This window comes from Acipenser ruthenus, chromosome 3 (assembly GCF_902713425.1).
Source record: "Acipenser ruthenus chromosome 3, fAciRut3.2 maternal haplotype, whole genome shotgun sequence".
Classification (NCBI taxonomy): Eukaryota; Metazoa; Chordata; class Actinopteri; order Acipenseriformes; family Acipenseridae; genus Acipenser; species Acipenser ruthenus.
The window spans coordinates 71,842,034-71,974,448 of record NC_081191.1 but is presented as its reverse complement, the minus strand read 5'-3'; the positions used below and the strand labels follow the sequence as shown (position 1 = coordinate 71,974,448).

The 132,415-nt window shown below is 37.4% G+C and overlaps 3 protein-coding genes and 1 pseudogene across 3 annotated transcripts; all 4 read right to left on the bottom strand.

The window, feature by feature from the left end:
* The window catches only part of LOC117394530 (maternal DNA replication licensing factor mcm3-like), a 6,810-nt pseudogene extending 134 nt beyond the window's left edge, over positions 1–6,676 (bottom strand).
* A 5,412-nt stretch (positions 6,677–12,088) lies between these two features.
* Positions 12,089–77,302, bottom strand: LOC117394749 (GRB2-associated and regulator of MAPK protein 1-like). The gene is made up of 7 exons (XM_033993262.3): positions 77,263–77,302; positions 76,535–76,796; positions 73,023–73,163; positions 32,297–32,427; positions 24,574–25,758; positions 13,982–14,148; positions 12,089–13,686 (listed from the first exon to the last, which is right to left on the bottom strand). Exons 2-7 carry the CDS (start codon positions 76,653–76,655, stop codon positions 12,777–12,779), a joined length of 2,655 nt encoding a protein of 884 aa, XP_033849153.3. The 5' UTR covers positions 76,656–76,796; positions 77,263–77,302; the 3' UTR covers positions 12,089–12,776.
* Positions 77,303–79,776: 2,474 nt separating this feature from the next.
* Positions 79,777–89,357, bottom strand: LOC117435813 (ras-related protein Rab-10-like). The gene is made up of 6 exons (XM_034059256.3): positions 88,668–89,357; positions 87,571–87,631; positions 83,059–83,197; positions 82,606–82,695; positions 81,480–81,581; positions 79,777–81,278 (listed from the first exon to the last, which is right to left on the bottom strand). The coding sequence occupies exons 1-6, from the start codon at positions 88,792–88,794 to the stop codon at positions 81,204–81,206; spliced, it is 594 nt and encodes a 197-aa protein (XP_033915147.1). The 5' UTR covers positions 88,795–89,357; the 3' UTR covers positions 79,777–81,203.
* A 2,363-nt stretch (positions 89,358–91,720) lies between these two features.
* Positions 91,721–123,630, bottom strand: LOC117395061 (kelch-like protein 14). Its single transcript, XM_033993917.3, is given in 11 exon segments — positions 91,721–92,411; positions 93,909–94,066; positions 96,696–96,854; positions 99,269–99,428; positions 99,430–99,460; positions 99,760–99,838; positions 101,291–101,380; positions 111,868–111,989; positions 120,657–121,554; positions 122,541–122,782; positions 123,590–123,630. Coding segments are annotated over 9 exon segments (1,815 nt in total). The 5' UTR covers positions 121,532–121,554; positions 122,541–122,782; positions 123,590–123,630; the 3' UTR covers positions 91,721–92,270.
* Between the last annotated feature and the right edge of the window lie 8,785 nt (positions 123,631–132,415).

The window sequence follows — 132,415 nt, the reverse complement described above, 5'->3', positions numbered from 1 at the left end:
CACGTGATCTGACACCACGACTTGGTTGTCATCTTGCATTTGAGTTAAGGTTTGCTGCACTTCATCCATTTCAAAAGACCCGCTGCCACCCTTACTGATGAAAGCGACCAGTTCTGGAATTGAAATGGATTGGGAACAGGTGCCTTTAAAAGCTTTTAGTAATGCAGCCTTAAACACTTTCAATCTAGCGAGGAGAGAACACAAATAATGCAAATTACTGCTTTGGTTAACCTGTCATATGCAAAATAAATAAATATAATACTACTAATAGACATCTGCAACAACTTTAAATTTAATGAAACTAGTCGTCTCCGGTAGTGTTTTCACAGTGAGTGTTAACAGTATGTACATCCCATGTCTCAATCTTTTTGGATCATGTCGGGAAGTTTGCGGCTTGGGCGCTACTGTATGAACAAGGTCACTGCCAAAATAATGCCTGATAATCATGGTTTTATTAGAAATAGATCATGAGAATGCAAACAGATTGGAATGTTTGAAGTGTGCAGTAGCAACCTGCATGGCAAGCCTAATCATTGACCTTGTCTGAGATGATAAAATTCACATGTAAAAAAAAAAAAATGGAATAGCCAAATCATAAACAAGGCAACAATATGCACAATGTATACCTGTCCTGCCCCACTTCAGCTTTTTTCTTCTTTGTGCTTCATTGATCCACTTTTTTTGAAGGATTCTGTTTTTGAATGGAAAGAGGTCATAGGGATTTACTATTAACATAGTCCATCATGTTACACGTGTAGCTGGGTCAAGATAAAATAACATGAAACACTTAACAACACATAAATCAAGTGTATTTTGGTTTTAAATACACACGCTATTCTTGAATTTTTCAGCTCACAATTGTATTCATAGTTTCAATAGGTTGAATCTGTAGTATTGTTATTCATTTTTTAAGCTGTTCATAACCATTGGATTTAAAATAAATAGAAATCTCACTTGTCTCCATTTCTTCACCACTGAAATCGTGCAGACCTTCATCACTAGCACCTTTTACATCCATATCTTTGTTTAGAAGCCAATAACTTTTTCTGTAAACAAGATCACCAATTATTAGATGAAGTTCCTTTCATGTGTTGATCTTCTGTATTTCAAATAATGACACAATTTGTTACCTTTTGCTCTCCTGGCTAGGAATTTCCTGACTCTGAGATATATCCCCATTTACATCTTCATCATTATCAACATTTTTCTTTTCTCTTTTTTCCAAAATCTAGGAACAAATAAACAAACCAACAAGTTCTTATTTAGTCTGAAACAGCACACATGTAGAGCCACCAAAATCAAAAGTGTGAGCAAAGACAAAACTGAGAAGAAACCAAGTAAAAAATGTTTTGGGTAGTGCCTTCTTCGATATGAACGAATATATTTTTGAAGTAAGCAAACTGAACCAGTTCCAGGGCAGACTCAATAGTTTTGCTCATTCTGGCTTTTGCATGGGCTGTTGATTATCTGAACATTGTCTCCAATGCCCTGGCAATAACAGGCATGGTCTGAAACAAAAAACACAAATCTGCTGAAAAAAGCAAATGTTTCAAATGCAGTTCTAATTAGGGTATGCACCTTCCCAACATACAGTACTGTACTTATCAATTGTAGTCTGCAGTACATGTTAAATCTGCATAGAAAGTGTTGTTCACCTAAAAGTAACTGTCCATGCAAGTTTTCTGCCTGCAGGATTTCTATAATGTGATCATCATTTCTTTGCACTCTTTGAACTTCTAAATACATAGCGATTCTGGAAAGACAGTAACATATCATGGTCTGTTTTTACGAGGGTTAATTAAGTAATAACTAATGGGTGCGTAGAGACTACACTCTTCTGATTGGTTAAAAATCAGAGACGAGATTCCTTCTCCAGTTATAATTGTGACAAGTGCATGGATGTCAAGTCTCACAGTTTTTCACAATTTTGAGAGTCTCGCGGCCGTGCAATGGATTCTCACGTTTTTTTGCATAAGTTTGTTATTGCTTGCGAGGCTGCGAAACCCTTTATACACGATACAGCGGTAAATCCAATACAACTGTCCAAGCGTATTATTTCTTTTTTTTTTGGGGGGGGGGGGGGGGGGGGGGGGTCACCATGAAGAGGTGTACATTACCATTCTATATTCCTGTAGCTGCTACGCAAACTGCCCCCTTACTCCAAAGATAGAATTGCCTTGTTACTGACGGTTTGTCTGCGCAAGCCTTCGATGTTTCTTTCTGTACACAACACTCATTACTCGGACAGAGTCGAAGGAGAGGGTGGCAGAATGTATCGTTCACGTAGAGATTAACACAGGAAGAAATAAAAGAGAAATGGACATCAATGAGAATTTAATTATTAAAGTCGAAAAGTATCATGTTCTTTATAGTGCCAGTGTCAGTGGTTATAAAAACAATACAAACAAAGACGCCATATGGTAAAAAAAAATAACAGAACAATTGGAAATTGATGGTTATGTCTATCTCTCTTTAATTTTAGTCAAAGTGGCGGGGAGCGCCACACACTGGTTTCGTATTTCTATAAAACGCTTCTTTGTGTTAATAATGTTGACCAATAGTAATAATCACATTCACACACTAACTGAAGATTTTATTAAAACTGAAGAAAAAAAAGTATATTAAACTACTTTTCTCAGTGTTTACAAATAAATATGTGTAGACGTATTCTTTTTGAATGATTTACATGTTAAACCAGATCACAAACATTCACTGTTAAATGTCATCATTTTTTCAGTATGTGGTGTACCCAGACTATTTCTTTGTTTTATTTAGTGTCCACAAACGGAGCAAAAGCAGACAGTATTTTCTTTTCATGAACAGTGTTTTTTTTTTTTTTTTTTTTATGTACTCGCGCTGTATTCGTGTCGTTTGCTTAGCACACGGTGTGCATAGCCCTAAGGTGCGTGGACTACCCTTTGATCCCGGATTTAAAACAAAAGTGCTTTCTCGACTGCCATGAATGTGACATTTAATTATTGATACTGTATCACCTTCTGCTATGGCAAGATGATTTGGATTTCCAATAAAAGTGCAAGACAAGAATTACCATGTCAAAAAAAAAAAATAATACAAATAAGCTGGCTGCAATAGCAGTCCATGTTTGATGATGCAATTTCAGTGCTATATCTTCTCTGTACTGAATAACCAGCTGTTAAATGGCTTAAAAACACAGTGCATGAATATTGTGTACTCTGGCAGTTTCCAAGGTTACTTGCTTGTGACTGTGCAGTTTTGAATACTCCTCAGTGATGTAATCAGCAGCCTCCTGAGAAAGGACAGATTTCACCAGCTTTGCACCATGTATGTATTTCTGAATGAACACTGCTCATTCATTCATTTTCACACATATCATACCCACTGAATTCCATGACAGCAGAACATCAGAAACTTGAATGAGAGGAGGTCATTCGACCCATCTAAGCACGTCCGGTTCCTAGGAGCTGACTGATCTCAAAACTGTCAAGTTGGGTCTTAAATAGCCCTTTTAAGACTAACCACTTTTAAGTCGGCTTTGAATGCAGTGGTCCCCGAAGACGGCTCACGTTTGCAACGTACACTTGTATCAAACAGGCAATTAACCAATAAAAACCAATGAAAACACCCAATACAAAACAAATGAAATCGGTGTATAGGCAATAAACACAGGAAAAACACTGTAAATGGTTACTCAATTTATGTTGACTTCACCCCTTTCCCATTAAAAAAAATGAAAAAATCTATTACAAAAAAAAATCTAACTTTCCAGTTGGGCAATGTCCCTCCTTCCTGACTTGTATCTATCATTGATTCAATTTGAATACTTTGAATCAACCCCAACTATTGAGTGGCAGCAAATTCCTACATTTCCATTGGAGACTCTGCTTGTAAGATTTAAAACGAGATTACAATTAGGAATGGTGACTTGTTCGCTGGATTTAAAGCTATATTACAGTTAGATAGGGAGGATTTGAAACAAAATTGCAAATTGCGGTGAAATGTAAAAAAATGCCAAGACACACAAAAAAACCCAGAAGGTGGTGCGTGTGACCATAAGGATTTTGTTGAGGAAGACAGCAAAGGAAGGAAGGTACAATTGAAGTGTGCAAGTACTGTCGAGTTACATATTGTGACAGAAAAAAACGGCCAAGCATTTTGGAAAGTAACCGGAAACAATAATTTCATACAGTATCTCAAAAGCGAAAGCCCCCCCCCCCCCCCCCCCCCCCCCCCCAAAAAAAAAAAGATTTCGGGATCTCTTGAAAATAGCTAAAAATAAGCACCGAAAAATGAAAATAATAAAAAACGAAAAACAGAAGCCCTGCATATAAAGCAATAGCTTCAGGTCCAAACAAAGGATGGTATTCACCCCTTTTGAGTTATGAAAGACTTTATTTTTTAAATGGTATCATCGATAGTGCCATGATGTATTGTTAGTATATGGCAAATAAACTTGAGGTCGGATGGGGAGGGGGGAACGACCCTAAACCAGAGCTTCCCAACCCTCGTCCTGGGGACCCCATGTCTCTTCTGGTTTTCATTCCAACAGAGCTCTCAGTTACTTAATTAGACTCTTAATTGAACTAATAATTTGCTTAATTAGACCCTTTTTAATTGTTCTCAGCTCTTAAAAAGTTGCAGATTTTAAGTTACTTATACAATGTTATAGCTAACTTGAAATCTGCAACTGTTTAAGAGCTGAAAACAAGTAAAAAGGGAACCCTGATATAGACAATTGAAAGTTGCCGTAGTTTCGCTTTTGTTGAATAAGAAAAACAGGAGTTATTGTTAACATTTACATGCAAGAGGTCAGACTGATGTGTAAATGTGTACAATAACACCTGTTTCTTTAAATGTCCACAAGAAATGGGTGTTATTTACATGGCAGAGTCTGACAAGGTCCGTAAGTGTAAACACGCTTAAAGAATCCCAGTGATTTAGCGTCAACATGACTAGGTAACCACATTACATTTACTTCACCACTCACTGTGTAAAGTTTCCTTAAAGAAGTTCTGTCGATTTAAGTATTGTAATATTCAGTGTTACATCAGATAGTGTTCTCCGTGTAAATCTTATTCAAGGAAATCTTTCACACATACTTTTTCCTTTTTAGTACATGAAGAAGGTTGTCATGCTTTTCATAAATCTGAAGCTCGTGTTCTGCTGCCTCTGTGATATTTAGATCATCTGTGGCAAACACATCCACTGAACATTCCATGGGCATGGCTGAAAAAGCAGGAGAGGAATTATCGGTTAAAATGCATGGGATTTACAGTTTATCTACTATATTTAATACCTGTTTAATATAATGTGTGTTCCCTCTCATTCTCCACTGTTGTTTCTGATTAGATTATTAATTACAATGTACTATTGTAGCAAAAATTCCCTTCCAAAACGATATTCTGAAGTGAGGTTGGAAAACACAATTGGGCCGCATAGTGAAGCCTTACAGTAGGTAAAGCATTATGTGTGTGCTGTGTAATTGTAACTCCTAATGCTGGCACATGTCTTTTATACAAAAAAGAAATGCTAGGTATTTATTTGAAGTTTAGATTCTTATACCAGTCTTGTTCTCCTGGTGCTCTGTTTCTGTGCATGCACAGAACATGGTCAGAAATATCTCTATCAATATTTGTCTCCACTTGGTCCAAGACTATGAACATGTCAAATCTCGACAGCAGTGAGTCCTGTAAAGCAAAGCTCTCCATTGGCGTTTTATATTGATCATACTACAGTAGAAATAAAATACAGTATTGGGAAACACAGTAACATACCTCTAAGTATTGTTATAGTTTACTAAAGTTATACATGCATATATATATATATAAAAATATTACAAAATAAAAGATTTAAAACTACAGCAAAATAAACTTTTCTTTAATCAAGATTTCGTCCATTGAGTGTTTTATAGTCATCGATGGGTGTGTGCTCATGGATGGGCTCCAAAGCACAAATGGACACAATATCACCGCTGGTGTGGCAAGAAAGAAACTTAAAAACCTCACCCTTCCATAGACTGGATTTTCAGTTGCCAGTACACAGCAGCGAGCATTCAGGTAAGCCTGGATCCCTGCTTTGGTTATAGTGACGCGGCCCTGTTCCATTACCTCATGGATAGTAGTTCTGTCCATATCAGACATCTTGTCAAATCCATCTATGCATACCACACCTCTGTCAGCCAACACCATTGCCCCAGCTTCAAGCCATTGTTGTCCTAGGAACACCAGCCAGTAAAATGTAAACAGAGAATCACTTAACCATTTATTTAACTACAGAACCTTTAAAATAGTAAGCTGTAATTAAATGTTATGGCTGTTGAATATTTTATCCAATACCCAGAATTAGGCAACACTGCAATTTCAACATGAGCCACATTAAATTTCAGATAAATAACCCTCTCTTACAACTTATATTTGAAACAGTGATAGAAATATATTTTAAAATTCCATCATACTCCTTAATGTGTGTTCACTGACAGTAAAATTAATCAATCTTTAAGAAAAAAGTGATTTACTATTGTAGATAAATCTATGCAAACGTAAGACAGCATACCCGTTTCCTGATCTGTTGTCACAGCTGCTATCAAACCTACCCCTGATGATCCTCTACCAGTGGTAGGAATTGCTTGTGGAGCTGTGTGCAACACATAACGCAACAACTGTGACTTTGCCACTGAGGGGTCCTCTGCAATCAGAAATAATTTATATTAGGAGCAGGGCTACCTAAACAGTACATTTTAATTAAGTAATGTCATAGTGCTACTAATGGCAATATATAATATATAAGTTGGAGACTGCGGGCTCACGGCAAAAGTGCAATTATGAAGTCCGGACTGGGTCCAGCTACCACCGGGATTGACTTGCCCCCTACAGAGGACAGGATCTGGCACGGCCTGACCCAGTGGTACCTGACCTCTCCTTATCAGACAGCCTCCTTCCACCGTCCCCTGCCCCTGATGCTACTTTGCCCAACGACCCCCTTCCTCAGCCCCCTGTTCCTGAATCCCCCACCATTTGCCCCTGACAGCAGTTTGCCGCCTGCAATAGCTGAGAGCCCTGAGCCATCAAGGAGACAGCGGCCCAGACAGCGCAAGCTTCTGGGTTGTTTACTAGACTTTGTCGGTCTCTTGAGGACGAGGAACTAATGGGAGAGCTGTGCGACGACCCAGGCATTTGTGCTGCAAAAGGACTTGTTTGTCCTTTATGTTTCTGTGCTACATGTCATACTGTTTTGCTGTGCCATGCAACTAGCTAACAAGGAGGGGGGGAGTGTTTTTTGCCAGTCTGTCCGGGCTCACTGATCGTGGGCATGCATTTGCACCCCCAGAATGCTGTCGGGAAATTGGGGTCCGAATGGCATGTCTGGAATTGGTGAAGGCGGATGGAGGGCACGGTTTAGGCAAGGAGATAATAGTGCATGCCTGAGCACGCAGGGAGAGTTGGAGAATGAGTTACAGACAGACAGAGCGAGAGACAGAGCTGGAGGTAGTCTGAGTGAGAGTGACAAGGAGATTATTTTATTTCACTTTTACCTGGTCCACGGCAGACAGTGGTCCTTTATTGTTTATTGTCCTGTGCTTCAATAAACCACTTGCTTTAATCGTCCTACCTGTGTGGAGCCTGCTTTTATTTCACATGCAACGCTACTGTATGTATGTATGTATGTATGGTATCCATCACTTACACCGTACAGGGTTATTTCGGTCAGCCGTTTATATCGGACAAATAGCGTTTGCCATTCCCATTAATTTCAATAACAAAGGCCTTGTTTATACAGTGTTAAGCATGCCGTATATTTTGGTCAAACTCAGCTGTTTGGATCTCGTTAAGTTGCCATTCACATATATTTCAATACACTTTACTGTAGTAAAAGCCTGACAGATCGATGATTCAGCTGTTTGCAACTCGTTACTGAGCGATTACCCCTTTACTGTACCTTGGCTATTTAATCCCTGAATGCAGTGTCGGGTTTACAGTTCGAAAAAACAGCACTGACTGCAACAGCAAACATGGCTGGAAAGAGAAAAGCGATGAGCCTCTGCATGAAAATTCAGCGTAAATAAAATGTCTGTTAGATGCTGCGTGCTTGCTAAAGCATGCTTGGAACTCTGTCGCTGAACAAAAAATGCAATGTTGCTACAAAAAGCTGGAGTTTCTGTAGCTGAGGAGGAGAGTGCTGACGAAAATACAACCGAAACTGAAACTCTGATGTCAGAGGAAGAATTCTCAGCAGTGTTACCTTACCGACCAGGACGCTCTGCCTGAAACAGACACCGATGATGTAAGCGTGCATGCTGCGCTTGTAACACTGCTAATATGGAGCAGCATCCGGATATAGAGCCGAATTGAGATTTTTTAGAAAATGCTGAAGGTTTGCCATCCATACCTTCAGAAAAATAGATTGTCCAAATGCGCATCACAGAGTTCTTTGCTGGAAACAATTTGCAGTAATGTAGCCTACCTGTCCTGTGCATTTCTGCACTTGCATTACTTTTTTGCACTTACTTTTTATTACATTCATAGGTTTTAATATTTTTTATTAGTGTAATGAGTGTCTTAATAAAGATTTAACCGCATACGTGCTTGTTTACTGTACTGGTGATTGGGGGACATTTTGAATGTCAGGTTATTGTGTGGGAGTTTATACCATCCATCGCTTACTGCGGGTGAATCACGTTAACACAAACATGCCTGTTCTAAGCGGTGGTGACTGTATGTATGTATGTTTGTATTTATTCATTTATTGTGTAAGTTAATACTGTAGGCTGTAGTTTGCTAGTGGTCATTGTTTTGTATGTGTAATTACTAGGGCGTGGATGGTTTATATTAGCTGTGACGTCACTTATTTAGTATTCAGATTTGTTTTCAGAACTTGAGATCTCTGGAAGAGTTGATCTCTGGATAGATGCTTCCATATGGATGTGTATGGAAGCATATCTCTGTGATACAGTATGTCAAATGTACATTGTTGCTGATAATAAAATTTCCCCATCTCTACTGTACAGTCTTCCTTATCATATAGAATAAATTTAGTATTGGTAACAACAAAAGATTTATGTTTTCATCAAATTAAATGTTGCGTGAGTTGTAAGTCTGGTACTGTTTCTGTGTTGGTGTTGAATGTTATTTAAGTATTGTCCACTAGGGGGAGCACCCTTCTTACAATAGTGCAGTATTTAACTTTGGTCAAACCCAAGATGTCCACTTCCTAGCTGCTTTGAATCTTTCCCCACAAGCGGATTGCCCAGTGTGAGGACCTCAGAAATAGTGGTAGGAGGCATCATAACGATTTTTCATGTATTGTGCTTGTATTTGTGAACTTTGTTCACTACAGACTGACATACCTTTTTAATCTCTCATCACAGTGCTCGGGATTGTTTTAATATCCCTAAACCCTCTATACTTCAGTTTTACACAGACCTAAAGAATTGCTTATCCAATTGTGATGAAAACTTCGCACTAGTCTGTTGGTCTGTCTTTATATATGTGCTGTATGTATGTCACACTTTAATAAGGAATGTATAGAAATATCCTGCCTGTAACATTTATGTATGCGAGGAAACCTTCTGAACATAACATTTCAGAGAGCACACAGATGAAGGCATATGTCAAACATTTGTTTACTTGACTAATGGCCATATTCAGAAACTGCCCTTGAGTCTTTGTGCTAATGCTAATAGTAATTCAGCTCCAGAAAACATACTTATGTGAGCACAAACATTCATGGCTTTTATCTCATGTTTATGTATATGATGACATGTTGTACAGAATAACCTAATCACATTTCAATGTATAAATAACCAATATCATAAAAATACAGTGATACGAAGTTCACAAAAGATTAGTGCTGCAGTATAAAACCTCCCACTGTTTAGATGATTGAACTATACCCCCGTGACAGCTTCCTGATATATCAAAAAGTACACATGAAACTAAACTTAAAACCTTTTCTTTTTTTTTCAAGGACATTGGTTTACAGTTTAATTCAGTGTTTATGTTTGTGTGTATTGCTTGCTACTGTCAGAATGATGACCATTTGGTCTATTTTAATGATTTTAATACTGAATATTTATAAGCATGATTTTCAATGCAAATATAACTGAATTTTATGATACTGTGTTTTGTAATTTTAATACAGAAACTGGGTCAATAAATCACCCATGGGAGAGAAATACCAGCAGGAAATAAAAAGCAACAGTATTTAGATCTGTTGCTAATTAGGTTATTTAAAAAGACCCCTGCCTTAAGAGAACTAGACATTTGTACATCTATAATCAAATTGGAAATATTAATGTGCACTAGCTTTGTAGATGTGATGTTTGACAAAACTGAAGCATGGACGCTTTTTACTGTGTTCCTCAAAGGGCTAATAAGTGACCTGTTGTTTTGACAGATGTTACAAACAGATTTAATAAAATGCTTATCTCATGTCAAGCATGTTTCTTGATTGAAATAGATGGTGTATGAACAGTTAAGAGGTAGGACAGGCCATTTTACTATGCGATTCTTCACCTCACACAATCATTCATTAAACCGATTAGACCTGCTAAAAACTTGTATTGCAGTGTATGCGATTTTAGGAAAAGCAGTCCAAAAGTGGGGAGTGTATACTTACAAGCTAATCCCAATTGTGTATGGTTTATCCTGGCCATTTTTTTTTTGTATCACCCCTTTACTAAGCCAGCACCTTTTATCATGTCTTTCTTTGATATCACATCTTTATCTGGGTGACCCCTTGAATACACAGTACTATTTAGAGTTTACCAACCGTAGTTTGTGCCAAGTGGGGATAATTAATATTTTTCCCAACAAACGTGTAATGATGTTGTGATATCAGGATACAGCCTCTAAGATTGCAGATTAGTTTCTGTTCCCCACTTTTGAATGACTGTAAGCAGTCAGGTTGTGAGCAAGTGCAAAACACCCTTAGGGGTGTAACTTAAAGGAGCTTCAAACAGTGTGAGTGATTCAGGGTTCTGCTGCTCCAATATCAAATCATTGAAAATAGTTCTTTCAATGCAAAAAAATAATAAATAAATACAAATTAAAAACATTTTTTAAATGACATATAAAGTAGGGCTGCTCCGATTAACAGAATCAACTAGAGCTGATCGCAGATACATATTTCTTTTTACAATTTAAAATCGTGCAGAATTTTATTTTCGTATATAAAATAAAATCAAAACAATAGAAGATCTGCATTTTCTCCGTGGCAGTCCAATCATAAGTGAGCAGAGGCGGGACATAAACAGTTGAAGGTCTTTAGTAGGTTTAACCAATGGGAGAGTCGAAGATCTTCCCCTTGTTACGCAGGTGTCCAATCATGAGTAGAGGCAGGACATAAATGTGCTTGGGTAAGGGTGTAAGAATAGCTTAATTTCACATGATATTGCTTATTATAATGACCGTTATTGAGAATTATATTGAGAACTTTGAAGTAATATTTAAAATTGCTTTTTACAAATTTAAAAACAGAGACACTGTAGTTGATTTGGTTACAAATCAATTTCTCAGAAAAAATGGCGGTATACACCATAAATACCTGAACTGACACAAGAAGGGAGGGGATGTATATACTCGACACTTCCAGCATTCACATTATGAAAGGTATCCGTGGCTTACCGGTAGCTGTCAATTTAAAAAAGCATACTGTTGGAACTGGATTTTGTTCAGTATGATGAAGGCACCAATTCCTCAAATAGAGGCAATTATGTGGAATTACATTCTTTGATTTCTGACTACAACATGTTAAGCAATCACTTGTCAATAGCCACAGTATTCTCGGATACCTGTAACAAGATTCTGACCAGCTTAATCTCTTCGGTGCCTCAGGTTCTGCTAAATGCAGAAGTACAGAAAGGAAGCCATGTACGTAGCTGTAATGATAGATTAAACAACCGATGTTGGAAACGCAGCTCAGCTGTCTTGTGTTTTCAGGTATGTGACTGACAGAATGGTTTCCGGAAAGAAAGGTTGTTCTGTGAAAATGTGTTATATTTAATAAAATAAAAACAATAATAAAAATGCTTTTAAAAAGACCAAATTCCCATTGGGCTTTTTTTTTTTTTTTAAGATTCTATTGATTTTTTAGTTATGCCAGACAGTCGCTATAAAATCATTACCTTTATTAAAATGTGCATGGATTAAATCAACCGATTAATCAACTAATGCCCATAAATTAACTGATCAAAAATTGTAAATCGATCTCGACAGCCCTAATTTGAAGCTATTACACATACTCCTACAGATATAAGCTCAGGAAGTGGAATGCATATATGGACAAAAGGAGAATTAACTAAGTATTTCTATAAAAACAAATCTGATTCTTGAAATAACATCAAATAAACAAATAGTATCTAAAAAGCAAACTAATAACAGCTTTATTTGATTGTTATTTTCTTAATATTTATTCATCTTCAACCAGAGAATCTTTTCTCCTGCAGAAATACATTTGTATTTGTTCAGTATAAAGCTTTGGTTCGTGGTTCAGGACAAACATAACACTTTAGTTTTAACCTGGGACTAAAAACAATGATGTTCTCAAATCTAAAATGATGTGTTATGACATATGCAGTAATGCACAAGGCACACTTATATAGCATCGTGTTAATCTATTTCAATACTACTGGCATACAAAACAGCTTCCAAAGATTGGTACCTGAATCTGCATAGTATTTAACCTCTGAACCAATATTAATACAAAGTTGTGCAGTGCAACACAGACTGCTGAAGTAGAATCAGCATTTGCAGCATATTTTTTTTTCTAAAGACTGGTCTGTCCCATCCTTCGCCCTTATTCTACATCTTAGGCCGCCACCCACTAAGGAATTGTATGAGTTTCTTTACTTGCAGTTTGCTCAGCTTAAAGTCCTCTGACAGAATCTCCTCTGTAAGCTGTACAAGTAAATTTCCGTCAATCTTTTCTGTGACGAACAAGGATACGACATCTTCAGACAGGCCTATAAACCGGAGGGATTTTGACACTTCTTCAACTGACAGTTCAGAGAGGTCAGAGGGCGGTTGCCAAGGTGACCCGTCTCCACATGACCTCGGTGCCAACTGAAGATGCAATGGAGATGAAAACGAATATGAAATAGAGAAGATGTCCGGTGTGCCCCTGTTGCCAACTAAGTTATCCCCTGCTGGGTATGTTGAACAAGTCTGAGGTTCTTCCTCTGCACCATCAATGGTTGATGGTAAAAATGAAACTTCTGTACTCAGTTTTTCTTCATTCAACTTGGGTGCTCTTGGAGGCAAGATAGGGCATGCCTGACTTTGAGCTGTACTACATTCTGCTAAGGTCTTGTCTGTGTATGATTCCAGAGAGTAAGTTCCAGATTTGTGGCAGCCTGGAACGATGACGGGTGCCTCGTCTGTTTTAGGTGGTGAAGGACATCCTTCAGAGAACTCGGTTCCACTGGCATCAAAGGATGCTGGAATGTTTCCCTTTGGGGTACCTGGTGTCTTCTGCCGTGGGTAGCTGTAATAACTGCGACACTGAACAGGCAAGAAATCGTTAATACCATGGGAATCCGTTGCTCCACAAAAGTTGTTTGGCCAAGATGATCTGGAAGGGACGTTTTCGAAAGTTGGGCTCCCAAAGGGTGACTTGTTGTCATTGTCTGTTGAATCTGGCTTCATCCAATTACACGGGTAGCAAACTGGATTTTGTTCAGCTGGCTGGGGGGCATCTTTTTCAGTGATGATACTGCAGAGAGACAAAAAAACAAATGAATATCGCAGCATTTTATTTTCAACTATTTTACTGAATAAACAATAACAAAGAAGAAAACAATGAATTGGAATACAATTCAGTCATGTTCATGATTCCATACCCAAACCAAGTGTCTCCCAGACACTTATCTTATAATAATTCTATTTAGCTGATAAAAAGAGAATAGTCAGTTACGTTGTTTCTAAAATACTAATGATTTTACAATGTTTAGTTTGTTTATAGATATACATAGGCACACACACACACACAAGTAGATTGGTCTGCTCACATGTTGTGAAGTCCTGACGAGTAGTAGGACAGCGTGGGGCTGGGGGAGCGTGTTTGATGCTGTCGGAGATGGGCTGTGCGTGAAGGGACAGAAGGGCTTGTGGAAGCTGGCTTGGAGCTCCGTGGGGGGACAGGTGGGACATTCAGAAGTCTGCATTCTTCTTTTACCTTGGGGACATACATTCAATATTTTCTTGTTAAACAGAAGTTTAAATAGGTTAATTTCAGTTGCATTTTTTTAATTGGGCTTGGCCACTTATATGCAATATAATTTTGATTTGGTTATTTAAAGTAATTTCAAATTTCATTTTCTTGTCTGTTTCATACGCTTATTTTTTTAAAAGAGAGAAAAAAAAGCTATAATATTAAAAATAAATAATAATAATAATAATAATAATAATAATAATAATAATAATAATAGAAAGAGGAGTGAGTGAAAGAGAAAGTGTCACGCTTGGTTATTTAAGAACAGTGGTGCACAACTCAGGTCATGGAGGGCCGGTGTCCCTCCTGGGTTTTGTTCTAAACATACCCTAAATTAGTTAACCAGACCTTATTAGAAGCTTAATTTGTCCAATAAAGTACTTTAGGATGCAGTTAGAATAAAAACCTGCAGGGACACCGGCCCTTCAGGAACGAGTTGTGCACCACTGCTCAAGAAGTACTATGGAACAGAAGGCAGTCTGAGTTGGACAACATGGAAAAAGAGAGGATTTCCCCGATTTGTATTTTTCAGTCTTGCTACAACTGTTTAAATAACGTACCTGTAATTTTTCTTTTCACTGTTAACATCCTGACAACTTTTTACACTTAAAGTCTGTTTCAAAGCTATTTTCAAAATGGCTGCTCTAGTGCACTGGGGTTTGATATCTGTCCTCTAAATCACTGCAGGAAGAGCGATTAAAAAAAACAACAAAAAAAAAAAAAAAACATAACAACTAGTGCTCTGGCTTTTCTACCACATCATGGACTGTTATTGCTGTGTTACCTGTTTGACAATGTGGGCAACAATCCTTACACTATTAGTGCACTAGAGTGGACATTTTGAAGTATGCAGGCACAGTTTCAATTAATCAACATATTACTTAATGTATTTTATAGTATAAAAATAGGCAGATATAACCAGAAGCAGCTTTCCTAGAACACTGACTAATATATATATATATATATATATATATATATATATAATGGAGGAAATAGAAGAATATTTTACTTTCAATGGAAATCTCAAACAGTAAAAAAAAAAGTCATAGTAAGTCTCAACATTTAACTTATATTCCAAATGTTTAACACCACTGAAAATAAAGATACTGACAAGCTGTGATAATGCGTAAGCCTAATGTGTAAGTTGTTCTGTGTTTTAATTTATTTATTTATTGCATTTATATAGAGCTTTTTATACAAAAGTATCGCAAAGCACTGTACAGTAAATGGCAGAAAAAAGAACAAACCACAATACATTTGTATAGCATGTCACACATATAACTGCCACAGTCAGACCATTTAAATAACAGTATACACATATAATACAAAAGCAGCCATTTTAATGTTACATTAAAACCCACCAAGATAAGAAAGCCATTTTATAAAAGTGTGTTAAGGAAAACTGTCGAGAAGAGCTGCTCGCAAATGTAAGTGCCTCCAAATAAACTCAGGGTGTTGCAAAAAAGGATCTGACAATTTGGGGAAGTCATTGCCTAGAACATACTGGTAGAAATGTTGCTGTGGCACTTCATTGAATTTACCTGTGAGATGTTGTTTACACTGAAAATCGATCAGCTCCATTTGAAGATCTTGCAGGGCTGTTGTCACATTACAGGTAAATGGGTTTGCAAAAAACTGAAAGATGTTTCCATGAGACTGGAAGTCTTGAAATCGACAATCAAATTATTTTATCAGGTTTGCTAGTTTTCTACTGCAGCGCTTGTAGTCTTCATCATTAAATGAATCTTTGTATAACTTGAATCTCTCAGCATGCAGTGACGTAAACGCATACACTGGGTGTGATCAAGCAGGTCACATCTGGGGACAATTAGTTCCATCTCCACATCGCCCAAGTGAATGGGGCTGGTGCAAGACCGACAGTGGTTGCTGGCATCCTTTCTGGACTATAGTCCCTCAAGCCATGGCCTCCTGTGTTGAGCTCCTGCGTTGTAGTTGTAACAGGTCTAGTAGGTGCGATTGTGAAACAGGATGGAATAAAGAAGTGTGAATGCGCCCAAAATTGACAAAAGTGTACTGGACTATGTCGATGTAATGGAAAATGTAATAACTGCTCTTAATTTTAATACACGGCAGTTTTTAGACATGTTTGCTTTTGTTCTATACAGGTCTTTAGTTCTAATACATCTTGTTCTCATAAAATGCTCTGTACTAGAAGTTGTGTGGCGACCATTTGGATTGGCATTTGTGGTGATGACGATGCCCTGCTATTGTTCAGCATGTCCCAAAGTAAATTCCTGCCAATTTCCATGAAGATTGCTTGATAAAAAGTTTTAAAAATTAAAGTTTGCATATGTATACAGTGTAGAAAAATATGTTCCGGAAGCCGTAGCTGTAGTTGCCGGCAGGGAGGCCCACATATCTGAGATTGTTCACAGTGTTAAGGAGTACATTTCTACCAATTTTCATACCCGTATCACAAAAAGAGCAATTCTTATGTATCTTGTTACTCATCAACTGCACTAGAAGTCCTGTATTATTTGACACAAGTGAAAGAACTGCTTCAGCACTGCCCCGGAACTCAGTCATCGTACATGGGTAAAATACAGTAAATCATCATACTACGATTCCAACTCATTTGACAAGGCATGAAACTGTCAATGTTGCAAAAACCTGCTGTGGTGAAATTCACATAATTGATAACAATGCTCATTACATGTTTTAATTCTGCAACTTTTACACGTAATGCCTGTTGATGCAGAATGCAGTGTAGGTACCGCATTTCTTTTATTTTTTTCCAGCACTCTGCCAGCCAGTCCACTGTTTTGCCCAGTCATATATTGTGCACCATCTGTTGTAACCCCAGTTAGTTTCTTCCAAGATAATTCTTCACTTTCCATGGCTTTTTGAAGTTAAAAAAGTCCTTTCCTGTGGTTGTGTTGTTCATGCTTAAACTTAAAGCTCTTCACTAACATTAAAGTTAACATTAGCTAACATTTAGGTAATATGCTCAGCAGCCATGTTACGAGACAAACTAACGTTGAAAAAATGTCAGGGCATGCTGCATCAGCTGTTTTAAGCATGCACCTTTTAACAAATTCACCATCTGAAAAAGAATTGGCAGAAATGCAATCTATTTGCTAACAATAAAACTGGGCTCCACAGAATTTTTCATTTTCAGAAAAACCTTTCGTTGAGACTCCATAGCTTCTTTCACCTTTGTGACTTTGCCAGCACAAGCCTTTCCAGTAAACTCTGAATACGTTGCTTTGTGCAGAGTGTCACAGTGCCGTTGTGTGTTATAATATTTCATAACAGCAACCGTTGCACTGCAAATCAGATATATTGCCTTGCTGTCAAATTCATTGAAAAAATAATCTGTCCAACGAGTCTGGAATCTTCTGTGTTCCGCCTCCACCTTTCGCTTCTGTGACATCGCCAACTACTTTTTGTCAACTGATTCTAAATTTGACACAAAGTAAAATAAATAGTTTAAACAAGCCTTCACTTCGCTATCCTAATCAAAATGATGTGTGCTGTGCTGTTACACGTGTATGTGAGGAAACAGATCATGTGCGCCATTTGATTGGCTATTGGCTATTTGGAGGCAGTGTGGTCCAGTGGTTAAAGTCCAGGGCTTTTAACCAGAAAGTCACTGGTTCAAATCACTTAAGCTCCTTGTGCTCCATCCTGCGGATGAGATGTTAAATCAATGTCCTATTGTAAGTGACTCTGCATATCATGCACAGTTCATAGCTTACCTATATAAAATTGCTTTGTGACAGTGGTCCACTAAGAAAGGCGCTACATAAAAATAAAGATATTATCATTATTATTATCATTATACCTTTGTGAGCTGCGACTGGCTTAATGGGAATGTCACTCATACAATGCAGACTGCACATGTTGAATATGCGTGTTATATTAAAGAGGTGGGTTGTTTTAAAGACGAATTCTAAAACGATACAGTACATCAAAGCAATTTTAGAAACTAAAGGACAGGCCACCAAAAATTGCCCCGCGGCCGTATGTTTGACATCTCTGATTTACAGCATTCCATTGCAATCCGTTATCTACCAGCAGATGGCAATACTTCTACTGTAGCTCTGAAGTTTAAATCAACATTTTGTAATGTTTGCCTTTTTCTCTTTTGCATTTCATTTGACTGGTTGGTATGATCAATGTGGCTAACTTCTTGCACCATCCATGTTTATACCTGTTCAAAAATACAGTACAGTAAAAAATCTCACTTTTTATTTTTAACCATTCCTTTATTAATCATCTTGTAGTTTAATTTGAATGAAATACATAACCCTTATACTTTTTAAAAAATGGAAATTTGGGTGACTACTCTGCTATTCTATTTAATCCTAAATCAAGTGCAGATCTGCATTAAGGGTGCTGTCATAATACTTCCGATCTGACTTGTTCTAGCACCTGCATATTTTATGAAACAATCAGTGGAATCAATGATGCAGTCAGAAAAAAAAAACACACCACGCAACCCCCCCCCCCCATGTTTTCTTTCTTTTGCCGAGATTTAATATTGAATTAAGACATACTAACGTATTTTCAAAGGGAATTTTATTTTACTAAAATAAAATATGCCTTTTGGTTGCATTAAAAATGTAAAATGAAACCTTCTAAAACCTTTTTAAAAAATTCAAATATCCCTTTTACTGTTTGCAGGTCTCTGGTTCCATTTTGACACAACTATGCTGTTTTTAAAAATCGTTATTAGAACAGTCACAGCCTTTTGTTGGAAATATATTGATCATAAATACTCCATACAACATTTACAAAACATTGTAAAATTAGCTTTGGTCTTGTTATTAGTTTGCAAGGAACATGAAGAAACAGCACAGGAAACTGAAGCAATTCAGGCGCCTCAGTTACTCAATGTGCAGGTATCTGAATTTGGATGTATATGACTTGTTCCTGGTTCATCAGGTTAAATTCAGTTATACAGTGAAGTTACAGATGCACGTCAAGAAGGCCTACTTTATAAACAAGTCACAAACCAAATAGGTTTAATTTAACTTATATTCCAAAGTTATACTAATTTTCCTGAAGCTATATTTTTATTTGTTTGTTCACTATCAGGGAATATTCTTGTGATGTTTCTCAAACAGCTAATTCAGTTGTGATCAAACTTGCCGAGGACTTTCTTCAGCAAACATTTTGATTGTATCATAATCTAGGGCTGTATAGAGGTTGTCTGTCTCTATGTATATTTTTCATATATCTATACAGGCTTATTTAATTGTAATGAAACCTGGTTGGAAAATTATTTTGTACATTTTTTTTTAAATGTAGTCGTTGCCAATGGTTTTTTACCCCAGTTTTCTCCCCAATTTGGAATGCCCAATTATTATTTTTTATCCAGGTTCACCGCTGCAACTCCCCCACGACTTGGGGAAACGGAGGCTGAAACATGCATCCTCCAAAATGTGTTCCTGCCAATCTGTCAATTTTCGCACTGTGGATCCACAGCGAAGCCACCAGACCTATAGTGCCGGAGGACAACACAGATCTGAATGACTCCACTGCAGACCCGCAGGCGTCCTATCAGTCACAGGGGTCACAGGTGCGCGGTGAACCGTGGATTGCCCTGCCGACCTAAGCCCTCCCTAACCGGAGCGCCACTCGGCCAATTCTGTGCCACCCGCTAGGAACCCTCGGTCACGGTCGGCAATGACATAGCCTGGATTCGAACCTGCCATCCCCAGGCTACAGGGCGCATCCTGCACTCCATGCGGAGCACCTTTACTGGATGCGCCACTTGGGAGCCTCTATTTTGTACATTCTTTAGTAGTTTCTGAATGTGTGTCAGACTTACATTTTAACATGTGTATACGGTACAGTGGAAGTAGGCCATGGTAATCTAGTTGTTACTCATGTTACGGATAGCTATAGGCAGTCCAAAATACTGTGGAAATGTTAGCATCTTATGTGTTTAATATTTGTATTAAATTAATAATGGCTTATAAAAATGTAAATTAAGTAAACCTAATCATATCAAACAATGTATGGGTCAAGTACTTTCAATTTAATCAAACTGTGGTAGTGTCCTGGTATACTTGCCTCAGGCGGCTGAGGAGAACACACAAGAGACTGAGGCAGGGAGATGGACGTTGTTACGTTGACTGAGGCACACAGGATTTAATTAATAAACACAAACAAGAAGTAAACAATAATGTCATGTGACGTTACCAGCAATGGTAGCGCAGAGGATGGTACAAGACTGTAAAAACACTAAAAATAAAATACAATACAACAAAGGTCAAAGGTGCCGTGAAAATGGCAGGCCTTGCAGCAGCCCTGATCATAGTGAACGCTATGTTTTTATACTGACGCTCCGCTGAGACACGCCCACCTGCCTGCTGGAACAGCCAATTGCTTTCAGCTGCTGTTCCACACAGACAAGTAGCGGTCCCAAACGGAGCGTCATCACAATTAAATAATTCAATGAATCTATTTACACAAATCCATATATTTACAACAATTAATCTCAATCTCAATCTCGCCCTGTCACACAAACATTTTTTATCAGTAAAACTGTCAAACAAAAATATGTTTGAATCAAGCCTTAACGCCAGTCTTTAATTAACTCCTCGAAGGCAACAAAACATCTGTTAATTTAATTTAACAAAGCTAGAACTGAACAGCAAAGTGCTATATTTCATGTCACTTTAGCAGTCTGTTTATGATGAGTGTGATGACGATGTAGCTGCAGAATATGGTTAATCTGTGGAAGCCTGAGAATTCCGTGGTTTCTGAGGAATTCTGTTATTCACGGATTTGGCCCTCCTCTAGTTTTGAATTTGCAGCCATGGAGAGGGATGAGTAAAGCAGAAAAGCAGGCTGGTAAAGCAAGAATCACAGAAACAGCCAGTAGAAACACAGTGACACAAAAAAAGAAATAATTGAGGATGGCATATAAAAAGCTTCAAACATCTCCATGAGCAGTTCCCACAATAGGCAGCATAGAACAGTAAATGCATTTCTAAGTAAACCCTCAGCTCAACACAGAGCTTATTACAGACATACAGTAGTATACAGTGTATTAGTAATTGAATCTGACTGGATAGTTTTCTATGACTTTGCAAATGTCACACCCTCTCTCACACAAATCGATGTACTGGGTCCCAAAGGTCATATACTGTACTGTCCAAGGTGGTCCATCATTTATACTTATCGGTAATTGTTATCTATGAATTGTCTGCATAGATTTCTTACAGCACTGTTTTGTTCAATTTTTTGTTCAGCTATGTGCATTTTCAAATACCATCTTAAAATGATCAAACTTGCATATTTCTTCTGCCCTATATCATTTAGCAGCCCTTTTTGAAAGTTAAAAATGAAAGCTTTATGGTAGTTTGGATTGGGTCCTGTCTTGACACCACTAGTGAATTGATGGGTTTGCAAATGTGTAAATGTATTGTAAACTTTAAATAATATATACACCACTATGTGAAAATACTATATGTCCTGTCTTGTAAGTGGAGTACAGTAATAAAATAGATAATATTAATAATGTATAGTTGTAACTGTGATGTTAAGTAGAAATGTAAAGTTGAGTAGAATGTGTTGTTAAAACATGTATATTACAAATATAGCCAAACTGAAGAAACAATTACAACAACTCATTTTCATTTTTCTCAGTGTCACCCCCCAGAGATTCAGCAATTCAGTTTGTAGTGCTGGTGCAGTTTGGGAAACAAAGCCGAGTGGTTCAGATATTATAAGACAGCTGACACACAACATATGAACTTTTACAGCAAGTCACAAAACTGAAGATAATACTTAACGACTAAAAATAAAGTGTTTTGGTCTTGTATGCTTCAAAATAAAGTAGGTAATTTCAAAATCTGTTAATAATAATAATAATAATAATAATAATAATAATAATAATAATAATAATAATAATAATAATAATAATAATAATAATAATAATAATAATATTATTATTATTATTATTATTATTATTATTATTATTATTATTATTATATATGATTTCATATTCATCTTCATAGTCCGTAAGAATAAATGTAAATAAGTGCATCGGTAATAAAAGAAGTCGTTTCATGTCATTTTTAATATCAAATCAGCATAGTTCTTAACTCCATTTTGAAAATTAATAGCAACTTGGGTCACCTGTTTCAAACAGATGGGCTTGGGGGAAAACAACAACAACAACAACAACAACAACAAAAAACCTGCTCCAGAGATAAAGCCTGTTGGCATTACATCTGTTAGGGTCTCCATATTGTTTTTTTATGGTCTGCAGAACTCCCATTTTTTTTTAAAGTATAATAAAAAACAAGCTGTAAAATAGGATAGGGGTGATTTTTGTTTTGTAATTCTGCATTAACACACTCTAAATCAGTCAACTTGCATGTCTAATTCTGTATTTTCCAAATATATACAAAAAAACTACATCCCTGCTGTTGCATGGCTGTCTACAACAGACTCTTAACACACAAAACTAGTAAACCTACAGCAAGTGTCTTGTAATGTAGAAGGAAATATATCTACTGGGATACAGAGGCCATGTGTATAGTGTACAGTAAATGCATTTTTTTAAAAAAACATTAATAACTTGATGTTTATTTAAAATGCATTAGTGTTATTAATATTTTACATGGGGAAATCCTTTACTACATAAGTTTATGAATATGAACCCAAAGGATGCAGATATGACCACATTTAAACGATGGAATTGTCTATTTTGTGGGTGCAATGGTTTAATGTATTACTGGGTGTTATGTATTACTGAAAGCTACAAGGTTAAGACAGACCTATTCAAATGTCCTGTGGCCTCATAAATCTTGTGATAAAAGTTGGGGTGTAGTATAACATACACAATTTAGTAATTACGTCACAGCTAGCAGGCCGTGATCTGAAGCGAGATAAAAACATAAGTACACCAGAACATTTATGAAAGAGGAGGAGGCAATTTGGCCCATATATGCTCGTCCGGTTCCTGATAGATGATTTACCTCAAAACGTTAAGTTTGGTCTTTAAGGGTCCCAGTATTTCAGTTTGCTGAGCACCACAGGATAAGGAGGGTAGTAGTGATCACCCTCAGGGTGAGAAAAGGGGAACTAGATTCAAATCCTTTAATGCCAGCCATGCAGCAGGCTTAAGAACAGAGCTCGGCACTGGTTCACAGGGCACACATGCTGCTTAAGGCTTGCCAGGCTTGCCAGAAGTGTTGTCATGTAGCTAATAAATAGACAAGTACAAGAGGTACTGCAGGGCTTATTCTGGACTCACAAAATGAACAAACAGGGCTCTTTGTATATCAGTGTAATCAAAATCAGACGTTAAACACTGTGCATGTGACTCTCTTTAGCATATTTCTCTACATAAATATGTAAAAAAAAAAAAAAAAGAATCTAATTTTAATGATTAAAATGATTACAGCATTTAATAGGACCTGGTGTCTTAAAAGCTTTAACTTCTGTGCTATTAGCCCCAGCAGGGATATATGTAGTGGTGTCGGTCACACTTTACATTGTTCCTTATATCTGTAAAACACTTCTCCAATAATGAGGGACATTAAGGGGTTAATACATTAAACAGTTACCCATCTGCAATTTTACTCTGTTCAAACTAGGTCAGGAGTCTTTTGAAAATCAGTGGTGACATAACCTTGACAACTTCCATGTGTAAAATTCTCCCACACAACAAGAACTAGTCTATACAGTTCCTGAAAAGGAGGCAGTCGACATTAAAATGAATTACCTGCACTGCATATTCTTTAGAATAAAGGCAAAGGACAGAAAGGAGAACAGTTAAATGTCAGCCTTACAATTGTAGTTAATAATAATAATAATAAATAATAATAATAATAATAATAATAATAATAATAATAATAATAATAATAATAATAATAGCCACAAGTCCAGTATGTATTACATACACAGATCAAGGTTTCTTTAACAAATATTTCACTAAATATTGCTGGATTTTCAGGTACCATGACTAACAAGATTCAAATGAGCCTTTACATCACCTGCCACTTTAAAGCTTATATGTTAAAGATAAAAAACTTAAAAATGGCAATTAATAGTTTATTGGAAATGTGATATGTGTCATTAGGTAGGTCAAGAAGGGAGAATAAGTGCTTGAGTTCTCAAGTAAGATGGACACATTTACGGACAGACAGACAGACACTCCCCAAAACGGAATTCTCTAAATAACTTTCTATATACATGTAATGTGATTAGACATGATTATCCTGTGGGGGATAAGAACATCTGAAGTCTTATGGTGGTAGGGTCTTAAGGGGTCCCCTATTAATTCATACATGTATACTACATGCCCATTGCTGGGGATATCTGTCCCCCACTGGAAATAAAAAAGAACATGCATTGCTTTCAATCATATCTGTTTAGTACTTAAAACGACAAAAAGGTACTTACAGCTTCAGACTTTGGAGGCACTGGAGGTGGAGGTAGAGAAATTTCAGAAACCTTAGCAGAGCAGGCTGGCACTGGGGCAGGCAAAGGAGATGTTGCTGTACCTTTTAACTGAACGGAGCTTCTGTTGCCATCACATTTGTTCATTTCAACAGCAGAGCAAGACACAGTCTGTCCAGCGTGTCTCTCCATTCCCTGATCCAGCCACAGCTCCTCATAAGGAATCTCAGACTTTGTGGGCAATAACTGTCTGGGATCCTCCGTCACCTCATGGAAAAGGTAGTCGCTCCCGCTGTCACCTGAGTCAGTGCAATGCATGGAATCGTGAGAAAGCAAAGCCCAATCCCCACAGAGGTTCTTACACCCCTGAAGGTTGACCTCACTGTTGCCGTGCAGGTTGTTTCCGTACACGCAAACAGAGAGTCTGTGGAAGGACTGAGTCAGTTCATCGCGGGCAGAGCTCAGTGAGCTCAGCATGTGGCTGTGACCGGGGCAGCTGCTGTTCTTCTTGGGGCTCTTGCAGTCTTCGTTCCAGTCCACCCGGACGTCCCGTACCGCCCTCGAGTACTCGTCAATGTCAAACTGCTCCTGGCAAAAGCTTAACCATCGGTGGACCATGGTCTCCAGCCAGGACTCATTTTTCAAAAGGCCCTCTGGAATGGTAAACTGTGGCATGGCCAAGTGCAGGGGAAAGTGGGTAGGGATGATTTTGTTGCTGCGCAGGACGATGCAGACCACCACCGTCTTCGTCTGGATATTGACAAACTTATACCGGTGGCCCTCCCGGATGAGATGCAGGTCATACTGGTTCCTGGGAGGGGTGCTCGGCACAATGACATTAACAGGCAGCCTGGTCTTTTCAACAATGTTACGGATGGTGTGCTCCCCTTCCTGCATCTGGATCTCCAGCGGGCTGCGTGTGCTGAAGCGGCCTTTACATTGGAATGGGAGGCTGATGCTCTCGTTGGTCCTGTGGTTCATACAGATGAGGCACGGCATCTTGCCACGGCCCAGCTTGCTGATGGAGTTTAGTTTCCCGATCTTCTTAAAGATGGTGTTGAGTCTGGACTTCTCCCTTGATGTTTTTGCATACAGGATCTCTGCCTGTCCCATTAGAGTCAATTCATCCCCCGTACTTAGAGTGATGTTGTAGACTTCTGTGTCCTCATTGCAATCTCCTGAAGCAACCTAGAAACAGATATGAAACCACATTGTTGTATTGTTTAAATGTGTGAAGAGCAATTACTGGTAAGCTACTTTAAAACCACAAAATACTCAAAGACGTCTGTTCTCTTCATGTAGTTTTCCTCTGTCTGGCTTGGTGCACTTAGTGTTTCGGTTTCAGGGTTCTCTGAAAGATTTCATTTTTCGTTTTTGATTTTCACTTTTAAACTTTTTATTGCTTGAAAGAAGAATATAATTTGTCAGGTGTAAACTATTGGCTAAAATTTGTGGTTAATGCTATAACATTTTGAGTGCAGAGTAGATTAACCATGTACTTTAGATACATGACTGAAATGCTTGCCTAGTATAATGTAGTTTTAAGTAGATCTAACAATTTACATGGAGGTTTGTGTCTACGTTTTGAGTGAATGAATGAGTAACCACAACGTACTAAGTTATTTCTGATCTCTACACAGATGGGGCTATTTTAAATACCTTTAGTCAAAATTCTTAATTACCTTTATAAAACAAATGGGCTTGTACCTTTGCTTAGATAAAATGGTATAAACCTAAGAAAGGTGCAGTAATGGGATCCATATATTTAACGTGTGTTCTGTATTGTTGTTTAGATCATTAGTTGCCATGCTTACTAACAGTTACAACTAAAATTGCTTCTGAAAATATTCCACAAAGTTAATTGTGGGGTACACAGAATTTCAGTGCACAGTGCTTCATATACGAGCTCAGTGGAGTTCAAATACGCTTCACCACACCACATCCCCAGAAGTAGCCTTGAGGAGTTTTTCCAGGAGCCTTTTTTTTTTTTTGCTTAGTCAGTAAGCATGAGGAATAACGATTTAAGCAGAGACAACAGGAGAGAATCAATGTCGTTTTGGCTTTGTCTGGCTTGGTGTGTTTGTGATTAGTGTTTCAGAAACAAGGAATTAAAAACGTAAACTTAGAGGGGAAGAATAAAAACAAAACGTGATAAGTCTTAAAAAGTAACAGAAACGTTTGTCTGGAAGAGTATTTGATCCAAGCAGGGTTTCTTGTGTCTGGCTATGTGTGCGTAATGTTTCAGTCAGTTTCCTGACAGGAAGCCAAAACAGGTTTTCAGTAATTAAAACAATCGCTATTGCTTCCTGTAGACAAATTCGGGAAACAATTTAGAGTTCTAATCCTAAATCCCTAATCCTGTCTAACACATTGTCAAAAAGCTTTTTGGACAAGGTTCAATCCACAGTGGTCTGCATGTTTAAACATGCATGCATAACATGTGTTGCTTTTCTTTCCAGCAAGAAACCAGAGCTTTCTTGCATGGGGTGATCAAGGCCCCTTTCAGGAAACAGGCGGCTGCCATAGAAAATGGACAGCAATGCACTGCTGAATACAGTTTCTGTGTATTGTAATTCATCTTAACTATTGCTGTGGACCCACTAGATTTTAATTGACATTGTATTCTACTTCTGTTTTTAATTGGTAAAAAAATACAGCATTTTCCAACAGTACTATAAAATATATCAACACTACAGACTACAGACACTGTTCTTGGGTAACAGGCACTGGCAATTTTTTTAAAAAGAAATAAACGATAATTAGTTTCTAGTGTCTCATAGTGAGTAATAAGTTAGATTATTAAAATGTTTTATTAAAAGATGATAATTGTGTATACATTTTGAGTGAATACATTTAATGATCTTTAATTTTCACTTTCTCACCAGAAAGGGATACTGTATCCCTGAGCAAACAGCAGAGGGGTTTTGAGACATTTCTTTCAATAGAGCTTACGCTATACAACGCTTTGCTGTCGAGATGGCGAATGAAGAAATTAAAGGTTTGCCTCTGGATAACACAAGCTGGTGGGCGGTGTTGGACGCTGCTCAGTTTTTCGAAATTAATTTAGTGTTTGCGTATAATTTGTATGTTTCAAACATATTCTACCATAGCACTTCTCTTACACTGTCTTGCACACTAGGTATTCAGTACATATTTTACTGAAGCACTACAACCGCTATAGGTACCCCCCCAGTGCTTTGGATACTATACTACATATAACAATTTCGTAATGGATTTTAATAAAACAATATGCATTATACAAATCAAAAGATCGAATTTTGCATGTGAGTGACATTTAATGTTTTATAGTATTCACACATTGTCAAACGGTTTCTAATAACAGAGAAAAAAAAAAACCACACACACACAAAGTGCGTGAATGCCGCCTGACGAACCTTCGAAAGTTTAGAACTAACCTTGAATTCCTGGCTAGTGAACAAACCTTCAAACCTTTGGACACAGCCCTAGTCAGTGTAGAGGTATGAGAAAACAGTCTTACTGTACTGTATATCTCAGGGTTAAGTCATGAAAGCAAACTTTCAACAGGAAACACTGCCCCACTGACGGACTTGTAAACAAACAATGCAATGACAGCACTTGCACAACACTTTTCCACTACAAAAGCTGATTAAATAACTTCACAGAAAAGCATTATTTTAACTCTTTTACCACATTATGCAAATCACACCCACGTTGTGTGTGTGCTGTAAACACTGGTGTCTGGATCTGTTCTTATCTCTCAGAATGGGAACATACATACTGTACAAGACAGTTGAGTTACGGTTAATTCTTTATGCTGAAAAACACAAATTGTGCTTAAGGTATTGTTGTGGTTATATATAACAGTGAATCTAAATACCACCTTTGTTAAAATATCAATTTAGTATCACGTCCATATAACAATACCTGTAAGATGTATTTAATCTTGCTATGCTGTTTCCTATCTTCCTGCATCCCTAGAAATAATTGTCAGGAATTACTTTGGTCAACTCTAATCTATCCTGAACCTTGGTGGCAGAGTTGGCTGCAGTCCTGAAATTAGTGTCTTCATTCTTTGCGATCAGGTAGCAGCAAAGTGCACCGCAGTGACGGTGCCAGGCTCTCCCTGGTGAGGGAGCCGAGGACAGCTAGGCAAAATTTGAGGGGGTTACACTCCACTTTGTGTGGGCACGTAGAGTGTCAATGTTTTGATATGTCTCGCAAAACTTCAGTATTAGGATTGCGGAATCTGATGCAGATTAAGAGTCTGTTAATAATAATAATAATAATAATAATAATAATAATAATAATAATAATAATAATAATAAACAGACACCTTTATCCAACACAATTTACAAGGGTTACAGTGCAGTATGAAGCAGTATATAACAGGGCCGAGGCTGGGCGCAAACCGACGACCTCGCACACATCAAGCGAGCGTCCAATCGCTCCCACGTGACTGGGGCCTTAGAGCAAATGATCCGATCCATTCCGAGATCAGAAAAATAGGTGGTCTTGGCTCGTTTGGGCATTCGACCCCGGTGCGGATCTATTCTTTTTTGTCCTGTGTGAATGCTAACCTGTCTGGGGGCGGATCGTTTGTAATCACACCAGCCCAGGGCTCACGCAGCAGGTATGATCATATTTATTTAAATACTTTAGTCTTCATGCACTGTGAAGATTCCGCTAGCTCTGGAAATCAGATCTATTCTGTCGTTTGGTAATACGTTTGATGGCAATAGTAGTCCCAGTCCTTCATTTGACATTTTTTATTATTTTGAAGCATAGAGATTTTTTATTATAGAGATTTTAAAGCAGAGCAAGCAGATTGTAAAATGGTTACATGTTTGTTGTTTGTTTAAGACTGGTTTGGTACACAGTTATATACAAAGTTGCAATTTTCATAATTGCTAGATAAAGATTAGAGAAAAAGAGGCATTCAGAACAGAAAATATGAGGCACTTTTTTACACAGAGAATTGTGAGGGTCTGGAACCAACTCACCAGTAATGTTGTTGAAGCTGACACCCTGGGATCCTTCAAGAAGCTGCTTGATGAGATTCTGGAATCAATAAGCTACTAACAACCAAACGAGCAAGATGGGCAGAATGGCCTCCTCTCATTTGTAAACTTTCTTATGTTCTTATGTTCTTAAATACTCCAGGCGGCTCCCTGGGCTTGTGGCAGCAAGATCCTAGTGCTGCTGCCGGAACTTAAAGTTGCCGTGGCGTGCAGGTGCAGGCCGGTTATGAAAACCCCTTCTGGCTGTAGATGCAGCCGGCTGTGTCAGTCTAGGAAGCTGCTGGGCCCTTGGGCACCAGTTTGCAGCTGGTTTGTGCACTGGAGGTGGCCGCTTGGGAAGCAGACGCACAAGCTCCTTTGTCGACTCCCGTGCACGGTGACAGCTCTGTAGCATCTCATCCAGCGCAGGACCAAAGGTATGCCCCGGTGTTATGGGGGCATCTAACAGCGGTGCTTTATCCACATCAGGCACACGTGCTTGGGAAAGCCAAAGCTACCTTCTTGCGGCTACCAACGCAGCCAGGTTCCTGCCCACAGGAATTTGGAGACACGGAGCAGGTCTTTATTCACCAAATGCAGCTCATCCAGCTGCTGTGGTGAGGGTCGGTGCTTCTCTGAAAGTGACTTCAGCAAACAGGACTGGTAAGCTACCAGTCAACTGTTGTAGTTACCCAGCCACGCTATTTGACTCCACCTCCTCAGAGGGGAACGCCAGCTCTTGTTCACCTACTTCCTCAGAGGCGGCGACAGACAGCACATCATCTTGCTGCCAGTGCGTGCTTGTAGCCCCTTGGAGCCCCAAAGGGACAGGGGGGACATGCGGAGCTACGTGCTCACGCAACAGCTCTGCAAGCACTGTTCCCTGATGGGAAACAGCTGCCAGAGTTTCTCCAACTGCTCGGAGTCCACCGATTTTTTGAAATCGGTGACTCTTTCTCTTCCTCTTCCTTGGAGAAAGAGAAGAAGAGGCAGAGGAGGACGAGGAAGACCATGAAGGCTTCCTACGTGGGTTTTTCCCCTGGGCAAGTCGCCTGCTCTCCCTTGACACAGCGCTAAGGAGAGAGGATGCAGCCACCTCTGTAACAGAGGGTGGTGGGGAACGCTGCCCTGGTGTGATTGACACAAAGCGCTCTGTGGAGCTGCGAGACATGCATTTCTCCAGCGTGCGCTTAGAGAAAGTAGCACAGAACTCACAGAAACTGCGGTTAACGAGTGCCACTTTTGCATGCTTTTGCGGACCCAGGCAGGAAAAGCACCTACCATGCTTTTTATCACAGGGATAAAACCCATGAATGATGCAAGCCGCAACACAGTGGACAGTACTGTAAAACTGGCGGGTCGGTTCAGTACCGGTTCGGTGCCTTATCGCTGGGTTGGTACAGTACGGTACGTGAACCGGAGTGGTACTGGGACGGTGACCGGTGCGGTGACTTGCACTGGGTCAGTACGGTACATGAACCGCGGTATGGTACCCTCGGTATGCTACAGTTCGGTACCGATTCGGTGACTTGCTCCGGGTCGGTACGGTACATGAACCGGAGTGGTACCAGGATGGTAACCAATCAGTTCGGTACCAGTTCAGTGACTTGCACCAGGCGGTGCGGTAACCTCGTTCGCATTACCGCAGGAAGCAGTATACAGGGATGCCCGCCTGTATAAGCTTCTGCCTAAACCACACAGTAAGTATGCATACAATATTGAGGGAAGCCTTCGTAATGGTGCTGCAAGCAGGCACCATGACGGCAACGAGATACTTTGGAAGAGACTACAAGCAGTGTCAACTGAAGAGTGTAACTCCAGCTGGAGCTAAACAGCCTGTGAGGAGAGCACGTCAGCAGAGTCAAGTTGCTTGATCCCTAGGACGGGGCGATAGAAGCCACTGGCTCCACGCGAGGTACAACTGCTGGGGGACGTAACAAGCAATAGGCTGTGTGCAAATTTACATGTGAATAGAAAAACTAATAACAATGTTAATAATTATCGGCTTAATAGTGTAATACACAATTAGCAATAATAAGCAATTAAAAGTACTCGTCCATCTATGGCTCTCCCGTTAGGTTCCACTGAAAGGAAAAATTATGACGAGATCTGTGTGTGCAGTCCTTATATGCTCTCGGGGGCGGGCATGACTGCGTCACAGGCTCTGACAAGCAGCTTTAATATTTCGGGTTCTGGGTCTTTAGGAGATAAATAGCCATTAGGTAATGATTATATTTTGTACTTGATAGGGAACAGCATTTTACTTTTTTTATATAAATGTGTATTCTTTTTATTATTATAAGGGCTACAACATTATAATAACTGTCATCGACTAGCTTATGTGTAGACTAGACATTATCTTTTACATTTCCTTTAACTCTTGTCAGGACCACAGTTCTTGAAAAAACACCTCTTAATAAATAATCTACAAATGTTTAGAACAAATGTGATTCAAAGAGCTTTTATGGCTGGAATTTTATTTTCATTTTTTAAATAAATGCACGAAAGACTCGCTCAGGTAACCTGTAAGAGGTGGATTTCATAAAAGACCTGCTTCACAAAATGCCCTACTATATTTGGGGTTTCAGGCTTTTCTATTTAAAAAAAAACAAACAAAAAAAAACAACAAAAAAAAAAACACACAACAACATCTCAACATTCTAGTACCCAAAATGTTTAACTTATATCTTGTGAGTGTGAGTGATTTATCTATTAGGTGCTCATAAATATTTGTTCTTCATTTTAACCTTAACGTTGAATGTTATTTCCTCCATGACATAAACCCTCTCAGGAAATGCCTTCGCCACCTCCTCCACACTGTTGAAGTATTGCACAGGTTCCTTTATATCTCGGTCTTGTTCCAGCAGTTTAAACTGACCTAAAAGAGACAATCACAAGAAAAAAAAATGATGATTTGTACTAAATATTCAAGAAGACACCCATTGGGTCTAACAAATATTTTTTTGGGTAGATTCTCACAGGTTTTTACTCCTTATCAGCACATTTATTTTTCTGAAGCAAAAACTCCAACTACAATCATAAGACAAATAAGAATCAGCTTAAGATCTCATACGGAAAATAAATATATTTTTAATATATGGAATTATATAATTTTAAACCTGAAATGTATTTATAATATATTTTCTTAAACATGACATGTTGTTTAAATATATTTGATTTTAATTTGGTAAATAAGTTTATTCTTGACGGAACAAATATGGTCGTTAATCAATCTTTCTGCAGATACCGAAGTGTTACAGATACCTCATAAAAAATAACTGGGCTAAGCCTAGTATTTAGAAGAAAAAAAAAAAAAAGAAAGAGAGGTCAATAACAATCAAGGACACAATAGGCTGTTCATATTTTAAGTCACCTTATATTTAAACTGTATGCCCACCAATATGAAAAAAATAATGAAATTGTAAAAATGTATTTACAGTTTATTAGTGGATTTTTCTTTTTTTTTACTTTCATAGCTCTATTTCCAGCAACAATTCCACAGCTATTAATGAATTTTTAATTGGAAGCAGCAGTTTTTTTTAACGTCTCATAGTTTTAGAAGAACAATGTTAGTAGGTCTACAGAGAAGCAGCACAAACACCTGTTGTAATGCAAACAGCCTTTTAGCATATGTTGAAAGCTTTTCATTTTTGTACTTGAGTGTTTTATATACACTGAATTTTTACAAAACGTTGATATATTCCATTATGTTTAAAGATAATAGTTATTTTTAAGTGAAATTGCGGAATTCCATTCCTTTCTTATTTATTTGCTTCATATCTGTTTGGTGGAACACATGCAAACTACGGTGTGTGTCCAGGCACTTTACATTATGTAATATATTGTGAATACATTATATAATACATGTTTAGTAAATATATTGAATAATACATTTCTAAAAATACATGTACAATATAATTGATATATTGTTACCTGAAATTATATTTTAAATATATTTAAAATATGTTTAAGCAAATACATTGTAAATATATTTTCCATATGATGAAAACGGGCCAATTTTGTAATATGTTAAATATATTTTATATAACGTTACATACATAATACATATATTTTTCCATAATTTTATCATTCCCAAAGACTGAGTTTTATATGAATAATATGTTTACAAAAATATATTTAAAATATATATTTTTTTAGTATGGGATTACTTACGCACCCCTAAATTACATTTCTGAGTGCTTCATTTATTGCTTTTTCTTTATGACAATTTGGACTGCAATCTACTTTAAGCTGCTTGTATGTACATGCGCATCCAATATTGTAACAGCATTATCTTTTTGTCTGTAAATCTTGATGTGATCTCTTACAATATCAGAGTGGTTATCAGTTATATCCCCTCAAACCCAATGGAGCTTGTGAAAGCATTTGACACAACAGTACATCATCAGAAAATTAAACAATACAGTTTTCCGTTCTTCGACTAGTTGAAGTCTGAAATGTTTCTGTATTTGTATTTTTGAGATATTGAGATTGAGTGCTGTCAGCAAAAAGCTGAACATTTTTAACAGAAATGCTGGTGAATTCTCTGTGTTTATTTCATTCATTTTTTGCTAATAACATTTCTCTTTATAATCAATGTCTCGTAACTGACTTACTGTATTACCTGACTCAAAGTAGGCAGAGGTCATTCTGAATGCTACTTCAGTGTCAAGAAAAATGAGTTAGTGCAGATTTAATAAGAATAGATTAGGGATCATTATTTCAGGTTTTAATGTCAGTGTTTGGTGGGGAAAATAGAATAGCCTTGGAGAGGTTTCCTCATTCATTCAAGAAACAAAGCAGTTAATTAACAAACAACTGCAGAACAGCACTCTAGGATCGAATTGATTTAAACACTATTTGGAGACAGTGACGGTATTTTATGCAACTGCTTTTTACATAAATAGACCCTGAGGTGTGTTTCATTGTTATAAATGCTTTGTACTGTATATTGCTGTAACTTGTTGTCCTTGCATGTGATAAAGGAACTGTCAGACATTTTTTAAATTATCTAATGTAGATTGCAAGTTATTGGCAAAGGAACATGTAATCAGCTAGATTGATAGGAAAACAAGTACCTAACAATAAAAAAATAGGATTCATTATGTTTATTTGAACAATCAGATATGGAGTGGAAGTATCTTCTGGGTAAAAAAAAGATAATGACTTCCTAAAGTTTTCGTGTCGCACAGGTCCTAAACAGGGACATTATCTAATTGTAACATAAGTTGAAATTATACATGAATTTAAAATTCGCCTTGTGACAGGGAGGACCCTGTCGCTGATTCTTGCGCAAATGTGTGCAGCTGGGACACGGAACAGGAGGAGAAGCATTGCTAGGCAACAGATGGGCTCACCCGGCGCTAGCTGATCGGGATGTCCGGATTGGTTGGGAGGTGTGCCCAGGAAGGGCTGCGTGCAGCTCAAAAGGCATCTGTACCACAGCTCGAGGCGACTACACACCCATACTACACAGAGGGGCACCCTAGTAACAGCATCTGTGTTGTTTATTAAATCTGCACGCCTGTGTGGCGTGTTAACACCCAATGCTCTGTGTCTGCCTCATTATTATTCAGTGATGACCCACACACGTAACACTTCCCACTGTTATATAATGGTTTATTTTTCCAGCTGATATTTTACTATTATTGAATTTTTCCAAACTACTAGACATTTAATATATACTATACAATTATAAATCCACTGTGTTTAAATCTAACAGATGTTTCACCAACATTAAAAAGGTGATTTATGTTGTATGCCAAATTTAATCATGAGCCTTTTGTTGCCACAAAGATCAAAGGAATGATAGTCCTCACTGGAGGAAATGGATCTGACCCTTGACAATAGCCTGTTCAGTGCTGTAAAATGAATAACTTTCTGTTGAGCAATTCAAAATCTGAAACGTGGTGAAACATCTGCTCTGTTGACTGGTGATCCATTCAGGAAAAAAAAAAAAAAAAAAGAATGATCCAGTATGAAAACTGCACGATACAGCATGAAAACTGCACGATACAGCATGAAAACTGCATGATACATGAAAACTGCACGATACAGCAGGAAAACTGCACGATACAGCAGGAAAACTGCACGATACAGCAGGAAAACTGCACGATACAGCAGGAAAACTGCATGATACAGTATGCTATCAGCTTTTTTAAGAATCAGTACCATATCTGCATATTCAGATTCTTCCCATGTATAAGGGCATCCAATTTCTTTGGGTGAATCAAAAACAATCCAAAATTATAGTTGGTTTTGATTTGACTATAAGTCGGGGGTTTTAGTTAATTATAATAAACAAATATGGCTGCATAATACAAATAGCAAAATAATAGCAGTAAAGGAAAAACAAACAGTGTAATAATTACACAATTTCCATAGGTCGGCAATACATTTACTTTATTAGCTTTTTGTAGATCACATTCTAGACAACCCCTTAATTTGTGCTATATTTAATCAACACGAGGAGAAGTAATTTAATCAAAACGAGGAGAAGTCTCTTGTTAATTAGACATTGGCACCTGTTTAAATAATAATAATAATAATAATAATAATAATAATAATAATAATAATGTTTTCAAACTCACATAAGCTCCCCTTACAGGGATGCTTAATAAATGGAATCAAGCTTTAACAATATCTTCAAACAACATTTATTTGTCTGAAATATATTTCGTGACACAAATACATTTCATGATGTGGCTACATTTCTAATTAACACGTTACACACAAGTACAGTCTTAGAGCCAAAATGATACGTGCTGTATATTGTCAGCTTTGTTTTTATAATGATTCTGTTTTACATAATAATACTGTAGTTTGGGTGCACTAAACCAGTATTATTTAAACTATTTTTATGGTACTTTTTTTTTTTTTTTTTTTAATAAAAAACAACTGCCTGTCAGAAGCCCACAAATAAATTAGGTCCTTAAAACTCATAGCTGGTAAGGCAGCTCAAATGTTTAGTTTCCCAGCAATTTAAAAACCTAAATGTTACCAGAGCAGAAACTATCCCAAAAGGCTCACATACTGTACAGATGTTTTGTGAACAAGCTGTAGTTACTCCATCTCTCCTTTCTGTGGTACATTATTTTCTAAATGTTTTAGTGGAGAAGGACAAATAGGATATTCACAACAGTCAGATACTGCTGTTTAATCAAACCCTGATAAAAGAACACCAAATAAAATGAACAGTCCTGTGATGTACTGATTCCAAGCTTTACCAGCACAGCAAAGACCTTGTGTTCACAGAAAGTGAATCCATATTTCATGTGATGGGTAAACAGAGTTGAGAAAAGCTCATGGGTCTTGTGATGTGTGTCATAGAGAACACAGTGGATACAAATCAGTGGATGAATGTAGGGCAATGGTAAATCACAATAGTTGTGCTGCAATGCTGTAGCCTGGGCACACTGACTGAAACACTGACAGTGGGCGATCAGGTGTCACAGTAAATCACAGCACTTTCAAACTCAACTCTAATCAACACAGCCAGACCTCATACCATTCTATTTCTGTGGCTAGCCTATATTTCTCTTAACTGATCATAATCAGCTCAACCAGGAGTCCAGGAAGTAAATATTGTAAATGTCATACTAACACATTTCTTTTTACAGTACAGCATGTGACACCTGGTACAGTGGCTCTCAAAAGTATTCACCCCCCTTGGACTTTTATTGTGTTACAACATGGAATCAAAATGGATTTAATTAGGAGTTTTTGCTACTGATCAACACAAAAAAGTCCATAATGTCAAAGTGAAAAATAAAATCTACAAATTATTCTAAATTAATTACAAATATAAAACAGAAAATAATTGATTGCATAAGTATTCACCACCTAAATAAGCTCTGGTGCAACCAATTGTCTTTAGAAGTCACATAATTAGTTGAATGGAGTCCACCTGTGTGCAATTAAGGGGTTTCACATGATTTCAGGTTAAATACACCTGTCTCTGGGAGGTCCCACTGTTGTTTAGTACATTTCCTAACAAAAACTACATCATGAAGACTAAGGAACATTCAAAGCAAATCCGGAATAAGGTTCTTCAAAAGCACCAATCAGGAGTAGGATATAAGAACATTTCCAAGGCATTGAATATCCCCCGGAGCATAGTAAAGTCCATTATTAAGAAATGGCGAGAATATGGCACTGTGAACTGTGAATCTGTCTAGAACAGGCCGTCCTCAAAAACTGAGTATCCGGGTGAGAAGAGCACTAGTCAGGGAGGCCACCAAGAGGCCTACGGCAACTCTAAAGGAGTTACAGTGTACCACAGCTGAGCTAGGAGACACTGTGCAGACGGCAACAATAGCCCGGGTGCTTCACAAAACTGGCCTTTATGGGAGAGTGGCAAAAAGAAAGCCATTGTTGAAAAAAACTCACATCAGATCTCGGCTAGAGTTTGCCAGAAGGCATGTGGGAGACCAAGTCGAAGACGATTCTATGGTCTGATGAGACCATTTTGATTCCATGTTGTAACACAATAAAATGTGGAAAAGTCCAAGGGGGGTGAATACTTTTGAGAGCCACTGTATGTGCCAATCACATCTAATTTGCACTGGAGGGACCAAACACCCTGCTCAATTTATTAAAAAAAAAAAAAAAAAACACTGAAAATAAGCTGAATGCAGAACACTAATGAAGGCGACATTAGCTGGAACGTTTGTCTGCTTACAGGTTTCAGCATTTGACAGATACAGTATTGATTTTCAAGACATATCTTAGAGGTAAGGAGGTTGTATAATGTTGCAAGTGAAAGAACCACATGCTGTAGAAAAAGGAACCTGGATTCTCAAACAGGAACACAAAATAATTTTAAGGATTTTCAGGTATCAGTAAAAGACTGTCCTGCGTTTTAAGCCTGTGCCAAGGTCTGTAGCTAAGAACTACAAAACCAAATAAGAGAAAACTGATGATCGTTTTTTGCAGCCACTAAAGGCTATTGAGTTCACATTGTGGCCTTTAATGTTCCATTTTAATACCGAAAAAACACGTACGTTATACCATTATGATTTAAATACTGCTACTACCGCAGCATTGATGTATGGTAAGAATGTAAAATGTTACATGTAATTAGCATGCAGACTGTTCAGCTAATTTAAACTTTTAATTAATTGTTCCTTGTTTAATCTAAATGAAACAACAACAACATATGTTAAAGTACATTAAAAGTAGTCAACAGCTTAACAGCTCCAGTGTCCCTCAATCATGATAAATATAATTTCTAGGTTCTGTGCTCATTTATAAATCATTGGTAATTTCACTGACAAACTAAGCATGAAAATGGATATACAACATAATTCCCTAAATCTTACCTGCACTTCTGTTTGCTGTAGGCTATAAGTCTAGCATGTGCAGTTTGTAAAATGCACATGTTATAGCGAATGTGTATTTTCATTTTAGGTTGTCTGCATTTTCACCTGGAAATATGCTTTGAACACAAAGACACTGCTGACGTGAAATGACCTAGGAGATGAAAAAGTAACAAGACTTCTTTAAAATAACACAAGAAATCTGAGAACTATGGGCCAAACATTCAAACGCCTTGCGTGTGTCGCAAGGGGAGTTGTAGAGATTTTTTTTTCAGCCTTGCGAAAAAAGTTGCTCTTTTGAGTGAGATTCAAAATTGATGCTGCATTGGAAAAAATGGGTTTGCGAGTTGTTCTCTCGCAAGTGCTTTTCCCTCAGATTTGGGGGAGGTGTCATGAATAATCTTGCAAGTTCACCACCATGAGCTAAATTCAAAAGTTAATTTGCTCGCAAATCACTATGTTGCATGGAAATCACTTAAGACTGGTTACACTCCTCTTAATTATTTCGCAGGAAGTAAGTAGTTCAGGACAATCTCTGTTTCTAGTTAAAGAGTGAACATGGCTTTCAGACAGCTATATTTGCAAATGCTGGCAGACCAACAGAAAAAGAGGAAATATTGTGCAGGCAGAATATACAGACAACGTATAACATTCCTTGACTTGTCTACTGAAGAAGTCCTTAGTCGATTTATACTTTGATTAAACATAATAACATTTTGGTTTAATTCCAACTCAAACATTTAATTTATTTGTGGTTTATTTTAAACAATACTAATTACCAGTGCTTAATTTGTAAAGAAAGAGGTGCCGGGGCGCAAGCAATACCAGATACGTTTTCAAAACTGCACATTTACATAGCGAATGTAACTGCACAACAGGTCATTTTTTATTTTTATTTATTTTGTCAGCTACAACCACTTTAACATATTTGAACCCCCCCCCCCTTCCAACAGGTGGTTGTGTGGAAATCTATTCCCAGACAGAAACATGATCACAGGATGTTAGTAGAGTCCATTGAATTCTTGCCTGTGGGTCAACCAGTCAACAGCTTAAATATACATCTTGAGAAAGATATACTTTAGCTGTGCTTAAGAGTATAAGCAAGGTCCTTTCTGCAGGGAAAACCTTTCAGGACCCAACTGCATTTACAAGATGAGCTGCACTGGGACACTAATACTACAGTTTAAGCAAAACCACTGCAACCCTTTTTAGACCACTGGCCAACAGAAGGTAAAATATAACAAAGCAGAAACTGGAATGCAAACCTGCACCATGGCAATAGTATAGACTGAATGGGAATTTATGCTTACAAACACAATTGAAAAGTCGATTAAAAGATGGGCTGCTGGTGGTCGACTGGGGGATTACTGGACATACAAAATAACCCAGTTTGGTGAAATACTGGTCTAAGTAATGTCATGCAGGCATTCACTAAATGCCCAATAAGACTACCCAACAGACCATTTTAAATCATTGGCAAAGTTGGAAGGGAATAGCACAAATTCAACCAGTTGTGTGTCATTTCTGAACAAGGATCAAGCTGTCTGATGATTTTAACTGAATGTTTTTTGTTTTTTTTTTGCTCCTTGACATACACTCACCTATGCTTATTGATATATGCGGAAAGAGCAGAGTCACAATGCTCCATGCTGCATTCAGACTTTATCTGCGGTGTGTGCTTCTGAAATAGATTTCCAGGAACAGTATAGCAAAGTGTTGTTTGTCACTGCGTAACTGAAGGCTGACTTTTCTCTCATCAATAACAAGGTCTCCAGAGGCCAGACCAGCTATACTGAGGGCACTCAGTTTATATCCATATATATATATATTTATTGATTCCACTACTTGATCTAATCTAAGTTCCCTACTAATGGCTGGTGGCATGTTTGTAATGCATTTCATCCATACTGTATACAAAACCATTACATTTACAGTATATGCAATGCAAAATCCAAGCAGGGTGCACTACTTAATTTTAGTCAAATTAGCCATCGGCAGAACTGACTGTGTTGGTACTTTTCATATTAAAATACTATGGTAAACCAAATGAGCATTCAGAGATATCTAAAATAAATCTGCCAATACGTGTTTCAAATATTGTTTACTGAAATTAATAAACCTTTAAATATGAACTATGTAGGCTTCTTTAATATCCAATACAACTTGTATTTATTTTACTACCCATATATCCCATGAACAAATAAAAACCAAAAAAAAAAAAACAGGAACAGGAACTCATTATGAATGTTATTAAGTTTATATCTCTGCAGTGTACATTTAGTGTTGCGACATGAGATGGCTAATCAAATCGAGTTTGAAATTCACAGTTCCATCATACGAGAAGAGAACGTATTCCATCAAGAGAAGAGAACGTATTGTGAGCGCATTTCCCTTGGAGTAAAGATGCATATTTCATTCTTGCACAGGCAGGTGACACATACCCTTACCCAAGTATTTTCAGATTTCTGTTTTGTTCATACCAAGGCTAAAATGATCTTGCTACAGTATGCACGGAATGCAAACAAAGCTCACATCCAGGTCATACAAACAGTAAAGTGAACTTTGACAGATGCAATTGTTGGAAACAGCTTTTAATATTTTACAAGTAAATGTCAGAACAAACATTAAAAATAATTTTAAAAAAATAAAATAAAAAAAACGTCATACCCATTGCAAAGTAAGCCACCAGGTTTTACTGTATATGTGTGAAATAAAAACAGCATTCTACTTTCTTTTGTATTGTGTTTATCTTTCTTTTGTTTTGTAGGGTAGTTTAGTGCGGTAGAGGGTTTACTCCCGAGATATTTCTACAGCCTTTTCAGCTGATTAAAAAAAACAGAACATTTCATGTTAGTCTCAACACTATTAACATATGGTTAAAAAGACCAAACCATACCCATAACCATATATATAAGATCAGTATTCTTTATAAGATCTCAGAAATAATCTTCTTCAGCAATGCATACCAGATCCTGTGCGTCAAACAGGACGTGGCTGAGTATCATTGAGAGGTTGAACGTAATGTACCATTTCACAATACGGCAGTAACACTGCCAAACTACTGTAGGTGGAATTCCTGAAATGTGACCAAGGGCTTCCTTAGTAGTTCTTGTGTTACACTCTAACAGAAAAGTTAATGTAATTTGCAGAAATATGTGAACCACACAAAGTACTGTACGTTTCAAATGTTATAAGCATGCTGGGAAAAGAAAAATAGAAATTGTTCCAATGATGTCACATACCATAAAAGGGTAACAAAAAGGACATACTTTTTACATTGTGGCATTCATTTTAGCAAATTGTGCAATGTCTTTTTAAATCACTGACTTGAGCAACGTACTGTATAATACACACACTTCTATATCTCCTTCATCATGTCTAGTTTTGAGTTTCAAAAACAAAGAAGCAGTGGACACACAGGGGCTTACAGTAACAACTACTACAAAACTGAAGCTGTCTAGACTGTAAAAACAAAACCAACAGCAGCATGATAAGGGAGAGGATTTTTTACTCAATCTGTTTAGGCGTGCATGAACAATACAAATTAAAGAGCCAGTGTCACGTCTATATCAGCTAAATCAATAACTGCGAGATGTATCAGATATGCTGCTGTTTTCCTGTGTTTCCGGTTCACCTAAATAGCTATCAGTTATAAAAAGCTTTGTGTAACTACCCATGTCCCGAGGAGATTGGTCACAATGTGTACATCTTGGCAGGAATCCTGGAATTAACATAACAACATCTGTGAAATCACCTATTTATTTTCCCTATTGTTGTGTTCAAATTCAGCAGGTAAAACAATTCATCCCTAATTCCCTAATTTTTATTTTTTTTTAATAACTATTCTTTAACTTCCTCTTTTCACTGGTAAATCACATGGGTAGTACAGGGTGAGTTGAAATGCCAGTTTCACAAAAAATATATATCACATTGCAGAAATGATGCATAGAGAATGATTTCAACAGCTTAAACTCTAGACGGCAGTTGCCAGCAGGCTTTACACTTTTATGACAAAACAGTGACTGAAAATCAATATGACAGACAGTGCTAAGGGCTTTGGCACAGTGCCGATACTACTGTATAAGCTATACAAAATGAAGGGATTAAGATAGAACTATATTTCATTAAATATGCTCTCTTCAGATAAATGACCTATATATTATTCCACTCTTTGACCATCATACTGCCATGAAGAAGGATGTTACAATAACATTAAAACACAAACACCCAGCAATCATTTTCTTAAAACAGCGAGGCCCATCTTCTGAAAGCAGGAAAAGTACAAAGGACTGGATAAGTCTGGAAAATGTGTTAAAAACCAGTGCTTCTATACAGCAGCAACCTTGGTAGGCACCCTGCAATAATAAGGCTTCAGTAGCACGGATAGTGATTTTTTGAAAGCAATAATCACATGTTTAAATGAGCTTGGTCTAAAATATGTAGTGCTAAGATAGTTACCTAGTTTCCATGGTAACTGTATCTAAGCACTGTGTTCCTTAGCCACTCTCTTCAGTGTTCAGAAAAACAATACAATGCAGAAAAATACACTGCTATATTTAAGCTAAATGAAGATATTGTTTTTGCTTGTGAATACTGTCAAATACAAACAATATGTTTATGTTAATCCTGTTAATGCAATGTACAAATATTTATAAACTGAGAAGCTAAATACAATTTTCATACTCTTCATATATGTATCCAAAATAATTTATTGTGTGTGATTGATATTAAGCCAAGTGACATAAATGACTTTTAAGAACTTTCCGAGTGTCCTGGTGAGAGACAAATTAAACTAAATGGTTATCCCAGCCCAATCAGAAACAGTGTCCAGAGTGAAGAATACATCTACTCAGAGCTAATCAGTTTGCACTAACATGGTAATGTTCATGATCACAGTGTACACATGGTTTGTTTTCTAAACATTGTTAACTGTGTGGTGCTGCGAACATCACTGCTGAATCAAGATGCACATTTTCTTATATTAGGAACACTTAAAGTGTTACTGAACAGACTTTAGGGTTTAAAACACAGCACATTACTTTCTGCTTTGTTGTATGGTATGTATTCTTTTCAACATAATTGTGATTGTTTTGATATTTTTATTCTTATATCCCTGGTCTTAAATCAGTTTTGACCAGTTATTTCCATTTCAAATTGGTTATGCTTTGGGTCTTCCTGTCAAAATGTCTTCTAAAATTCACAATATCGTCTGCTAAAATCCAACCTGTTCAATCAGAAACATTTCATTGGTTCCCGACTCATCTCCCAAAGCTCAGTATATTGATTGATTCATCTATCCTACATACCTGCTCGCCCCGGCACAGGTTCAAAGGGGGGGGGGGGGGGGGGGGGGGACGACATGTTTATGAATATCTGACCAGTTAGAGCAAAGATGCAAGATGTACAGGGGGTGTACCCCAACCCATATTTATGTTTGTACTCAAAATGTGCATACGACATTGTCGCCCTTTATAACCTACGCAGTACACTGTTGTGTTACTTAGCGTGTCAAGTTCTTGCTTAAGGTTTTATTACTGGTTCTTATTCCACTCTTAACCCACCAAAATAATACATTTATTGCCATTATATGGGGATGGCCATGCATTTTCATAAACCTGTTCCCATTCCATCAGAACTTAAATTATGGACTTCAAGGCCACATTTTTGAGGTGGCTATAGTCTGTAGCTATTATGTCTAATAGTTTTATCCAATGCCTGTTTAACAGGGTGTTGGAAGTAATACTTGCACACTTGTTAAGATGTTGCTCATTTGTGGTGTGAGACAGCTGGTCAGTACTCAGACAGTTAGGTGTTTGTTCTCACCCAACACACAGTACTGAATGCTAATTAACCAATACATTTCTATTTATGATAATAAGCTACCAAAACAAACTGCATTTCAACAGTAGCCAGTGCAGTTCTTCTACATCCAATTTAAAAGAATCAGTAACTGGTAATGGGTTTGAATACAGCAAATTAAAGCCAACTGCTTAGTTCCCTTAGAGATATATACAATCAAAATCAAATAACAGGAAGATAGATTTTAACAACATTGTTTGCACTTTGTGTAAAATTGTATTTCTTCTGAAAAAGTAAAAGAAAGTCTTCTACTTTATTTATTCAAAAGTGGTAAACTCACTGTAAATTGGAGTGGTTCAAATGATATACAATTGGAGAGTTATTTCCCTGTACATGTTTGGACGAATTAAAATGCTTACTAATTCCATAACTGATAATATTATACTAGTATTACTGCACAATATAAGTCTGCAAGTCTGTTTTTAAAGTCAATATACTGCATACTGTCATGTCATTTGGGGATGTGAATTATTACATACACCTTCATTATCTGTGGAAGGCGTTAGGTCATCTTCCCTAAAATCTGTTACTTTTTGAAAAAAATATTCATGTATGTTTTTTGTCTAAAAAACAGCTGAGCATAACATTTCCTTCTTCCTACTAGTTTAAACATTTTCAAAACAATGTGGCTTAATTTCAAGGTCACTCAAACGTAGACATAGGTGCTCTAACTAATAAAAACATGTGTATGACCCATTCCCTTTAAGCACTGACCCCAATGAGGTACTTTGAAAGACTACTGAACTGTATGCACTTCCCTTATTGCATACCTGTGGGTCAAATGGAGTTTAGTGGAACAATCAAGTCTGCCTTGCTAAAATACCACAGCAGCACACCAGAGTGCCAACAACCTGTTAATGATCCATTAGGAAAGTCTAAAAGGACAACACAAAACATCAGGGCAATATCCTTGCGACCGTCACACAAACTAGAAGGAGCCTGCTCTCTAATATTGTCAACAAAATTAATCAAAATATACAGGTGATTAATATGAGCAGGAATTGGGTTAGTCAGGGCGTCCTTAGCCACCATTGCCGTTGGGAGTCATTTAACCGGTTTTGCAGAAATCGAGTTACAGTACATAATTCATACAATAGAGTGTGATGAAGTTGTCCATTAAGTGCTTCTGACTCACAGTGGGTATATATCACTCGATCCATCTTGTTCGTTAGCTGGTCAGAAAAGGGCAAAAGGACTTCCATTTGATCAAGAGAAATAAAACTGTGTGAACAATACTGCACAAAGATCTATTAGTCAAGGGCTCCAATATAAAAAGGCAAAGAAAATCACTAACATTCTGAAAGATGAGATGCCTTTAAAACTACAGAGCTACACAGGATATTTACTACTTTTAGAAACTAACCATTCACACTTTGTTTTAAAGTTTTCAAGACTTCAAACCAATTAATCCCACTGTTCAACCTCACTGACTGACATATAACTCAGTAACAAGTAAACTTACATTTATATATATAAAAAACATTCCAACTCAAAGTTGAATGACATATTAATAGGGTAAACACAGTAGTATTCCTGTCTGAACAAAAGGCCTGATTATGTAATATACCCTGACAGATTTTCATCGTAAACAGCCAGCTCAACTTCGAAACGTGGCATTATTTAATAAACCACCGACTGTGATCATTTTTTTTATTTGAGGAATTGCGCCTAAGTGTAGTGTAGATACACATTCAAAATTCTAATTTTTAAGTGTTTATCTACAATTAAAAAGAAATCAACCCTAAAAGTTATGTCAACATTGGATCCAACAGTAGCAATTACAGATATAAACCTGGGGCGTCTCCTGCACAAAGAAATTCTAAACAGACAATTGCTTGCATTCTGGTAACATAAATGGCAACAGGTAAAATGTAATCATCTTCAGGCAAGAACAGCTATGGTAGGCCGTATCTGAAATAGATGAAAAACTAAAAGGCAAGCTGCAGATAGGAAAACATTTTCAATCAAATTTTTTTACCGGTTTTATTAGATTTTTCTAAACATTTATTTACATTTTTTTTCTACTTTAAATTTTTTTCTATAAAAGAATGGAGGGAACACTTGGAAAATAATGCCCATACTACCTTTAAGATAATTGACTCCTGTGCTGCATTGAATTGACCGGAAGCAAGAATCCATATGTAGTATAATTTAAAATAAAGTAAAAACTGAAAGCGTGAATGGTTAGTTTCTAAAAGTAGTAGTACACACTGACATCAGGTGTAGTTCTATGATTTCAGAGGCACCTCATCTTTCAGAATGTTATACGCTGGTCTTGTCTATTTACTATACACATTAAAGATCACATTGCCACTACTAAGCACTCTAAAACAGTGTTTTGGTTTTTTGGTTTAATTACAATACAAAAAAATGCTAGCTACTGTAAATTATCCTCTGCCCCACATGAACAACAAAGTCAACAAAGAAATTGAGGAGGCTATGTGGTCCAGTGGTTAAAGAAAAGAGCTTGTAACCAGGAGGTCCCCGGTTCAAATCCCACCTCAGCCACTGACTCATTGTGTGACCCTGAGCAAGTCACTTAACCTCCTTGTGCTCCGTCTTTCGGGTGAGACGTAATTGTAAATGACTCTGCAGCTGATGCATAGTTCACACACCCTAGTCTCTGTAAGTCGCCTTGGATAAAGGCATCTGCTAAATAAACAAATAATAATAATAATAATAACTTTGTCAGAAGGGTTACCAGATAAATTGGCTACGTCCATCAAAGACGAGACCTCATACAGGTCTGTTTGTCTACAAGCGAGTCAAGAGTCAATATCCTTCCAGTTTATCTTTCGCGTTAATCTTGAGAAAGTTTTCTAGGAATACATAATTACTATAATAATACATGACTCATAATAGGCGCTATTTTCTGTTACACAATACCAAAAGCATAGCACAGCTCATTTTAGTTCACCAAATCGTTCTTGGATGAAGAATAGCTGAAATTGATTATATTTACAACTACATATTTTTTTAACAAATCAATATGCTTTAATGCCGAATGCTGCAATGATGCCTGATCTCTGGTGTTTTTCTTGCTCACCCTGAAAATAAGATATAATCCCTATAGTGTAGCCCTTATATTAAATACAAAGAAAAAAATAAAACGTCTAAATAGCAAACACCACAGCTTATCAGCTGGGAGAAAGCTAGCCTTATGGATGAGCATTAAAACTAAGAAAACAGAAATCAGAAATCAATTTCTAAAACTGTGGGGGAAGTCTAACAGAAAAACAGACTGTTGACACAATACAAATGTTTTGGGAAAAAAAGCCACCATCTCCTGATTACCTCTGATGAAGAGATAAGCACCTTGGCAGCACACACTTGTGCATGCAGTCAGTAGTGATGCAATCAGGGTATAATTATGGCAGAGACACAGTCACTTCATAGTAGTGTACTACAGTACCGCCTCTTGCAGTGTCTTTTTATTTAACAAAAGTGTATCAACTCAATAGTATTTCTTGTAAAACTGGAAGCGTTTTAACCAAAGCATGATTTCATTTTGTAAGCAGATGGAAGTTTTTCAATGCTATGCAGTATAATAATTGTAATGACTAAAGCAATGTATCAGATTTAGGCTTCGGAAGGTTGGTAGCTTTATCCATAAATGCAACACAGGGACTCTGATTCGGGATTTCTGAGTGAACGGGATTTCTGAGTTTAGTTTATGTTGAACTGAGTAGAATATTATATATGCTCATTTTGATTCATAAAGTCGAATGAAACCTACTGAATAATGTTACATTAACATATTGAATTACATACGGCTTTGTAGTTTCCCATACATACTACTTAACAAAAAACTGACAAACATGGAAAAATGTGACAATTTGAAATCGAACATGAATTACTGTACTACTAATGGCTTCTGGTAGACTTTTGTGATTTCATTTTGTAGTTTCTTTGATTACATGATGATGAATACATTTTTATTATTCATCATTATTTACATTATGTTTATATCGTGTATTTCTAATACTATATATATATATATACATATATATATATATATATATAATATATATACATATATATATATATATATATACATATATATATATATATATATATATATATATATATACACAGTATATTCTAAACAGTAATCATCTCTCTCGCTTTGTTGTGCTGTCACATCTTCCTCACTTAAAAGGAGTCTCCATCAGACATCTACATGGTAATTCCTTCATGTTTTTTACAACGTTAATTCATGGTACTGATAAATTGTAAAAACTAATGTAATTGTATGTAAAAATAATGTGATATCTTGTACTAATCGTAAGTTGCCCTGGATAAGGGCGTCTGCTAAGAAATAAATAAACAAAAGAAAACATTGAACGCATTTGATATTCCTGCATAGATATTGTCTCTGAATGTAGCCAATATGCCCAAGTAATACTAAGAATCTGTGTGATCACAATGAATAGTCATTGGAGTTTAAAGGAAAAATAAAATAAAAGCCAGCTGACAGGTTGACACGACAGCCGAGTCACTAAAGCACAAACTGCTGTCTGTAACTTGGAGAACACAGACTCCTGGACTAAGAGCACAAAAATGAAACTGATTCCATGCAGATACTTACCTATTCATAGAACACATTCCTATAGAGAACAATCCCTAGAGCGGCCCCAGCCAACTCTTACATGCTTAAATTAAACCAATAAATCAAATGCTGATATACAGTACAGTAACATTTTGTGCCTCTTCCAAAAATATCTGGTGTACTGATAAATCCCTCCCTCAAGGAATGATCAATCAAGCTCAGAGGACATTGGACATTTCTAATAAATCGCTAGTTCCTGTCACTGGTTCCGTGCCCCAGCTGCACACATTTGCGCAACTGAGCAGTTAGGCTCGCCCAGCGCTGAGCTGATCGGGAGGTCTGGAGCTCAAAAAGCGGCTGTGCCACAGCTCAAGTCGACTTCACCACCATGCTACACATGGGTGCTGTTTACATCGGAGGAGGACAGCGTCCGCTCCATGCAGAGAACTACTACACGAAACTCTTCCACTTCAAGATGGTGCTCATGAAAGTACTGCCCAGCTGAGGCCGTTTGAAGGGGCAGGAGGAGTCGCCATGAGAATGATGGGACTCTGGGATCCCAGAAGTAGGTCAGTTTAGGGGATACTGATCCAAAACAGTGTAGAGAGGGTTTGCATAGAGTAGAAGATTCCTGGAGCGGGACGTTCCTATTAGTGCGACTAGTGCTCGCCATTTGTGTGGCAAACTTTTATTTTTAAATTCAAAAGGTGCTTTATTGGTATGACTAACATCAGCAGTATTGCCAAATTTTTTAGCTTTGTTTTGTTTTGTTTTCTTTATTAAATGTGACACTAGGGCTACCATTGCTGGTACCCTAGTGTCATAACGTATGTTGTTAATTAAATCTGTGCGCCTGTGCGGCGTGTCAACACCCAATGCTCTGTGTCTGCTTCAGTATCATTCAGTGACGACCCACGTATGCAACATCAACCTGTTACAGGCACCTACAAATCAAACAGTGCAACAGGAAGTTTGAACCTCAATTTGGAAATGTGTTCTAAACCTTCAAAGGTTAGAATCCACCTTTTGTTACAGTCCTATTAAATACAGAAACTGAGCAACTAAGTCATGTTGGCAACTTTTCAGCTGCTTTTTTGCGCTATGGCTTTGTAAGCAAAGATATGAAGAGCAGCTCTCAGATCACCGATGTGTGCCAGAAGCTGAAAGTGCTGGGCTAGGCTGGCCAGCCCCCAACAAGCAGGAGGGGTCTGCCAGCTGACAGCTGCACTGTGGCTGAGCTGGAAGAATCTCTTGAAAGATCAGAGCAGGAAGCACTTGGTTTGTAATCAGGAAGGAGAGCTGCCTACACAAAAGCGAAAATGGAAGCCTTGAAACAAAAATTGTGACCAAGCTTTGTGTAGGTTCCCCCTCTCCCCACCTCCAGTTATCTTGGCGCAAATCTCATGAATGAACATACAGACAGCATGAAACGCCACACTTGCAACTCCAGCTGAAGTGAACAAAACTTTCCACTCTTCCTCTCACACTCTTAGAACAAAAAGTTTGTATTTTTAAAATGCTACAGAAATGTTGGTAGGTTTTACATTTTTAGGCTGCGCATCTGTTGTAGTGCCACGACTCACTGGATGACATAAATCAGAATTAACTGCATGTTTCTGTGAGTTTCAAATTCAAGGTGTGGGGTTCTTTTTCAAACAGAAGGTTTGACAATACAAACAGTATGTAAAAAATGAAAGATTACAAATTACAAATACTGTGGTCACAACCTAAAAACTGCAAGAAGTTTTCTTTAGAAGCCACAAGGCAAAAGCAGACGTTTGACAATGGTTATATTATCACTAAATAACAGTATGCTTAGGGGGTTGAATCTCGGTAAAAACTATTCATATTAACCTCTGGAACCCCTGGTAATAGCCCTAAAATTAATCTGACACCAAAATTGTTGTAATGTTTCAGACTACAACCATATAGAAAGCATACTAATGAACTGACAATTTAGAAGAAAAAGCCATCCAGATAAAACCGACGTTACATACTAAAAGCTATCTTTACATGTCAAGAGGGAAGCACTGTGCAGCATATTGAAGAACACTAGTATAGTTTAATCATCCTCTTGTCAAAGATTTTATTTTTTTTTATAACAGAAGTGATTGTGATATGCAATATGGGAGTGGATATAACTGTAGCCACAACGTGAGGAAAAATAACACTTTGCTAATTCTTATCTGCACTATAAAAATAAATCATTTCTGAAACACCCCACCTACTCTTATAACACCACTCAAAGCACGTTAAGCATCAAAAACAACTCATAAAATCTGGGGTCATATTTTATTAAGCAACTCTCAACTCTCCTTTCTGGACACGCCTACCAGGGCTTACACAGTTCATTCTTAGAGGACAACCAGGACACATGTGCTTTGTAGTCTAAAGACCCCACTGAACTATACTTATTGAAATCACTCTAATTTGTTCATTAGGACTATGTAAATTGAGCTTTTATTTAAGCTACAGAAGATTGCTTTGTAAGCCCACAGGAAGTAAACCCATTCAGTCTATTGAGGTCTAAATTTAATTTCAGTGTTCAGGAACTTTTGGAAATCTGTCAGCTTTACAGTTTGCAGTTGTCGCTTTTCATTATGTTCTGCACCAGGCTGTTCAAATACCTGGCTGGTACCTCAACCAAAAGCAATGTTGGTTGTTTTTTTTTTTTTTCTTTTTAGTTTAGACGTGATAAAACAGACCTGCAGACAGACACCTTGGAAAGAGCAGAACACAAAAAAGGTTAATTTCAACCAAATTTATCCTGTAAAACAACATACATTATGGGCTCAGAGGAACTATGGACTTCAATGAGATACGAATCAAAATGAGGAGGCGATACCATAGCACAGTTTTAAATACAGCTGGACAAGATTCACAATGCATTCATTCCACTACAGCACTTGCTCCAATTATTTCTAAATGAATAAGCAAGTTGTTATGTTATGCAACAAATTATATAAGAAATAACACAGCTGTAAATACCCGATGGGCCCTTAAAACTAACAAACTGAATTATTTCATGTAATTTGTGAGTCATCAACAATTTTATTATCCCATTTAGAATGTATTTTTTTGAACAAACGTAACACTTGAGTAAACATTTAGTGAACAAAATACATTTATACAGTGGCTCATTTTGGACAATAAAAGAAAATGAAGATCACATCATGCTACTCATGTGATCTTGACAACTTAAGGGAAACTAATATATGAGAATGGGTTCATTTTACTTCTTCTGATTTGGGAATGGCATCATACATTGGGTATTAAGAATATCCAAGCTCATATTGCCTTTATGCCTAGAAGTGATCTATGCAAGGTTAACTGGTTCAGAATAGCTGCATTTTTCAACTGATAATAATAATAATAATAATAATAATAATAATAATAATAATAATAATAATAATGCTCCAAAAACAGGGCTTGCATTATGCCATTGTTTCTTTCTGGTACATTTTAAATGCCTAAAAAGGAATACATAGATGCGACACAAATCATAAAAAAAGTTGAAAGTACAGAATTAAAATGCAGAAAAACATTACGCCTTTTACTGATAACTACGACTTTACAATATATTTCTTATGAGTATTTTCCAAGACCTGTGGTGGTAACCTGTGGGTGGGTGAGTGCACAAGTTTTTGCACAAGGCCTTCAGAGAGCTATAAAGAACTTCATAAAAACCACACATTGTGCTACAAACCCTGGGGACTGAATTAGTGTTTAAGGAAGGGTCTCATTAAAGAAACACTATTTAATTATTGGACTTTTTCAAGGGGCATTTTCAGTCAATACCCTTATCGATGTTTCATTCCATGAAGCCATGTATTGTCGACAGTACTACAGTAATAGCATAGATCTTCTACTGTACGGTGGACTAACCTTGACTGCTCTTAATGCTGGTTCTCTTGGAGCCCAGAAATGACTTTGCTATTTGAAGCCCGTGACAGCTGAGATACGACCCAATCAATTCCATGCAGACAATAGCTCCCACAAATAACCCAGGTCAATCAGCACTGCTGAAAGCGCTGTCATTCACAGAGAGCACTCACATAGACAGCCCTGGAGTATGTGCCACAGTGCTACAGGCTTCATTAGAAACCCTGTGTGGAGGATGGGCACATTCACACTCCAAGGCTAGCATGTGCTAGCATTCAACCGAGACTACATTCAGTAGATGGGGAGCCCTAACGGCATGGGCCCACCAGTTTACTTACACGAGTTTCAGGGTGAAAATTAAAACATAAAAACCCAATGTGGCCTTACAGATGCGCAACTATATCAAATAGCCTACGTAAACACATACATAGATAAACAAACACATGTAGATCTACGGGTTTACAGTTCTGATGTGGCACTGGTTCAAAGATTGCAAGTAGGTATAAGTCCATACAATAGTTATCTTATGTTAAGTTTAGGCTTAAGAATGCAGTGACCTACTAAAAAAAAAAAAAAAACGTTTTTAGTAATCGTGCAGTACCTGATTCCAGATTTGAATGCATTCTTTGTTTGTTAGCCCTGCATGCAAAGCTCTGTGTTTATCAAACAGCATATGCATATCTGGTTCTATTAATACAGCCATGACAAACATTTTATTAGCATTTAGGTTTTAAGCATTTCAAGCAGAAAATACTGTCTCTGCTCAACCAGCCCGACCAGCACTCACCTCCCCCTCTACCCTGCCAGACTGCTCTCTGCTAACCCAGACCCAAAAGAGAGGTAATGTATGTGATTATTCATATTTTCTTTTGCAGCATTTCTAGAATAGAACAAGGATGGTAAAATTGAAGGGATATGACTCATAATTTTGACAGAATAAGAAATACAGTTATTTCACAATGACCATACACTACAACATGGCAAACCACTGCAACACATACAATTCTGATCTCCTCAGTCTGAACAGTGGGAAAAATAATAATAATGCAGGTCAATGTATTTTCAGGGTCTTTTTAAATCTGCTTCAGAAGATGATTCACACTTGGCCTTCAACGTCACCTGGTCTCAACAGGTCTATCGTCCAGGCACTTAAGCAAGCATGAGATGCAATATACTGTACAGTATAAATACTTATAACTCAACTTGATTGGCTTTTGTACACAATTTAAAAGCTGTTTAGCCATGTTAAAAATACTGAGCATCTGTATACACAATATTTTGGCTTAGAATTCATCAGGTGATTCTAAAAAACTAAAACAAAACAAAAAAGAATACATTTAAATGTAATGGAAGACTACTAAAAAAAACACCTCTTAAAGTGAAGCCCTATTGGGGGTTAATATTTACATATTAACCATGGACCTCATATAGAAAGGGAAAAGAAACATTCATCTGTATCCCTGTAAAAGATTGATATACAGACCAAACGACAGACAGGGGCTATATAAACTCCAATACCACAAAGACTCTCAATAACGTGTTGGATAAAGCCCTGAAAACAAGCACAGTCTCCCACTGTCATTCTGTGATCACTCCTTTTCACAAAGTCGCTAGCTTTCAGGATTTTTCAGCTACGGTACCAAACAGGCCTTCTGTCTGTTTTTCGCCTCAGCTTCTGTAAACAGGTGGGAGTTTTACACCTCTGTGGACAGAAGAGCAATCTGTTTGCAGAGCTGACACAGAGTGAACAGGCAGAATATCAATTAGTTACTGTAGAGTAACAATTTAGGAGGAGGGAGGGGCAACTCTTTTTGGCAAAAAAAGGGCTTGACCATCCCAGTAACCCCACGCATTACCTTTCAAAAAGGGCAAGGCCAAAATGGCCCTCGGTTCAATAAAAAACAGTTAAATTTTATTAATTATAGTGCAAAATAGTGGGCATGTTATGGCGCACACTGATTTTATTGTGCCACACTATGGTAATCAGAATGTATATGTGATTTGTATGGTAATGCATGACAATGTATTTAAATGATGCGATAATCGTAGTGTGCACCTTAAAATGAGTGATAATTAGTTTGTTTGGAAACCAGTCTTTAGCCACTGAGAGGTGCACTATTTAAACCTATTTTTCTGGGCAGAAATCTATCTGGAATCATGGAGCCATTATATGCATTAAAGTTTTCATATAGAGCAGTGAAAAATACCTGTAAATAACAAGTTATATTAAGCGTGAATGAACGTGAATTAATGTTATAATTTCTCAGATTTTATTTTATAGTTCATTACATTGGTACAAATAATAGAGTGGTTAAATAAAACACTGGACCAAACAAGGTATTGTAATTTAAAAGAACCTCCTCCACTAGAATTTCTAACTCCTCTGCATGCAGTTTTAGTTTGTGTTGCCTCTGTCTGTGCCCTGCAGACGGCTGAATCTGTTGATCATTCATTTTTGGTCAATGTAAGCCACCTCCACCTTTCACAATAAGCCAGTGACCAAAAGATACACCAAGACTTACACCAGTAAGACTTGGACATTGTCATGCGAATTAAATTATCGCTCAGAATACATGTAGTGTGCACGCTATGGTATGTAAATTAGCCAAATAGTGTGCACGTAACTTAAAGTGTTCTCTGTTAGTAAATGGTAGTTACAGCCACATTTAGTGCCCTTTCGTAAATGAGGCCCTTTGGCCTTGACATTTAGCGGCCTCGTGCCATCAACAAATTTATTAAACTGAAGGCCATTTTGGCCTTGCCCTTTTTGTTTCCAATTTAGAGCCCTATATACTGTATATACATAAAACATTTATTTTGTAATAGAGTTTGAACTCTGGGAGGCAATAGGTGGGGTTACTGGGATAGTCAAGCTCTTTTTTGCCAAAAACCGCCACCCTCCCTCCTCCTAAATTGCATCCCTGAAATCTGACTTTATCCTTGCACTTGTTGCTAAATGATGTGTTTTTACTTAAGCCAAGGGGACATTAGTCTACATGTTGCTAGAAAATGTAGAATTAAATATGTTGCTTCTCCATTGTTGCTGTTCTACAGCATGTAGAAACTGTAGCTAGAATGTTGATGGATAACAGAGAGAAGACAATACATAGATGATATTTCCTATCAAAGTTTTTTAGTGTCCACATAATTTCCACCAGCATTTTTTTCAATATAATAAAATAAACTTTATTCTTAAATATGTATACATAGGATTGTATTAGTAATATTTACCATTACCCTGATCATTTTGTTCTGAATTTGTTATTTTTGGCTTGAATGTTTTTCTGTTTTATTTGTGTAAATAAGCATGTAAATAAAACTAATTGTAAATCGAGAGAAGTTGAAATGTGATTGTTATAGTTTAATTATATTATTTTAAACAGAATTCCTAATTATGCCAGGTGAGGATATTTTTTTCCCCCTCTACAAATCAGATATCGGTAACTGTGTAACAATATTTGCAAGTTGCGTCTGCTGAACTGCAATGTTCAAATGGCACAAAAAGTAGGGCTCACTTTATCCATTACTATTAAGTTCTACCAAATGAAAGCCTTTATTTGAGACAAAATGACCACTGAAAACACAACCAGGGAACTGAAACGTAACACACCGCTGCAGTTTAACATGAACGCTCTAATGCTTCAGCATTGGTACCAAACTGGCCTTTGTTTTTGGTAATTTCTAATATTAGACTATAATGTCAATACAACATTATGTTTAAAACAGTTCATAATATTAAATTGTTTTTTTCAAGGAATATAATAATAATTGTGTCGACTTTAATGCCGCTCCTCTACATCCCGTGGCATTAACACTAGAAGCACTGTGGCAGTCATTTTAGCGGTTTTTGGTTTTAAAATTAAATTTTCTCCACTTGTGTAACACATATGGGGCTGCACATTAATATACCTTTCTGCGAGTATGTATTACATATTCTCACAAAGCATCAAATTCGGGAGTGCAGAAATAAAGGAGATATATTATATTATACCTAAAAGCACCGGAAGCAGTCATATTGACGGACACACAGAAAACAATTGTGTTTTGATTATAGAGAACAGCATTCTACTTTTTTTTTTTTTTTTTTTTTTTTTTACCAGTCTGCAATGTGTTTAGCTGTAATTAGAACCATTTACAAATGCAAGCCATCGAAAAAGGTACTTCTGCTCAGTTGATGTTTTGGATCAGATGGCACAAAAATATTCTGTGAAAGACGGCTCCCGCTGGTGGCCTGTTCAGGTGTTTTACAATGTATTGGACCTAGCAGCCATCAACTCCTGGGTACTTTACAAAGAATGCACGGAGAAGAATTTACCAAGGAGAGAATATATTTTACAGTTAGCACAGGAACTTCGCAAGAAGCATTTGGAACAGAGGGAGACTGCCAAACGTGCACCCAGAGCTGAAGCTGGCAACCCCCAGGTTGGCAAGTGCAATAAAAATAAAACTTCGGACAGTTGTGCCCTGTGCAGAACGGCGGTGTGTAGAAAGTGCACTGCAGAGAAGCACATTATCTGTGTTGATTGAGAACAGCCTTAGACTCATGGTAAAGGAATACCCTTTAGTCTATAGAAAAATTAATTTTTTCTTGTGCTGCTGCGCTTCTGTAAAAAGTTTTGTTCTAAGTTTATCTACATTGCTCAGTTGCTTTTACGCATCTGATAATAAACTGATTTCTGTTGCGTTACATGGATTTGTAAAAGAAACGTTCATATATTATGCTTCAGTTGTTCAGATGTTTATGTGATGTACTCAAAAAAATTAATTACATCTGACTGTTTCTCCTTTCGTTATACCATTTACAGTGTTCTGAATACAGCCGTCAAAGACTGCTGCGGGGCTTTTAGGTATGAGTATATCTCCGGTCCTTCTAGTGTCAAATTGGTCATTAATTACCAGGAATGGACCAATTAACACTTATTTACTTGCCTATACCACCGATTTAAAAGAAAAAAAATGAAAAAAACAACACCCTGAAAAAAAATCAGTAAGGAGCGTCTCCCTCACTATATCCCACATCGGCTTTGCATTCATTTTCTCTGCCATTTTTCTTTTTTTTTTCATTTGATACAGTTGCTTGCAACAAAGTTGCCTGAAACTTGTAGCCTGCATGTCAATTTCTATCCCTTTCTCTAGCAACATGTTGACTAGTGTCCACTCAGCTTTACTCTCAGCGTGTTTGGCTGTTAGATGTGTGGAATGCAACTCCCTATGGTCTTTATTAATCCAAATGTATTTTAAAAAAAATTAAAGGGATTGAATGCATTACTTTAATCTGCAACAAAAAAAAAAAAAAAGTTTTTTGGAAGTCTTGCAATATATGATTTGTAGCGGGGAAGCAGTTTACAGGGACTGATTCTCCTGTTTCCTCTCACTACAGTAACTCTTTGATATTATGCCTATTCAATCACGGTCAGCTCTGCAAACAGATTGCTCTTCTGTCCACAGAGGTGCAAAACTCCCACCTGTTTACAGAAGCTGAGGCGAAAAACAGACAGAAGGCCTGTTTGGTACTGTAGCTGAAAAATCATGAAAGCTAGCGACTTTGTGAAAAGGAGTGATCACAGAATGACAGTGGGAGACTGTGCTTGTTTTCAGGGCTTTGTTCAACTGATCTTCAGCACAAGTTATTGACAGTCTTTGTGGTATTGGAGTTTATATAGCCTCTGTCTCTCGTTTGGTCTGAATATCAATCAGATATCAATCCCTTTCCAGCACACAGATATCTGTTCAATCTATCTGCGTGCTGAATTCAAGTAATATTTACTCTCTCTAGTTATTTTTCTGTATGTTATTCTATAATTGAGCTCTGATATAAAATACATAATGAAAATACAAAATATTTAAGATGCATTTTACTGTTGGAATTTCGTAAAAGACTATTGTATCGTTATGCTGCCATCGAGCAAAGTATGTATGGCTTATATGTAGGGCGTCTGACTTTCAGGTTTTACCCGATTTAACCTGATTTCACCCCTGAATGCTTTTTTCTGCATTCGGGTTAAACCCCAAAACTCCCCAAATAGAGACATACTGTATATGAATAAATGCATGTGCAGTTGTCTGCGATTCAAATGCAACAGAGCAGAACTGGTACCGATGACTGTAAGCTGATTTACCTATTAGAAAAATGTGGCTTCTTAGTGTAATTATATATATTATTTTATTTATTTATTTATTTATTTATTTTGATTTTTCAAAAGTACAGCAATATAGCTGTAAGGTTTTTTGCTTTTTTTGCACACTTTTCTTCCCAGTTGTTTGTTTTATGAGTGTGTGTTTAAACCAAGAGCATTTAGATGCAACAGTCGATCGTTTCTCTTTGTAAAACAGCATGGAGTAAAGTTGTTTAGTTTTCCTGTATGTTCTGTGTGCAATTATACTTGCAACTTCACTACAAAATAAAATTTGATTGGAACAGAGAAATGCCTCCATATACAGTATGTGTGTGTGTGTGTGAGAGAGAGAGTCAAAAGTTTGCATACCCCAATGTGTGGAAATATACATACGTTGGGGATTTAAGCTGTTGACGACAACTTTGTTGTCAACACTTTGTGCTTAAGCATTTGCTTATTTCTTTCTAAATCAAATCAGACTTCTACCTGAATATTTATTCTTTCTTAATTTATATATATATATATATATAACAATTCTTAAATCATTAAATAATTCTACCTGACTATTAAAAATGCATTCACTTGAATTTGGAAAAAAACTTCACCCGGAAATCAGATGCCCTACTTATATGTCATTGCTGTCACTATTTTTTAACTCTGCAGCGACACACACACACACACACACACACACACACACACACACACACACACACAGTGGTTTGCAGAAGTATTCACCCCCCTGCAAAGTTTTCACATTTTGTTGGCACCTGAGCGTACTCCACGACACTTTCAAATTAGACTTTACATGTAAAATCTACACAAACTACTCCAAAATGCATATAGAATATAAATAAGTAAGATTTACACTGAAAAACAGATTAACCTCAGTTGCATAGGTATTCAACTCCTTTGCTACTGCAGCCCGAAATCAGCTCAGGTGCAAATGATTTGTTTAAAAGGTCACTAAATTAGTGAAATGGTTTCAGCCTGTGTGTTCTCAAAGTGGTTTAACTTGTAGATAATTTCCCTCAGGTATATAAAGACTTTCAAGCTGCAACTCACATAGTGATCCAACAAAGCAAGCATGAAGACCAAGGAGCTTTCGAAACAAGTCAGGGATAAAGTGGTACAGAGAGGCACAGAGCAGGAGAAGGGTACAAGAAAATTTCAAAGGCGCTATTTATCCCTCTCAGCACAGTGAAGTCCATCATTAAGAAGTGGAAGATGCATCATACCACTTGACACTACCCAGATCAGGTCGCCCTCCCAAACCGAGTAGCCGGGCAAGCAGAAAACTGGTTCGGGATGTCACTCAACAATGACCTTGAGAGATCTACAAAGTTCTGTGTCTGAGATGGGAGTCAGTGTTCACACATCAACAATAAGCCGGTCCCTACACAAAGCTGGCCTGTATGGACGGGTGGCAAGAAAGAAGCCATTACACAAAAAGCCTCATCTCAAAGCACGTATGGAGTTTGCAAAAAAACATGTAGATGATACTGCAGACATGTGGAAAAAGGTTTTGTGGTCAGGCGAGACAAAAATTGAACTTTTCGGTCTAAATTCCAAGCGTTACGTCTGGCACAAGCCCAACACTGCACATCACCCAGTCAACACCATCCCAACTGTCAAGTATGGTGGTGGCAGCATCAGGTTATGGGGATGCTTCTCTTCAGCAGGGACTGGGAAGCTTGTCTGGATAGAGAGGAGAATGGATGGTTTAAAGTATAGGCGAATCCTTGAGGAAAATGAGTCAGCCAAGACTCTGAAACTGGGGAGGAAATTCACATTTCAGCAGGACAATGACTTGAAGCACAAAGCCAAAGCCACACTGGAGTGGTTGAACAAGAAGAGAATTAATGTTCTTGAGTGGCCCAGTCAAAGTCCTGACTTGAATCCAATCGAAAATGTATGGCAACAACTTATCAGAACTGGAGCAATTTTCCTGTGAAGTATGGGCAAAAATTTCACCATCCTACTGTGCAAAGCTAGTAGAGACCTATCCAAACAGACTCATAGCAGTAATTGCTGCAAAAGTGCTTCTACCAAGTACTGACTTAAGGGGCTGAATATTTATGCAACCAGTAAATTTCATTTTGTACATTTTCTTTGCAAGTTTTGCTGACATTTAACCTCCTCCTCATATAACAGTGTTCAGTTTAACCACTACGGTTTTGAATAAAAAAAGGTTGTTTGATATATTTCATGGCAGGCCGTGCGGTTACCATGAAATATACGCACACCTGGGTAGTGATTAGGCCCACGGCGAAGCCAAGGGCCTTTAACCACCCAAAAGTGCGTACATTTCATGGGAACCGCATGGCCCAAAATGGTTTATACCACTTATGAAACGGCTATTTCGAATTTAATTGTCGTTTGCTGGACGAAAAATAATTGCAACACTTTTTAAATAAAGAAACCCAATACACTTTCATTATGTGTACCTCAGCAGTGTTACATACTCCCAAAGGACAAAACATTTAATTTGTGTTCAATAATTCGTTTTAAGTTTTACTTATAAAAATAAACTGCATGTTTCCATTGTGAATTTCTGTAATGAAACCAGCATCTCATAAGTAGAGGGCAGAGTCTTGTACAACCAGGGTTTTTTTCTGGGCGGAGTTTCCTGAAACTGAGGAAGGAAATGGCGCAGCTGCAAAGGAGGCTGTAGTCGGATTTAGAGGCGAGTGTGTGGATATAATTGAACTTCGCTGTTGTCTGTTTTGCAGTGTTGGAGTCCAGCAGTAGTAAACTGCTTTCAGGTCGATGTTCAGTTACAAACATTATTTCCCTTGATGCAACCTGACTTCTGAAAGTAGGTGCATGGCACCGCTGTACTTCTCAAGCAGTGGTTTGTATAGCATTGCGAGAGACTGGCTTTAAATTAATTAAAGCCATTCATTTAAGTTTTTAAATACATTAACAACCCATGTGTCATCTTTGCTTTCTTCTATTTCATGTAGCTGTGCCTCATTTTCAGGTGGATTACTGACTTCACTAGGAAAGTTGGTGCTGTGCCAGTGGTTTTATAGCTAAGAAATACAATGGCAGTTTGTCATAGAATTTGTATAATGTTGTGCGTATTGATTTATACAGTGTGAAGCGGCTCATTAGTACACAAGCCGTGCGTATACGCACTGTCATGTGATGCTGTTTAACCAATCAGAGGTTGTTATTTTTTCATGCAATAAGACCCGACAGGGTGTCCGTATATGTCGAATATACGGACGCCTCTGGGCCTCCAAACTCAAGAAGTCTGTATATTCAACGTATAAGGTCATCCTGAAGGGCCTTATTGCATTTATAATCCAGGTCAAACAGTGTATTTGAAAAAAAAAAAAAAAAAGAAAAAAGGAAATAGAAAGCAGAAGTCATTGAAAAGATCTACCAGGAGGCGGAGTGGAGACGGCACTGAATTATTATTATTTTTTTCTGTGAGTGGAAGATGCTGTTGTTTCAGCAGAACGGGAGTAAAAAAAATAATGACGTCTCAGATTTCAGTCATTTTTTTAAAGCCTGTATCAGAGAGGGGTGGATAATCTGCAGAAGTGTCTTTTTGCTTTTTTCTGTAGCGTTTACAGACCACTAAAAATACATTATTTGAAGTGACAAAGTCGAGGTGAGTGAGTATAGTGATAGATTCCCCAGTTTTGTTTTAATTTAGACAGCGGTTTATTCCAGCTCGGAGACTAATGTAGCTTGAAATGTTATATTCTTCTCCATGGGCATTTCTTACATTTCCATTGAAATCACTTAGTATTTTATAAACATACAGAGATCTTGCTTCTAGGCCTTAAAGCATAGCAGTTACAAAGGAAAACAGTCCAAGTAATGCAACTGAGGTGAAATCAGAGTTTTAAAACCATTGCATACTCGCACATATATGCTCCAGTTCAAAATCAATAAACTAAACCTAATTTGCTTAATATTACAGAAATAAATGTATCTTGAAAGGCTAAGTTTAGCATAAGAATGTGTGTTACAAAATAAGTCATTTATTTTATTTTCAGATAAAACAAGGGCTGCTCACTAATATATTTTAAAAAATAGTGAAAATATTTCACACAGAACACATTGCACCATAAACCCTTTAACCACCTATACTTAGCACAATAAAATCCCAGTTGTTTGTCTAAATAAAATCATCAATGTAGTTAAAATGCACAAACGCACAGTAATACTCAAGAGGTCAATTGTATTTTGAATAACCCTACTAACGTAAAACACTGGTATTGTAGCTGCTGTTTCTGTTCACCCACTATAACAAAATCCACAGACTACTTTTTTTGAAAACAAAATTATTTGAAAACAATGCAGCTCTGTTCTCAGCCTCCTTTAGTCTGGCAATGTTGATTGTGCCTATTCCCAAAACCATGCTGTGGTCTGGTCTGCCCATTTTCATTTTTTATGAATTTTAAAAAAGCAAAACTTTTTAACCAAACTAACTAAAACATCTATCCAGCATGCAAATTCTGATATACTCAATTAATCAAACACAACTAAAGCTGATTAACTCAATTCAGGAATTATGGAAAACAAAGATGACCGTGCAACAGCTTCATTGATAATCTGTACTGTGTGCTATAGTGACAGTGGCTATTGGCTACAAGAATGTTAAAAAAAAAAATATATATATATATATATATATATATATATATATATTATATATATATATATATACATTTATTAAAGCTCCAGAAGGTTGTGTGTTCATTTCTTGTACAGTGCATTATTACGTTACATTTTGTGAGCATTATTACGTTAAACTTTTTTTTCTTTTTTTTTTTATAAGCTTATAAGTTTATAAGCTTATAAGTTTATAAGCTTGTACATGGATTCGCAAGTGTCAGTTTGGATTTTAAAAACAACTTACAATTTTAGCTGTTCTTTTTTTGTTTTCTAAAGCAAATTAAACATAATATAATGTTAAATCAATATACATTAAACCAGACAACAAACACTAAACCCCTTTTCTACTGCATTGAAGTTTTAAGCTAAATAAAAATCTATTGATTGGCCCACCAAATAAGTATTGATTAGTAAGAAATACTAAAAAAAAACATTTAAGTTTATTTTAGTTTGGCATGTCTCAGTGCTGGCAGGATGCAGACTGCTTATTTCTCTCCCTGTCTACTCCATAGTTCTTGTGAACTTGACGAGCGCAGGTACTCTTGATTTACCTTCCATGCTGCTGACGCTACTGTCTCTGTCTCTATGTTGTCACGTGTTCCTCTCACTCATAAAAAGGCAGGGCTTGTACACATCAGTTACTGAAAATGAAACTGCAAACTGATCACGTAATTTATTTTATCATAAAGACTATGACTCGAGTCGAGTGGACAGTTTTGAGTGGGGACTCGAGTTGAGTTGAGTCTTTTCTTGCAGGGACTTGAGTCGAGTCATCTGATGATAATGACTCGAGTCACCGAAAATTGCGATTCGAGTCATTACAACTCTGAGACAGACCTGAAAGACAGGGATTTTTTTTTTCTTTCTGTTTTGCTATCTTCCAGTTCATTTAATTGGTCTTCATCCAAATCGGCATGTCTGTGAGGCAGCGCAGTGATTTAGGATATATGACAAGGCTCTAACTGTCCATATCTATCCAATATATGGACAGCTGGAACCTTGCTCGACCAATCACTTTGCTTTTTTCATGTTCCATTGCCAGTCCTGGATTATAATATATATAGAAAAATGAGAGAGAGAGAGAGAGAGAGAGAGAGAGAGAGAGAGAGAGAGAGAGAGAGAGCTCAACCATTTGCACATGTAATCTGGAATTGTTGCTTACATACTCTACACTTTCAGGTATTTGAGGTACATCAAGGCAACATAAGGTTTTGGAAAAATGTAAACCAGAGATGTCAGTTTATTTGCATGTGTTATTACTATTATTGTTATGAGTCACTTAAGGCTTTCTTGCTGCATATTTGGCTTTTAAAATTATTTTCAAAATTATTTACAAAAACTTCAGCTGTCCTTTTGTGCACAACCAAACCAGAAGTTGTTTTTCCTATTCAATATGCAGTATAGTACTATCAAAACAAATTGAAAAGTGCAGTAACTATACAAAAAGCTGATGAAATTGTGATTACAATAAATCCATTCATTCACAAATACAGAAAGAATATTATGTTTGATTAGAGTGTAACAAGCAAAACAAATCAATGCCTTTCACTGTAAAATATTTACTGATCATTGATATTAAAAAAAAAAAGCTGAAGTAATACAAGACCGGAAATGCAGGCTAAATGAGGCAGGGATTTAATTGTAATTAACCAAACAAACAAAAACTAGTGATTATGGCATTTTAGCCGGTTTAGCATAACATTTTGTTACTTGGTAGTTCCTAAAGCTGCTATAAGGATAACGCTGTCATAATTGACACAAAATCAGTCTGTGGGTTAATGGTCACAGTCCATTTCCAGAAGTGCAGTAATTAGTATAACGATGGTAGAATGGTAGAATGCTCAACTAACCAAACTGATCTTAACAAGATCTGTTGCTTGGGGTAATCAATAGTCAAAACAGAAACTTAGAAGCAAATCTAACATTCACGTTCACAACATATAGCTTGTATATGAATAACACTCCGTTGGATGTGGTTTCAATAAAGTAGCATGTCGTTCTGTATGAGCATAAAGCTCCTTTCAATCTGATTGCATTGCACACATCATATACACAAACTGGAAACTCAAACAATCCCCTGTGAAAGAATTCTACAATAATGAAACCATGTACTGGTCTAAAATGAGCAGTGCTCCATATGGTTTAAATACATGTTAACCTATTAGTGTGGTTCAGGGGGCGGGAGCTAGGCTCCTCCCTTTGATCTCCTATCATCAATCAAATCTACTTCCTATTTAAACCATTAGTCACACCCTCTACTTCTGTCTTGCATTTTTTCATTTCCTCCTCCTTCGCTATATTCAATTCAATTCAATTCAATAAGCTTTATTGGCATGACAAGAATAAACACGTTTTGCCAAAGCAAAATAAACATACAAACAGACAGGTACAGTCTATAAACAGACACAATGAAAAGACAATTTTCAGTGCAGGTTAATTTGTTTCTCTTAGACTGTGGCAGGCAGTCACATATTCGGCAGCTAGTGCACATGTTATCCCCACCTCTCCTAAAAATATTTGTAGTTTTTCAGTTTCTGTGTGTCTGGTCCCCCAAATGGTGAGGACCCCCCTTCTATATGTTTTATGTGCAGGGGATCTCCCCTGTGTGTCTGGTCCCCCAAACGGTGAGGACCCCCCTTCTATATGTTGGGCCTTAGCAAACGGCGTGCCCTCTCTTATATGTATTCAACCTTTACTAACTCTATGTCCCTGAGGGTGCCGAGCACCCAGCCTTGGAATTAGCCGCATCACGACGCAGCCCTCTGTTAATCTGCATTGGTGACCTCACCACGATGCAGACCTCACCCTGCTGAGGGCTTGGTCCTAACGGTGGGCGGCTCTCCGAGAAAGGCGACATCTCTACAGATAGCCTGGCTCCCGCCCCGTGAAATATATATACAGACGTGCTCAAATTTGTTGGTACCCTTACAGCTCATTGAAATAATGCTTCATTCCTCCTGAAAAGTGATGAAATTAAAAGCTATTTTATCATGTATACTTGCATGCCTTTGGTATGTCATAGAATAAAGCAAAGAAGCTGTGAAAAGAGATGAATTATTGCTTATTCTACAAAGATATTCTAAAATGGACTGGACACATTTGTTGGTACCCCTTAGAAAAGATCATAAATAATTGGATTATAGTGATATTTCAAACTAATTAGTTTCTTTAATTAGTATCACACATGTCTCCAATCTTGTAATCAGTCATTCAGTCTATTTAAATGGAGAAAAGTAGTCACTGTGCTGTTTGGTATCATTGTGTGCTCCTTTGAAGCAAAGGAGAGAGTTGTCTGAGGAGATCAGAAAGAAAATAATAGACAAGCATGGTAAAGGTAAAGGCTACATGACCATCTCCAAGCAGCTTGATGTTCCTGTGACAACAGTTGCAAATATTATTAAGAAGTTTAAGGTCCATGGAACTGTAGCCAACCTCCCTGGGCGCGGCCGCAAGAGGAAAATCGACCCCAGATTGAACAGAAGGATAGTGCGAATGGTAGAAAAAGAACCAAGGATAACTGCCAAAGAGATACAAGCTGAACTCCAAGGTGAAGGTACGTCAGTTTCTGATCGCACCATCCGTCGCTTTTTGAGCGAAAGTGGGCTCCATGGAAGAAGACCCAGGAGGACTCCACTTTTGAAAGAAAAACATAAAAAGCCAGACTGGAATTTGCTAAAATGCATATTGACAAGCCACAATCCTTCTGGGAGAATGTCCTTTGAACAGATGAGTCAAAACTGGAGCTTTTTGGCAAGTCACATCAGCTCTATGTTCACAGACGAAAAAAATGAAGCTTTCAAAGAAAAGAACACCATACTTACAGTGAAACATGGAGGAGGCTCGGTTATGTTTGTTATATAATGAGGGAGAGAGTCTGAGCACAGCCTCCTGAGTGGGTAAATGCTCCCATATAGTTCATAAATTATTATTATTATTTATTTTTTTTGGAAGTCAAAGCAAACAGAAAGAGTGAGTCACTGTAGTACAATGCAGTAGTATAGAGGCGTGTTTAATAGATTAGGATGAGACGGAATTGAATAATAGGGGCTAAGTGAAAGACGAGAACCACTTCAAAACACTCAGACAACATGAAGGAGTGAAAGTGAAAAATGTTTTAGCAGCTGTAGCTAAAAAAAAAGAAAATAGAATTGTACTGTACATCAAAGACTGAAAGAAAGGGGCATTTCATAACAAAAAGTAACATTTAATTTTCTGGTAACGGCAAATCCAAAATACATTAAACATTAACATTAAAAAGTGCTGTGCGATTAGTCCCAGTACAGTATCAAATGTAACAAATGTTACACTTTATCTAAATTGTACTGTACTGCCTTGATTACTGCAACTCTCTCCTGCCTCTGCTATCCGTCCGCTCCAGCTCATCCAAAACTCTGCTGTCTGCCTTGACTTTTCACTTTCTCGTTTCTCCCACGCTACACCACTGCTCCACTCCCTCAACTGGCTCCCTATCACAGTTCGCATCCAATTCAAAACTCTTGTACTTGCCAAACGCTGTCTCAACCTTTCTGCTCCCTCCTATCTCCAGACTATTATTTCTCCCTACACCCTCTCTGCTCCTCCACCACCGGCAGAACAGCTATACCCCCCTCCACTCCCCCGGATTCCACTCCTTCTCCACCCTTGCCCTCAGTGGTGCAATGGTCTATCCACAGCTATCAGGACTGCTCAGACCCTGACCATCTTCCAGCACCTCCTCAAGACACACCTGTTCAGACAGCATCTGTAAACCTCACAACTCTCGACTATACTGCACTATATGGCACCCAATTATACCAGTACTTCCATCATCTTGTACTAGCACTGAACTGCTCCATACTTTGTCGTATCCTACTACTGCTTAATTATAACTATTTTCTCTATCTTGTACTTGATTTTACACTTAAAAGGTATCCGTACTCACATTTTTTGTAATTGCTCTTATTTGAAATCGTTCTCATCCATTTATCGTACTTACTACGTGCTCTTAATGGAATCTATTCTTATAAGCAAATATTTTTACTATAAGTTTACCTGCTCTTAGTAGAATTTTCTCTTAAATGTAATTATTTACTGTATTCTTTATTTTGCTCTTATTTGAATTTGATCTTATTTTCTACTGATTTTACTGTACTTATAACTGCTCTTATCTGTAATGTGATATTTTGTAATACGATACTTTGTATTGTGAAATTTTGTAACAACTGTAAGTCGCCCTGGATAAGGGTGTCTGCTAAGAAATCAATCAATAATAGTAATAAAATGGGCCTAGAGAGAGATTACACACTGTACTTCAGTATCACCGCCTTACCATAATCTATGCTACTCGAATTCCAGAATTCATTTAATTACCACATTGCTATTTCTATTTAAAAATTCCTGTAAATGCACAATATAAGCACATTTGTACTACTTAAACATTTCCTACATAAATCCTTGTTTGCAGCTGATAAAAGGGGAATCAACAGCAAGCTGCCCTGCATAATTGAAGCTGGTTGTGTATATTATTGCACCAGTAAATTTAAAATACTCTGTGATCACCCGACTGTGAAATTAACAATATGCATATGTGTTGTACCTTACTGTTTTGTTATCGATATTTGTTTTCTATATTTCTTTTCACTTTGAAACAGGTGAAGCCAATATTAAAATCAGAGGTAGACATTAAATATTGTGCCCTTAGGGAATTAAAGCTTACAAAATGTCAATCTGATTAATAAAAGTGTTTGCCATTAGGGAGCCAAATTCTATTTGCAATTACAAAAAAATTAATAAATAAATAAAATGGATTCAGATTTTATTGCACATACTGGTACTGAAGCGTCACAAAATGTAAGTTTCCATAACAGCAGGTTCCAGAAGTCAAACTAAACCAATCTAATGCAATTTCCTGGAGTGAAAAAAAACAACAACAAAAAAAAACACATTGATTTGATCACAGTTCACTCGATCGCTTTACAGTTCACTAAACTATGTGACAGTAGTGAGAAAATGAACGGTCTCCAACAGTTAGTTTTTCTTTCAGCACCTTGTGAATTGAGCCTGAAGAGAGCTTAACAGTGTTACAGTCCCTTAGTGTTCTATATCAGGCTATGGAAGCATGTCTTTAAAAGAGTGCAAACCCATGCTTTAAAATCCACTGTCTTAGTATTATTAGCTCTATTAACACTATTACTGAAGCCCATCTTACGGTCCTGTAAATCCCTTTTTTTTTTTTTTTAAGGATATGCAAATATTTAAATACAAAGCTATAGACACACTTCTGAATCCTGGTACTTTTGCATGTAGACCACTGGAGTGAGTTGTATCCGAATATGCCAAATTGAAGTATAAAACACAAGCAAAGAAACTATGCTCTTCAACAAAATTAAAATGGGATCAGTGATGCTACTGTTAGTACTGGATTTTAAAACAGTGGTTATTAGCACTCCTTATATATTTAAGTTTGGCTGCATCATGTTATCTCTAACATCCAATTATACTGTAACTGGTCATCTGTGTAGGTGTCCAGCACTTAGGGGTCTAACCCAGGCAGTTTTGTTTAAGTTCTTCCCAATGAAAGCCTTAGAGGTTCTATTTGCTTAAGAAAACAGCTATGTGTTACAACCGCTTCCACATTTCTAAGGACCAACATTTCCCTTAACAGGTTTGTGCTAAAAAGAGGTGTAGCCTCTATGACCTCTACCTGCCAGTGAATTTGTAGTTCTGTAGATGGTAAAGACATAGTTAGGGAAACAAACTAAATATATCCCATACCAACATAAATTTAAGCTATGTCACATTTAAGATGGTCAGGAACTAAACAGTGTCGCTTATGACTTATGAACCAGTTTATACAAACACCAGTCCATATGTCTACAAAGTATGTATTTCATGGTAAACAGGCAGGATTGAAAACAATTGTAATCTTCTGTCAAGATTATGCACACCTATCTTTAATTGCCTTGAATATTTTCTGTCTCGAGTTTTTTTTCATACAGTTATCCACCTCTCCATTGTGTTTACAGCTGACATGTTTTGTATTTTTGCCCGTCCCCAATTTGGTTATGCCGAATCGTTGTGTTTTACTGAACTGTAGAATTTCAGGACAGATCGTACCAATTTTAATATTATACTATGGTTTATTGCAAAGGCTGGCATTGTTTTGAGGCGAATACCCCATAAAGGCTATATCAATTGTAACATAATACTGACGTGGTCGATTCACGCAGGAGTAAAAATACACAGGACGCCTGAGTTTTATATTTTACAGAGGGTCCCGATGTCCTGTAAAATAATGAGAGGACCTCTGAGAAATGATCTGTGATAATAAGAAATGGACGGTTCGCACGGGACTAAATTTCTGTAAAAATTCCAAAACCACCTGCTTATGTGGTGATTTTTAGTTCAGTGCGAATCGGGCTATAGATTGCACATATTTACTGGTACACCTGATGGTACTGCTGGAAACACTGGTACTTGAGATGAAAAGGTTGAAAACCACTGGTTTAAAGGCAGTGGGACAAATGAAAAGAAATCACAGACTTTTTTGTTCTTTTTTCCTTTGCCCGTAATGCTAGTATTAGCTGAGGCCATATTTCTATATTAATCTTTGACTTCAACGTCTCATCACACATAGTATCAAATCAAAGCATTCAAAGGCTTAATCTGGTGTAAAAATGACAGGACTCTGCCCAATCACAACTAGATATGTGTTTGAATTTTTTAATGTTCGAAATGTTTTAAGTGTGCTTAGGTAGGCAACAAAGCGAACAGCTCACGGGTCAGAGCTCACATTGGTTGGGTAGGGAGTTTACAGTGTCGCAGGTGGCTGACATTTTTTTTCCTTCCAACGCTGTTGAATAATGAATTTCCGGGTGGGGGGGCGGTTTCAAACCCCTAAAACCACCCCACTAGCTACGCCACTGTGTGATAGTCATGATGAGCTCATTTTTCTGATACATATAAGATAAACTTTCCATTTGAACAATTTTGTTCATACCAACTGTGGAAGGGTGGTAGGCAATTCACTGACACAAGGAGACAGTACTTTATTTGTAACGCCGCTCAGGCGCACTGATTTATTTGGTACAGTAGATGGCGCTGTTGTCCGTGGACCGGATACTGACAACAGTAACCAGAACCACGGTGTTTACCAATAGGTACAGGCACAAGTGCTCGAAAATAATAATGAAAACCAAAGGCGAAAGAAAAAGGGAAAATAAAACACAGTAATAAAACTACAAACAAAAAGTTCTGCTTACGCAGTGCCCCCACTGCCGCTAAGCCGGTCAAAACGAGCCTCCGTCCTATGCTCAGTTACCCTCTATACACTGGGATGGCCGGAGTTCCCCGTACAACTAAGCACGTCCCCTCGGGTACGTGGTGATTTCTGTTATTTCTTTCCTCGTTAGATTATTTTAACGCTGGCTGTTTTCCCCAGCCAGGTTTGCCTCGTTTTGTTTTAAAACTGACGTGTTTCGTCAGTGTCACTGGGTATTCCCCAAACACGGCCACCTGAGTGCACAACCAAGCCAGATCTTATGGGCCGAGCAGTCTCCCAAGGCCCGCCCCTCAGACACTCAGAGAGAGGGAAAGCACACACACCCTCTTCCCCACCTCTCAGTGTCATCGCCATGACCGACAGGTGGATCCCACGAGACTACTGCCCTCTACCTGCAGTAATACGGATGTGCCAAATAGTCAGTCCAGATCTCCCCTGTTACACCAACTATAATTTTTTCTTCATTCAAAAAACATTTGGAGGACTACATAAATAAGTAGTGTATCACAGTATCTCCTTAATGATGCAACATGTCATGCAAGAAAGCATGATGATTCATGAGCTTGATTAATTCACCGATATACACCCACTGAATACGTAGAAAACAGAATGTAGAGTGGGTGAGTTATTGAAACTAGTGGTGGTTGATGGAAACAGATATGGACACAGCCTCCATGTACCAATAATAACTGGAATTATTTAAATGTTTTATTTGTTATGTTTTTTCTTTTAAATGAAAACATCAAAACACACATGCATAAAATGATATGGCAGGTAATTTTACAACTAGAAATTTCTTTGCTTCGATAACCACCTCAAACGTTCATTACAGCTTGATGATGTAATTTGCTCTTGACTTACCTCCATAATGGACTGGGATTTCTATTTTCGGGCCTATGACGTAGTGGCCCTCCTCCAGGCTGTGGGCAGTGATGGTAGTCCATTGCCGACACGAATGAAGCAGAATGTAGTCATTGTCTCGCAGCCCTTCAACTGACTCTCCTGTGAAGTAAAATACTTTTAGTAACGAAATATTCAAAAATAAACTTTGTTCATGCAGATTTAACAATGCAGTACTGGTAACTATTCAGTTATTCTCAAACATACATATGCATCCATCCTTCAACTCTGAGTATAGGTCAATCAAGTCAACCCCTTTGTCTATCATGATCATAATTCACAATCCCCCAAGTCCAAAGCAACCCCTGCTAATGCTAACGATAAAAAAAAACTTGTATCATGTAATGAAATTCTTAAAGTGCACTCTTTAGTCTCAAAAAAAGATTGTTTTCCAATCACTTTTCTTTGATGGTTGTATGTTCCAAGGACAGAGCATTCATTATTTTACCAAGTCATGCTTTTTCTGATAATAAAATATAAATTAGGTGTATATGCCATAATTCTTGAGGAAGAAGGGGATTTTTGTTAAAGTCATTTAAATCAATAAGCAAGACTACAGCATTCAAGGGAATAGAATAAGTTGGCCCAGAATCTCGCTTTTAAGCCTGAAAGAATGATGCTGTCCTAGGAGGTGAGACCTCCGACAGCTGTCACAGTTCAAATGAGGCTGGATGATGGGACCCATCAACCCCATGAAAGGAGATGTAGCTGCAAAGAAGGCAAGTTGAGGAGGAGAAAAGTTTCAAGACAAGTCTTTAAAGTAAAAATTATGTATTTTTGTCACTATAGTAATCTTTATTCTAAAGATATATAGTACTTTATCATGCTGGACTACGAGACAAGACGACATTTTAAAGCCTAGGTTATTTTTTTAAACAAATGTGGCCTACCAGCTCCAGGTACTACATGATTGGAACATGCATTTCCAAAATCTAGAAAGGTATACAGTAGTACAATGACAGTATGATGACATCACAAATCTAGGAAAAGAACGCTCCATTCTGGGTGCAAACAATCATTGTAAACATAGCCAATGTAAATGTCAACTACTTTAGGCAGACACAAGGTCATCTGTGTGAACTTATCTTATCACAATACTGTATGACTGAAACAGAATTCCACCAGTCCTGTAAATGTCATATGAGACCACTTTCATCCAGAACCAATGGTGGTCACATATAAATGACATAACTGGTAGTACGAAAGACTAAAATTCATGACTCCAAGCCAAACAATATTCCAAAATTGACTAATGACATTTTGATAGCTAGATCTGTAAATGTACCTCTACCTTCTGATACAGTGAAATCAGACCTGTATAATCCCCCTTTTTGGAGACTGTGCATTGCACCAGTTTCCCTTTTTCAGGTAATCCTTTTCAACTGAAATAGAGCATCACTATTATGAGTATACTTCACATTTTATTGGAGCTGCTCAGAAACCTAATGCCACTCCATCAACCATTTCATCCTATGTGCGAATTACCTTGTCTCCACAGGATATCCAATTCACCCAACCTACACTGAACTCACAACCATGTGTCTCCAGCAGAATTCTTCTAACTCGTTAACGTTAAACTGGAGTAAATGAAATAGAGCATGGTCAGAAAAATAGTTCAGTCTTTGAACAAAAACAAGTTTGAAACTTTGTACAAAATTATGAGTGTCACCAAGTTCAATAATTTGGTGAGGTTTCACAGTTCAAGAATCTCAAAGATAATGTAAAAGGTTGAAACCATAAAGAGGCATTTCCCCCCAAAGGACCTCCCACAAAAACAATTATACATTTATAAAAACAAATATATTTATAGCCATTACCAAAAGGTTCAAGAATATGTAAATATGTCACAATGCAACATTTTAGTCCAGAGTTGACAGGCTGGTGTCTTTTAAACCACAGTATATAGCTTACTGAGCTCTTACATATATCTTGTGTAAGAAGTGAAGTATCACATTTATGGACATTTAGCAATCAGTGAAAATAGAACAAAATGTAGGTTGCAATGAAAATGTCTCTTGAGCAGTAAGTAAAGCCAGGACCAGGACACTGCCAACCTCCCACTTTAAAAAAACTGATGGTACACACAGTGCTTCAACAGGTTAACTTCAAGATTTAAGGATGTGAATTAAATAATAATAACAATATATATAACTGATCTTTATGTGTAATATATCACATCAAAAATACAAATATGACCATAAACAAACTGCCAATCTCTTTGAAGCTAGAAGAATAGGAAGGTTAGATCTGGCACTTTGCCCATCTATGGTATGATGTCCTTGGCACAGAAAACAGATTCGTTGAACACACTTCTGCTGTCAGTGCAGCTGAATAAACCTAATACGATGTCAATTGTAACTATACAAAAAAATAAACATACAAACAAGTACTGTTCAATCCTGGTTTGTGTGTGTGTGTGTGTGTGTGTGTGTTTTTAAATGCAGAAGTAGTGTCTAATATCATCAGTAATTATTCAAATGATTGATCATAGGGAAACAAACATAAAAGTAAAAACAAAAAACACAAGTTAAATAAAATAGCACAGCCCTCCTATGGTTTCTGAAACAACACAATAAAGGATAATAAAGGGTGTTCTACCTGCTCACAACTAAAGCTCAGTATTGTCTGGTGTTGCTAAAATCCTCTTAAAAAGCACGTATGATTTACTGTACATCCAGTATAACAAACACTGCAACGTATGACGCAGAGCTGCAATTCCTAGTTTGTTAACGATATTCTTATTCACATGCTCATTTTTACTTTTATTCATACATGGGTGTCCAACCTACTACATTTATAAAGTTAGATATGAGCCGTTTTGAGATATCACACTGCCACCCATATTTCAACAGTTCGTGGTTTACAGCCTAAACGGAGTTAGTTAAAAAGTCAATATGTTCTTAAAAAATGTAATGCAGTGTTGTGTTTATGCTTTATAAGTGACATTACATGTAGAATATCTGTAAACATTAATTTATTACAGAGTTGCAGTTAGCACAGTAGATACATTAACAGTAATATAGTTTATATTGTTGTTTTCTATTTGAATGTTTTGATAAACGCCCTTCAACTGAAGAATACCGTTTATTATAATAATTTGTTATTATCATTTAAAAATACATAGAGCCTTCTTAAATTAACTAATTTCATGAACATTTTTTTTCACAAGTACAGCGATTTTTCCCACTAACTTAAGCACTTCTTCCATCCTGAACAATGCCTTTTAATATCATAAATTAAAAATAAAAAAATGCTTATTTTCTTCTCTCCAGTATTTTGTCAAATGTAACTGCATTTTATATGTTACCCTGTAGCAATTGCCCAGATTTAAAATTATTTTTGTCCCATTTGTACTGCTTACCATACAGCCCCATATTTATTACTAGATCCAGGAATCTCTATAAATATGTCATATATACCAGAGCCCACTTTGCACCATGACAGCCAACACGAGTGACCCAAATGATCCTTACCGGTATTCAGTTTGACGATCTGCGGCAATCGGTACGAGCTGACCAGTCGGTCCAGTGGCAGAGACGTCGCGCTCCATTTCACATCTTTGAGATTGTTATAGAGCATTAATCCCGCGTCCATGGTTGCTCGCTGCTGACATTAACCCACTACTAGCTAACACTCATTTGGAGAAAGACATGGGCCCAGCATAGCGTCTCTGTTTCTCTCCAGCTTGTTCTGTTTCCAAGACTTTCAGGAGTTGTTATCCAGACTCTGTTGTCGCTGTTGACAGGAAACGCCATGGAATTACATTGGGTAAGGTGTCGAGTAAGGACGCCTGCGCAACAACTGGAGACACCGCCTCCCCTCTCGCGCATGTAGACCAGACAGGCTTTTTACTTTCTCGCTCCACCCTCTGCCGATAAGCCACTGGCACCACTTGTAACATAGGTTGGGACGCTGCCAGGCTTGTATTGCAACAAAGCTGCAGTGTGGTGTTTGCAGAGATACCAGAATTCTGTTGGTTACACAAATGCTATTCCAATTTAAGACTCTCCTCTTTGTATATATATAGAGAGAGAAAATATGAACTCCACCCTGACACCCAGTCTAGTGAAAGTAATTTGAAAAAAGCATTTCATTCTGAGCTACATACATACAATGTGCAATACCTTTTTGTAACAAATGTACATCTAAAGTTTCATCATATTTAACAAATAGCCTTAAATTGGCCAGTGGCGTAACTTACATTTAAAGCACTGTAGCGTGCACGGGGTGGTAGGTGACGTAATCACACACAGAGACGTACGCTCTTTTGTACAGCGGTATCGGCGCTATGCTTTAGTGCGAAATGTTCCCGGGTTCGCACCCGCCCTCCGCCTGTGTATGGAATGCCTCGCCCTGTGTGATGCGTTAACCGAGATCGCTACAGTACTTTGGATAAATTATTGTAACAAATGGAAGGTTTTAGCAAATTTAAGTGAGCAAGATGTGGTTTTCATTATCATAACCAATCAGAAGCCAGAATTCACGCATTAAGCAGGGCATCTGACCTACAGCGAGAACTTAATAACTTGTGAAAGGTCCATACCATTAGATAAGGGTTTTTCATGATCCAAGTACAAATGTACGGTATGAGATGCTGGGCCTGTTGATAATTAAAAACAAATTATAAAAACAAAATTGTAGAAGAGTGATTAAAATCTATTATTTAGGTATGGTAGTGCTCCACAGTAACTTACAAAAGTATTTATTGTAGTGACTTCTTCCAAAGACTACAGGTAAAAATCAAAGCATGTAAAAAAAAAAAAAAAAAAGAAAGTACTACAAAGTCATAAAACTTCCCAAACTACTTTCAGTGTAAACACAGTGAGCACATAATTTAAACAAATATTAACAATTTACTTTAGTCCTGGGCTGTGTGCCAATGTTAATAATAATGGGGTAATGGTGGTCGGGCTGCTTGTATTTTCTTTTTTTTTCTTTTGCTTTATAAACTACACAGATTTCTTATGCAAGATCTCAAGGTATGAATGATGGTTCTGAATGGCTGTAATCCTATACCGGTTTAAGCATGTGATTAGTTTGTGTTTTATAGAAAGGTAAGACAGGTAAAAAAAAATAATAATAAAAAAGCTTTTTGGCTTGTATTTATTTTACTGCTGCTTGTCCTCAACAGACCAACCTTTTATTTATTATTATTATTATTATTATTATTATTATTATTATTATTATACATGTAATATTCAATACTAATAGTGTAAATTTAATCTAATAGTAAAGACTGTGATGAACAGCAACATAAACTAAATATGCTCATCTGGCTCAACTTTAAAGAATCTAGAATTTTAATGTTTAAGCTGTTCATAATCATCTAATTCAAAAATCATGCTTTTTAAAGCAGTAGTATTTTCTGCATTATGCCACTGTTTACTCATAGGTGAGCTAAACATCTTCAAGATGTTACAATACATCTTCAATGATGTTGTGCATGTAATCACCAACTCTGTACTAGCTCAGGAAGTACAATATCCTTTATCCACATAACGTTTATTATACAGCTGTCATATTTTAACCAATGGCTCGTATAGAATGACACACTATGGCACCTGTCACTGCCAGTCGCATGTCAGTTATTCTTTACTATGGTTTCCAGAGCAGGGGATGAAACAGAAACAAAAAATGGAGGATGAGATCAAAGTATTTGCGTAAGACTTTTCACACTATCGTAATGTATCACTCTGTTTGTACCACTGAATCACAGATACATGAGAAATTATAAGGAGAGGTATTTGTCGTGAACTTTCAAAAGTTACTGATGGGGAACCAAAGCAGCCACATTTGTGGTGAACTCTTGTCAAATAATTAGATGATGCCGTCACATTTTCAGTGAGAATACCGGTTATAATGGGTTAGGTCTCTGTTTTACAACAGCCAGTAAGATTGCACATGGTTACTGGTACACCTGCTGGTCCCAGCTGGAAACACTGGTACTTGAGATGAAAAGGCTGAAACCCACTGGTTTAGATCAATTGAACAGATCCCCTTTGTTCCTTTTGAAATAACAATAATCTGTTTGCCATCTGATCACCTACTATCATCCCTTGATCAAAGTCCCATCATGACAGAAACCAAGAACCAAGGAGATTCAGTTTAATTTATTAAGGATCACGCTGGAAATTGCATGGTCTCAGCTGTATAGGAGACAGTTCTTTTACAAATTGCACTTTTGTTGAATTGCATATGAACCATAGTCTGTTTTTTTTTTTTTTTAGACAGCACAGGATTCAATAGTTAGACGAAGTTCATTCATAAAAAAAAGTACAGTGTTATAAATGTATTGTTCCATCTTAACCACCACATCATTTTAAAGTACCCATTATACATTATGTAAACTATTGCTGTGAGCAAAACATTAGTAATTAGCTTATTTCTGAGCATCCACCATTTTTATAAATGGTATTCAGTAGAACTATAGAAAGTATGATACAGGCATATTTATGACATCTTGTAACATATTTTTGAAAACAGGATCAAAGTGCTTGACTGAAACTTGTGCCTTTTACTAAAAAGCTGCCATTGGCAAGTTATATTCTTTCACCTGAAACCTGCACTCAGCTGTCATTTCAAACAAAGAAACCACAAGATAGCTTTCTCATTTTTTTTGCCAATTTAAGGTCTTTTTTGACTAAGGAATATTTTGTTAAATTATTATTATTTTTTTAAGTAAAGGACAATCATATAAATGTGATTTGTATACTATAACAATAAACAAATAAAGGTATTGTAAACTTCATTGTTTTAAAGTAGAAAACACTTCTTTAAGAAGTACACTGTGGGATTAATAGAAAGAAACACAGGAAAGAGAAACAAACACCCATTTTTCCCACCATACGATAAACTATTCCTTTTGCCTTTAAACTTATTTTCCGTTTCCTAATTTTAAAAAGCTGTTAATTACAAAACAATGTCATTTGTTTTTACCTTCGTATCTTGACTGAGCCTGATTCTGTTTCGCTTCATTTTTATTTTACACAAACCTGACAAATTAAGTTAATTGCTCACCACCGATCCCAATTGCAACAATCACCTAGTTTATTGTTGTGCTTTTGTTATTATCACTCGCTTAACAGAATTGTCCTGACAGACAGAAACAAATTATCTTAAACCCAGTCTTTAATTAGCAGTTTTCTCTTTATTAGAATGCAGAGACAGCTTAACAACTACTAATTAACATTTAAAGGTAGGTAGGGATTTGGAAAATAAAAACTGAAAAGTTCAAGTCCTAATTATAACCCAAATACACACAGCTTTATGTTACTCAAAATGAATGGAATCTATTAACAAATTCATAGAAAAGATTGTTAACAAAATGTTTGCTGTATTCTGTTTGTAAAAAAATAATGATGCAAGATGAAAGAAAAAAAAAAGTTTTGAATATTAAGATTTATGTTGCATTTCTAAGTTAACTAATATCCTGCTTTTAAATATATTTACAAGAAAGATGAACCTGTTTTTGTAAATGAAATTTATAAGCAGCTTTTTATTCACGGAAATGTAACTGATTATGGATGGGCTGCAGAATGAAAACAGCAATATAAAATACACATATTGTGATTTTTATTTGATCTAAATGTGAGTTTCACGTGGAAACTTCTGTATTATTCTGTAGTACAACATGCTTTCATCCATCGTGAATATGTCTGATCAATGTGCTAATTAACTTGTTTAAAAAGGGTGTGAGATCATTACTAAGGACACTTATAACCATAAATGGGCAAGAACAATTGTAAGATTCAGTAAAACCAATTCTCTAATTCATATGCAAAAGGAAATCGCAAGACCACAAAACAAAAGACAATTGATAATGCATTAAAGAAGGTATGGTACTCATGAAATCATTCTGGTTTGATGTTGGGTCCCTTTACAGTCTAGAACAATTTCATGATTGTCAGAATAACAAAAGGTAATGAGTTAAATTCAGACACCAGTCAATGTGCAATATACAGAATTGCAATAGTAACAGATGTAATATTCAAACAATACAGAGGAGAGGTAAAATGAAAACAAAAAATAAATTATACTGAAAAGATCTTGAAAGAGATATATAATCTCCAAACCTGAGCTATACAAGGCTTCAATGACATTTTTTTGAATAGAGGCATTGTCCTGTTCTTCAGGAAGAGTTTATCATCTGCTACAACATTTTTTCTTTTCTGTTTTTTTAAGGTTGACCACATCAGTCCTTTGACCGTAGATATAATTCTGTATGGAAAAGAAATAGAAATAAATGACCTCTTCATATAATTCTGTATTTACAGAACAAGTTTCTGAAATGACTTTGAATGGGAATACTGATCTCTCAGTGTTGTTCTTCTCTTTTTCTTATTGCCCACTGTGAGTTATTTTTTTCTAAGTTCTAAATACAGTTGATCAAATGCTACATTCTTTAATGCTAAAACTTACCTTGTTCATTATATCTTGCACGAGAGCCAAAAAAGCCTTTTCAATATTTACATTATCTTTAGCACTTGTCTCAAAGAACCTCGCTCCATGCTCCCAGGCAAGCTGTAAAACAAAGTCTCTTGATTAGTTTGCCTTGTTTTTACTGACCTTTTCCTTGATGACCTGTAATACAAATTTTGGACAAACTGTCACTGTCATTCTGTTCACTAATTTGTGACACAATGGTTAGTGGGCATAGTGAGGCAGGGAATGCAATTTAAAAGTTTAAAAAAGTGGTCAAAATGTAAAAAGAAAAAAATTAACACAATACACACACCTTACTTAAACAGTTGTAACAACACAAGGGAACAGATAACACAATAAAATGAAAAGGTCCTCGCTTAAACAGTGCCCAACTTGCTGGAAATGTTGTGTAGTGATTTTTATATAGATTTTTTATATTATGTATTTTTTGTTGCAACTTTCTGTTATGTTTTCCCCTTAATTTTACAACGCCATTTCCATGTTTGTTTTATTTGAAATGTTTAAAGTTAAATTTCAGTTTTCGTTTGCTTGTTCAGCTATAAAAAGGCACAAGTAAACCTCATGTTATTACTTTATGAAAACATGTCTATGGCCACTGTTTACTGTGAAGAAACGGCAATGAAAAAAGAAATAAATAAATAAAATGCGGTGTCAACTTTATATACTATTTATTTTGGGAATAAACAAAACAACATTTAACTTGAACTGCTATTTGGCATTCTTTGTTTTGTAGTTAATTCACTGGGGTAAAGTAAGGCCTACACAACATATTCTTTACTCCTGGGATATTTTTCTACTTTAACATGTGACATACTGTAACGTCGTGCTGTAAAATAAAGGCACACACACACAGAGGCCACGCCTCCCTGCCCCTGCTGCTATGCTGTCTCTGCCTGTGTTCTGAGCAATATAAAGGCTTTTATTACTTTTTGAAAACGAATGAATATTTAAATTATGAACGAATCTCCGACACGAAAATCCTGTGTTCGTCCCAGCACTAAAAGAAAACAGTAGTATGTCGTATCAGATGGACTGGATCACTCACATCTTTCTTTGTGAACTTTTAAACTGTGAGACTGTAATAAACATTCTGTTAACCTACCTTTGCTCCTTTTTCTTTAGAGACAATTCGTTTTTCTTCCAAGTCACACTTGTTGCCTAAAATGATTCTGTCAACATCTTCACCTGCATTCTAAAAAAAAAAAAAAAAAAAAAAAAAGAATTAATGCAAAGATTTTAACACACTAAAATAATCACACATCCAGTATAATTCAAGATGTTTCTAAATGAGCAAACTGTGATAAAGCTGTGCAATGGCTATCCAGTTAGGCTATTTGCAAACATCTTTAATATATTTTTGGCGCTGCTGAAATGTTTTAAAGGCAACCAAGAACGTAGAAGTCTCTCCTATTTATCCACAAAGCAGGGGTTGAACAAACAGTGACAACGTGAGCAAGTCTGCCATGGACTAAAGGAGGACTAGCACTTGTCTAACCTATTAAAACATATGTTTTGTAGCTACGATACAAGTTACCAAAATGACTGTTGTTCTCACCGCATCAACATCTTTCATCCATCCAACAACATTGTCAAAGCTCACTGAATTTGTGATGTCATAGATAATTAACAGCCCATGGGCTCCTCGGAAATAACGAGTCGATATGGTGTGGAAACGCTCTTGCCCAGCTGTATCCCTGGCAAAAGAAAAAAGGAAACAATAAAGCTTAATACACACTCGTGTAAATTGTCAGCCCTCAATGTTCCTCAGACAAAACAGTGGACTGATCCCCTCTAGTGACCAACTGTGGGACAACATCTATCTATGTAGGAAAATGTTATTGCATCAGACCAGGTGTCAATTACAGTTAATCACAGCAAAATTGTTTGCTGAATTGGCAATTACAATTACAGTGCTATTTTGTACAATTACAGTTACAATTATGCTGCAGTAATTGCAATTACAGTTACACTAAAAAGTTACATAAATAGCTACACACCTTTAGCATGTTTACTCTGTTTATTCTACCAAGCAGTAATCACAGGTACAAATACAGAAACATACTATAAAACGTTTTTCCATACAAATGGTGTCATTAAAAGTGGTTGAAAATATGAGACGAATGTTCGCTCAGCACAAAACACGACATGGAACTGTGAACCTTGGAAAAGTGTGTGATTGAATTGTAACTGAGCAATGCTATGATAATTACAAATTACAATTAAGCAGGTGTGCCAAGGTTAAATTCCAATTAAAATTATAATTGCATTGTAATTAATTAGAAATTACACAATTATAATTGAACCCTAACCCCAGGTATGTATTTGGTCAAATGATGCATTATATCTATTTCATAGGGGGAAAACACAGTGAAAGCTTTTGTATTTATACTGTATGTATATGTTTAAGGAAGTGCTTGAATGTGAAATACAACATCCAATATACATCTCTGCATTTGACAGTAGATAGATATAAATGATCAGTATTAAAATGCAAATAATCTCCAGTCTCTTATGATTTAGGTCAAGGGTTACAAAACTGTGACCCGAGGCCCAAAAGTGGGCCGCGAATCAGTCCTGAGTGTATTGTATGTATATATACAGCATACCTGTCAACACTGAGTTCTCAAAATACGAGACTTTTGTAAATTGAAATCGCATACCTGTCAAGTTTTGAAAATACAAAATTGGGAGGGGGGGGGGGGGGGGTGCAATCTGTGATACCTTTTTTACTGTTTTCCCTGTAGAGCGGGGTGGGGGTGGTGGGGGTTGCTGGTGTGTGGCTAAGTATGTGAACTTGCCTGGTGCACTGAATGCATGCCTGCCACACTCCCCTGGGTCCTAAACCCTGCTCCGTACAGACGGGGATTTCAGTAATCACACACAGGCCATGAATTTTGTAGACATTAAAGGTTTGCTGACATAAGGGGGTTTAACAGAAAAATACGGGAGAAAATCTGGCCCGGGAGATGCCCGGGAGAAGGGTCCAAAATACAGGAGTGTAGATCATAGTCTTTGTCATCAGAAATATATTGCAAATGTCGTGGATATTGTATATTTTAACAGAAAGCTAAATTGAATTAACTTTAATCTAATTTGTCTAGCTTTGCCTAGAGATAACGATCGATCTAACACCTTGAATGCATCAGGCACTCAGGAAACAAAAGGCTTATCAAACCCGTCTCTGCGATTGAATTACCTAGTGATAGAAAGGTGGTTTAACACAGAGCCTGAAAGAGAAAAAGTGGCCACTTTAAATTAGCTTAAAAAGATTTAGAGATTTAAGACAAATGTCACATCACCACGAGTGCAAAATGCAAGCGTTTTTATTCTTAAACCGCCTAACATGCACAGAATAACCCAGGTAATAAAGAGAATTAAAGTGTTTGCGATGTCTAACCAAAGTCGCAACCCGACATATTTGGTGTCTTAATAGATGTAATTTCTTATGGTAAAAATAACAGGAATTCAGAATAAAATCAGAATTATTTAGCAAAGGTTATGCACGTTTAAAAAGTTTCCCTTTTCCAGATTATGATAATGAACAAATCAGATGGAGGAAGGGGGGAGCAATCAATCAAGGTTTCAAGCCCATTCAGGCACAAACTAGCCAATCGGAGCATGTGGCAGGAAATTCAAACCATCTCTTTGTTTGAAAAGTATCAAATCCAGTGGTAAACATTAGTTCTCAGCCCCTCTGATTTCCTGACCGCTCTGCTGAGCCCCTCTGATCGCTGGATACCCGCCCCTTGGATCTCCTGATCTGCTCCATGTTCTCTGGCTACCGGCTACCTGCTTGCTGCTCTGTCGGATTCAAAGAAACTACAAGACTGCACATGGAGCTCTCAGTATCTATCCATCTAGGTCAGGGGCCCTGACACTCGGAGAAACACAAGGTAACAGTAAGCTGAAACTTGACTGCTTCCCAGGCTTGGTGCGATTCCTTGTTATAGTGTCAATACGTACTAATATTTCTTTGGTAAATTGTTGTTTAAAACCTTAGTTCTCATTGTAATGCTTTTTATGTGATATTAATTGTGTAATTGTTTTATGTGATTTTCAAACTTATTTTGTTGCATGCTTAATAAATACCATCTTTCTAAGTAGAGATTCCCAGTATTGAGACATTCACTCATGTTGAACAAACACGATTTATGAACTTTGAACAGTCTGGAATGTGGTCTTTTTTTGGCTTGTTGTAACATGTAAAGGTCTGATTACACTGGGAGTGGTAGCGGAAAGCGGTAAACCGTGTGGTTTTTCAAATATAGGAGGCTGTCTGGTCCAGTGGTTAAAGAAACGGCCTTGTAACCAGGAGGTCCCCGGTTCAAATCCCACCTCAGCCACTGACTCATTGTGTGACCCTGAGCAAGTCACTTAACCTCCTTGTGCTCCGTCTTTAGGGTGAGACGTAATTGTAAGTGACTCTGCAGCTGATGCATAGTTCACACACCCTAGTCTCTGTAAGTCGCCTTGGATAAATTATATATGTATAATTTAAAAACCTGTTCAAAAAACCTCCATGAATTACTACAAGAAGCCTTTCATTATTGAGACCTCTTTTTTTTTTAAATGTTTTGCTTGGCGGTCTATGGCATACAGTACGCTATATAGTGTATGTTTCCTGTTGCTCTTCAAATGCAAATATTTTTACTTGACATGTCTAGTTTGGCCGCTATGGTTTCCCAGGTGTCTTGCTTCTTGCGTATCGGGACGTATCATACAGTTGAGGGCATTTTTGCACCCTGAAAACCAGTCTTTCGTTCGCCATCTCTCACTGTACAGAGTGCAGATAACGTCACATAACAACACTTCAGTTGATTGGTCTAGATGGAAATTTGCCACGCGGTATTATTAAAGAAATTGCTCTTTCTCTTTCTCCAAACGTAACGACTATCTGCTTGACCAGATAGCTTGATTTTAGTTTCATCACTCCACAAAACCTTTGACCAGAACTCATATCTATCATTCAAATGCCATTTTGCAAACTTCAAGCGATTGTCCTTGTGATGTTTTCCTAAGAGTGGCTTTTTCCTTGGCCTGCGACCATTGAGACCTTCACCATGCAATACTCGACCTATGGTTGAAATGGAAACCCCAGTCCCACTTGCAGCCAATTCACTTTGAATATCTTTGGCAGTCAATCTCAGACTGTTATTAACCTTTCTCACAATTCTTCTGTTTGTTTGTGGTGAAAGAACCTTCTTTCTTCTAGACAGAGGGAGCATTATGACAGTACCATGAGTCTTGTACTTCTTGATAATAGACACAATAGTTGAAACTGGGATACTCAAATGCTTGGAAATCTTCTTGTATCCTTCTCCAGCTTTATGACAAGAAATCATTTTCTGCCTAAGGTCTTCAGACAGCGCTTTACTTGTTCCCCCATTGACTTACTGGTAATGACAGCAATCATCCTATGCCTAACCTTTTTATACTCTCTAAGAATGTTCACCTACATTCCAGCATTTCCTAGAATTAGGTTCTGCATTATCATATTTAAATTTCTAGCACCTTGTAGACAATACTATCATAGCATCAAAGGGTATGAATACTTTTGAATTAGCATTGTTAGAGTTATGCAAAACTTTTGCTACAAAAGATTTTTCCTAAACTTCTTTGTTTTTCAAGAAATTTCTAGAAATTCTAAATTTCCATTGGGGATCATAAACTTTTGACTACAACTGTATATGTAAAGGCCAGCAATGGTGGAAATAGTGGCTACTTTCCATTGCAAGGTTTTACCATGAGCTAGTCACACCTTCGCTTATTTAAAGTAGCAGAGATGTCTCCTCTCAAAAGAAAAAGCATTGCATAGCTGACTTTTCTTTTCATGTAAATTATCACCCAAAATAAATCTATAGACTGCATTTCCGTAACCTTAAATAATTATTTGAAGTAATTCTTAACATTGTGAAACTACCTGGCATCCCTTTATTAATATAGTTTACACCACAATAAGCACCTGTTACATGTTAGACAGGCTTTATGTAAAAACACCTTCATCGTTCTCATTGAGGAGGACCTATCGGGATGAGTTAGCAGTCTGAGCTTTTTACCAGAAACTTACCAGATCTGAAGTTTAATGAATTTGTCATTTAAGTGTAAAGTCTTCACCTTGAAATCAATCCCTAAGGGAAAAAAAATTGAAGATGTTAAAACTACGGATTCATGTAACTGCCTGTACGTGTACAGTACTTACCATCTGTTCATATACCTGTGGGGTTGACTGTCTAACTTTGTTTTCTTATGTGCGTGTGTACAATAGAAATAGCAAAGAAAGTAGACACAGACTGCTACATTGTTAAAGATGCAGTGCTCCATACTGTTATTTATGTATTGGTTTATTTTTTAACTTTAAGAAGGTTTCTTTGTTATGCGCCCATATTTGTTTCATGGATGGATATAAGACTCCCATGTATAGCAGTTTCCCCCATTCCAGGTCTCACTATGAGTTCAATGGAACCCACCTGAGCTTGTTCCCAATACACTAAGGTTAATCAAACTTATAGTAAAACCTGTAATGGGTGAAACTGCTATGCAATAGGAGTTTTATTTTCATCTCTTTGTTTTTGTATTGTATGTTTTACTTCCCAGACTGAAAACTGAGAGGCCATCATACCTACAGATAGTAAAAGTAAGACAGTATTTAAGTTCAAAGAGGGCCATAAAGCTTGAACTAGAGTGGATGCTTGTGTGACTGCATAACAATTGTATGTAAGCTTTGCTCATTAAAACGGGTTCCTGAAAAAGCAGAGCAAATTAAATGAAGAGTGAAGTAAACATTCACCAAGGCATTTTGGTGTACATGTGAATAATGTAACAGCTGCTTTAATACATTATTATTATTATTATTATTATTATTATTATTATTATTAATAAGCAAAACAAATCTGTTGGAATATCATTAGAAAAATACTTGATAAATCCATACTTAAATAACAAGTTGAATTTAAGAAATGCTTGGCACTAGTCACAAAACTAACTTGTTTTAGTGTGTTTTTAAAGCTTGATATTCATTAAACTTTCCACGACTGTTGATAAATAAGTCAACAACATCAAACTGATTTATTTATTTATTTTTTAATACAGTATACAGTAAAATACACATATGTTGCCAATCTGCTTTGTCCAGTGAACATTTGTGTGTTAATTCCTGGTACTTACCAATTGTAGACACGTAGGAATGATGAAAGCTGTGATCAACATATCTTTGCAGGATGCAGGTCTTCCCAACCAAAGCGTCCCCAACCAAAATAATCTTCAGTAACAAAAAATCTGACGTTTCATCCATGCTCCATCTCTGACCTGCCTAAACTCAAGCAAAGCGTCTGTTTCTATCACCATACGTATATACTGTATTTGCTTACGATTGTAAGTCGCCCTGGTTAAGGTCGTCTGCTAAGAAATAAATAATAATAATAATAATAATATACTGTCTTAATATTGTTCATGTTGTGGATGCACTTGAATTCGGAGTCATTTTAAAAATACCTACTGTTTTTATACATAAAAACGATACTTGTATAATGTTATATCGTTGTATTTATAGTCTACTATTAGCTGCTTCTATATTTCAGCAGGTGCAGTTTCAATTTCAGTTCTCCAACTATTCATTTCTAGTGTATCGTAGGAAATGTTAAAGTAACATATATTAATCTATTCAACAACACGCAGAAGGCTACAGTCCCGATTATATAACATGCTATTTAATTATCTACTTCTGATTTCGGTTATTGATTTTGGATACGGTGTACTCCGTACTCCATTCTCAACTGTTTTCTTTGCTCTCTCCAGTTTCATTAACTTCCTGTGTTTCAGCGTTCTGCTGCCGGTTGGGTGGTACAGCAACACATCACACACAGGCATAAATACCTAAACACACCTACAAGAAGGCGACAGCAGCATAAAACCACTGAACGACTGGAATACACTTTCTGAAAGTTGTTTGTTTGTTTTTTGTCTTGATAAATAAATATATATATATATATATATATATATATATATATATATATATATATATATATATATATATATATATATATATATATATAAATCTCCAAAGAATCACTTACCACAGATTTCTGGTTATTTAAATATGAACTCCTCCATAAATGCCATTTTCAGATAAAAACACAGCTTCTTATTTTTGTTGATAATTCAATACTGACCAAAACTAGTGCATGGTGGTCAGAGCTGGTAGTTTTCTGTTTTTTTTTTTTTTTTTTTTTTTTAATCTTCTGCTGATTTAGGAGCTTGTTCAGCTGGTCCATTAAAAACCCCATTTACTGTGAAGTTCTAGTCTACTGTTTGCTGTCTGCAGTCCTTAATCTATTTGCTGTCAAATTTTGGGTTCCCAGTAAGAGGCCATAAATATTTGTTCAAATGCCTTTAGCTAGTTATTTTCAACAGGAAATAAATGACAAAAAATAAAATAAAAAACATTGGCAGAACAAGAGAAAGCCTAGGAAAGCCTTTATTATTATCCGTTAAAGCCTCAACTAAGAAATTGTTTGAAAAATAGATTAATATATCATTTAAAGCTGTAACACACTCAAAAACATGTGGATGCAACGGATATGCAGCGATGGGAGGGTTACTCAGAAAGGTAACAGAATGCAACCTCCAAGACTTGAGATCTTTAATAATTAAGTTTTCACATTGTAAAATATTCATTAGCTAAGTTATTTTGGTATTGAAGTTCAAGTCTTTATCAAATAGACACATTCTTCTAAATATTGCCTGAATTCAAGAAAAACAGGGCCAGAGACCTCATAAGGGGTCTGTATAATGTTCATTTCAAGATGCATACCATATTATTAAATAACACCAACCATATCACTAAATAACACCAACAGGGTAAGTGTTTACCTAGGAAAACTGGCTGTGTAAATGTGCAGCACTGATATCACCTGCAGCAGTGTTGGATTCCAGATCAGTTTACAACTAACGAGTACAGGAATTCAATATTGAAATCCTATTTTAAGTAATAGCATTAGCAGTGAACTTGCTTTTATGCTAGACACATGCTTAGGAAAAGAACAAGTCAGCTTATTACATAAAGTTTTATTTAAAGTTCTTTCTCAACAAGCAAGCTTCATTTACACATTCTAATACTGTACAAAATTTACATTCAGAATGATTTCCCTCTTCAGCATTTGAACAGCTCATGCCTTTATTTTTTTTTTTGTCTTGAAAGATAGAAAGGTCTACAGTACATTTTAATTCAGCTTAATAAAAAGCACAGGACATTAATAATACCCTTTCAAGGTAAGTGACAGATTTCTGAGTGATGGGCAACAGTGAGGACCGTACTCTGAAGCATAATGTACAAATAAAGATTTAAATAATAGCTCTAGGACTAATATCAATTTTAATCCTTTCCTTGCACCCCCCCCCCCCCCCCACCCTCTGAAACAATGCACCTTTATCAGACCTCAGACATGTTTCTCAGTTGCATAATACAGCAGCTGAATCTGAACCTGTAATGAACACACTGTTGTACACACTAATTTATAATGTTACACCCTGTAACTGCCACAGGATAGGTTGAGGAAGCTGTACCCCCCCCCCCCCCCCCCCTTCAGTTAACACATGCTGACATCTTATTTTAAGAATTATGTTATACCACACCTCCCACACTGTTACCTGGTAATGATAGCACAAGGACAGCTACAACTGTATGATCACGTGGTAGAATGGCAACACAGTGGTAGCATTTTCATATTGTGACATACAGTACCAATCATATCACAATGTTATGAACCAATCAACACAGAAGTACCACTGTACTGTACCTTATCAGTACCTGCATGTACTGTAATGGAGTTACTCACTGCATAAGAGCCCCAATGATATGCTTCGAGCCTTCAATGGGAAAGCTTCAGAAGTTTTTTTTTTTTTTTTTTTTAAGTGCAAAAATGAAAAGCAAGGAATAAGAAATTTCAATTGTATTAAGGTGGACCCGATTTCAAAATGTCATGGGACACTGTTTCAGTGAACAGAAAACAATGAATTAGTGTCCTCTGCAGAACGCTTCAATGCAATTTTACAGCAAAATAATCCCAGGAGCACTTCATACCTCATGCAATGAACTACATATTCTCTAGGACATAAAAGTAGGTAAAGAAATAACAAGGAGCAATCCATTCACATTATATATATATATATATATATATATATATATATATATATATATATATATATATATATATATATTAGTTCATTTTCTGTAATAAGGCTCAATGATTGGAATCATTGCTAATGATCATTTTTATAAGAAGCCTGGTTATTTGTATATCTTTTATGATAAACACAGTATAACAAGTTCACACCTAAATTGGACAGTGCAGTGCTTTAATTGCTGGAGTGTTAGTGGCTCAAATTGGTGAAGCAGGTACCAAACTTCTGCATTTACTGTTAAACAGCAGAACCCATTCAAAACCCTATGACAACAATATCCTCTGGAAGTTCCTGGAAGTTCCAAATGGGGTAAAGTTGAATTTCATTTAAAATGATTCACCTTGCTAAACCCTTGAAGTAATAACCCTGCCACACCACAATCCGGTACAAATCATTCATACACTTCTATTTCTTCTTATTTCTTCTTTTTTTCCCCTGCTGTTGTTTTTGAAGTGACAGTACAGCAGAATTTGTATGCCTCAAAGATGATGTTGTGTTGTTCATGGATGGTCCTGTTACCCATGACTACATTACAAAACAGAACAATCTTTCTTCCTTGTCTCACAGTTCATCAGAGTTTACTGTACATTACTTGCTGAATGGCACACAAGCTGGCAGTATAACTGTAGCACATGCTGGGCCTGCTAAAGGCTCAGCCACGTCTCCCTCCAGCTCTGTCCACGTTGCTTTCTCTGGGCTGTAACAGATGGTTGAGGACTTGTACGCTCCCTGCAAAAGAGCAGAAATGATAATAAATGTACTGTGACTGTGTGAATGCAGCACTGTTTCATTGTAAGCTGTCACATGATCAGTGTGCTTTGTCTAATGACACAAAGGCATCCTTAAATGTTCTCACAAACAAATTAATGTGAAGGTTATGCAACTAATAACAAAAAGCAGCTTGTAATGGGTTTTGTGTTCTAAAAAATAAGTCCCTAAAATGGAACCCTAAGCTTCACTCCCTTGTCTACGAAGCAGGATGTGCAAAATTGAAATATTCCTAATGCTCCTACAGATGTAATTCAGAAGATAAGCCCACACAGTGAAACTTAAATATATGGTGTTTCAAAGCTTTATTATATATACTCCCTTTTCAAAATGTTAAAGTCAAGGGCTGCAAACAGAACAAAGCAGGAAGTATCAAATAAACTACGTGTGTCTGTGTGTGGGTGGGGGGGTGGGGGGGGGGATGTTAGGGTTGATGTTGTCTTGCTGCAATTTGATTTGAGTTTGTGTGCATGTGGGTTTAATGTGAACAACAAATTGAATCTTGCGCCAGTTTTATCAATTCTGCTTCCTTTGTCCGGTGTAAGGTGACAAATAAAGCTTGCTGTACACAAAATACATTTAAAATATAATAAAGCCTGGGATGGAAGCTTAGGAGTGTCCTGGCTTAGCAGATGCACCAATGCCTTCTGATGTTTCATCCTTTAACCCTTTAAGGTACAAGTGACATATGTGTCTCACAAATATAATTCTGCTAATTTTCTTATTTTGCAATGAGGTGCACAGCATGGTTTAAAATTTACTGACAGATTGGATCTGGTCATCCAAATTGTCAGTTTCCTCATGATACTTAAGTAAATCTCAAATGTATTTCTTGTGTACCTTAAGGAAACATAAACCAGTAAGGTCAGTAAAGTCTTTCACATGTGAAGTCTTGCATCTATTCTTCAACACTACTCTGCTTAAAATATTTGAAGGCTTAACATAAGTTAAAAAAAAGTGTGTGCTATAGCATTGACAAATTAGTTATTCTATTTAACAAAAAAAATAACAATTTAAACCTCTATGCACTCCAGTGTTAAAAAAGTGTTAAAGTAAAGCCACTACTTTTATACAACAAACTGTAAGAACAAAATTCTATGCTGCTAATGCATCTTGAACAAGTTTGTTGGCAGTGACAGTCTGAAGGGTATGTAGTTCAGAGAACAGTTTAGGTTAGCATGTGTATGTGTGTGTGTGTGTGTGTGTGTGTGTGTGTGTGTGTGTGTGTGTATCCCAAACTGTTTCATATATCAACCAAGTTTTGTCCAAAAAGTTTTTCTGGACTCTCTTCTCTGAAGGTAACCAATTGCAGCAGTGCTTATGAAAATTGCACCACATTTTTATTAATTTTTTTTTCAATCTGAGTGGTATTTAGTTCACCGTACATGATTAATGCCTACTATGAATGGCTGTGTAAAATAAATGGAGTACAAAAGACAATAGCGTATAAATGAATACCATGCTCCAGCTGTAACCACCGACAAGGAAAATGCTGTCACCAAGCACTGCACAGCCTGGCCCGCTACGCCCCTCCAGAATGGGGGTCTGAAGAATATTCCAGTGGTCACTTTTAGGGTCATAACACTCCACCAGCATGACGTCAAGGTGGGAAAAGCCTGTTCGACAAAAAACAGCCCACTGTTAACAAAAATGTTGAGACATACCACTCCTCAGCTGACAAAAATGGTTTCTTAACCCACTGCTCCCTACACACGTTCAAAACAAAGCAGTGCTTATAGAAATTGTTAAAATTCCAAAGATTGTTAGGAGTCACTCAGCTGGACTAAACAAAGAGATGCAGCTTTGAAATGGGTGTTGGGGGAGGGGTGGGATTGTATGGATTCCGAATTTGCATGTTTTATGGTGGAGACAGAACTCTACCTTAACACCCTAGCACTATGAAACCACAGTTTTGCTGTCCTTTCTGAGAGCATTTATTATTCTGTTGCACTAGTTCAAAGAAAAGCAGGTGTCATGGCTGAATTATATATTTACATTAAATACAATTTTGATTTTGGCAAATTCCTGATGTTCAGTTCAACTAAGAGCAATTATTACATCTATTAGATGATAATATTTGAATGAATCCTGGCACTAAGTGTCACTATACAGTATTTCAGGAGCAAAATGTGCAAAGAATATGGTATACGATGACCACCTTCTTTGTAGTGTCTGAACTACAGAATCTGACCTGGAGGACACGTCTTCCATTACACAATACTAATAATAAAAAGTACAATAATTTTACATTAAGTACATTTATAATCAGCTAATACTCGCAGGAGCTGTCCAAGTGGGAGAAGTGGCAGGTCCTCAAGAGCCTTGCGTTACAGGTGAGCTCAGCAAGAGCAATACAGAGATGCAAAGATTTGCATCAGTCAGAACAGAACGCTTAATTTGAGCTGCTAATGCTGTTGACTTGTTGTACATTTTGTTTTATTAACAGCTCGCACAGATTATCTGTTACTTACTATCACAGCGACACCTACTGTACCCTCGTGCACCACACTCTCATAAGAACTGTGTTGTATGAAAAATTCACAGCATTTCCAATGTGAATGCAAGTAAAACACAGATTGGCGTATGACTTGGCAGTCCGGTCAAAATGTACAGTATGCCTATTGAGTACTCCTGCTCTAAACCTTCAGATGAGAAAAAGGCATTTGGGACAGCAATACCTACAATGGAAAGGAGTAGGTGTATAGCAAGTTATTTTCATTACATTTTACTAACATAGATGTTGTATTGCATATTGTACAATACATTCATACTTTGAAGATATTTACTAGACAGCATTTCCCTTGACCTACTGTACAATGTTTTACATAGCCCTGGCACCACTTAATGTCTGCATATTGAAAGTGTGTGAGGTTATTACAGTAGTACCGTTTCTCCAAATGGAATGTTAACAATTATTTATACTGGTTTCTCCAGACTGCTAATGAGGTTTTCTGTTAAACTTTAACTGCCAATTGTTTCAATTAGCTTTTGTGTTCTGTATTCTGAGGCAAACCTTTCCCTCTACCCAACAAGGTAACACTGGCTTTTTATCAGGCTATTAAACCATGTAATTATGACTATGAATAACAAGAGCATATAAAAAAAATCTACGTCAACGAGTGTCAGCTGAATGGTAACGTTCGGAAAGGCCAGCTTCTATTGAAAAATAACAAGGACGGGCCTTTCATGTGATAAAATTAGGTTTGATGCATGCATCATTAACGTGGTGACTCATACAGCATTGTAAAACCTAAAGGCCACGGTTTATGGTCTTTCCTCTCAACCATGCTTTAGATTTGAAAATGAAATGCAGCACACAATTAAAGGAAACAAACAGCCAGAGAGCAGGCTGTAAAGGGCAGATGGCCCCAGCTCACCTAAACCTTGCATTACGGCTTACAGGGGGCACATGACATCTGTAAAGGGTCACTCTGCCTAAGCTGGGTGGCAAGGTATTTTCATCCCTGATGTTTTCACTCATTCTTCCTAGGGCAGTGCTGAAAACCTCAACATATCAGCAGCCTTTAGCATTATTTAGGCTACATTTGTACAATGTGTATATTTAAATACTACAATACAGACTGAAAATGCCACAGGGGTGAGCAGATTTTATGTAAATCATTGAATACATGTCAGGGAAGCCATTTACATGGGGACAGCACGTTAACAAAAAATTGTGTTTCAATCTTTTTTGTCCAGCCCCTGAACAGTTTTTTTTTTTCAATTCGGTTTACCTATACAATTTCCTGTCATAATAAAATGAAGTCACACATATATATATATATATATATATTGTCCAAGCATACACATCAATACACTGCAAAATGAAAAGTGCAGATCCACTTGACAGATCACCTGCTGCACAGCATTTTGCCTGCACATGCTTCATCACGCAAATCTGTGTTCAGGTGAAACGTGCAGCAGGCAAACTGGTGGAGGCAATCTGTTCAATCATCATTAGGTGGGCGACCTTCTGCAGATGCACCTTGGATATGCCGGGACATGGATGTTAGAAATCATTTATTTTCAAAAGACTCAAAAAGCCTGTGCAGCAGGTTTTCTATCCATGTACAGAGGTGTTTGGGTGCCAATATGAATCAGAAATTATTTTAATGCTCTGCATTATTTACCTGTTTTAGGACAGGATAATCAATCAAACTTCCAGTTATATAAGAGATGGGGATCATTCATTAGAGATTACATGAAAAACAGGAACTCTTCCCACTGGCTCTAGTACAAACTCACCTTTCAAGTGGTTTCCGCCGATAGCATACAGACGATCATTCATTCCAGCTAAAGCATGAATGGCTCGCTTTGTGTTCATGTCTTGTTTCCTAGCCCACACTTCCATCACTGGGTCATAGCAATAAAGGCAGGACACATATTCACCATTGTGGACACCGCCTGGAAATGACACACATGAACATGAAACAGAGTCACGAATGGTGCCGACTGACTCACTACATGCTCCACATCCAAGAAAACTACTCAAAAAATGAAAGGAGCAGCATTTCAAACAGGACATTTTCCAATTCACAACTAACAACAAGAATCACATTTCAGTATTTCAAGGGAGCACTCTTTACACACTGAAATTAACAAAATGTGTATACATTTTGAAAATGGTCCATTTATCCAGTATGGGCTCATCTGGCATTGATGCTATCTCTACACAGATGGGACATGCTTCCAATCAGGCGGCAGATGACATTTTGGGGAATCCCATTCTTCAGTCAGGTCAACACCAAGTTCTCTGATGTCACGTTGAGGGTTACAAAGCTGATGAACACAACATCCTAGCAGGTCCCAAAGGTGTTCTATGAGATAAAGGTCTGGAGTTCTTGCTGGCCAGTCCATAACCTCTGTAGTCTCCCGCTCAAGATAATCCATGACAATCCTGGCAGTATGACAATGAGCATTATCTTGCATTAGAACAAACTCTCAATTGCACCAGCAACTGGTCTTACAACAGGGTCCAAAACTGTCTATGTACCGTAGAGTTGTAAATCCTCCCTGTGGAAGCACAAGATCAGTGCAACCTCAGTCCTCTCCAATATTCACATATTTTTTCAGTGGACAGATGCAATCTTGATTTATCAGTGAACAAAACAGATGTCCAGTGACAAAGCTGCCAGTGCTGGTGATCAAGACAGTAATCAGGGGTCTCTTCTATGTTGTGGGGTCAATTGAGGAACTTTAGCTGGTCTTCTTGAACTCAAACCAGACAAGCAATCTGTTCCTCACAGCTTGATTGTTTACGATGACTCAGGTTTCTGTCCTGAATTGGATATTGAGCCCATGTGCACTGGACTAGCGGTTCCTCAGTGCCATATTCTGCAGATATCGGCCATTTCCTGGCCATTTCCCACTACCTTGACCAGGACATTTGTACAAGCATGCGGTTTAATAAAGTGGGCACAATGTGCAAACAACAGAAGGGGTAACACCAAATTGACCAGATACACGTGTTTCAGTATCCCCAGGTTCCAGCATTTGGGCAGCTCTGGTAGTCTGGACTTCAGTCAAAACCCTTCTTCTGCCTTCTAATGATGCCACCTGGCATCATTAGAAGCACGACTCCCAAACCAACAACAACAAATAATGTTATCACCTTAGCAGCCACTTGACTATTGGCTAATCAAATCTGAAGTCTAAATAGGGATTACCTGCTTTTGCGGTAAGGGGGGGTGGGGGGGGGCAGCCAGTGTAAAATGCATCTTAACAGCTGTCACAATTAATTAAAGAACATATAAAAGGTCTACCTGGTTAATGCCTTAATAACTTTTTTGACTGAATGTTCATATATTTTTGCCATAGTTAATGTTTGCTCCTTTAATACTTGTGAGTAGTTTATATAGAACTTCCAATTCTCTGTAGTGTATTGAATATACCTAACAAGCTGTACAATACACTGTTTTCTACAAACTATTATATACAGGCCTAGGTGGTTAGAAAGAAATCTGTACTGTATGACTGTTCAGACTCATTCAGCTAATCCCAGCGCCACATAGAGAACACTAATTTCAATTCCCACATGTCATCTTCCATTCACTGTTAATTTACCTACCATAGAATCGGTAATTACTTGTTTTTACGACATTCAAGTCATGTAAAATGTGTTATTTTATTTAGAAGAACATTTTGTTTCCATTTATGAAGATTTGTTTGTTACAATACTGCCACCAACAGGTGACTAATATAGAGAGCATACACATAGTACTGCTTTTAAACACAGACATATTTTAACCGTATATTGACACTATTTTTTTTTACATATTCTATCATTGTAATCTTCCCAAACTTTGGTTGAACACAGTTTACACAAAGCTACATCTTAGTAGTCAGAAAGCAACTTATGGAGCTTGTTAAAGTAAAATATATTAAAAAAAAACAAAAAAAAAAACATGCATAAACAAGGTACTACTAGCCAACTAGCCACACCAGTATATGAATGCAAATGTTCAATATGTGCAATCTATATAGTATCCTAATTTAGTATTTAGAGATTGGCTCATTAAAAATAATAAAATATCGACACTATTTACATGGGTTATTAAGAAAGACTAACTCTTTTTAGCTATTGTGCATTAGGTTTCTGGTTTCATAATTCTCTGCAACCATTGTTTTCCATTATCAGTTGCATTACAGTTTTCTGGACTGAGAATGTCTTATAAACAATTTTTACAGTAATAATTTGGTTATCTGCACAAATCAATTAATACAAACTGTAGTTTGCGTGACAGAAGTTTCACTGTGCATCATCAGTAAGGTTGTAGACTTGTGTATTGCTTCATATTTGTGGTACTGATGCCACTCACCTGAGATGTATATTTTTCCATTATGTACAGCCCCTGCATGCGCTGCCAGAGGCTGGGGTAGAGAAGACACGTAGTGCCACTCATTGGTTTCCAAGTTATAGCACTCAACACTGGAGAGGTACCCACTTTCGTTTCTCCCACCGATCACATAGAGGTGTTTTATCCAGTCGACATGCATAGAAGCTGGCTCTCCTAAAGAAAACACAGTGTTACAATTCAAAATAAGTCTACTTTGGAATTAATAAAGACACTTTTTTTCCCCTTCTTGTCAGGTTTTGCAACAAGTACTTGTTTTATTCCCTTGTGCTTTTCTTTCTTTAGGAACTGTTTCTTAAATTATTTCTATGGATCTGTATCTTGTTTTTTGTAACCACTAATTCCTATAATAAAAATCATATCTGATCCATGTCTCTAACGTTGTTGTTTAGTTCTTTTTGCATCCACAAGGAGTTCTGGCAATGGGCTGAAACAATCATCAAAAACACTGTTACCTTTCTTGCATGGGTGGGAGTTGTATCCAACTATTAAACCTTGGATCATAGCGGCTGTTGAAATTGGTGCTGTGTTTACCTGGCGAGAAAGAGGTTACAATTATGTTTTCGTATCTTTGTCGCCACAACAGTTGTAGTTGGTGATGTGTAAAATGCTACAGAATCATCAGTTGAGTAAAAAATGACAGATCAAAACTATGAACTGACTTGTATTACAGATAAAACTAGCTATTATATGGCTATCGGACAACTAACATTTTTATAGCACCTTTCATGCCAGGCATCCCAAAGCAGGAGACATTAAATAGATACCCTCACAACCCTGAATGAACAGACACATGTTCACAGTATTCAGTGGGGGTGTGCTGATACTTGTATTTTCAATCATTTCCTTTAAGATGTTTTAAAAGGAATACAGGTGTTAATTACTCAACACAAAACAAAGCGTTCCTCGGTTTCTCTTGTTTACACAGTTACTGAGTACCAATCAATAACAGTCTGACACTGTGATTTAATATAGAACCTGCTGTGATCAAATTAACTAAAACCCCTCATATTTGCATGCAATTATTTGCCTTACCTTTCTTTTATCCTTTTGATATTAAATTGTTAAATCTCGAATTAAACTGAACGAAATAATAAATATCCAGGTTTGCACAGTGGAAGCTCCTAAGTTAGCATACTTGCCAACATTTGGAAACTGTTCAGCGTGATGCTCGTCGGGGGGAGGGTGTTGTCATACACATCATACACATGGGAGGGGGTCATACGCAAAAAACACTCATATAATAGACGTATCCCCCCAACTCAACACCACACGACCATCATGACAGTAAAATGAAGCGTTCTTACCTTTGTATAAGTTAGTGATCAGCAGATGTGTCAGCCGCACGAAGAGCACAGTGTGGGGTTTTCACTAACTCTGCTGCGCAGAATAAATGAATTTTTTTCTATGGGTAAATATCTGGACTTTCTTCCTATGCATCGGGACGCGGGACATTTGCTAGGAAATCGGGACTGTCCCGACCATATAGGGACTGCTGGCATGTATGAGTTAGGTCTAAGGAATGGTCTTCTGTATGTTTGAAAGACTTCAAACAAAAACATCTGTCATTAAGTTTCTTGTACTATTTCATAATTCAGCACTATTAAGTGTTAAATAGTTATGGAGGACCGCTTTTCATTATCAGTTTATGGCCTCAGTGCGGTTGTAAAAAAGTCAGTGCCCCAGGCGAAAGGAAAATTTGCTTCCATGCGGCTTTTAAATCACAAGTGCAGAAGTTAATGGTCACTGATTGGTACAAAATTGTAAAGGCGAGGGAAAAGAAGATTTTCTTATTGTGAAATTAGCGCATAGATAGGCCTGTTTGGTTTCGTTTAATACCTGTCAATAACAACTTAGTAGAGGAAATTACTGTTTAAAAAGAGTATTGCCACACCCCTAGAATTCAGGTTATCCCAAAACAAAACTGGTTAAAACATAACTTGATGCAATTATTTTTAATTGGTTTACTCTGAAAAGGTTTATTACCATTGGGGTTCCACTGATCTTCTCCTCCCAGCAAGAATAAAAAGTTATCCACATCAACAACGCAGTGGTGAGCACTGTTATAAGGCATAACTGCAAAAAGGTAAAAGGATAAAGTTATTAAACATATTATAAATCATGTAAAAGAAATCAACCAGTATGTCTTATCCTGTGTACAGATGTCATCCCATGCATAGAACATAGTGCACAACTGTTCCCAACAACACTTTTTTATGACTGTTTTATAACATGTTAATACATCATGTCTCTTATTATAAGAGATGTGATTTCATACAGTTTGAGCAGCTAGAAACACTGAGCTTCGCTTAACAGTTCTCTTGCCCAAAGCTACACGAGACGACATCTCTTATAAACACCCGACACATTATGTATTATCTCACATACTTTATATTTTATATACAAATTACATAAATCCAAGACAGCATGTCAATCTAAACAAGCTATTAGGTATTGATTGGATGGCCTGTATATGCAAGGTTGGAAAAATACACCATAAGAGAAATGAACACTAGTCTATTCAATGCAGGGGATGCTTGAAGTGAACACAATCATGTTTGTATTGTTAGATATTGGTCCGTTCATATCAATGCTTGAGAACATGTTGCAGGTTGAGTACATTTAGCACATTCGATCTGTGCTTGCCATTGGGTGTTATCCTTAACTTTACATGCTCAATCATAAGATTTGCATAAGTACTAAAATGTAACGGAGTAGACCAATGTTTTGACAAGAAGTTGTTTTTTTTTGTATCAAAGGCAGCAGCACATGAAGACATTAATACAAACGTCTCATCATATCTTCAGCTGTCCCCAGGCCTTCACTACCTCCACTATCCATGGTCAGAAAGGACAGCAAACACAGGCTTAGCCACACCTCTTTTTAGCATTGCTGCTGGTTTCCCTTTTACTTGTGTTGAAGATCTTTTGTTTCTTGTTATTTACACTAATTTGGTAAATACAGATTTATTTTTTACAATGTGCTGTTTCTTACTGGCATCTAATCACTTACTATGCAGTACAGCACATGACCTGATTGAAAGACTATGCGCTAGTATTACATCACCACAGCGTCATCTCCATGGTGAAGGCTCTACACATTTGTTGGCAGCTGTCATACGCCATTGACTTTCAACATAATTTTTGACAGGTTGGTTTCCAAGGTTGATTTTCATAAAACATATTTAAAAATAGCACCACAAAAGATAACAGTACCCTAGACCGAAATCACAATGACCTGCTTGAATCACAACAACCTGCTTGAATCACAACAACCTGCTTGAATCTTGTCCTCATTTTACATTTCCAACAGATAGAGACAAGAAAACATGGCCCATTTAGAAAGGGTGCCATGAAGAAACTGCTACCTTTGGCAATTGGTCTGTAAAAAGAGAAGTGAAGTCAATAATTTCCTAGTGTATTAGAGCGAGACTGAGCTACAGAACCGGAACTTATGTCATACCAGGAAGTAGCAGCAACATTTACTTCTGTAGCTTTTCTCTGAAAAGTATAAATTAAAATAGAAAATACAAGCAAAGAACCAAAATCTTTCTTCAACAGAAGAAAAGAGGGACCTGTGATACTATTTCTTGGTTTCTGGGAATTCAGGTTTCCTTTGTCTCACGTGGAAGAGTGATCTGCGTCATCACGTCATTGTCCTCAACCTCTCCCAAACAAACTCTTCTGCTCTACTGGTTTTTAACTTGGATGAGCAGAAGACAGAGGTGCTCAGCTAATGATGATTTAGTGATGTCAGTGGCCATGGTCCTGGTAACAATCTGTCATTTTGTCCATCCTTCTCTTCTGAGCATTCCTCTAGTTTCTATCTTTTATTATTCAAAACTTTCAGCAAAATATTCAGTTTATGCACAAATTACAGATCATGAATAAGTAATTAGATAAGCTGATTCACTTATTTCAAAGTTACACACATATACATACATAGATATATAGTATAGAGTTACATACATATGTACACATCAGTTGTCATACTAAACAGCTTAAATTATATAATTAATGTTTACAATTAACATGCTTTTATTTAAATAATACATTAATGGTTTCCACATTTTGATAAAGCGTTTATTATTTCTTTAGCAAGCCTCCAGACCTCTGCTTGAAGCATTAGTGCAAAGAAATATACCCTCAGTATGTCTCCTGCTTTCCGGGATGTTTTCTACAGAGACAAACCAGGTACAAGTGGCTGTGATCTAATGGCTTCATAGATGCCAGAACCACGAGAGGCTATGGCCTAAATATATTCCTTTTGGCCATTTAAAAAAACAATCTATAATGAATTAAGCAAATGGGAGTGAAGAGAGTTTAATGCAAATTATCTTTCTAAACACAAAGCTGTTTTGTAATGATGTATGCTGATGTTTACAAAATAAAGGTTACTTTTAGGTCAGAAACTGTCTGTCCCTTACTTAAAAAACAATATGTATCTGACAAACAAAACATCAGAAATACTATTTTTCTCACATTCATTCTCAGTGAAAATGCTGAAGTCTGTAGGGTATAAGGCTCAGAACTGTTACAGGGTAATTAAATAATTACACTGTGTAAATAAATACCCAAGGATGCAAGAAATCTTTTAGACAACAGTTTATATTTAGCTTGTTTCTGATAGTTTGTATCCGATGGAAGTGATGTCACAATAATTTACAACATTCGAGCGAGGAAGCCTCTAACCGTTAAAAAACCTAAATAAACTGCAAACAAAATGACCGGAAAGCAAAAATAACCTGAAAGATTAATACCATGGTCAACTGTGGACAGAGAAAAATTCAACACTACAAATCTTTGCAGACAATACCTGCAGGCCAGTTTTACACAGTGTATCCCTAAGAAAGATTGTGTGAGGAATAAATACAAGTCTTGCATTTTCCATGGAAATGGGCCAGATCTTTCCAGAACATGGGGCACACAGAAGTCAACATGAACCTGTGGCTATACAGTTTAATTATTCTATTTTACAGGCTCCTGTAAGATACAATTCAAGATCATGGGCAGCCTCACTGACCTCTTGTGGGATGGATATCCTATTCTATGTATAATTCATTTAGTCCATAAACAGCATTTGATTTAAAGTAATGATATTAAACATAATAGAGTCTATCGTCCCTGGATAGCTGTATATTGCTTTTTCTATTTACTGAAATAAAATTTTATTGCAATACTGTACAATGAAAACACAGAAATAAAATGTATGGTTCTGAAATTATTGTACTTTTGGTGTATGGCAGAAACCCAAATACTAATAAAGAAAAAGAAAAATCAATATGCGTAGAATTTTATGTATGTGTCTTCTTCAAACTGAAAAGAGCCAAAATATTAAAAAAAAAAAAAAAAGGTAGCTTACAAATTATTATGCAATCCTATCTAACCCAGTTCTAATGACTACTGTGGATGCTAGCTTACAAAATGTACTTCCATTTGATTAAAGCCAAAACCTAGTGTAGGACAGATTAGGTTTGCCCCCCCCCCCCCCCCCCCCCCCCCTTTATACTAACAATTATAAAACAATGTACTAACTATATAACACTTACCTAACAATTTAAAATAAGGTACAATACAAAATAGGCCACCATTGGCCTCTCATCTGTTTAAATTGGCTGTCTGAATTATTTTTAAACTTCACTCAGTCAGTGCCATTTCAGTATTTCTGTTGTGCTGTGGTGCACTACTCAAGCAATCATCTCCTTTAGTTATTTAAGGGTACAGCTGTATTATCCCTTACTGAGACAATCCATAATGGGAGTCTTGAGCAAGTCAGTCAGTGAGTTAGAGGAAAAGGGTAGGTAGAGGCTAATCAGAAAGAAATGAGATTAAAGACTGTCGAATTCTACAGCAACTGTGATCCATCAGCTACTGTGAAAGTGACAGTGGAAATGAATGATAGAGACAGACAGGTGGGGTTGTACATTTCACTGATTTATCCGCAAACGCACTGGGTCTTATTTTATTGAGTGAACATGACCTCGTTCATCATCAGTGTCATCTAAAACCACTTCTCTCCATTTAAACAGGGTCATTTTAGAGGGATAAAATAGAGGAGCAGCCCTTCATAGCACATTCAAACACTAACAAGTCTCCACATAGAATCCCCACTACCTGCTGTATGAATGGCCATTAATTTAGTTTGTACACAACTATCTATTTTTTATACAAATTATCCACACCCACATTGCCTTTCTTTTCTATAGGGTATGCCCTTTATTGTAATATAAAATAAACAGGGCCCTGTTTTGTTTCAATGTTTGCCCCTGTTGATTTATTTCAGACAACAATTTTAACTTTCATTAAACCTGCAGGAAACAACTCAAATCAATACCTTTCTAATCTGTCTGCCACTGAGTTGAAAGCAATCTGAAATAGATCCTGTTTTTTTTCCGTCGATATCAATGAGATTTGAACTGGGACCTTAACAGTACGAGTTTAAATACTCAGATAAACAAATATTCCACAGTCCCAAAAATGTTGCACACCGGTAATTATATGGAACAGGTCTTACAATGTATTACCAGTGTGAAATGGTTCCTATTGGTAAATCATACACCAGCTATAGTACCATTAGTTTGGCATATAGCTCGTTGTACTGCAGCAAACATTTAATGAACGACCCCAGGTAAGCAATCTAAACCTTTGTTGGCCATTCCATAGAATATATGGTCTTTCTTGCCTTACATATATATGTTTTCATTTTTACTACAGTGTAAAAATACACAACAAAAGTGTAAAAATACACGATAACAATGCATGGTAAAGCAAAATTCTCACCAGGTAAAAGCCTGGTCAAATATGTGACTAGACCAACAGAAACTCTCCCAAAGGTTGTTAAATGAAGCATACATTAGGATAGATCAGTAACGAATGTCCTTGTGTTGGGTGTGGATTCAGTGTCCCAATTGTTTGACTGTGTTCTGTTCTCACTGCTCAGTGACTATACACTATAACCACTTGGTGGCACTAATCACTACTTCCAATAAAAACTAACATCAGTGGTAAAACATGTTGATAAATGGTGTACTCAAAAGCTGTCCTGGACATTACAAGATATGAGTACATTTTAATAAACTGTTATTCAACTAGCAATCAATCTTTATTTTATATAGCGCCTTTCATAGTAGACCACCATCACAAAGCGCTTTACAAGATGTAGTAACAACAAGAACTATCAGATAGGTGTAGACAAGCTGAATTCAGTATTACACAATTGACAAGTAAACCCTGATATTAATGTGATACGGCCATCTGAAATGTCTTTGTATCAGATATTGGGCCTCTTACACAAGACCAAAGCATGTTTTCTTTCGATTTTAGTGAAAACACTGTGAGTAAGAACGAGACAACTGTCATCGGCACAACTCTATGGGTGTGGCCTTATTTACATGTTAACTTTTAGCAATTCTGATGATGGTGCTGCTCCAACTATTGATCTCACTCAAAAAACAGATAAATAGCAAATAATGAAATATATATATATTTATAAGATAAACCATAAATAATGTATGTGAACTGTGATATGGCTTCATTCATTTAGTGCTCTGAAAAGTATATTTTTGTATAATACGTACACCTCATACTTATTAATTTCATTTAATTTATTCTAAAGCGTTTTAAGTTTGAATATGCACTTTTAATTTGATGGGGGCATGAACCAGCGACCCTGAGCACCTTCTTAACCACAATGCAAAAGAACTGGGCTCGTCTGCATTTGTGGTGTTAAGAGCTTTTAACCTCACCTCATCTCACTGACGGGACAGAATCCGTAATGGCAGTGCATCACAAAACACTACCTTTTACTTTGGGTCTTTAGGAATACCCGCATAGGTTTGAAACCAGACAGACGAAGAAAAAGGGCACTTCAAAATATTAAATAATCTGGAACAAATTAATATAATTAAAGAAAACATCTTTTGTTGTTGGAAACCTATCACTATGAGATCAGCACCAAAGTTTAAGAAGCCGATAGAGCCTTTGGGCACTAGTGAGCTGGAATATGAAAAACTACATACATCCATACAGTTGGATTATTCTAATTTAACTATATCTTTTATAACCATAGGGTAGGGTGCTGTGTAAGACAGAAGCTGATTTTCACTCACTTAAGGTCACGGATAAGATGCTTGTGGGTAGCCACTCTGGCCTCTAGTCAAGATGATATTGAATAGATATCAGATTGAAGATGGCGGAAGCCAAAAAGGTCTACATTACATATTATGTTCTTCACCACTAGATATAGACTAGATATAGATGTGTTTATGTGAAAGCAATAGTAATTCCCTTTTGATGGCTTCCTTCTAGAACCTTAGTGAGTAAACAACATTAGTTTTATTTTTTAACAAGGTTGTAGCTCACAAGGCCATCTGTGTATATGCCAGCATAAAAAACTACTGGACTGCTGCCAATGTGATACCCAATTAATTATATCCTGAATAGACAAAGCTGAAAAACACCGCTTTAGGAAATATGTTACTACATTTATTTCCGTACTTAATTGTTTCCACAGAAAATAACCTGACTCCAATAAAATTTCTCACTGTTCCTTGCGCTGAATTAAACATCCTAATCAACAGCACTCGTTTTTCACCTCGAAGTTTGTCGGTTTTGTAATTATTAAAATTGTGTTTTATTTCACTATATAAGCTTTGATATTAAAAATGTTAACTTTTCTTATCTGTTTTCTGTTCATTCTTGTTATTCAAAACAATCTCTTGCTATTACATTTTTTTTTAATCTGCTGGGACATATATTGAAACAACACTGCTTAAAATGTTTTCAGAAGCAAAAATTACCATGTTTGTGTTCATTCCTATAACAATTTATAAATCGCTGTTTAAATCTGTTATTTGATGGGTAACTGGGTTTATTTAACTTGTTCATGGTACCAGTCATACATTTTTCATAGCTAATGAAAGAATATTCAAACATGAAGCACTACTAATAATAATGCCAGCTCTAATACCTCAAAAGTGGCTGGTATTTTCAGTTTTGCTAAAATAGCCAAATGCCTGTTACCAACCGTGCCGAATTACATAAAACTTTCTAATGTATCAATGGGGATTACTGATTTTTCAGTACATTTGGGCCACAGATTTAGAAGCTGCTCTTTTTATTATTAATGATTACTACGGTGGGGGAGAATAAGAAAAACAGTGAATTGTTTTATGACCCATGTTATTGCTATGCCTCTATTCAATCAAACCTTCTGACATACAGTAGAGGGCACAAATGTGCAAAACTCCTGTATATACTGTACATAACAAACAAATCAAGTCACACATTAAAGATTTGTGAATAGGGCCCACTGACACAAAAATATATCTTTAAATTACGTTAGATTTAAGGTACTTAAGGTACTGTACCAATTATGGATGGTAAAGTGTGTCTCAGAAAAGCACAACAACAATGAGAACCAGGTTTAATCCTAAAAAATAAAACAATAAAGTTTACATGTCTGTCTATATTTTACGGTTTCCAGTGTACATTTCCTATGTACAGTAGAAAACATTTATTTATCTGAATATTAAAAGCATTTAAGTCTTACTATGCATGTGACATTACTATGCAGTTGAACCTTATGACCCTGTATCCCCACTAGAACACATCAGCAGGTTTCTAAAGCCTGTGGTAGAGATAAATAAAGACAGGAAGATAAAGAGAAATGCTGATAATGCACAGATAAAAGGTCTCCCAGTATATTATTATTATTTACGTCTTTGCAGATGCCCTTATCCAGGGCGACTTACAATTGTTACAAGATATCACATTATTTTTACATAAAATTACCCATTGATACAGTTGTTTTTTTACGGGAACAATCTAGGTGAAGTACCTTGCTCAAGGGTACAGCAGCAATATCCCCCACCTGGGATTGAACCCACGACCCTCCAGTCAAAGGTCCAAAGCCCTAACCACTACTCCACACTGCTGCCACTGCAGTATAAGAAGAAGGGTTATAGCATAAATGTATGCCTCATTATAGACCACTATTAGGTGATTCAAGTTATTTGTGTATTAAATAAGGAGTTATAATAAAGCTTGTAAGTGTATCTCCCTGGACCTGCACATGTCAGTGTCTACTTTGGCGTTTGACCTCAGTCCACGGTGACGGAGTCTAACCACTGCCAGGGTACCATCACAAGTGGCACCACTATTGCTCCATGGTAGCTAAACTGTTTGTTAAAGGGAATGTCAGTGTATGTATATGTACAGTCTGTAGGTTTGTATGTATGTACCAGTCATTATGTTGTTGGATTTGAATGAATGCTGGAAATATTCCAAAAAGGTATTTAATGTTGTAGTGGTGAACATGAAAAAAGTGTAGATCTTTCTATACATGTTAGCTTTTTAAGCATAATTCGGAGGACGCCGTAGAGAGCGTTCTCACTGCGTTTCTCCCTGTTTACCTAATTTCTCTATGCCGTCCACTCTAGCTTTCCTCAGCAGTGCTACGCCTGGGGGAAGTGATCAGCCGGCTCAATCACATCCGGGTGGGGTGGGGGGGGGGGGGGGGCAGCTCATTTCTAGTCATCTCTAAATAGCCTCGCGCAGCACTCGCCATGTCAGTCAAGGGGTGTGGCCAGGGCAGCGCCAGGAGTTCCATTTGGCAGCTCCGCCTGTCAATCTCCCCCTTTTTCCTATATTAACCTAGTACTACTTCCTCTTTGTCTTGTGTTTGTTTTTTTGTCCTCCTCCCTCCTCCTCCGCTGCTTTCTAATACTGCACCGTCTGCACAAGGAGCGAGTCTCAACTTGCCACAACTTGCTATCACTCTCCCTAGTTTCTTTTCTAGGTCTGAGCACCTTTCTTGCCCCCTTTTTCTTTCCCTAACTCTCCACGCCACCCAGCTGCTAGACGATGCTGCCTGAGTAGTGACAGGATCTGTCCTTTTGTCCTCTATGTCTCATTCTCCTTGTCGCCCAGCAGCCAGAGGATGCTGCCTGACCTGACCTGGACTAGAGAGTGTCCTTCATGTTTGTCTTCTCATTCTCTTTGTCGCCCAGCAGCCAGAGGATGCTGCCTGACCCGGTCCTTTGAGTACAGGGATCTGTCCAGCCTGTCCTATGTCTAACACTATTGTCACTTAAGCACTCGCATGCTTCAAGCTCGCTGCCCCTCACGCCTTTTTTAACTCTCAAGCCCTCGTAGGCACCCAGTGAATTGTTGTATAAAAATGTGTCTATTAATTAAAAACAGGACATGGATCAGACCCTACTCACAGAGCTTTATGAGTTTTTGTTCACAGTTTCAGCATTTTATTCATAAAAGACATACTATGAAAATGAATTGTTTAAGTAAGTCATGAAAACAGATTATTCTATTCAATATTTAAAATATAACTGAATAAAATTACGGCACCTGTATGAATTTTTTGTGTTATAAAATAAAGAGGTGAAACTTATGACCCTGTATCTCCACTAATGCACATCAGCAGTGTTCTAAGGCATGTGGTAGAGAAGGAGATAAATAAAGACACAAACTCAATAAGGAAAATGAAGAGAAATGCTGATAATGCACAGATTAAAGGTCTCCCAGTATAAGAAGAAGGGTTATAACATACACTTTCATGTGGCGAGAAATATTGCTGCGCTATTACAGGCCAACCCAGCCGTTGAAAGAACCTGCATATCTTGGTAACAGGAAAGAATGGGTGTGAACTGGACATCATTTGACTTTTCAGACAGCCTGACATTATCAATATTAATATAACGAAACCAAAGCATGGGATTCTGTATTATGCCATCTGTGCAGCATACTGCACAAAATGTGGTGAGAGAAATATTATTTGCAGGTAGAATAAATTATCAGCAATGTGTTCTTTGTAGGAGCAAGAATACTTTTTTAGTTGGTGTCCTTATATAGGTCTGTAACATGTCATAAAACCATCACCTGCAATGTTATTATTATTATTATTATTATTTATTTCTTAGCAGACGCCCTTATCCAGGGCGACTTACAATTATTACAAGATATCACATTATTTTTACATACAATTACATTATTTTTCACACATTATTTTTACATACAATTACCCATTTATACAGTTGGGTTTTTACTGGAGCAATCTAGGTAAAGTACCTTGCTCAAGGGTACAGCAGCAGTGTCTCCCACCTGGGATTGAACCCGTGACCCTCTGGTCAAGAGTCCAGAGCCCTAACCACTACTCCGCACTGCTGCCCCTATACAGTCATTGCACAATGCTTTCACAGGTTCGCCTTTAAGTGTTTTCCAGATGGAATTCACATCTCAGGCTTCCATGTTACATCTACGCTATAGCACTAAACTAAAATTAATCTTGTCAAGAGATTTCAGCAAAAACAAGTGAGTCCATGCATAAAGCTTCACAACAGTGTGAAGTCATGCTCTGATTAAAAACCTATATTAAAAGTGATGGTAATACATCATTGCCTTAAGAATTTAGGAAACTTTTTTTCAGATTGCACCTAAGAAATTAGTGCAGTTTCGAAGGTTATTGTTTTTCCCACGCAGTCAGATTATACTTCTCAAAAGGTCGTAATCAAAGAACGTTCAAAGGTGTGTTTAAAGCAGTGCACTTACTTGTAAGTATCTTCCATGTCTTCTTTTCATCGTCATAATACTGGACTAAATTGCTCGGAAGCCTGTCTGGTCCAGGAGGCAATCCACCCACCAGTAACAGCATCCTCTTATTGGAGCGGATTCTAGACCCACCGAAGAAAGGAGAGGTGAAAATTGAAAAATTTGGAAGGAAAACCCCATGAAACTATCATTCCAAAGTCTGTGTCCTTATATTAATCTCTCACTCAATACCTCCTATTAACTACCATCCAAATATGTGTTTTTTATTTTATTAAAATACAATATGATGCCATTACCATGGCACATTTATACATCCTCATAAGAATTGCTCTACTAAATAAATGATTCATCGGATCTAAAGAAATTAGGAAACACAATTTTAAAACACTGTGAGGTCTGTTCGATTGACCCAAGCAGCAGGAGATCTAAATACATAAATGTTTAGATAATTAACATACAACCCTTTGTGGGCCAAGGTTATGAAAATCAGACTCAGTGCATGTGAGTTTATAAAACACCTGGAAGGGTCCTATAGTTAGGATTTAAATGATGGCTGTATTTAGTTGCTTTTCAGAGCAATTGAATAGAGACTAATATCTCTATTTTTTCAGAAAGAAAGGACTTCAAAATACAGCACTGATTTCCATTTTCACTGTCAAATATCTTGAAATCATGAGAAGCTGATGGAACAATGGAGTTTTGCCCTGCAATTCAAAATGCATTCACTAGTGGTTTGGCAAACTGCCGATACATTTGTCTATCAAACCCAGGTGTCCCTGTGCATGAACCCACTGCAAAGATTCACCTGGTCCAAAGTAATAATATTGTACTTTTTTTTTCCTCTCAACCCTTGTCTGTTTGAATTAACATCGCAGAAAATGGTTCCATCTTCAATCACTGTACTGCACTGTATGCTAAAGATTTTAATGAGAAATCTGTCCAAGCGGTGTAGTGGTACCTCAAATATTATTCATTTCCTTCCACTTTAGAATGACTGGGTAGGACATAATAGGGGAACAGAGCTGAATGTGTTTGTGGAACAGGAATGATGATCTATTCAAAGTGAATAAAACAAGTATAAAACGGGCAACACATTCCCCACCGCCACACATTCTAGGTGTATGCACATGTGCCAATACTTTGTGCATCAATATCCAATACACTGATCTCTACTCAAGCCACGCACATCTGCAGGCAATATTGTTTGGCTTGATCAATCTTAATATTTTTTGTATACAAATACACAGAAAATATTGATACCAGTCCCTCAGGTGACCAAATGTCCAGTTGTTGAAAATTTTTCTTTTGATCTTGAAAAACCCTTAACTCACACAGGCATGCAAGCCCTTTACAGATTCCTGCATCATCATAAATACCAGATGGGAAATGCAGATGCAATACCAAAATGTCAGCATTCATTTACTTCACAAGAGAGCACTAACATGTTTGAAAACAAAATCTATCTTCTGAATGGCACAGACACGTTTACTGACTTCATTTTTGTTTTGTTTTAATTTTCCTAACAAATATTTATACTTCATTTATATGTACATTTTTAATGTGAGAGTTATTTATTTATTTATTTATCTTTTTGCAGTTTACAAATTGTTTTACATAATTTTCAGATCTAAGGGAAATAAAGCCTTGTTTTGTCTCATTTCTTTGGGATTCATTACACTAACAACTAATATATATTTTACACTGCTGAAATAATGTCATACTGTATGTCACTCGCTGTTACACAGGCCTTAGCGCTTAACACAAAGCAGATATGCATACAATGTGTCACATATGTCAGTATTTAATGTGACAAGACTTTAAGGTGTTGTAGACATCACTTCTGAGACTGTTACGTGTGAAACATCAGTAATGAGATGCCAGCTGAGTAACACATGAATCCTTCCTGTGGGCTTATTTACAAAAACATGTGAGTAAAATCACAGGTGTTTACAGTATATTCCTCTGTTGAATCTCTGTATTTTCTTATTGAAATACTCTTCCAGTACACATACAAAATAATCTTTATTATCTTTTCCCAAATGATGCTTCGTTCCATTCACTTGACTAACAGATATAAAACGATGTCATTGGGTGTATGAAAAACTATGAAAACTGGAAAAGTTAACAGCTGAGAGCATGTGGCAGAAATGAGGAGACAAGGGAGGCATTTTCAGCGTTAGAGATTTTTCTGGATTTTTTTTTTTTATTGCAGTGAATGCCCTCAGGTCAGTAAGCCTAGTGGGAGTTCTTCTTGGTGCTGATTAAAAGTAGAATAAATAACGGGACTGGTCTCAGCTACTCTTTAGTTCTTACAAACTATCCTAGCAATCCTCCAAAGGTCTGTGCTCAACTTCTTAAAAGGTTAAACCAGTACCAATTCATTTTTAGAAGACAGGGTACTGATCTGAAGACAGTGTCTATTTCACTATCACTACCGTACACCAAACACATCAAGAAAGTTGTTCTTAAAATACCTAAAATAATCTATTACTGGGAGAGGTAAAGCTAAGAACATTTTATATGACTTTGGCATGTGGCCACTAAGTGGCAGTGTGTACCATGAAAAATCCCATTCACAGAAACTGATTTTACAACACAGCCTTTGGGTGTGATTTTAGCCAAATACCATAAAAGGTCTATATCTTGTATGCACAGTTTTTAATAATTTAACTGAACATTTGTAGTTTTTTTTCTGTAAATTTGTTTTACAAACACTAACATTTACCCACACGCACATACCCTATACAGTATAGTTATTAGTAAATGTAACCATTTTTTTTTACCCATGGATGCAGCATATTAGGTAAGTTAAATGACCCAAGTGGTGCTGTTTTCTAGCACGCAGATGACTCACCAATATACCTTGGTCCTGCTATCAAAGCAATGACATTGGACCTGATTCACTAAAAAGCTGTAGAGGTGAGCAATTTTTCAAAATATCCCTGCAGCCAACTTCAGTACCCCACTGTGCATATAGGTTTCAACTCTGCTCCACTGCGCATCCATTAATATGCATGGCATCACTAATGACCCTGAACAAACCTCAGCAATGTGGTTCCAGGAACACAAGGCAGCGCAGTCACAAAAAGGGCATGCACACCTATTAGATAAGCTGTGACACCATTTTTGTAGTTTTCGTTTGCTTGTTGCGTTTTCAAAAACACAGTACCATACATTTAATATCACAATATTTTATCTCTGTTGATAGAAGTGATTTAGAATGCCTTTCTTTAATTGAGGATACCTAGAGTTCTTTGTTTCTTGTGTTCATTTTTGAGTAAACACTACCATATCTTTTGGGGAGGTTCTTCATTGAAACATCATGAAACATCAGCTTTTTAGGGGGGGGTGTATGTGTGAGTGTGTGTGTGTGTGCGCGCGCTCTGTGTTGCTTACCTTTGATATCTTTGGTCAGCCCATACTTAGCCACAGTGTTTAAGCTGTTCAGAAATTAAGAATGGGGGCTCCCAAGTGGCGCATCCAGTAAAGGCGCTCCATGTGGAGTGCAGGATGTGCCCTATAGTCTGGACGTCGTGAGTTCGAGTCCAGGCTATTCCTTTGCCGACCCAGGACGGGAGCTTCCAGGGGGCGGCAATCAATAGGCCAAGCACCGCCCAGGGGGAGGGAGGGTTAGGTCAGCCAGGGTGTTCTCAGCTCACCGTGCACCAGTGACCCCTGTAGTCTGGCCGGGCACATGCGGGCTTGCATGTAAGCTGCCCAGAGCTGCGTGGTCCTCCGACGCTGTAGCTCTTGGGTGGCTGCATGGTGAGTCCGCAGTGTGAAAAAAAGCAGTCAGCTGACGGCACACACTTCGGAGGACAGCATGTGTTCGTCTTCGCCCTCCCGAGTCAGCGCAGGGGTGGTAGCAGTGAGCTGAGCTTAAAAATAATTGGCCATTCCAAATTGGGGAGAAAATAATAAAAAATAATTGACTAAATTAAAAAAATAAAAAAGAAACTAAGAATCAATTGAATGTGATGCCATTTAGTTGCAACGCCTCACAATTAACAGGTTTTAATTATACATATAAATGTGTTACTATAAAAGGTGAGTGATATATTATAGTATGTTGTGCACTCCTCTTGAAAGTAGCTGAAGGCACAATCATAAAAAGATTCAGAGCACTTTGCCAAGAACCTACCATAGAACTTCTTTATAAAGCTACTTTGAATTGAAATGATGGATTCATATAGTGATGTTGTTGACACATATTTCATCATTTTGACATTGATGGAGATTTCTAAAATCATCAAAAAATAAAAAAATGTGAAAATACATAGTATTTATACTGGATAAATCCACTGTGCTACAATATGATTTCTGTTTTTCTGTTTTTCATTTTTGTATCAGTCAATTTGAAGGTAAATAAAATCAATTATCCCTACCAAGAAATGTTTTTAAACCATACAAAATTTAAAAAAACGCAATAAAAATGTCCAGGATGCTGAGAAAAACAGCAGTATGTTAGTTTGTTTTTGAAAACCATGTGTGATGCATAACATGTTAATGTACTGAGCATCAAAATAAACTCATCACTTATATTTGAGCATCAAAAGAAACTTGGATAAAATTCACTAGATGTGATCGAAAAATGACAAACTCTGTTTTAGAGTAGGTGCAGTGACTTTTTATTGTGCTGATTAAAAATTGACATCACGAAGATGCTGCAAAATGATCTGTCAAACTTGGGCAGGTGTTATAACTCTTGGTCTAGCCAAGCTGAAATCACTCCATATCCAGTGTCCAATCACCTGTCTCACTAATTAGGTGATTAAGTGTATATGCTTCAGTCATAGTCACTCAAGCGTGTCATGGTCAAGGATGAATGATCGAGTGATTAAAAAGAAACCAAAAACATTTTGTCAATGTCCATCATTTATATACCTTATTTTTTTATAGTGATAAGTGATAAGTTTCTTTTGATGCTCGGTATATAATGAAAGAATCTATCATCCATCTGCAGCTGACTTTCAGATTGCAAGCAAACTTTACAAAACAACATGCTTGATTAAAGAAAGGGGGTAATGGACAGTACATATTCTTTTTGAAGGTTAATCTAATTTCACAAAATGATGATGAAAATACTGCATATTGGAGCAGCAGTATACCACACAGCCATCTCATTGTGCAACTCTCTGCTGTTCACTTCTCCATGGATTACTTTGAAACTATAAACATGTATAACTTATTTCAAACAGGAGAAAGTGTTTGCAGCTCAATTTATTTCCTGAAAATGTCACTGTATTTCGGCCTGTGATATATTGAAAAAAAAATACAGTATGTATATTATGTGCGAAATATGACAACTGCTAAAATGAAAAACTCGCTGGTTGCCTCAACATATCAGAACGGCAGAAAGCACTTTGGGCAAAATCAGAAAGAATGAGTCGATTCAGTTTGAGGACCATATAACAAAAAAAAAACAAAAAAAAAACACGCATATAAACACTGATTTTGGCCATCTACAAAAATCCTGAAAATTGTAAAAAAAAATTAATAAATCAAAATAAAACACCTAGTTTAAGTGATTAATTAAGGTAATTCTACATGGCTTGGCTGGGTTGAGAAGCTGGTGCATTCACTAAATACTGACGTAACTGAGTGGTGTGTGTGTCCGTCCCCCCCCCCCCCCCCACCAGCTAATGGTATTACACAAACAATACCGCATATTAAACAACAGACCTCGGGGAAGGCATTACGTGGATTAGCAGTGCAAACTGCAACACATTTTATTGTCACCGCTGTGCTCATCCTTTTCTTTAAAGCAGTCACTGCTAATTACTGGGAAACCATTTCCCAACTGCAAACAATAAAAGGCTTGAATATACAATGGCTTGAATATATACAAAGGAACCTATCCAAAACAGGATGGTCCAAAACCTGTGTATAAAATCTGTATGGAACTTACTGTGTTTAGGTTGAAATGGGAAACAGACCACTACTATAGTACATAAGAACCCAGTATCCAGCTCCATTATCTCAGAATTGATCCTTATGTTTAATACCCTTATACTTCATCTGATGGCACTGCTCCTCTTTTGGGTGTTTTTTTAATCCAATTTTTTAGGTAGAGAGGTTGTTTCCATTAGATGTCCTTGGTATTGCATGTAATTACTGTAATACATTCCTTCCTTTAGGCACTCTGCCACAATAGACATCTCCTCACAGCAGACACCTCCAAGAGTTGTCATCAATGTCACATTTTTTTCAGTTTTTTGGTCATCCTTTTTTTTTCGCAGCACCATGTCTGCCCTTTGCTTCTCCTAGTCTTTGGAGCAGAATTCCAGACCACATATTCCATATGGGAAGCAGTGTCTCTTGCATCTTGGAATTAAATTAAAAATGCAGTCTAAAGCATAACCTATGAACTCCCTTTCTATGGTCATTTCTTGAAACCATTTCGAGTACAAATTAATAATGTATTAGTAACGAGAAACTTGTCTAACCCTGAACTATACATGCATAATACAGTTCACAATACTAATACCTATAAATAACATCTAAACCACATCAACTACAGTACACGTGGTTCACCTGTGGACCATGTTTTTGTTCACTTTAATTCCACATGTGAGTGGAGTGTATCGTTTCTACAGAGGCTGACTATTCATTGTGTTTAAAAACTGAACAAGAAACCCTTCCTTGTTCCACTAGAGTTTTTACTTAAGACACCTTGGCCCTGAAAATCAAAAGTGTCTTCTGTCAGTCCGAAACTCACTGTTTTAACTCAACTCTTATTGCAAATGTTGTTTCCATCATAAAATGAAACACTTTTCTGATGTTTTCTGACAGTAGAATGGGTGCAATTTACATAAAGGTGGCGGAATAACTATTCAGTATTTAAATAAGAAACCTATATGTTAATGATGCAAATGATTTCAATCGATGGACAGGTGGGATGTGTTTCAGGAAATATGGAGAAAGAAGAGAAGATACATTTAATAGAACATAATAATAAAGCAAGTACATCAGGATCAAGAGAAATTAAAAAAAATGAAAATCAGAGAGCTCATTTTAATGCCATTTTGTAAATGTATGTTCTGTATTTATTAAATTATATTTTCATGAACCCGGTTGAAAATGAATAACACTTGAGTGTATAACAGGATATCATATAAACAACCGACGGCAAAGAATGGCAAAGCTGTGAGTGTTACTGATAATGCATGACCTAAATCTTCTTCAAGCTCATCACATTAATACAATATCGTAGCTTTATCCATTCGATATCTTCGTAGCACTTGCTCTTCTGTAAGGTCCAAACAGGTGGTGGCCCTTTTTGACTACACACCCGTGGGGTATACTTTCAGCATCATCTGTGATTTCTTACTGGGGGGGGGGGGGCAGCTGCATTATCCCTTTCATCCTCTAAAATAGCAGCAATCCCTAGCAGCACATTGGGCATCACCATTGTAGTCAGACTCACTGCACCCACATCAGGCCCTTTTTATTTTAGCACGGAGCTTACTTGAAATAGGTTCCCACCTCCATTAGTCCTCTTTGAAACAGGCAGAACCATTTTAGATGGAAAATACTCAATCAAACCACATCAACCCTTCTGATTTTTGCAATGGGAGTATGTTAATTAGGTACCCACTTCATTGACATTATATTAATCATACTGTCGGAATTGGGGTTTTGCGAATGTGTCTCATCCTTCCTGGCCATTTTTTTTTTTTTTGCTCAGAACACAAAAAACAGTCTGAAAGTTCAAGGGCCCTTGTTTATCTGACATTGTAAAACCAGCACTTATTATCTACAGTACCTTCCAAACATCCTTTTACTCAGCACATTTAACTGTTGCTTCTCACACTGTTGTAATGTATCAATGCTTCTTTACAACAGTGTATACCTGCAGAGTAATTCCAGTTCCTTTTGCCTCACTAAACCCTTCTTCTGGTTGGTTTTGCTTGAAAAATAAATAAAAGGGATATTTTCAATATAGTGTATGGTTCAAAAGTGAATCAGTAAAAGATCTAATTGTTAAATAGTCAAAAAAGTTAGGTAACAACTTAACCCATACTATTTAATATTATTAATTAATTTCAGTAAAGATCTAGTGCTGCACTATAAAAAAAACCTTCAAAACATCAACAAATGTAGAGCTATTCAGCCAAACACATGGTATCAAATTTCTGAACACTTTCTCCTCTAACCGATTGTATGGCTGCATCTTCTTACACTTTTCCATTTGGTTTAATAGTCTATTGTTTGCCTGGTCTGAAATATTGTACAATGTACATACTGTAATACTATTTGGGGAGCCTCTTCCTTAAGCAAAAGACATCTTGCTGGTAATAAAAATATGATTTAGCAATTCATCACCAATATTGTTTCACTGCATGTATGCTCACTATAAAGAAGTTTTCCATCAATATTCCAATACTTTAAGCTTACAGATTATACCTACACATTTTAAACCTGCAGTGTTCTATATGCATGTTAGGTTTATAATTTAAAAAAAGAGCCTGTTTTCTATTTGTTTCCTTTAGTTTAGCTTCCTGTGAACTCATCAGCATGCAGACTTGTTGACTGCCTGAGTTGTTTACTATTTAAGTTTATTTTTTTTTAAATGTATCGGACGCTGCAACTTTAAAAATTACCCTACTGCTTTAAAGGTGTAACCTTTTTATTTGTATTTTAGTACAAAATAGTCAGTTGTAGACAGCCTACATTCCCTATTTACCCACTTTGGTGCTGTCTTAGTGTAAAGCCTAAAATGCACTGAGGCAAATATTACACTTGAGTATGGGTTTGCCAGTAAAAAACAATCAATCAGTGTGTCATACCTGCTGGCCATGCTCTGTCTGCAATGCTGCCTGAAAGGCATCAAGTGGTAGTTCATGGCATCCATGAGCAGCTTCTGGCAGACCGGGTCTGATCTCATGAAGTCCACCGACTGCACCCTTTCCACAAGCTCTGGAGCCGGGATCAGGGCGAAGCGGAGCCTCTTCATCAGGTCCGGGGCGTACTGCATGCGGGTCTCCCGGTCATGCTCCAGCCAGAGGACAGACATCTGGAAGAGGGCCAGCTCGGACTCCACCGGGGGAGGCAGGGTGTCCAGCATGGAGCACATCTCTGCGAAGTTCAGCAGGAGAACATCCTCCACCAGGTACTTGTTGGCAAGTTTTTTGGTCTCGTCCAGCCCATGGAGTGCAGCTATCTTGCAGATCTGCTTGTAGTTCTGAACAGAGATCTGGTCGTTGAGGAACTGCATGGACAGCTTGGTAATCTGGGGGATATTAAGGATCTTGCTGACAGACAGGACCTCCTCCACAGTGTCCAGGGACAGAGTCACATTGGCAGTGTACAGGTACTCCAAGACCAGCCGGAGACCAATGGAAGAGCAGCCCTGTAGCACCAGGTTGTTGATGGATCTGGGGCTGGCTATGAGCTTCTCATCTGGGGAGGATGATGGGGTCCCACCACTCCCCTGGTCTTTATTGGCATTGCCCTCTTTGCTGATGGGGTGACTGGAGAAGAGGGACCTGAAGTATTGAGAGCAGGATGCCAGCGCTGCTTTGTGGCAGTGGAATTGCTGTCCCTGGGCAGTGAGAGTCACGTCACAGAAAAGCTGTTTCCTCCAGAGCAGATTGAGACCATGCAGCAGGGTGTCACTGTGAGTCGGGTCAAAGGTGGATGTTCTGTCACCAGATCTGGACATGGCTACCTGGCAGTAAACTCTACCTAACAAACAAGATAATACACAGCACATTGAATTTTTCCCCCTTTAAAAAACTACACAACTACCACACCAAAAACAAGCACTGCACAACATAAGCAATTCAAAACATTGATATCTAGTAAAGTTTTGTAATACGTATTTTTTTCTTCTCAAAATCATTATAGTTACACTATAAACTAGTATATTAAAACGAGATGCCGCGACGTTCTAATTAACGTTATTTAATAACAGCAATAAGCTTCAAGTACTCTAACCTCGCCAGCAGAATGCATTCATCAATACGCTTTTTTATGATCTAGTAAACGAAAATAAGAACAGGTAATTTTTATAACTGTATATCACGATAGTTTTCCATTTAAGATGCCAATATTTTCTTTTAAAACCTTGGTTGAATACAAAACCTTGGCCACGGCTTGCAAAAACTGACAAGGGATACTGCAGCCCCTTCCTGAGCAACGTAACTGAAGTTGTTAATGGTAAAAAAAAAAAAAAAAAAAAAAAAAAAAAAAATCCGTAAAATGCATAGTGCTGTTTGATAGTCAGGTAGCCTGAACGTCCTCCATTTAAACGCACCTTATTGCACTCTAATCATAAACACAAAGCACAAGCAAACAGCTCACACAAAAATGCTAAACACTTGCCCCGAGTATTAATAAGGCATAACGCTTGATATTATCATCTGTTACTGATGACTTGCTAAATGCAAGCAATACAAGTTAGGGTTAGCATGGTCTGCTATACACTAGTGGAGATCGATTGTAAGCAGGCACTTATATTTTAAAATACACTATTCATTCAGAAATTAACTTTGCAGACGTAAAGGGAGAGCTTTCAGATCGGCACGCTTAGCCTAAGCATTGATCCGAGTATACGACGAGACTGTCTTTTTAATTTAAATCCGACAGTCGGTGCCATCTGGTTTATTTTCTAAAGAAGGCGCTTGTCACAGCTGAACAATGCGAGTAAAGAAACACAGGCCAAAACTTACCTGAACACCAGCTTGGCAAAAAAGTAAGCTTCACGTCCTCAGGATTCTCACTTTTTTTCTTTCTTTTTTCTCTTCTCTTTATTTTAAAGAATGAATCCTCTGCTCTTTGGACTGATCGATTCTCCCAAATTATCCTAGAATCCAACTCCTGCAGTCACTCTTACATTGTATTTTTGTCGTTGATAATTTGCTCTCCTGAATTAGCAAGAAGTGTGTGAGTGTGTGAGAGAGAGCAGAGCTTTCTGCAAGAGAAGAAGAAGAAAAAAATGTACGTGTGACAAATTATGCTACCAAGAAACAACACATCATTATCCTTGGGCCTGGGGCTCAGTGAGTCGTAACGAGAGTAATAGGAAATCCACGGTTGGGGAGAGAAACGGTCGTGCATGGCCAGTGGAGAGAGACCATGCAGGGGGATGGATGCTGGAGAGACTTGCAGAATTGTGGCTCAAGGCTATTGTAAAAACTGTCGAGCGTAAATGACTGCGATTTCAAACATCTTTGGAAGAAAGAAAAGAGAGAGAGAGAAAAAAAAGAGAGTCTCCCTCGCTCTTATGGAGGGAACCGTCAAGTTTTAGTGCGCATTGCTAATTAGTCAATTTCTCTCTGCCTTCACAGCCTGGCGAGTTTGCTGCTGAGCTGAAACTGCTAATTTCTGGGACCAGCCTATTTTTTTTTTTTTTTCTTAGCTGTGATCTGGATGGATGAATAGCTTTTCTCGCACAGATGACAAAAAAAAAAACTGTTTTAATTTGCATCGCCAAAATATTACCCTTCATCTCTTGCTGCTACCGATGCCCTATGAATGGAGCTGCTGTGTGCAATCTGCTAACTTTCGTGGCGCACCTGCATCAGTTGTTGTACAAGACGCAAAAGAATGGCGATACAAAATAAATCCGAAATAAAACTTCTTCAGTGTACTTCAAAGCCATTCTCCAACTTGTATACTACTTTTAAGTGCATGAACACCATCATTAAATGGTATATAAAGTGTGTGCCTACAACATAATAATGCAACAGAATCAGTTACCGGTATCACGCAGCCTAACCTTTCTATAGTAGTTTTCTTTCTTATGCCCGTGCAAATACATCTCCTGCTGAAACTGATCAACCAGGACCGTTTTTGCAATTATCATATTTAGCTGCCATCCTTGAATGGAAAGGAACCTGTGTTTGAGGATATGGTATACCACGGAGGCTATTGTCAATTAACCACTAAATAGAAAAGCTACAATAGATTTTCTGTTTCAGAAGTCTTACAGTAGTTTTGGTATGGCCATCAATTTGTTTATAAACCTTTATGCTTTATTTTATACAGTGCCTTGCAAAAGTATTCAGACCCCTGACCAATTCTCTCATATTACTGAATTACAAATGGTACATTGAAATTTTGTTCTGTTTGATATTTTATTTTAAAACACTGAAACTCAAAATCAATTATTATAAGGTGACATTGGTTTTATGTTGGGAAATATTTTTAAGAAAAATAAAAAACTGAAATATCTTGCTTGCATAAGTATTCAACCCCTGTGCTGTGGAGGCTCCCAGTTTACACCGATGAAAGAAATTGCCCTAACGAGGACACAATTACCTTACCATTGGCCTCCACCTGTGAACCATTAACGTTGCTGTCACATTTTCTGGATAAAAACCCCACTGTTGAAGGATCATTGGTCAGGATGTGAATCTGAAGGAAAATGAAGACCAAAGAGCATTCTACAGAAGTTAGAGATAAAGTAATACAAATGCATAGATTAGGGAAAGGGTACAAAATAATATCCAAGTGTTTGGATATCCCAGTGAGCACAGTTGGATCAATAATCAGGAAGTGGAAGCTGCAGCACACCATCCAGGCACTGCCAAGAAAAGTCTGTCCCTCAAAACTCAGCGCTCAAACAAGAAGGAGACTTGTGAGAGAAGCCACAGAGAGGCCAACAATCACTTTGAAGGAGCTACAGAGTTCAGTGGCTGGGAGTGGTAATGGTAATGGTGCACCAGTCAACCATATCAAGAGCTCTGCATAACACTGGCCTGTATGGGATGGTGGCAAGAAAGAAGCCGTTACTCAAAAAGTACCATCTGAAAGCACGTCTGGAGTTTGCCAGAAAGCATGAGAGTGACCCAGCTGCGATGTGGGAAAAGGTTTTGTGGTCAGATGAGACCAAGATAGAGCTTTTTGGCCAAAACTCAAAGCGCTACGTGTGGCGCAAACCTAACACTGCCCATGCCTAAGACACACCAGCCCTACAGTGAAGTATGGTGATGGCAGCATCATGCTGTGGGGATGCTTCTCATCAGCAGGGACTGGGCATCTTGTTAAAATTGAAGGAAGAATGGATGGAGCAAAAATACAGGGAAATACTGCAAGAGAACCTGCTTCAGTCCGCTAAAAAACTGAAGCTTGGGAGGAAATTCACCTTTCAGCAGGACAATGATCCCAAGCACAAGGCCAAAGCAACATTGGAGTGGCTCAAGAACAAAAAGGTGAATGTCCTACAGTGGCCCAGTCAGTCCTGATCTCAATCCCATTGAGAATCTGTGGCACTATTTGAAAATTGCAGTCCACAAGTGTCATCCAACCAACCTGAACAACCTGGAGCAAATCTGCCAAGAAGAATGGGCCAAAATCACTCCGACACTGTGTGCAAAGCTGGTACATACTTACCCCAAAAGACTTAAAGCTGTTATTGCAGCGAAAGGTGGCTCTACCAAATATTAATGTGTGGGGGTTGAATACTTCTGCAAGCAAGATATTTCAGTTTTTTATTTTTCTTAAAAATATTTCCCAACATAAAACCAATGTCACCTTACAATAATTGATTTTGAGTTTCAGTGTTTTAAAATAAAATATCAAACAGAACGAAATTTCAATGTACCATTTGTAATTCAGTAATATGAGAGAATTGATCAGGGGTCTGAATACTTTTGCAAGGCACTATATATATATATATATAAATCAAAACACAAGTCAAAATAGCTGTAATATATGTACAGCAAAAGTTTTGCATCACCTATATGAACATAATTTAGATGTTTTATTTAATATGATGTAATCAAAGAAAAATTATATTGAAAAAGTCTACTGGAAGCAGTATTTCATAATACAGTATTTCATGTTAGATTTTGAAATGTCACATTTTTCAATCGGTGTCAGTCTTTCGTTAAGTACCGGTATATGGAAAACTACAAAGCGGTATGTAATTCAATGTGTTAATGTAACATTATTCAGCAGGTTTCACTCGACTTCATGAAGCAAAATAGTTAATTCTATAGTGTGGTTCAAAATGTTTGGCAATAGCTGTATTCTTTTAACATTCCTTCTCAACCTTTCCCAATCCTTTCCATTAAGCTTTTTTTTCAACACAGAAATATGGTCCTTTGTTTTAGACCAAAACAATAAAAATACAACATTCTGACTATCACGCAATACTATTGTGCCTGACAATAGGCATTATGTAGAGAAGATTAAGTGTTGAATGAATAGAAGGGTCTTTAAAGCTACAGTGCCCCGACAATGATGGTCGATCCTGCACTATAAAGTTATTGGTGTCAGTTTACAAAAACATTTTTAGAGAAAGAAAAAACAACAGGCCTTGTATACACTGTTTAAAGGACGTCAGGTTAGCTACTGTACTGCTGCCACTACAGCACTTGTAGCAGTATAAAGGACATGTATACAGAAAACGAAATCTTCAAGCTCAAAGATACAGTATTCAAAAAAAGAATCACTTTTTTTAACCAAATTATGTTTTTTTAATGACATTTTTAGCAAGAATCCTCAGCGCTGATATCTTCAACATAGATGCAAGGACTCAAGACAACATAGTGCGGTAAGCTTAAACAAACTGGGGAGCCCTGATACACAATGCACATGGTGCTCTACAGCTGTCCACTGCTCACTGCTCACTTCAAGTACAGGCCTGCTAGCTCACAGTTACTTCTGTCCACTGCTGCTCAGGTCTCAGACTACATACCCTCTTCCACTGCAGACTGGCTAATTAGGCTCAAATGGACTAAAACAAACAAAAAAAAACAACAAAACAACAAACTTTCATTATTTTAAAAAAGATTGCATTATCTGAAATTGTAAAGTTTCCATGCATATTTGTGACACCCAATGTTTTTATTTAATCACCACCAAACATATATACAGTTGTAGTCAAAAGTTTACATACCCCAATGGAAATTTATAATTTCTCGAAATTTCTCGAAAACATTCGAATGTTAGGACAAATCTTTTGTTGCAAAAGTTTTGCATTTGTGGATGAGGAAAAAAGTTACAAGAAATAGATGTCTACAATTGTTTATTTCAGTAGTTTTTTTTGCAAAACTCCAAAATTGCTAATTCAAAAGTATTCATACCCTTTGATGCTATGATAGTATTGTCTACAAGGTGCTAGAAATTTCAATATGATAATGCAGAACATAATTCTAGAAACGTCTAGAAAATATATGTGAACATTCTTAGAGTATAAAAGGGTTAGGCATAGGATGATTGCAGTCATTACAAATAAGTCAATATGGGAAAAAGTAAAGCGCTATCTGAAGACCTTAGGCAGAAAATTATTTATTGTCATAAAGCTGGAGAAGGATGCAAGAAGATTTCCAAGCATTTGGGTATCCCAATTTCAACTATTGTTTCTGTTATCAAGAAGTACAAGACTCATGGTACTGTCACAACACTCCCGCGGTCTTGAAGAAAGAAGGTTCTTTCACCAAGAACAAGTAGAAGAATTGTGAGGAAGGTTAATAACAGTCCAAGATTAACTGCCAATGATATTCAGTGAATTGACTGCAAGTGGGACTGGGGTTTCCATTTCAACCATAGGTCGAGTATTGCATGTTGAAGGTCTCAATGGTCGCAGGCCAAGGAAAAAGCCACTCAGGAAAACTTCACAAGGACAATCGCTTAAAGTTTGCAAAATGACATTTGATGCTGGATATGAGTTCTGGTCAAATGTTTTACCTATGGAGAAGAATGTAACATTTCAAGCTACGCATTGGAGTGAAAACAAAAAATCTACAAATTGTTCTAAATTAATTACAAATACAAAACAGAAAATAATTGATTGCATAAGTATTCACCCCCTTGAGTCAATATTTGGTTGAGGCACATTTGGCAGCAATTACAGCCATGAGTCTATTTGGATAAGTCTCTACCAATTTTTGCCCATTCTATTTTTCAAAATTGCTCAAGCTCCGTCAAGTTGGATGGGGACCTTTGGTGAACAGCAATTTTCAACTCTTTCCACATATTTTCAATTGGATTGAGGTCCAGGCTTTGACTGAGCCACTCCAGGACATTGGCCTTTTTGTTTTTAAGCCACTCCAGTGTGGCTTTGGCTATATGTTTGGGGTCATTGTCCTGCTGGAAGATGAATCTTCTCCCAAGTTCCAGGTCTCTTGCAGACTTCAGCAGGTTTTCCTCCAGGTTTTCTCTGTACTTTGTTGAATCCATTTTGCCCTCTATCTTCATGAGCTTTCATGGCCCTGACGCAGAGAAGCATCCCCATAGCATGATGCTGCCACCACCATGCTTCACGGTAGGGATGGTGTTCTCAGGATGATGTGCGGTGTTAGACTTGCGCCAAACATAGCGCTTAGCGTTGAGGCCAAAAAGCTCTATTTTGGTCTCATCAGACCATAGAATCTTCTTCCACTTGGTCTCAGAGTCTCCCAGATGCCTTCTGGCAAACTAGCCGAGATTTGATGTGAGTTTTTTTCAACAATGGCTTTCCTTTTGCCACTCTCCCATAAAGACCAGTTTTGTAAAGCACCCGGGCTATTGTTGCCGTATGCACAGTGTCTCCCAGCTCAGCCGTGGAAGACTGTAACTCCTTTAGAGTTGCCATAGGCCTCTTGGTGGCCTCCCTGACTAGTGCCCTTCTCGCCCGCATACTTTTTTGAGGACGGCCTGTTCTAGACAGATTCACAGTTGTGCCATATTCTCTCCATTTCTTAATAATGGACTTTACAGTGCTCCGGGGGATATTCAATGCCTTGGAAATGTTCTTATATCCTACCCCTGATTGGTGCTTTTGTAGAACCTTATTCCGGATTTGCTTTGAATGTTCCTTCGTCTTCATGATGTAGTTTTTCTTAGGAAATGTACTAACCAACTGTGGGACCTCCCAGAGACAGGTGTATTTAACCTGAAATCATGTGAAACACCTTAATTGCACACAGGTGGACTCCATTCAACTAATTATGTGACTTCTAAAGACAATTGGTTGCACCAGAGCTTATTTAGGTGTGTCATAGCAAAGGGGGTGAATACTTATGCAATCAATTATTTTCTGTTTAATATTTGTAATTAATTTAGAACAATTTGTAGATTTTGACATTATAGACTTTTTTTGTGTTAGTGGCAAAAACTCCTAATTAAATCCATTTTGATTCCATGTTGTAACACATTAAAATGTGGAAAAGTCCAAGGGGGGTGAATACTTTTGAGAGCCACTGTATATATATATATATACTGTTGTTGGAACCAGAGTTCCCTGCGCCAGAACTGGAGTTTTAGCCACCAGAACCTGGAAAAAAGGATCCACCGACTACAGAGACGGGGGAGGAGGTGAAGAGACCACCATCCCTACATATTGATCCGACACCGGTAGGTCAGATCCCTTGCCCTGCGCTCCTAGACACCCTGCCGTTGTGTCTGGACATTGTGTCACTGGGCCTAGATCCCAGGTCGATGCACCACCAGGCACAGTTGTTCGCGGGGTCAGCGGCCTGCTCTCCATTTGCCCCAGCCACCCCGTTTGAGTCCCTTGTTGCCGGTCCTCGGCGCCTTTGTGGAGGCGCAGGAAGGTAGACCACAAGAAAGTGTGAAAGTGGACAATAATGGACTTGGTGGAGGATGTCTCCTTGGAGTGGCCATGTGTGCTGCGTACAAGGGGGAGGATATGTTACAGAGTAGGGGAGGAGAGAGGGAAAATGTAGTCATGGGGTGTGATAAAGGACTACATCCCCCAGAATGCCTTGGGTTTGTAATTAGAGCCAGCATGGGAAACACTTGGCTCTAATAGAATGATGGGACACCTGCCTATAGTTAGGTAGGCAGGTGTATAAAAAAGGTCAAGGGCTGTGTGAAGGCCTGTGAAGAGACCTGTGAATATTGTGTACTGTATGTAACTTGCTTTTGTAACAAGTGTTTTGGTAACCGGTAAACAGCTTAGCCGTCCAGGTTTCTTAGCTAGGACTTGTGAAAAATTGAGTTAGCACTCCAAAGAAGGAGTTAAGTTTTTGTTTTGTTATGTTGCTGTGTTTTGTTTATTTGCGCAGAAAAGAGCTAAAACTGCAGTTCTTGTGCCTGGGTTAATTGTTTAAAGGGCACAAACCAGCCTTGGCCAGGATGCTTTACCACTATATATATATATATATATATAAACCTTTTAGACATGTTGTAACAGGGAGAGACCTGGACTGGCCGTCTGACGCATGCGCGATGCTGCAGGAAGGGGGCGGCAGTCCCGTTGGGTCTGCCTGCCAGTCATGGCGGTGACACGGAGAGGTGGGGAAGAGGGTGTGTGTGCTTTTCCCCTCTCTGAGTGGCTGGGAGGCGGACTTTAATGGGATTGCTAACCTATAAAGTAACACTCTGTTGTTTCCTCAGATCTGCCCCTTTAAACTGGAACAGCGAGCAAGGCGGTCTCGCTTTGACTACTAATAGACGGGAGGATAACAAACGCCCGGAAAGAAAAATCAAAGAAAATAATTTTAAAGAAAGAAAGGGAAAAGTGGGGGATCGTTGGGCAGCCCCAGTATTGTTGTTCAGTGAGACAGCAGAGTGTAGGACGGAGTCCCGGGTCGTACGGGTAGCGGCGACTGGGGAGATTCACGCTGCGAAGTGCAGCACATTTATTTTGTAGTTTTTCCTTACTGTGTTTTATTTTCCCTGTTTCTTTTTGCCTTTTTCGTTTTTATAATTTGTGAGCACCTGCGAGTGCCGGACTGTAGCTGAGTACCCTGCCGTGGTATTCCCCGTTGGTTCTGGATACCATAGCTGGTAGCCAGACCACGGACCACAAGCGCCCTCTACGGGCTCAAAGAAATCAGTACACCTCACCAGAGTACAAAAAGAAAATAATAAAACTGAGCACCTGTGTGGTGTTGTCAACTACCATTTCTGTCTCCCGTGTCAGTGAATACCCGCACATGTACATATATAATGTTTTCCTATAGATATGCAATCAAATGTTTAGCAAATAATACATGGATAGTACAGTGCACAGTGCTTTTTTTATGGAATGTTGGTATTTTTTTTATTTATTTATTTATTTATGTATTTATTTATTTATTATATTTATGTAACGCTATGACTTTTTTGGTGGCCAAATGAGGTGGGCTGTACTTGCGGGTTTTCAAACACAAGCTAAAAACTTAGTGGAAACCCAGTTTAAGAAAGCTCCACAATTTCAGTAGTCACCCTACACTAAGCCATATTTTAGGGGCCCCATACATGGTATGGTGAATGGTGTTATTGGGATGTTAATGGTGTTATTGCCTTGGGGACCTATGCCAAGCCATATTTTGGGGGCCACCTATTAATTCATTTTTATTTTTATTAAACCTTTATTTTACTAGGAAATCACATTGAGATTAAAACCTCTTTTGCAAGTGAGACCTAGCCAAGAAAGGTAGCAGCAGTACAATAAAGCATATCACAATGCAAAAATACAAATACAAAAATAAAATACATTTAAACACAGACATGTCATACTCAATATAATAAACAATCAGTTGGTGACAATCAATTAGTGACATACTCACTCTTCCACAACAACCAGCGTACTCAATGTATGAGTCTTGTTAAAATATGAATGCCTTCATTGCCTTATGCCATACGACAGAAATCACATGCGAGTGATAACAATTAAATCTCATGGTTGTTAAGGATAATTCCAATTTACATTCAAACATCTGTGGGAACATAGAACACAAAATGATGCAATATGGATCACAGACATAAACAAAAGCTTCAGTCCTAGGCACTAAAGTACAAAATGATGCATATTGAAATAAAATATATATATATAGCTTTACTCCAAGGCAGACATCTAGAAGTTAAAACAGCTTCCTGCATGATTTTTGAGGCAAATGTGCCAGTTTTACTCTTGAAAACTAAGCACCCTTATTATTATTATTTATTTCTTAGCAGCCGTCCTTATCCAGGGCGACTTACAATTGTTACAAGATATCACATTATTTTTACATACAATTACCCATTTATACAGTTGGGTTTTTACTGGAGCAATCTAGGTAAAGTACCTTGCTCAAGGGTACAACAGCAGTGTCCCTGACTGGGGATTGAACCCACAACCCTCCAGTCAAGAGTCCAGAGCCCTAACCACTACTCCACACTGCTGCCCTACCCTTGTTACATCGCTCTCAATAGAAAGTATGGCAAGAGTGTTGAGTTTGTCCTGCGCCATTGTCAATCAGGTGGTTCTTTATTAAGCTCATTTTCAAAAAAGAACGCTCTTCCTCGCAGACTCACTGATAGTCAGGAATATTCTGAAAGCGACTATTACATTAAGAAAGTTCGATTCAACCAGGTCATTTGCATCTAACTTGCGCACTTCACTCAACATTGACATGCGATAGGAAGTCAAGAAAAAGCCGAAACTTATCAATGCAGTTCACATCGAGATCCTTTGGGTACCTGCTGATAATGCATGCCACGTCGATTCAAAGCTGTGTTGCATCATTATAAGCAATAGCTCGCAGGAATGCAAAATTGTCAGAAGATTGTTGGTCATAAAAGAAAAAAAAAACGAAAGCAAGCTTCTGTGCGTCTCTCTTCCCGTGTGTGTGGGCCCGGCTGGGCTGATGTCACGTAGGGCCCAATTCAGCTGGTGCCCTAGGCTATA

Excerpts from the sequence above, each read along its gene's own strand:
- LOC117394749 (XM_033993262.3), bottom strand. The coding sequence starts at position 76,655 with ATGGACGCGGGATTAATGCTCTATAACAATCTCAAAGATGTGAAATGG. Across the intron at positions 73,164-76,534 it reads GATCGTCAAACTGAATACCG|GAGAGTCAGTTGAAGGGCTG; the intron begins GTAAGGATCATT and ends TTTACTTCACAG. Across the intron at positions 25,759-32,296 it reads AAATAACATTCAACGTTAAG|GTTGCTTCAGGAGATTGCAA; the intron begins GTTAAAATGAAG and ends ATCTGTTTCTAG.
- LOC117435813 (XM_034059256.3), bottom strand. The coding sequence starts at position 88,794 with ATGGATGAAACGTCAGATTTTTTGTTACTGAAGATTATTTTGGTTGGG. Across the intron at positions 82,696-83,058 it reads GGATGAAAGATGTTGATGCG|AATGCAGGTGAAGATGTTGA; the intron begins GTGAGAACAACA and ends TTTTTTTTTTAG. Across the intron at positions 81,582-82,605 it reads CTAAAGAAAAAGGAGCAAAG|CTTGCCTGGGAGCATGGAGC; the intron begins GTAGGTTAACAG and ends TTTGTTTTACAG.